The 130221-nt window shown below is 46.7% G+C and overlaps 27 protein-coding genes, 2 non-coding genes and 3 pseudogenes across 38 annotated transcripts; 14 read left to right on the top strand and 18 right to left on the bottom strand.

The window, feature by feature from the left end:
- Positions 1-13169: 13169 nt before the first annotated feature.
- Positions 13170-15863, bottom strand: LOC9630146. Of its 2 annotated transcripts, XM_024666278.1 has the most exons (3): positions 14799-15863; positions 13851-14737; positions 13682-13801 (listed from the first exon to the last, which is right to left on the bottom strand). In XM_024666278.1, the coding sequence occupies exons 1-3, from the start codon at positions 15489-15491 to the stop codon at positions 13798-13800; spliced, it is 1584 nt and encodes a 527-aa protein (XP_024522046.1). In that variant the 5' UTR covers positions 15492-15863; the 3' UTR covers positions 13682-13797. The 2 variants fall into 2 exon arrangements, with proteins under 2 accessions (XP_024522045.1, XP_024522046.1); XM_024666277.1 differs by having other exon boundaries at positions 13170-14737; positions 14799-15860.
- A 7988-nt stretch (positions 15864-23851) lies between these two features.
- LOC9629744 lies at positions 23852-26002 on the top strand (annotated as a pseudogene).
- Positions 26003-35246: 9244 nt separating this feature from the next.
- LOC9630174 (zinc finger CCCH domain-containing protein 24) lies at positions 35247-38298 on the top strand. Its single transcript, XM_002992588.2, has 15 exons — positions 35247-35490; positions 35577-35669; positions 35738-35959; positions 36022-36094; positions 36147-36279; positions 36338-36491; positions 36551-36625; positions 36692-36814; positions 36864-37007; positions 37058-37192; positions 37253-37348; positions 37402-37548; positions 37615-37658; positions 37716-37958; positions 38009-38298. The coding sequence occupies exons 1-15, from the start codon at positions 35266-35268 to the stop codon at positions 38010-38012; spliced, it is 1911 nt and encodes a 636-aa protein (XP_002992634.1). The 5' UTR covers positions 35247-35265; the 3' UTR covers positions 38013-38298.
- Positions 38299-42951: 4653 nt separating this feature from the next.
- LOC112343175 lies at positions 42952-44361 on the bottom strand. Its single transcript, XM_024666246.1, has 2 exons — positions 44215-44361; positions 42952-44154 (listed from the first exon to the last, which is right to left on the bottom strand). The coding sequence occupies exon 2, from the start codon at positions 43777-43779 to the stop codon at positions 42958-42960; it is 822 nt and encodes a 273-aa protein (XP_024522014.1). The 5' UTR covers positions 43780-44154; positions 44215-44361; the 3' UTR covers positions 42952-42957.
- On the bottom strand, positions 44153-45411 carry LOC9629742 (sentrin-specific protease 3). Of its 2 annotated transcripts, none has more exons than XM_024666244.1 (7): positions 45108-45411; positions 45014-45051; positions 44862-44949; positions 44720-44775; positions 44567-44666; positions 44425-44520; positions 44153-44368 (listed from the first exon to the last, which is right to left on the bottom strand). In XM_024666244.1, exons 1-7 carry the CDS (start codon positions 45399-45401, stop codon positions 44219-44221), a joined length of 822 nt encoding a protein of 273 aa, XP_024522012.1. In that variant the 5' UTR covers positions 45402-45411; the 3' UTR covers positions 44153-44218. The 2 variants fall into 2 exon arrangements, with proteins under 2 accessions (XP_024522012.1, XP_024522013.1); XM_024666245.1 differs by having other exon boundaries at positions 44862-44928.
- Positions 45412-45432: 21 nt separating this feature from the next.
- LOC9630172 (heat shock protein 90-5, chloroplastic) lies at positions 45433-49175 on the bottom strand. Its single transcript, XM_002992556.2, has 20 exons — positions 48947-49175; positions 48670-48888; positions 48549-48622; positions 48373-48498; positions 48225-48318; positions 48087-48170; positions 47885-48028; positions 47716-47832; positions 47579-47665; positions 47454-47519; positions 47295-47399; positions 47109-47249; positions 46958-47050; positions 46826-46903; positions 46513-46767; positions 46361-46463; positions 46140-46314; positions 45985-46090; positions 45841-45930; positions 45433-45775 (listed from the first exon to the last, which is right to left on the bottom strand). Exons 1-20 carry the CDS (start codon positions 49076-49078, stop codon positions 45506-45508), a joined length of 2559 nt encoding a protein of 852 aa, XP_002992602.2. The 5' UTR covers positions 49079-49175; the 3' UTR covers positions 45433-45505.
- Positions 49176-49488: 313 nt separating this feature from the next.
- On the top strand, positions 49489-51287 carry LOC112343176 (protein OSB1, mitochondrial-like). Of its 2 annotated transcripts, none has more exons than XM_024666248.1 (10): positions 49489-49688; positions 49751-49877; positions 49948-49987; positions 50053-50132; positions 50219-50362; positions 50416-50639; positions 50688-50811; positions 50861-50912; positions 50961-51040; positions 51094-51287. In XM_024666248.1, exons 6-10 carry the CDS (start codon positions 50425-50427, stop codon positions 51241-51243), a joined length of 621 nt encoding a protein of 206 aa, XP_024522016.1. In that variant the 5' UTR covers positions 49489-49688; positions 49751-49877; positions 49948-49987; positions 50053-50132; positions 50219-50362; positions 50416-50424; the 3' UTR covers positions 51244-51287. The 2 variants fall into 2 exon arrangements, with proteins under 2 accessions (XP_024522016.1, XP_024522015.1); XM_024666247.1 differs by having other exon boundaries at positions 50413-50639.
- A 61-nt stretch (positions 51288-51348) lies between these two features.
- On the top strand, positions 51349-53821 carry LOC112343174 (pachytene checkpoint protein 2 homolog). Its single transcript, XM_024666243.1, has 15 exons — positions 51349-51479; positions 51543-51606; positions 51664-51770; positions 51821-51885; positions 51957-52063; positions 52116-52220; positions 52278-52367; positions 52425-52500; positions 52552-52621; positions 52678-52748; positions 52802-52892; positions 52941-53068; positions 53124-53237; positions 53284-53572; positions 53632-53821. Exons 1-14 carry the CDS (start codon positions 51350-51352, stop codon positions 53431-53433), a joined length of 1368 nt encoding a protein of 455 aa, XP_024522011.1. The 5' UTR covers position 51349; the 3' UTR covers positions 53434-53572; positions 53632-53821.
- A 195-nt stretch (positions 53822-54016) lies between these two features.
- Positions 54017-57138, top strand: LOC112343177 (glucose-6-phosphate isomerase, cytosolic-like). The gene is made up of 23 exons (XM_024666255.1): positions 54017-54070; positions 54121-54197; positions 54253-54334; positions 54383-54430; positions 54484-54639; positions 54687-54783; positions 54851-54893; positions 54955-55022; positions 55075-55159; positions 55222-55270; positions 55324-55396; positions 55458-55518; positions 55578-55644; positions 55717-55773; positions 55832-55885; positions 56000-56128; positions 56184-56247; positions 56314-56387; positions 56473-56526; positions 56590-56658; positions 56716-56805; positions 56869-56976; positions 57033-57138. Exons 1-23 carry the CDS (start codon positions 54017-54019, stop codon positions 57096-57098), a joined length of 1725 nt encoding a protein of 574 aa, XP_024522023.1. The 3' UTR covers positions 57099-57138.
- A 591-nt stretch (positions 57139-57729) lies between these two features.
- Positions 57730-58655, top strand: LOC9630171 (thiol:disulfide interchange protein TxlA). Its single transcript, XM_002992585.2, has 2 exons — positions 57730-58244; positions 58303-58655. The coding sequence occupies exons 1-2, from the start codon at positions 57756-57758 to the stop codon at positions 58456-58458; spliced, it is 645 nt and encodes a 214-aa protein (XP_002992631.2). The 5' UTR covers positions 57730-57755; the 3' UTR covers positions 58459-58655.
- Positions 58656-58763: 108 nt separating this feature from the next.
- LOC9629741 (F-box protein At2g26850) lies at positions 58764-60675 on the top strand. 2 transcript variants are annotated; one of them, XM_002992584.2, is made up of 5 exons: positions 58764-59727; positions 59815-59894; positions 59977-60155; positions 60210-60281; positions 60368-60675. In XM_002992584.2, the coding sequence occupies exons 1-5, from the start codon at positions 59194-59196 to the stop codon at positions 60553-60555; spliced, it is 1053 nt and encodes a 350-aa protein (XP_002992630.2). In that variant the 5' UTR covers positions 58764-59193; the 3' UTR covers positions 60556-60675. The 2 variants fall into 2 exon arrangements, with proteins under 2 accessions (XP_002992630.2, XP_024522022.1); XM_024666254.1 differs by having other exon boundaries at positions 59971-60155.
- On the bottom strand, positions 60563-62662 carry LOC9630170 (phosphoribosylaminoimidazole-succinocarboxamide synthase, chloroplastic). Of its 3 annotated transcripts, none has more exons than XM_024666252.1 (13): positions 62377-62662; positions 62214-62315; positions 62019-62148; positions 61849-61941; positions 61700-61788; positions 61559-61639; positions 61412-61501; positions 61265-61354; positions 61163-61213; positions 61059-61105; positions 60943-61003; positions 60810-60878; positions 60563-60738 (listed from the first exon to the last, which is right to left on the bottom strand). In XM_024666252.1, exons 1-12 carry the CDS (start codon positions 62623-62625, stop codon positions 60831-60833), a joined length of 1131 nt encoding a protein of 376 aa, XP_024522020.1. In that variant the 5' UTR covers positions 62626-62662; the 3' UTR covers positions 60563-60738; positions 60810-60830. The 3 variants fall into 3 exon arrangements, with proteins under 3 accessions (XP_024522020.1, XP_024522021.1, XP_002992601.2); XM_024666253.1 differs by having other exon boundaries at positions 60563-60719; XM_002992555.2 differs by having other exon boundaries at positions 60563-60878.
- A 142-nt stretch (positions 62663-62804) lies between these two features.
- Positions 62805-65334, top strand: LOC9630169 (amino-acid permease BAT1 homolog). Of its 2 annotated transcripts, XM_024666251.1 has the most exons (7): positions 62805-63084; positions 63447-63629; positions 63688-63807; positions 63875-64066; positions 64133-64438; positions 64512-64694; positions 64771-65334. In XM_024666251.1, exons 1-7 carry the CDS (start codon positions 62908-62910, stop codon positions 65263-65265), a joined length of 1656 nt encoding a protein of 551 aa, XP_024522019.1. In that variant the 5' UTR covers positions 62805-62907; the 3' UTR covers positions 65266-65334. The 2 variants fall into 2 exon arrangements, with proteins under 2 accessions (XP_024522019.1, XP_024522017.1); XM_024666249.1 differs by having other exon boundaries at positions 63875-64438.
- Positions 65335-65411: 77 nt separating this feature from the next.
- LOC9630168 (lysM domain-containing GPI-anchored protein LYP4) lies at positions 65412-66995 on the top strand. The gene is made up of 4 exons (XM_024666301.1): positions 65412-66181; positions 66241-66352; positions 66407-66571; positions 66632-66995. Exons 1-4 carry the CDS (start codon positions 65515-65517, stop codon positions 66903-66905), a joined length of 1218 nt encoding a protein of 405 aa, XP_024522069.1. The 5' UTR covers positions 65412-65514; the 3' UTR covers positions 66906-66995.
- Positions 66996-67364: 369 nt separating this feature from the next.
- LOC9630167 (cationic amino acid transporter 9, chloroplastic) lies at positions 67365-69425 on the top strand. The gene is made up of 8 exons (XM_002992581.2): positions 67365-67537; positions 67587-68002; positions 68066-68242; positions 68312-68536; positions 68604-68780; positions 68846-69079; positions 69134-69223; positions 69274-69425. The coding sequence occupies exons 1-8, from the start codon at positions 67372-67374 to the stop codon at positions 69388-69390; spliced, it is 1602 nt and encodes a 533-aa protein (XP_002992627.1). The 5' UTR covers positions 67365-67371; the 3' UTR covers positions 69391-69425.
- Positions 69426-70307, top strand: LOC9629740 (60S ribosomal protein L6). Its single transcript, XM_002992580.2, has 4 exons — positions 69426-69641; positions 69714-69820; positions 69887-70050; positions 70107-70307. Exons 1-4 carry the CDS (start codon positions 69529-69531, stop codon positions 70242-70244), a joined length of 522 nt encoding a protein of 173 aa, XP_002992626.1. The 5' UTR covers positions 69426-69528; the 3' UTR covers positions 70245-70307.
- LOC9630166 (monothiol glutaredoxin-S15, mitochondrial) lies at positions 70239-71240 on the bottom strand. Its single transcript, XM_002992554.2, has 6 exons — positions 71153-71240; positions 70929-71104; positions 70752-70851; positions 70615-70681; positions 70480-70558; positions 70239-70414 (listed from the first exon to the last, which is right to left on the bottom strand). The coding sequence occupies exons 1-6, from the start codon at positions 71214-71216 to the stop codon at positions 70367-70369; spliced, it is 534 nt and encodes a 177-aa protein (XP_002992600.2). The 5' UTR covers positions 71217-71240; the 3' UTR covers positions 70239-70366.
- A 756-nt stretch (positions 71241-71996) lies between these two features.
- On the bottom strand, positions 71997-72069 carry TRNAR-ACG. Its single transcript has one exon. It is a non-coding gene; the product is annotated as a tRNA-Arg (tRNA).
- Positions 72063-74307, bottom strand: LOC112343180. Its single transcript, XM_024666262.1, has 2 exons — positions 72381-74307; positions 72063-72319 (listed from the first exon to the last, which is right to left on the bottom strand). Exons 1-2 carry the CDS (start codon positions 73788-73790, stop codon positions 72134-72136), a joined length of 1596 nt encoding a protein of 531 aa, XP_024522030.1. The 5' UTR covers positions 73791-74307; the 3' UTR covers positions 72063-72133.
- Positions 74308-75682: 1375 nt separating this feature from the next.
- Positions 75683-76302, top strand: LOC9629739 (stress enhanced protein 1, chloroplastic). The gene is made up of 2 exons (XM_002992579.3): positions 75683-76003; positions 76058-76302. Exons 1-2 carry the CDS (start codon positions 75722-75724, stop codon positions 76160-76162), a joined length of 387 nt encoding a protein of 128 aa, XP_002992625.1. The 5' UTR covers positions 75683-75721; the 3' UTR covers positions 76163-76302.
- A 1564-nt stretch (positions 76303-77866) lies between these two features.
- On the bottom strand, positions 77867-78898 carry LOC9629738 (phospholipase A1-IIgamma). The gene has a single exon (XM_002992553.1). The coding sequence runs from the start codon at positions 78896-78898 to the stop codon at positions 77867-77869; it is 1032 nt and encodes a 343-aa protein (XP_002992599.1).
- A 239-nt stretch (positions 78899-79137) lies between these two features.
- On the bottom strand, positions 79138-82328 carry LOC9630165 (BTB/POZ domain and ankyrin repeat-containing protein NPR1). The gene is made up of 4 exons (XM_024666261.1): positions 80983-82328; positions 80159-80897; positions 79610-79798; positions 79138-79551 (listed from the first exon to the last, which is right to left on the bottom strand). The coding sequence occupies exons 1-4, from the start codon at positions 81763-81765 to the stop codon at positions 79304-79306; spliced, it is 1959 nt and encodes a 652-aa protein (XP_024522029.1). The 5' UTR covers positions 81766-82328; the 3' UTR covers positions 79138-79303.
- Positions 82329-82957: 629 nt separating this feature from the next.
- On the top strand, positions 82958-84282 carry LOC9629737. Its single transcript, XM_002992578.2, has 2 exons — positions 82958-83209; positions 83286-84282. Exons 1-2 carry the CDS (start codon positions 83131-83133, stop codon positions 84194-84196), a joined length of 990 nt encoding a protein of 329 aa, XP_002992624.1. The 5' UTR covers positions 82958-83130; the 3' UTR covers positions 84197-84282.
- LOC9629736 (pentatricopeptide repeat-containing protein At4g02750) lies at positions 84259-87342 on the bottom strand. Of its 2 annotated transcripts, XM_024666285.1 has the most exons (5): positions 87118-87342; positions 86927-87067; positions 86643-86848; positions 86499-86574; positions 84259-86439 (listed from the first exon to the last, which is right to left on the bottom strand). In XM_024666285.1, exon 5 carries the CDS (start codon positions 86269-86271, stop codon positions 84448-84450), a length of 1824 nt encoding a protein of 607 aa, XP_024522053.1. In that variant the 5' UTR covers positions 86272-86439; positions 86499-86574; positions 86643-86848; positions 86927-87067; positions 87118-87342; the 3' UTR covers positions 84259-84447. The 2 variants fall into 2 exon arrangements, with proteins under 2 accessions (XP_024522053.1, XP_024522054.1); XM_024666286.1 differs by lacking the exons at positions 86499-86574; positions 86643-86848; positions 86927-87067; positions 87118-87342 and having other exon boundaries at positions 84259-86324; positions 86371-86439.
- Positions 86604-87279, bottom strand: LOC9630164. The gene is made up of 3 exons (XM_024666269.1): positions 87118-87279; positions 86927-87067; positions 86604-86708 (listed from the first exon to the last, which is right to left on the bottom strand). Exons 1-3 carry the CDS (start codon positions 87277-87279, stop codon positions 86604-86606), a joined length of 408 nt encoding a protein of 135 aa, XP_024522037.1.
- Positions 87343-87355: 13 nt separating the features above from the next.
- LOC9629735 (dymeclin) lies at positions 87356-90673 on the top strand. The gene is made up of 18 exons (XM_024666284.1): positions 87356-87604; positions 87672-87908; positions 87980-88046; positions 88117-88237; positions 88298-88436; positions 88490-88729; positions 88804-88879; positions 88936-89038; positions 89096-89221; positions 89271-89384; positions 89442-89560; positions 89614-89704; positions 89787-89879; positions 89930-90019; positions 90079-90198; positions 90260-90351; positions 90406-90463; positions 90525-90673. The coding sequence occupies exons 1-18, from the start codon at positions 87418-87420 to the stop codon at positions 90585-90587; spliced, it is 2136 nt and encodes a 711-aa protein (XP_024522052.1). The 5' UTR covers positions 87356-87417; the 3' UTR covers positions 90588-90673.
- LOC9629734 (protein TOC75, chloroplastic) lies at positions 90618-93627 on the bottom strand. Its single transcript, XM_002992549.2, has 7 exons — positions 92297-93627; positions 92020-92241; positions 91856-91963; positions 91605-91796; positions 91302-91550; positions 90990-91241; positions 90618-90928 (listed from the first exon to the last, which is right to left on the bottom strand). The coding sequence occupies exons 1-7, from the start codon at positions 93524-93526 to the stop codon at positions 90689-90691; spliced, it is 2493 nt and encodes an 830-aa protein (XP_002992595.2). The 5' UTR covers positions 93527-93627; the 3' UTR covers positions 90618-90688.
- Positions 93628-93687: 60 nt separating this feature from the next.
- Positions 93688-93761, bottom strand: TRNAT-AGU. The gene has a single exon. It is a non-coding gene; the product is annotated as a tRNA-Thr (tRNA).
- Positions 93762-93994: 233 nt separating this feature from the next.
- Positions 93995-96386, bottom strand: LOC112343185 (G-type lectin S-receptor-like serine/threonine-protein kinase At5g24080). The gene has a single exon (XM_024666267.1). The coding sequence runs from the start codon at positions 96384-96386 to the stop codon at positions 94044-94046; it is 2343 nt and encodes a 780-aa protein (XP_024522035.1). The 3' UTR covers positions 93995-94043.
- A 232-nt stretch (positions 96387-96618) lies between these two features.
- Positions 96619-98847, bottom strand: LOC112343184 (annotated as a pseudogene).
- On the bottom strand, positions 98840-101221 carry LOC112343194 (probable receptor-like protein kinase At5g20050). 2 transcript variants are annotated; one of them, XM_024666283.1, is made up of 2 exons: positions 101147-101221; positions 98840-101060 (listed from the first exon to the last, which is right to left on the bottom strand). In XM_024666283.1, the coding sequence occupies exon 2, from the start codon at positions 100960-100962 to the stop codon at positions 98893-98895; it is 2070 nt and encodes a 689-aa protein (XP_024522051.1). In that variant the 5' UTR covers positions 100963-101060; positions 101147-101221; the 3' UTR covers positions 98840-98892. The 2 variants fall into 2 exon arrangements, with proteins under 2 accessions (XP_024522051.1, XP_024522049.1); XM_024666281.1 differs by having other exon boundaries at positions 98840-101191.
- A 379-nt stretch (positions 101222-101600) lies between these two features.
- On the bottom strand, positions 101601-104086 carry LOC9629732 (annotated as a pseudogene).
- Positions 104087-130221: the final 26135 nt, after the last annotated feature.

Genomic DNA, 130221 nt, shown 5'->3' with positions numbered 1-130221 from the left:
CCTTGTTGTGATGTAAAGTCCTATAAGAAAGTAAAAACTTTACCTTCTGTCATTAAATTAAACCATTACTTCTTGCAAAATCGAGATAACCATATTTTGTAGACTCCTTTAAAGAAGCTCATATATGCTCCTATTATAAAATGCTTTCTCATACCCCACTTCAGCAATTAGAACTCTACTTAGGACAACTTCAAAATCTTGCTAGTAAGGCACCATATGAAAATTCAAGATATGCTAAAGAAATATTTATCCACCTAGCCATTTGAATTCTTTATGCTCTCCAATAACTTCTAAATGATCCTCATTTGTCATGTACCGAACTCCAAAACAGCCAAGGACATTATGTTTGAGCTATTCAATTTGTGGCATATAGTCATTATTGTGCTTGAGCATTGTTGTTGCCTCTAATATAGCTTGTATCTCCTCATGTTTGAGTAGTTTGAATTGTATGTCATTCTCATTTGCCAAGTGGGTTGTTTTATTATATACATTGACAATATCTATCCAACAGGTTTGCTTGCCAACAAGACTAGAAATATAAATAGAAAAAATTAATACTTACTAAAATACTATAAAGCTAAATTTTTAGGGCTTACTTAAAAAGAGTGTGATCATCCAATAACTCTATTAGAGGCAATGGGTTCTAGCTAGTCTCTAGATTAAAAGGTGGTGGTGGTGGGATTGTGTGATTTTCCTCCACAATTAAGAAATTATCCTCCACAACTATAGGTCATTCTAAAAAGATATGTAAATGAACTAGTGCTTTATATAGTCTCAAAGCATATTACTTGCAATACTTCTGATAGGTATTTCAAATGACAATGATGGGTTATAGTCCTACCCAAACAACTCTTTTTCTATGTCAAATTCCTCTTTCTCATCCTCTTCATCTTCACCTTTATTGTCCTTTAGTTGAAGTACATTACCCTCCAAAGTTAGGGATTTCTGTGCTGCAAGTGGGGAATGGTATGCTATATATAGGGGCTATTGTGTTGGTGCAATAGCAAATGGATCAATGGGTAAAAATTCATCATGTGCACTACCACAAGCATTTGTTAAAAAGAAGGTAATAAAGCTGTATTGCAAATATAATAGTGGAGATTACCATCTTGAAAGACTTTGTCCATTTTTTATCATGCAATCTTTTGATAAACCAATCAGTGCCTTTAAGCAAAATGCTTTTGCATATTGTAGGTGTATATAATAGTCGCATGATAGGACTTTGTTGCAAATTACATCTCAAGAGGTGGCTGCTAGCCAGTAACATGGGTGACAAAAGCTCTCTCTAAATTTCTGAGCTTTTACAGATGGTTGAGTACTGTAAACTATCTTGATCTACATATAAAAGCCCCCACATTAGTTAATAGTGTATCTCTAAAAGCCTATCCTTCAACTATTGTTTTGATGGCTACTTAAGTTGTGTTTAAGTGGAAATTTGAACTCGTGTAGACTCCATACCAAAGGAGGTGCTTTGGCAAATTGACTTACATTTCCACAAGTTTTGTCATGTTGATCGTTGGTTCCCTATGTCGGCTAAAGTAATACAGGTGCTAAGACATTAGAATGATAATGAACTTAGTGACCAGCATTGTCGTTAGAGCACATGAAACATTTACTATTGAGCTAGCAACATTGGCTAAAATTTTGAAGTGTCTTCTAAGATGTTTATGTCAAGAGGACAAACTTTCTCAATTGTTGTTAGCAAAGATTTGCACTACTGCAACAAATAAAGAAAGGCTCTACATTGCCAAAACATAGTAAGAATATAGGAGGTTACAACATAGTGAGATTATTTATGGTTTGATGGGAAAGTGGCTATGCAACACAATGTGTAATGGTGTAACTGAAATGCCAAGGATGATGAGGAGGACAGCCGCAACAAGGACTGGAAAGGGGAGATAGCTCCATGATTAAATGAATTGTGTGCCAATGGAGTGGTCAAATCATCCTAGTGACAAATGTATAATTAAGTCATTTAAAATAACAAGATGGACAAAACATTTACACTCATTAGTCACTTCCTTCCTTATGAGGTGGATGGGGTTATAGGCACTCACAGACCCTATCTTTGTCATGCTTTTGCGTGGGCTGTGACTATTGCTATTTTGCATGGCACTAGAAGCTTGTGTGGAAATTGTTGCAAGATTCAAGGTTGGAGTAGGACTTATGCTTTACTCAATAATTTGCTGATGTGGTGTTAGTTTTGATTGTGGTGGGGAGGAAATGTTATATGCAAAGCCATAACCTTGAGGAGGTGAAAACATGCAATATATGCAATACAACATAGTGCTCTACTTGCTCAAAGGCAATTGGTAGAACACTAAGAACTTGCCCCTATATAGATGGTGTTACCAGCCAAAGGAGTTACTAGAGTTGGGGTCTACCCCTTCGTACTGCGAAACCTAGTGTTCTAGTTTGTGATGGGCATAATTAGTGAAACAATCGATCACTACCAAAACAAAGGCATGATACTCACCATAGACAATAATCCAACACTTGATTGGCACTCTTGCTAAATCATCATAGCTCTCTCGGCTTAGAAATGAAGAGTCATACTACATCAATCTTGGAGTTGTTAAATATAATTAAGAAGGAAAATTATTTGAAATCCAAGGCATAATTAATATGTCACTTTACCCTAAATCAAACCCTAAACCAATATAAGAACCCTAAATTTAACAGCTTTGGCCATTGTTAATCTACAATGCATCCAACAACACATTCCAAGAACAAACTATAAACCATGAGGAGGACAAGATGAAACCATTGTGTTCTAGGTTGGTATATCAGCATGATGCATCATTCTTAGAAGTGACCACTTCCAAAATCATTCCAAAAAATGATTAATGAGATTTAGTAAGTGATTAGTGGGTGATCAGCAAGTGAGGGTGAGTTATAGTGCAGTAAGAAACTACATAAGCATTCTCAAAATCCTCTTTTTCAATGCAATCACAATGCCAACTTTGTGTGTATTGAGTGATGTTGTAAAAGATCTAAATTTAAGCATAGATGATCTAAGCATAGAAGATCCAAGTGTGCTCAAGAGGATCAACTTGATTGTGAGTTCCATTTTATACAATAGGCTAGAGCTCTTGGCTATGTAGAAACCAAAAAATAAGATTAGCAATCCATTTTAGAGTACAAAAGAGAATCTAAATTACTAGTGTAAACTTAAAATCTGACATGATTTTTCTATGATATGATTATTTTTTACTATGATATGATCTGAAATTTGAAAATGATTATATTTTAATATTGGTATTTAAAGAGCCTCCCACAGGTAGCTGTACCAATATTAAAATAAAATATAATGAAAAACCCTAGTTATTCTACTTCTTAAATAATATGATAAATCACTAAATTTAGACTTAGGCTATATTAAATTCTTATTATTTTTTCAACTTAAAGTACCTATAGATTATATTTTGTATTTAATATGAATTTTAATTTAAAAAATTATAAATTAAATAGTCATATTATTAAATCTTTGCTTATAGAAGCAAATCTTTGATATATGGATAATGTATTGAGAATAAAACCAGTTAAACCCTAAATAATAGCTAACTCTAATTTTTGTAAAGCTCTTCTCTTCATTAGAGTTGCGATTGACACTGCAATATTGATGTATATTACAATATTTAGGCTTTGCACTTCAACTATTACACACTCTATAAATAGATCCAAATGAAGAAGATATTGTTCATCTGGATTCAAGCTTTCCTTATGTATACAAATGTTTGGTCTTTACAAAATTAACATTGTATAAAAAAAATGACTTTAAAAATAATATAAATTGAAGTAAATTAACATGTCTCAAAGTTGTTCCATCCAACACTAGAAATGAGTTCTCTTGGCAAATCTTCAATATCTTTTGTGAAGAAGTTTGGACTATTCTGGAAGAAAAGGAAAAAATTTAAGTAATGCTAGAATGCTTAGCAAAACGAAGTCTTAATCTTATTTGAGTTCTTGCTCCTGTGAGACACAAATCCCTAAACCCTAAAGTGGAGCTGAAAGGGTGCCATGTGGTAGTGGCCGAAGCAAAAGCTAAACGAGCATAACACATTTGGACTAAAAACTCTGACTTGAAAGGTTGAGAGTGGGAGTGGAACTCCCAACAGAGTGCTCAAGGAACAAGCATGAAGCGAGCCATAAGAGAGTCTCTAGAAAAGGGACATGAAATGGACTCGAGATGGAGTCCGAGATGGAGTCTGAGATGAAGTCCGAGATGGACCTGAGATGGAGTTTGAGATAGACTCAAGATGGAATTCGCAAAGGACCCTAGATGGAGTTTGAAGTCGAAACTGAGACCAAGACTGAGACCGGAACCGAGACCGAGACTGAGACCGGGACCGAGACCGAGCCTAAGCCCAAGTCAGAGTTCGAGTCCGAGTCTGAGAGGGTGAAAGCCTAAAGCGTTTGTCTCCTAGACCTTGGGGGGTTTGGTGAGCTCCAAAAGTATAGTAGAGGGAATGTAGCGCATGTGATCATGAGATGAGATTTAGATATACTGTCACCGTGGATCCTTGGAACCTTAGGGGATAAATAGGGATAAAATAGCCTCTTATCAAACAATTGCCCCCCTTTCCAATTGGCTTAAGGGGAGAGAGATAAGGTGTGTTATAGTTGGTATCGGAGCAAATAGCACGGGTTCGATTCCCATTGATTAGTGGTTATTTAAAAAGTATAATATACCCTTGAGCGAGGTATATTCCTACCCCTAAATTTGAAATCGTACGTATTGGACATCCATGCATACGTCCTTCCTCTTGTGTGGAGTATCCACAGACAAAGGTATCCACCATGGGACTGCGGTACGGGTGGATGACTAGTTGCCTCACATGGAATAGATAGTCTACATAATGGAAGGATATCCTATTATCCTGACTTGATGCCTAACAATCCTCCCCCTCGTCAGGGAATGATAATAGGATAAGGAAAGGGCCCTGCAATCAAGTGATCACCCCTTTAGCCAGTTGGCTTAGGGTGTAAGGGATAGGATCCTAACAATAGTATCGGAGCTCAGTTCGATTCTCGTGGCTGACGAGTGGGGCAGGAATATTCTTAAGGAATATTCAACATGGTGAATCTAGAGAGAGAACCAATCAAGTGATCACCCCTTTAGCCTCCTAACAATGGTATCGGAGCCCAATTCGATTCTCGTGGCTGACAAGTGGGGAAGGAATATTCTTAAGGAATATTCAATATGGTGAATCTAGAGGGAGAACCAAGGTTTGGTAGACCCTAAGAGAAGGACTATGGTGACCAGAGGGTGGCCTAAGTATGATCGTGGACGATCATTCCCTGATGAGGGGGAGGATTGTTAGGCACCAGGTCAGGATAATAAGATAAAGAAAGGGCCCTACAATTAAGTGATTCCGTTTGCACACCACCAAGATCTCATCAAGTTCTGTGGCCAAATCAGTTGCTTCGGAATTAAACTTATCTTGAACGTCCTTACTCAAATGCAATCCCAACTCCAATGCTGTTCGAAGATGCCTTCCAAACATGGCAAAGTAAGGACTTAGCTTGGTTCCACTGTGTTGGCTATTGTTGTAAGCAAATTGCACTAACGGAAGATATAAATCCCACTGTCCTTGCCTTTGACCAATGCTACAACGTAGCATATCCTCCACCACCTGATTCACACGTTCGGTTTGCCCATCCGTCTGAGGATGATCTTCACTCGAGAGTTTCAAAGTCACTTGCATAGCCTTTGCAAAGCTTTTCCAAAATCCACTGGTGAACTTTGAATCTCAATCACTAATGATGTCCTTTGGCAAACCAAAATCAGGAAAAACCTTCTCCAAGTAAACCGCAGCCAAGTCTGAGGCAGTGACAGTCTTCCGAAGAGCCAACAACCGCACATACTTCGTCAACCAATCCACTATAACCCATACTTGCTCCTTTTGCCTCTGTGTTCGTGTGAAACAAGTGATGAAGTCCATAGAGATACTACACCAACGGCTCTGAGGAATAGGTAAAGGTTGCAAAAGTCCCTCCGGCTTTTCTCGTGGCACCTTAACCCGCTGACAAAGCTCGCATGATTTACAATACTTAAGGATATCAGCCTTCATATTCCTCCAATAAAAGTTGTGCTTAATCAACTCATACGTCTTCTTCCCCCCAAAATGACCGGCCTCTGGACGATCATGATAGTGGAATAAAACTTAAGTAATTAACGCATCCACCCGTGGCAAATATACATGGCCATTGTAGTAGAGAATCCCATAAAGGGGCTTCCATCTGGGCTCGCAAAGAGGCCACCTCAGCATCCTGAGCCTGAGCATGCTCAACCAACTGCCCAAACTCGCTAACCACCTTACTCAAATGATGACAAAATCGTTTTCGTAACGTCGTCACATGACGAACACGAGAGAAAGCATCTGCCACCACATTTGATTTTCCCAGACGATGCTCAATAGGAAACTCCCCAAACTCCATGAGTTTGACCATCCAACGAGCTTGCCTAGTGTTCAACTCCTTCTGTGTGAAAAGATACACAAATGGTTTGTGATCTATCAACACCATGAACACTGCACCATAAAGATAGTGCCGCCACGTCCGCAAAGCATGAACAATAGAGAGTAACTATTGCTCATATGTGGAATAGCGTTGCTCAGCGGAATTCAAAGTTCGACTCTCATATGCAATAGGCTGTCCCTCTTGCATGAGAACTCCTCCCAGTGCATAACCACTCGCATCGCATGTCACCTCGTAAGGTTTTGATGGATCAACAATGCGAAGCACTGGAGCCTCGCTCAACAATCGTTTCAGCGCCACAAAACTCTCCTCTTGTGGCGTCTTCCATTCGAATGGCACATTCTTACATAACAACCGTGTCAAAGGAATAGCCACCTCTGCAAACTTATGCTAGAAACGTTGGTAGTAACTAGCCATACCAAGAAAACTGTGCAACTCAGCCACTGTAGTCGGTGTAGGCCAGTTTTCCACCATAGCCACCTTCTTTGGATCTGTCTTGACACCCTTAGATGTCACAATATAGCCTAGATATTCTACCTCCGACTTTGCAAATTCACATTTGCTCTTCTTCGCATAAAGTTTGCTATTTCGAAGTAACAAAAGAACCTTGCGCAAATGCATCCTATGCTCCTCCATATTCTTGCTAAAAACAAGAATATCGTCCAAGAAAATCTCCACAAACTCATGAAGATAACGCCCAAATACCTCCGTCATCAACCGAGTAAATGTGGCCGGTGTATTTGTCAAACCAAACGGCATAACGGTAAATTCAAAATGTCCGAAGCTTGTGTTGAATGCCGTCTTGGAGATAGATGCATCATCCATTGCAATCTGATGATATCCACTCCTCAGATCAATCTTGGTAAACATTCGTGCTTCACCAAGCTTGTTCAGGATATCATCCATACGTGGCATCGGCATCTTGTCCTTCACTGTCTTCTTGTTTAAAGCACGGTAGTCAATACACATCCGCATTGAACCGTCCTTCTTCTTCACAAGCAAGACCGGAGCACCAAACAGAGATTTACTTGGCTGAATAAATCCAAACTCAAGTAACTCCTTGACTTGTCGTTGAACTTCTTGCTCCTCCGCATAACTTAACCGAAATGGATGCCGGTAAATTGGCCGCGTCCCCGGCGCCAATGTAATCCCATGCTCCACACCTCGTAACGGAGGTAATCCATGAGGAAGTTCAGATGGAAAAACATCAGAAAACTTGTCAAGTACATCCCATACTGCTGCTTCTCCCCCACATGTGCCTTGGTCCCCCAAGTCACAAACAAATAGCAAGTAACTCAAAAGTGCTTTTCCATTACTACAAGCCCGCCTCAAAGATGTAGTAGAGAGCATAACAACTGGTGGCTGAACACCCTCGCGAAACCACACATCTTTAACGCCACCATACTCCAACGAGATACGCTTAATACTCCACTTTATCTCTGGATCCACCTTCACCAACCATGGCATCCCAAGAATGAGATCCACACGATGAATATCCGCGAGATAAAAAGTCTCCACAAGTGTGGTTTTGCCAACCAACACTTCCAGCCCCTCGACACAAGCATCGAAATGTTGAGTAGAGGTGGCTACACCTTCAAGATGTGGTTCATGAGCTGCGAGCCCTTAACCGAAATCAGCAAGAGATGCAAGAAGAGATGCATGGCATGATGGATACCATGCGTGGGCGTGTTGAGGCACTCGAGGCTGGACGGGGTAGCGCTCCAAGTTAGGCACAAGTCTCGCAAGCGTTTGCAGAGTCCTTCTGCCGAGAATCGTCGTGATGATCACTGTGGACACAAGGATGGGAACAAGCATCACAAGTTGAAGTCAGTGGTGACTACCTCAGATGCAAAGGGGTCCAAAAAGCAGAAGTTCTTTGTCAAGAATTATAGACAGGGTTGTCATCATTGCGGCGAACTTGGACACTACAAGGCTGATTGTCTGCAGTTGAAGAACAAGCAGCAGGACAAGAAGAATGGCCAATCTTCTTCTCACGGTAAGTCCGATACTAAAAAGTTGCAAACTTTGCAGCGTGAGGATGAGGAGAACGACCATTCCGGTCGGAGGAAGCGACTTTCGATCGTTGCTCGTCAGCTCAACTGTGTGTGGAACAAGATGGAGCTCGAGGATACGCGTGAATCCGCTTTAATGCTGGCGGGCGTGTTCCATGGTGATCCAGTGCGGATTTTACTGGATAGTGGGAGCGATGACAACTCATCATGAACCACCCCCGAGCTACCTCAAAAGCTTCACTGCGCCGCCGCTCCATTGTGAGCCCTAGGGTAGGTTAAGTCCCTTACCCTAACATGCCTTAATATACCCTTGAGCCTCCCTTTGACCGATGTTGACCACGTAGTCAAAGCTAGCGCCTAACAATTCTTCCCCCCCAACAAAGTCCTTGTCCCAAGGACGAGTTGTACTGGTGATCACCCTTTCTGGGGAAGCTCCTAGTCCATCTTCCACAGCCGTATACATCAAGGAGGCATTGGACCCGTCACTCTGAGATAGTACACCTTTCAACTGGCTGACATAAAATACCAGATTGTCCTCTCTGAAGGGGGGGTGAGTGTAGCGCATGTGATCATGGGATGAGATTTAGATATATTGTCACCGTGGATCCTTAAAACCTTACGGGATAAATAAGGATAAAATAGCTACTAAGGGCTCTCTCATCAAGCAATTGCCCCTTTTCCAGTTGGTTTAAGGGGAGACAGATAAGGTGTGCTATAGGGAGGACTCCAGTGGAGTGAATTTAGCTAGAAAAGGTCAATTTGGCCCAGGAAGGCTATACCTAGGTGTTGGGTGATGGGATAACCATTAAAAAGTCCAAGGCTAGAGTGAACACACATTGACAAGCAGAGTAGTTTAGTGAAGTGTTCAAAAATCGGCTTTAGTTCCCCTGGGAAATCGAATTGCCGATGCTGCCAGCCCAAGTGTGGGTGGCACTACCTACTTGGATACTTGGCGTGGCTCAACGGAACCTCACTCTAAGCCCATGGCTAGAGCACCCAAAGGTAGAGGGTGGGGAGAGTACACAAGAGGCTCGTGTAAGTTTGCAGTGTTCTAAAATGTTGTCCCAAAATCCTAGACTATGGAAAAGAAGAGGAGCAGTCCTTTAGTGTAGTGACCAAGGATACGATTGCATGGTAAGGAAGTCCTAAAGGACCGTGGGACTTGGTGGTTGGGCCTATGGGCCTGTAAGCAACCAAAGGGAATGACTCGAGAGACGATCCATGGGGTTCAAATATAGAGGGAAAGGGCCCATGAATAAGAGTGCACCCCCTTTTCCAATCGGTTAAGGGTCTTGGGATATTTTAGAGTTAAGCGTCCTTGGGTTTGAATAGTACTGGGCTGGGTGACCTCCCGGGAAGTCCAAACTCAAAAGCTTACATTTGGTATTAAAGAGGTCTCGAGTCCGACTTTGTTGGTTGGCTAGAAGAATCACACCACATGTTGATTGACATCTGGCTGGTCCAGTTTGCTCCCGCTAGGCTCGACCCGAGGGGTAGGGTGTCAAGAGAGCGGGGCTCTCGGGAGAGCTGCGGCTCTCAGCTTCCGTTCACGAAGGCGTGAACTTGCAGGGAAGCGTGGTGGATTGTAAGCAACCAAAGGGAATGACTCGAGAGACGATCCATGGGGTTCAAATATAGAGGGAAAGGGCCCGTGAATAAGAGTGCACCCCCTTTTCCAATCGATTAAGGGTTTTGGGATATTTTGGAGTTAAGCGTTATTGGGTTTGAATAGTACTAGGCTGGGTGACCTCCTGGGAAGTCCAAACTCAAGAGCTTACAGGATTAAGTAGTACTAGGCTGGGTGACCTCCTGGGAAGTCCAAACTCAAGAGCTTACAGGGCCTTAATCCAGTGGTAGTGTTGGAGAACACGGCTATGGTCGAAAAGGGACTTGGTGGGGACCGAAAAAGGGATATTGGGGAAGGCTGTTCTCCATGTTTACAGACACACTAAGGGTGCTAAGGAGTAGATCTAGGATGATCACTCATGGACGGATGGCCCAGTCTTTAAGAGATAGGATTATGGTGCAGGTGGTATTATACCACTAGTGTGACCAAGATGAATGGGCATAGCGTAACAGGCTGTTATGTCAGTGGAACCTTGGGGTGTTAGTCATGGGATTGGACACATGAAGCACTTGGACCAAGTGCAAAAGTGGAGTGGCATAGATGCCATTCTCGGGGATAACAAACCCCAAGTCCAGAATAAGACTTACGGAGGTTGTGAGGAGGTTGTGAGTGAGACTCCTTCAAGTGAAGCACTTGGACCAAATGCAAAGGTGGAGTGGCATAGATGCCATTCTCGGGGATAACAAACCCTAAGTCCAGAATAAGACTTACGGAGGTTGTGAGTGAGACTCCTTCAAGTGGCCGAAGGTGTGGTTAAGTGACTAAAGTAGAATGGAAAAATTAATTGTTTACAACTCCATCTATTAGAATAAATTAATAGGGATATGGGATGTTTTGAAGTATTTATCACATCTAAAAGGACGAACCTTGTGTAGATTCCATATTGCAACACAATCAACAATATCTTTTTACAAAATAAAGCGAAAATACACTTTGTAAGCTTTATCTATGTTATGCATTACTTATATCAAGAATACCAATATCCTCAATAGACTCAAAAAAATGCTTGTAAAACCGCACCACTCACTTGTACAATTCTCACCATAAATACTTAATGCATTTTAATAAAAAACTCCTAGAAAGGTAAATTTCAAATAAACATAAAACTACCTATCTATGTTCTATATCTAAAGTTTCTTATATCTACTCCCCAACACTAGATCATATCAGCCTTCACGCCATTATATTTTGGAGCATTACCACTCCTTATTCATTTTGGCCTCCCAAAGTGACATACAACCCATACATATGTGTTGAAAATAGTATAGGCTTCTTTACTTGTAGATACCTCACAGGCCACAATAAAATGTGTTGCCCCACATATCATGGCATAGATGTAAAATTTGTAAGTTACAAGTTTGTAATATGCTATAAAAACACAAAAATAATGGTTGGAAAAGGAAGAAAGACACTTATAATCCATATTGCATAGTGTATAAGGTGTTTTATTGGTATAGATCTGTCGATAAATTCATGACAAATGCATACTTTACAACCTTCTTGTAAAGCTAAAACCTCATAAATTTAATGCCTACTAAAATGATAATTAGTTGCTCAACAACAAGAGTGGGAGTTAATAATTCTCTAATTTGTCCTTACACAATTCATAGGAATATTAGTCCAAATATGGTTAAAAACTTCGTCTGTTGGTATCCTATGGTACACCCCCCTCCAATTTGTATCCACCATTTGTATATATTTGTATAGTGTTGGCCATATAATTCCCAAATAATTTGCAAGATAAGCCATGGTTTTTGTTTCAAGAATTTTCAAGTGCATCCATACAAGAAATGCCAGTACAATAGCAAATCCCCTCAACCTCAAAAAGTTATTGAAGCCCTACAAGAAGTACTTTAATAAAGACTCTTCAATTTAAAAATTCATCTACTCATTCATCTTCATCTTCACTTTCATTAGTTGAAGAAGTGTTAGAATTAAAGCCTAATAGCAACCCCACACTTTGTTTGTAATACATATGTTTGCAATATTTGCATTTAAGTTCAATTTCATGAATCTAAGCTATAGGCAAAACTTACTCACTCATTATGGATATCTCTAATCACCACCAAAAAACCAAACCAATTTCACTACCACAACAACCACACTATTAAAATTGAATGACATAACTCCAAAAATCCTTTCCTCCTCAACAACCCTAAGTCACACTTGATGATGAATGGGATGTTGTGCCATATATATGACCCACATGTATGACTCATCATTTTATAGCCATGTACCACATATATGCCCATCTCATTGACATCTAAATTGGACTATGCCACACGTGGGTTTCCTGTGGGTTTCCTGTGCAAGTACAATATAGGGAACTTACAAATATCACACTATACAATCAAAGATGTATATTGCTTATGTTAATGTTTGTTATTCAAGTTCATGAAGTTCACAAGTCAACTACAACTTAAACACCAAAGCATGCTCCACCCATTAAACTAAGCATGAAGACTGCATGTAATAGTTGAGCAAGCTGAGGTTGTGGCAATTAACTGGCATGAGTCTGTGGCGGTTGACCAACCTGAGAGCAAGGATGATGGATAATGTGGAGCTATATGTAAATGGAGTTATATGTAAAGTACTATAACAACGTTTTGTTTTAAATTTCAAATATGTAGCACAAGATGGCCTGCGTTGCTAAACCGGACTCCTCAGCAGCCATGGCTTGGTCCAGTACCCACTTTGCCAGCCCCCAAAACTCCTCAACATCCTTCAGGTTCTCCGGTCCATGCTGCTGAGACATAGAGAAGAAACGCCATGGGAAACAGGGAGCCAATGAACCATAGCGTGACCATGGTGACCAAATTGTTCAAAGGAATGTACTTAACGTTGATCAAAAAGTTAACTTGTTGCATTGAGAATCATACACTTCTCTATGCAAAAAGTGGAAGCCTGGACTCGTACTCAACGATTGCTGGAAAAAGGAAAAAGATTGTTGGAAACCAAACTAGAAAGGAAAAACACACAAACATCTACTGATCAAAACGAAAATACTGTCCGGCCGCACCATGACAAGCTTTCCTCCCAAGACTACCAGATTAGAACGGTTAAGATGTGCAGCCGGATGAATTGAAAATACCAGATAGGCACCAGAAAGGGCTCTTCCAGGGGCTCTTGAATCTGATTTAAGTCCGGGCCGCCACCCTCTAGTTAGAAGATAGATCCTGTCGTCATCGTCCAGACAGGAGACTGGACGATGATGGACATCTTCTGGAAGCTCCAAATAGTCCCAGGTTAAATCCCAAAATCCTGAGAAACTAATTTAAACGTCCATGGCTGAAAGCAAGACGTAGATGTTCTTGTAGTTCTTGGGGGAGGGGTCACTGATGCCGCATTTCTTGGCCTCCACTTCCAGCAATTCTCTCGTCTTCAGTCTCTTGTAGAGTGCCCATTTCCGAGGAGGCAAGCTCTTTAGAAGTTGGCGATAGCTGTGCTCTTGCATGGCTTTGGCCTTCTTCCTCCGTTCCATTTCCCTCTCCCTGACTTCCCCGAGCTTCCGGAGGAGCAACACTTCCTCCTGTCCCAGATTTTGGTCAAAGCACTGATCAAACTGGAGCTGTTCCCTCTGGTACTCCACCAACGTCTCTTGTGACTGAACCGGCCTGCTGGACGTGGGCGATGAACCTCCTCTGGAAGAAGAAGCCTTCCGGGACTCCTCCAACGATTCTACCTTCACAGGGCAGAGGTAAACATAGTACCAGATGCAGGGTCCAGTGTACCAGCGTTCCACTTGTGCTCGTTGCATGAACTGATACTCCGTTTTGGTGTGTCCCTCCGGGCTGACCGTCACCTGAAGCGCTAAGAAATGCAACACCCCTTTCTCGTCAACCCACGCGATAACCCCGTCAATGTACTTGAAAGAGTACCTGCCTGGTTTCAGGTACACAGGCTTGAAAGGCTCCCACTGGCTTGGATCTAACCGCACGGGTTCACCGTTTAGACTCTTCAGCTCCACTGGACGACGCACACGCTGCTTGAATTTCAGCCCCACCGCCATGATAGCCTCTGCTACAAACCCCTCGCAGGCCCATCCGATATGGGACCAGATGATGTCCGGGTCATCGAGTTTACCCTGCACAATGGCCTGGAATGTCGGTGAACGGAAAACCAAGCCCTTCAAGCGCTCCAAAGCTGCCTCTAAATGGACTGCATAGATGAAGTCGGTGCAGAAACTACCATCTCCGCTGACAAAACTCTTGGACACCGATGCAGGATCACGTAAAGATTCCTCCGGGCCCCTGTAATCCTTGATGTACTTCCGTATGGATTTGAATGGTTCTCCCTGCTTAAACTTCAGCAGCACCGCCTGCCACGCCTGCTCATCATCTAGGAAACCCTCTAGTTCCATCTTCCCAGGATCTTCGTACACTCGCGTTTCACCCGTTTGGACATCTATCATCCCAAAACTTTTAAGCCTGGGCCTTTTCCTTGAACAGGAGATACCGGTGATGTCTCGTACATACTCGTCACACGCACTGCTGAGGTAGAACAAGGACATGGGGTGCTTTCCAGCAAACAAGAGAACATCCTCCTCACGGTCCGGATGGTTCTTGAGCATCCCTCCAAGGACGGTGGTGGTTCCTCTTATGAACGAAGAATACTCCTCCTGTAGCGCGGATAATTCAATAAAAAAGCACCCGGAAAAAACAAAAGGGAATGAGGCTTACCTCGCCAAAGTTATCTTTCAGCTCGTACTCTTCCATCTGGCTTGCGCCCACTCTCACGTCATGAGCTTCAGGCGACAAGGTCTTGATTACAACGTCGCACCCTCTTTGCAAAGCTTCCAGCCACTTCTTCGCCTCAGCTCGCCTGCGTGAAGTACCATCCTTGTGTTGATCATCGTAGTTCTCCTCATCATCACTCACAAAGAAAATAAAATCCCCAGCCGCCTTTCTGCCCTCGAGAAAGCCAGACAACGACTCCACAGAGCTGACGCGTTCAATCTCTGCAAGCGCTTCCTCACTGTCACTGTATGCAAACAGAAGAGAGTCCTGAACTTGGCGCAGCACGTCCTGACAAGCGTCCAGGTACCAAAAGCATATTGCTCGTTGAGAGCGTCCAACAAGCTCCACTGCAACCGCTCGCAACATGCAACTCTTTCCTTTCCCCCTGGCACCAGTAATGAGCAGGCCCCGAGTCGGGGATTGTGGGTCTTCTTCTATAACCAGCCTCATGATGTCCGAGTACGCCGAACGACCCACAAACTCAAATTCCCGTGGTGGCCTCTTGCCTACGGCGGAGGTACTCAAACCTGGAAAGGGCAACGTCTGCGACCGGCCTGGAGCCTGAAGCCTGGCGAAATCCACATCGCGGAGCCGCGCCTTCACACGCTTCGCCTCCGCCTTCTTTCTTGCAAGCATGGCAGCTGCCAAGAACCCTAACCTGAATTCCGGCCGCTAGGAGGTGAGACACGAGCACATATGCCCTGCTTTCAAGGTTTTCTTTGAGCTGCCCAAATCGGTGATCAGCCGTGAATCTCCGATTCTCCGGAGGGCGAGCCCCGTTGTTTGACAAGAAGCCCGAGAACAGAGCCGGGCTCGAGAGCGGACGATCTGTTCTCAGGTCGGGCTCTGTTCTTATTTGATAGAGATCTAACCAGCATGTAACGCAGGTCTGGATAATCATCGAGTCCCTTTAATAAGCTCTAGTGTTTCCAGCATTGGAGACTTAACAAGGAACCCACACATCCTATAGCATAGCCTGTAATGTTGATCTCCCTTTGCGGCCTGTAATACAATCTATCTCACAAACCTGTAGCAATGGACAGAGTAACTGGTTAACATCTGCAGGCCTAGAGGTCCATCGTGATGGGGATACTAGCTCTAGAGAGTGTAAAGTTTCCATACTGACGAGGAACATGGGATCTATAGCAAACCAGAATTTCAATCCAAGCCTTAAGCTGGGAAGCTGTTTGGATTGCTCGAATCCATCGTTAAATCTGCTCAGGATGAGAAGAAGCAAGTCGTCAGGGAGATCGGCCAGTTGCTGCCTGCATTGCTTCAGCTTCTTCACAGCCAGCCTTTTCACCACCTTACTTTACGGAAATAGTTTATTCCGGGAATCTTCTTGAAGAGTATATACAAGAATCTTCCTAAGAGTATCTTCATTAGAACATACCAGCTCAAATCTAAGATTGCCAAAAGTTTGGTGATCAAAGACACTCTTATGTAGCTTGGAGTTTGTTATGCTCTCCTTTTAATTTGTTAACTTGATTATGGCTTCTGCAAATATAAAAATTCCAAAATAACTTAAGCTCAATTGTGGCTTAGGCACAAAGAAAAGCTTAAATAAATTTCTTCCATTTTTCGAAGAATAGTTTTTTGGTTATATCAAAAGTTTTGATATATAAAAATATAATATTAATATCAAAGTAAAATACCATATTGATAGCCATGATGTATGCATGTGAAGTGACACCTCTCATCCTGCCACCACAGATGTTCTACTAGATACTTAATTTTTAATTTTAATAATTCTTTTTATTAATTTTTTTATGCATATAATTAAAAACTCATTTAAATTGAATATTTTTACTAAGAAAATCCTAGTCTATCAGCAATCAACCAACTTAACAAGTCCATATTAACAAGCCTTTGTCTATTTGTTAATCTCAACAGTATAATTTCTTGGTCATGAGGAAGAATTGTAATTATGCATATCACCTATTCAATTTATTACCTCTTTCTTTAAAATATTTCATTAGCAAATCTTATCACATACCTTTCATCACCCAAATCAAACTTGTTAACAAACCAACTACATTATTAGGTCACAAAACATTAATGTTAAACTAATTGCATTTAATGATTAAAAATGTATAGTTCAGTAGCATTTAATCCTTATTGCCTCTTTATTTTCACCTTGTGAAAATGGTCTTTATAGAAGATAATGTAGTTCTCAAATATAACAGTAGCTTTGCTCAAATAATCAAATTCAGTATGATCCTCATTGCCTATACAACAATTTTTATTAAGTTTATTACATTTAATTACTAAGTAGGTATAGTTTAGTGGTAGAGCAATTGGTTGTAGTTGGATGTAGTCGATGTGTCATTAGTTTAATTTCAGTTGCCTCCTCATTTTTCTAAAATTCAACCTTTAGTCAAATCAAATATATGAGCAGTTGACCAAGGAAGACCATAAAAAAAATGGGATTCTATAATCAAATTCAATCCCTATATCATCTTGTTACCAATAATAGAGTTTACTAATAATAGAGTTTTTAAACTTAACCACCTTAGACTTACATGTTGCAAACACTAGTAGTACTATTTGTTGTTTGTGTTTTGATACTGTTTGGTTCTTTTTTAAAAAGCTTACCCTTCAAGTAAAGTGGACTGACTCCAACTCAGAGCTTGATTGTTTAAAAATCTTGATGAGAAAAAAAATTCAAATTAAGTTTTCATATGTTGTTGAGGTTTAAGCTTGAGGATTTTTGTTGTTATTGTTGTTGGTATTTGAGTTTGTGCCTAAGAAACAGTGGAGTAATTATTGGGAAAATCAATAATTGACACAATAGAATTTTCTAGAACATCATTTGATATCAACTTCAATTGTTTTACTTGCCATTTGTATGTGTGACAATGAGAAGTATAATAGTTGAGATTATCCCTAAAAAATTGAACCAATTAATTCATAAATACCTCACGATATATAAACTATAGTCACTTCTTTAGCACACCCTTATTATTTGTGTATTTAACTTGTCCATAAGCACCACTTGATTTGCAAATATGATATTTTGACAAATAATAAACTTATTACAAGTGCAACATTGACATTCCCTTTGAAGATATTTAGGTGCAAAATCTTCTCTCTTCACATGGCAAAGGAAATTTGCAATTATCTTAGTCAACTTGGAGATTTCACCTATGCATGGAAGCTCCAGATTTGTGCATGTACTACAGATGTAATCATAATTCACCTCATGAACAAACCCACTTAAGTGTGAAACAACAATACAAAGCATATTCAGTTGTATACAGAGTAAGTAATAATAACTATTGAACTCTTGAATCCCCTTAATGTAAAATGGCCTCAGTTTTTTATGAATAGTGACTGGGAATAACTTACACTTAAATTTCAAATATTATTCAGCCTATATTCAAACCTAATATTAGTTCAAAGAAATATATTAAAAAGTAAAAAATCACACTAACTATCTCACAACTATGATTATATCATGAATCTACATTGCATGCCTCATTTCATAATAATTAGCACTCTACACAATCCACTCATGTGAAGTGTTCAAGTTAACAATTAAAGTGTTGCACAACAAATCTCAAGTTCTTATCAATATTTTAAAGTTTAGAACCACCTAACCAAAGTCAATAAACACTAACCACCTTATCAAAAAATATTAAAATAGTCATGACTAAGTATGCTTGTCTCTGAAATTGACTTTTATATATTAAATAAAATTTTCAATCATATAATATCTTTACTTATTATTCTCATTAAGTTATATGCACGACTTACCTTTTTCCCAAAGTCAACTATGCATATTCATCTCCTAGATGCAGATTAGTACAAAACTACATAACATGAAATTTACATTCGACATTGACTTTTTAGTCTAGACATGCTCACAACTTAGCAACAAAAGAATAGAGTACTTGCCTATAAAAATTCCAAAAGTGAAGAATGTGAAATTTTAGAGCTTTATGCTTCACCATATCATTGTTATTGGAAATATTTGAGTTCTATATGCCCAAAACTATTAAATGAGAGACTCTTCTTTCACTTCAACTAAATTAAAAATATATAAAAATTATATGAGCACTAGTGTTTCATCTTAAGCCACAACTTATATCCTCTAGCCACCAAGTAATTGTCTTAACCCTATAGCATAATCTCTATCTCTCGCTATTGCTAGCTAAATGATTTTAGTTGCTTAACTTGCCCTAGAGGCTTTTGAAACCATTATAAATGATAAAATGTTTGTTGAAAATGCCTTTAGTGCCTAAGTGGCATCCCCTAAAACTAACAGTTGCCTATTTTCTTTAACATTTACTTACTTCAAGAATATCTTTAACACCTCCTCTTTGTCATTCTATCAAATGGCCAAAAACTTGTCTAAATAAGTTACATAATTAGAAGCTCATCTATAACATCTTGTGCCTCCCCACCACAATATTAGTATTAGCATCACCATTGTCATGCCTTCCCTTTATTATCTTTACACATGAATACAATGACATTGCAATTTTGCACAACTTAAAATCTTGTATAGCTTAAACCCTCTAGATATCTAAACTAACAGCCAAGATTAATTTACAGGATTTTCTAAGTTTGCAAAAAATTGACCTTGAAGTTTCACCACTTTATGTGGCCCAAAAAAAATATGTAGTAGGTTCCAAAGAGAAGAAGTGTTATTCTCAAAAGTCTATGAATCTTAAGAGTATTTAGAGCTTCCAATAAATAATTGGAACCATAAGGCTAACAACAAAACCTATCTTCTATTACAAAAACTAGAGGGTGGCTGCATAAGTGACTATTACCTCATATTCAAAATGAAGAAGAGCCCTTAGAATTTTGAGCTATTTCTGGTGTTGATATGGTATTTTCAATTCATTAGGTTACTTCACTACATATATAAATCATTTGCAAGATAAGCTTTGGTTTTTGTTTCGAGAATCTTCAAGGGCATCCATATATGAAATGCCACTGCACTAGCAAATCCCCTCAACCTCACAAAATTATTGAAGCCCTACAAGAAATACCATAATGAAGACTGTCCAATTCAAAGATTCATCTACTCAGCATTGAAATGTCAAGATCTCCATCTTCATCTTCACTCTTGCTAAATGAAAAAGTGTTGGAATTGAATCCTAATAGCAACCCCGCAATTTATACACATGTTTACAACATTTACATTTGAGTCCAATTTCACAAACTTGAGCTATAAGCAAGACTTACTCATTATGGATGTCTCTAGGCACTGCCAAAAAACCAAACCAATTTCACTGCCACAACAACCACACTAGTGAAATTAAAAACCCTTTCCTCCTCAAGAACCCTAAGTTACACTTAGACAATGGGATATGGTATTGGTCATCCATGCTACATATATGACCCACATGTATGACCCATCATTTTATAGTCTATATGTCCATCTCATTGGCATCTAGATTGGAGAATGCCACCTAGACTATGCCACATGTGGGTTTTCTGAGCAACTACAATATAGGGAATTTACAAATAACACACCATATAATCAAAGATGTATAGTGCTTATGTCTTATTCAAGTTCATGAAGTTCACAAGTCAACTACAATTTAAACACCAACATGCTATTAAACCAAGCATAAAGATTGCATGTAGTAGTTGAGCAAGCTAAGGTTGTGGCAATTAACTGGCAGGAGTCTGGTGGGCATGAGTCTGTGGCGGTTGACCAACCTGAGACCAAGGAATGTGCAGCTATATGTAAATGGAGTTATATGAAAAGTACTATAACAATGTTTTGTTTTAGATTTCAAACATGTAGCACAAGATGGCCTGTGTTGCTAAACCGGACTCTTCAGCAGCCATGGCTTGGTGTACCCACTTTGCCAGCCCCCAAAACTCCTTAACAGCTTTCAGGTTCTCGGGTCCATGCTGCTGTAGAGAAGAAACGCCACAACCGATCGCATTTCTCGGCTGGGAAACACCATACCGTGACCATGGTGACCAAATTGTTCAAAGGAATGTAGTTAACGTTGATCACTTGTTGCATTGAGAATCACACACTTCTCTATGCAAAATGGACTCGCACTCAACGATTGCTGGAAAAAGGAAAACGATTGTTGGAAACCAAACTAGAAAGGAAAAGCACACAAACATCTAACGATCAAAACAAAAATACTGTCCTGCCGCACCATGACAAGCTTTCCTCCCCAGACTACCAGAGTAGAACGGTTAAGATGTGCAGCCGGATGAACTGAAAATACCAGATAGGCACCAGAAAATGGCTCTTCCACCTCCGTTCTGAATCTGATTTAAGTCCGGGCCACCACCCTCTAGTTTCTGCAGCAGAAGATAGATCCTGTTGTCATCGTCCAGACAGGAGACTGGACGATGATGGACATCTTCTGGAAGCTCCAAATAGTCCCAGGTTAAATCCCAAAATCCTGAGAAACCAATTTAAACGTCCATGGCTGAAAGCAAGACGTAGATGTTCTTGTAGTTCTTGGGGGACGGGTCACTGATGCCGCATTTCTTGGCCTCCACTTCCAGCAATTCTCTCGTCTTCAGTCTCTTGTAGAGTGCCCATTTCCGAGGAGGCAAGCTCTTTAGAAGTTGGCGATAGCTGTGCTCTTGCATGGCTTTGGCCTTCTTCCTCCGTTCCATTTCCCTCTCCCTGACTTCCCCGAGCTTCCGGAGGAGCAACACTTCCTCCTGTCCCAGATTTTGCTCAAAGCACTGATCAAACTGGAGCTGTTCCCTCTGGTACTCCACCAACGTCTCTTGTGACTGAACCGGCCTGCTGGACGTGGGCGATGAACCTCCTCTGGAAGAAGAAGCCTTCCGGGACTCCTCCAACGATTCTACCTTCACAGGGCAGAGGTAAACATAGTACCAGATGCAGGGTCCAGTGTACCAGCGTTCCACTTGTGCTCGTTGCATGAACTGATACTCCGTTTTGGTGTGTCCCTCCAGGCTGACCGTCACCTGAAGCGCTAAGAAATGCATCACCCCTTTCTCGTCAACCCACGCGATAACCCCGTCAATGTACTTGAAAGAGTACCTGCCTGGTTTCAGGTACACGGGCTTCAAAGGCTCCCACTGCCTTGGATCTAACCGCACGGGTTCACCATTTAGACTCTTCAGCTCCACTGGACGACGCACACGCTGCTTGAATTTCAGCCCCACCGCCATGATAGCCTCTGCTACAAACCCCTCGCAGGCCCATCCGATCTGGGGCCAGATGATGTCCGGGTCATCGAGTTTACCCTTCACAATGGCCTGGAATGTCGGCGAACGGAAAACCAGGCCCTTCAAGCGCTCCAAAGCTGCCTCTAAATGGACTGCATGGATGAAGTCGGTGCAGAAACTACCATCTCCGCTGACAAAACTCTTGGACACCGATGCAGGATCACGTAAAGATTCCTCCGGGCCCTTGTAATCGTTGATGTACTTCCGTATGGATTTGAATGGTCCTCCCTGCTTAAACTTCAGCAGCACCGCCTGCCACGCCTGCTCATCATCTAGGAAACCTTCTGGTTCGTCCATCTTCCCAGGATCTTCGTACACTCGCGTGTCCATGGCACCCGTTCGGAGATCCAGCACCCCAAGATTTTTAACCCTGAGCCTTTTCCTTGAAGAGGAGGTACCGGTGATGTCTCGTACATACTCGTCACACGCACTGCTGAGGTAGAACAAGGACATGGGGTGCTTTCCAGCAAACAAGAGAACATCCTCCTCACGGTCCGGATGGTTCTTGAGCATCCCTCCAAGGACGGTGGTGGTTCCTCTTATGAACGAAGAGTACTCCTCCTGTAGCGCGGATAATTCAGTAAAAAAGCACCCGGAAAAGAAAAGAAAAAAAGAAGGGAATGAGGCTTACCTCGCCAAAGTTATCTTTCAGCTCGTACTCTTCCATTTGGCTTGCGCCTACTCTCACGTCATGAGCTTCAGGCGACAAGGTCTTGATTACAAAGTTGCACCCTCTCTCCAAAGCTTCCAGCCACTTCTTCGCCTCAGCTCGCCTGCGTGAAGTACCATCCTCGTGTTGATCACCGTAGTTCTCTTCACCATCACTCACAAAGAAAATAAAATCCCCAGCCGCCTTTCTGCCCTCGAGAAAGTCAGACAACGACTCCACAGAGCTGATGCGTCCAGTCTCTGCAAGCGCTTCCTCGCTGTCACTGTATGCAAACAGAAGAGAATCCTGAACTTGGCGCAGCAAGTCCTGACAAGCGTCCAAGTACCAAAAGCTTATTACTCTTTGAGAGCGCCCAATAAGCTCGACTGCAACCGCTCGCAAAATGCAACTCTTTCCTTTCCCCCTGGCACCAGTAATGAGCAGGCCCCGAGTCGGGGATTGTGGGTCTTCTTCTAGAACTAGCCTCATGATGTCCAAGTACGCCGAACGACCCACAAACTCAAATTCCCGTGGTGGCCTCTTGCCTACGGCGGAGGTACTCAAACCTGGAAAGGGCAACGTCTGTGACCAGCCTGGATCCTGAAGCCTGGCGAAATCCACATCGCGAAGCCGCGCCTTCACACGCTCCGCCTCCGCCTTCTTTCTTGCAAGCAGACGAGCGTGCGCCATGGCAGCCGGAGTTTTAGAGCCTTCAGCTGAAAGGTTGTTCCCTAACTTTTGGAGCATTAGTTAATTTAGATTTTCAGAAAAAATCTTTTTTAGGTGTGTAAGAATATACCCAGAATATCTAGGCATATTCTAAGATAATCAAAGTTTAACATTAATGTCCTTAATTATTACTGGTTCATCAAATATTTATTCTCACCATGAGTTGAGAACATGCTCTACCTATTATTTCTTTCACATCTTGATATATTAGTCTTCAACTATTCAACTTCAACTCCACTTAAGTGTTAACCCAAGTCAAACAGGGCAACATTCTTGTTTATATGGCCTTATCGAAACAGACATACATTTTCTACGTTTAATAACCGCGAGTGGATCCATTCCAGCGTAATGGAGTGTACCAAGTTTAAAAGAATTTAAAAGCTGGAATATTCGTATAGGGCTTTGTGAATATTCATTCTGGGTTTAGGGTTCTTCGCATTTCATGGCAGGGGAGGAGGAGTGCGTAGCGCTGGCGCTCGGCAATGCTGCCGTTCTGGAGGAGGCGCCTGCCAGTGGAAATGATCCCACTGCCGCCGGTGATGTGGAGGAGGAGGAGGTGAGGAATGATGGGGATCAGGAAGGGTGGAGCAAGGGATTGAGGAAGTGCGTCCAGAATTTGCCGTGGTCTATGGGCGGGGATGCTTTTAAAAGGCTCCTGGAAGAGCAAGTAAGCGTGTGACTGACTTTCTAGATAGCTGGGATTTTTTTCCTGGTAGAATGATGGATGAGCAGGCTTTTCGTTGTGTTTCCTAGGATATAAAATTCGCCTCGGCCAAGAAGAGAAAGGGAAAGACTGTTGGCTTCGTGGAATTCGATGCTGCCGAGCACGCTGAGCACGCCAAAGTGGTAAATCATTTTTTTTTCCTCTAACTTTGCACTGTAGATACTGATAGATAGCAATCTGTTTATGTTGTAGAAACTAGAAGCGATGACGGGTTCCAAAGGGAAGAAGCCAAAGGTGTCGGATGCTCTTCCACGAAGCTGGGAGGCCGACGAAACTGGGAATGGAGATGCGAAAGAAGAAAATGCCGAGCCGCCGAAAGATGTGAGTGAGGTTGTCACTCCTTTGGCTTCTCAGTCGTATGAGGAGCAACTACGAGAGAAGCGTGATGGCGTCGCAACAGTGCTTAGAAAGTTCGTAAGTATTTTTAAATTGCACTTGCTTCTTTTCTTTTCCTGAAGGTTGATAATACCGTCCAGGTTCGCCACACACGCAAGTGCTGCGTGCATGGTACTCCAGTTCCGGAATGGCTCACTCCGGGAAAAGAAAAAGGTAAATGTTGATAGAATAACTACTCGGATCTCTATTTCTTTTTCTTCAACAGGGGGGATGGCTTGTGACTTTGAAGGCATTATTTCTTCTCCTGTGGTTGAAGGCTACCGTAACAAGTGTGAATTTAGCATCGGATTTTCTGCCGATGGGGAAAGTGTTGTTGGATTTCAAATGGGGATGTTCAGGTGAGATCATCAATTTGTCGTGGGTCATTTATTTGACTTACTTAAAGGCCTTGTTCAGGAAAGGCATTACCACAATTGGAAATCCCAGGAACTGTCGTAACGTGTCGGACATTGCAAAGTTTTATGCTGGTGCACTGGAAAGTTTTATACGCACATCTGAGTTTCAAGTGTGGAACAAGGAAAATAACTCTGGCTTTTGGCGGATGTTGACGGTAAATCTTCCGTGCGTTTGTATCAGCAGCTCTAATTTTTCTCCCTATCAAATGTTAGGTTCGAGAAGGTCGACATCCTAGAACTTGTCAAGAAGAGGTTCCAACGGTTGCCGAAGTTATGCTTGTAGTGCAGGTGCGTGTGATGTTTCTTTTTTCTTTTTTCTTTTTGACGATTCTGACTAGTACTTATGCAGGTATCTCCATGTAAGTGACGCAAAGATGAAAGAATATGAGCGTATGGCCCGGGAACTTTCAAGCGCTGCTTTTAGTGCAGCACCACCTGTTACACTCACTGCTTTACTTGTCCAGGTTGAAAGCGTCACTCTTTATTTTTCCTGCTCTCGGCTTGCATTTCTAGGAACATGTGGGAGTTTCGAACGCTGCTCCCGCCGATGCTCCTTTAATTTCCTTGGCGATTCCGGGCACAGAAGTCTCTGTACAATATATTCACGATTATATTGGCGATCTGCAATTTAGGATTTCTCCGACAGCATTCTTCCAGGTTCCCATATCTCCTTTTTCTACTTGCAACTTAAAATGTATTTAATGCAGGTCAATAGCTTTGCGGCTGAGAAGCTGTATGCGCTCGCTGGGGAGTGGGCTGGTCTTGGCCCCAACACTTTGCTCTCTGCGGGACGGGGACTATAGGTCTGATGCTTGCACGCAAAGTTGGCATGGTAATAATAGATCTTAAAATCACTAAACGTGCCATCTAATAATTTTCCCTGGAAGCTAGGTGGTGGGAATAGAGATAAATGCAGACGCAGTCACAGATGCCTTGAAGCTCAATAACATTTCAAACTATATACTTAAATTTAATATAGCCTTAGGCTATATTACATTCTTATCATACTTAAAATACCTAAGAAAAGTCACTAATAAGATTAAATATATGTGAGTGTTTGGAATATGGAAAGGGAATACAGAAATATGCATATTAATTAGCCCAAAAACCCTAATTTATATACAAAAGTGAGTGGTCTAGATTGAAACCAATCCGACGGCTACCAAAATCCCACTACGCTAATATTAGTATACGGCATCGTAACCATACACTTGGCCCTCACATCATCCCCTCCTTTCGGGATAATAGAAGACCATCAGGGTTCTCTTGAAGATGGGCCGGGATCCGGAGGAATGTCAGGAGGAGGCATCAGTGGATCTGTAGATGGTATTAACTCCTTCTGATCCCTTTGTACGAAGCGTTTCAGCCGCTGCACATACACAATCTCTGGAGGATCGGCCTGCTGAACGTTATACCGAACCTCATAAACTTGTGGTCCAACTTGCCGCAACACCTGATACGGTACTTTCCATTGCATAAGAAGCCCCTTAGATAAACCACGTACCGTAAGATAGGGAAAACAGACTAACACCAAATCATCCACTTTGTACTCCGCAGGTGGACGATGATGGGAGTTGTAGTGCCGTTGTTGTCCCACTTGTACACGGCCTAAGTGTTCGGCAAACTTTGCTCGGACAAGTGGAAGAATGCTCGTCAAATACTGATCCCATGATCTAGCATCGGCAGCTTGTGGCAATTGCGAAGGTAAACCCAGCTCCGTTGGTAATATTGGATCATGACCATATAAGAATTTATATGGTGAAGCACCAATAGAACTCTGCACCCCTGTAACATGTGAATACCAAAGAGACGGCAAATAACCATCCCAATCCAAATGCTGAAAGTTCACATACTTTGCAATCATCCCTTTGAATGTCCAAACAAGCCGTTCCACTAGACCGTCTGATTGTGGATGATAAGCACTCGTGAAAGTGTGGCATATCCCCAATCAAGACGTCAAAACATGAAATGCCTCAGCCATAAATGCCGGACCATTATCCGAAAGAATCCGCTCTGGACAAGAATGCTAGAACACCACTCGATTGAGGAGGAAGTATCCAACAGCAGTTGCAAAGCCACTAGCAAGAGCACCAACTTCCACCCAACGAATCAAGTAGTCAGAAGTAATAATAACATACTCATTGCCAGCAGTCGACTGTGGAAAAGGTCCCATAAGATCAAACGCCACTAACTCAAACGGACGGGAAATTGTAATTGACTCCAATTGTCCTTCCGCAGCACGAGGGGGAGTATTACGAACTTGGCACCAAACGCAGCTATGCACATACTGGATAATATCATGTCGCATCTTCGACCAATAGAAAAACCTGTGCACCTTCTCGGTGACACGACGATGTCCCATATGCCCACCTAGAACAGGAGAATCATGGTAGGCATGGAGAAACTGCGGAATAAACACCGAAGGCACCACCAGCCGTAAATGATCATCAGGATCCGTCCCCACAAAATAAAGAAGGCCATCTTCAAGGCGATATTGAGAATGTAAATGCTGGAAAGGCAAGTCATCAGCAAGTAATGCAGGATTCTCAAACCCATCTCAAAGCCTTCGAATTCATGGCTCAATCTTTTGAGCCTCGCGAACCTCATCAAGAGAAGGTAGATCTTGCTCTGCGCTCTGTGGACACTGAACGTCAAAGATAGCAACCGCCGACGGCACAGAATCCTCATCTAGAAAATCCATAGATGCTGGAACAACAAGTTCGTCAAAAACATGAGAAGTGAGTGGAGAAGGAAGAGGAGCTTGAGAAAGGGCATCAACATCAGCCATAGAACTCCCTGGGCGATGAACAACATTGAAATCATATATTTTAAACTTCAAAGCCCATCGAGCCGTACGACCAACCAGGTTCTTTCGCTTCAATAATGAAGTAACAGCAACATGGTCACCTTCAAGTAATGTCTGAGAACCATGTAGATATGCATGAAGTTTCTCGAAACCCCAGATTGCTGCTAAACACTCCTTCTCTGTCATAGTTCATCTCCGCTGGTTATAATATACGGTTTATGTATGCAATGGGATGGCATTGACCAGGCACACTTGAGCTCTTTTGCATCAACACACCTCCAAAACCAATGTTAGAAGCATCCATATGCAAAATAAAAGGTCGAGTGTAGTCAGGATATGCCAAAATCGGAGGAGTCGTCAATAGCTCTTTGAGATCCACGAACACCCGCTCACAATCCAGAGACCAGATGAAAGATGACGTTGATGACTTCAGCAACGCTCGCAATGGTGTAGTGTAATTGGAAAGATGATCCACAAAACGACTGAGATACTGCACCTTACCCAAAAAGTGTTGCACATCATTCACACACTTCAGAGTAAGGAACTTTAGAACAGCCACAAGTTTGTCAGGATCAACTTGCAAACCTTCATGAGAAATACAGTACCCAAGATAAGTTGTGTCCTTAGACCCAAACATGCACTTTGACCGCTTCAGCTTTAAACTAACATCGTGTAGCCGATCCAACACTTTACAAACATCACGAACGTGCTCCTCCCACGTCCCCTCCGAGTGGATCAAGACATCATCAATGAAGTCAACAGTCACCTCCGGCATATCGCAAAGAACCTCGTCCATCATCCACTGGAAAGTTGCTAGAGCATCGTTCAAACCAAACGGCATCACCAAGAACTCGTACAAACCAAATGGTGTACGAAAAGCAATCTTAGGAATATCTTCTTCGGCCATCGGTACTTGCCAATACCCAGAAGCAAGATCTAGCTTGGTGAACCAATGACTTCGCCCCAGACAATCTAAGAGATCAGGAGTGTGAGGAAGAGGATACACATCCGGGATCGTCACTTCGTTTAACGGACGATAGTCGATGCAGAAACGAATACTCCCATCAGGCTTTATCACTAGATGAGGTTCATATGCCCAAGGACTCCGTGACTTCCGAATAACACCCTTCTCCAGCATTTCTTTGACGTTTGCTCGTAAAATCTTGATCTTCTTAGGTGACCGACGACAAATAGGAACCTTGATTGGACGAGCATCCCCGGTTGGAATCGGATGACATGTGGCAATCTTGGCCCTAGACGATAGGTCAAATTCAAAGAGATCAGAATACTCTTTCATGAGCCGGTCAACTGTTGCAACACAAAGATCGTTAGAGGGATCGGAAAAGGGAAAAGCAAAACAAGATGGAAACACAGAAGGAAAGAGTGGGGGAACAAAAGTAATGGTAGTAGAGGTAGGAGTAGAAGGACAAAAAGGTATAGAAGTGAGAGGAATGGATGAAACATAAGGAAGTATGAAACAAGGGGGAGAAGCCTCAAAGTCACACTTGGCATGATTGCGCTGCAACCAATCCATACCAAGAATGAGGTCAAAAACTTGACTCGGCACCACCCGCAACGACTGCAACTCAAGCTCGAGATCGCCCACACGCACAACCAGGTCCACCTTATCCCGTGCACATGCATGTGTACAGCCGTTGCCATAAAGAATGAAAATTGGTTTCGCCGCATGACGCAAGTGTAGACGACAATGTGTGGCAACAGGTCGAGCAATAGAAGATAAACTTGAACCTGTATCAACCAACACGGAAAGAATAATAGGAGACCTCTTGTTATAAAAACGAGCTTGGAAAGTAAACACTGGATGAACTGATGCCGAGTGAACCCCTTGATGATACTCCCGAAAGAAAGATGGAGGGGTCATTGATTTATTCGCGCAAGATCCCTCCGTTACTCGCGCGACTCCTCGTTTCCCGAATGCATCTCGGTGTCCAGACCTTCTGCTGCAGCAGCACCCACGGGACATTGCTGACGCCAAAGTCTCCACCCAGGAAATGGAGGTCGCCAATCCGGAAAACGACGGCAACACCGATAAATATGACCAACTTCATCACATGCCCAGCAGCGAACATCACGGCCATGACCACGTCCTCGCGCTTGTCCTTGGACTCGAGCAGCAGCAACATCAACCTCTATTAGAATAGGACCATCACCCATAGGAAGTGGAGTGGAAGGACGTGTAGCGAGAAGTGGAAAAGGCGACGTCTCATAACGTTGTGCCAAGCGAAAAGCATCGTGAAGGGTGGCAGGAGCAAGTGCATGCACAAGTCCGACAAGATCTTGACGAAGTGCTGGCCACAACATTTCTAGCTTGATCCACTTTGACATATTTGGCTCTGCACGAAGCAAAAGACTTCGGAAACAAACGCCAAATTGCATCACCGACTCAGATGGCCCTTGGCGAAGACGATGCAATTGTTGGAAAGCATCATCACAATCATCGGCATGTTTGAAGGCACGTTTGAAGACGTCTGGGAGAACACTTCAATCCCCACGAGTGGCTGCGCTCAAACCATTATACCACTGCAATACCGTCCCTTGGAGACACGTGGGAAACTTATGCAACCGTCGAGCATCATCCCAAGAATGATATGTGGCAATCATCGTGAAGTGATCGAACCAATGGTACACATCATCCCTAGGATTCCCGCAACAGAACTCCGGCCGAACGCGAGGATTGGCACCAAGAGTAGGAGGAGTTGTACCACGTGCTGTGAACGCCGCCATCAACTAAGTTTGGTTGTTCAATTGCAAGCGCATAGCATCAAACAATTGTACCAACTGCTGCTCTAGAGTCAAAGGAGGAGATTGCTGATTTGCCATGAAGATGAATGAAAAAAAAAGAGCAAAAGAAGATAAATGACAAAAAGCTAGAAGGAAATGGTAGATCTAGACAACACAAAAAGCTAGATCTAAACCAAAACCTTGAAAAGAAAGAACAAAAGAAAGGAAATAGAAAAAGTTAAATCTAGACGATGCAAAAACTAGATTTAAATCAAAATCCAAAATCCAAGCACTTCTTATATTGCATACTTTGCAACTTTCTTGGATCATATAAAGTTAATGTTTGATGGCTACTAAAACAGTAACTAACTACTTGATAACAAGAGTGGGAGTTGATAATTCCCTTAATGCAAATATGGTTAAAAACTTCCTCTATCATTATCCTATGGTACACCCCTTTCCAATTTGTATTCACCACTTGCATATATTTATATAGTGTTGGCTGCATAATTCCCAAATAATTTACAAAATAAACCATGGTTTTTGTCTCAAGAATCTTCAAGTGCATCCATACACCACTATACTAGCAAATCCCCTCAACCTCAAAAAATTATTGAAGCCTTGAAAGAAGTAATATAATGAAAACCTTCCAATTTAGAAATTCATCTACTTATCATTGAAATATCAAGATCTCCATCTTCATCTTCACTCTCACTAGTTAAAGAAGTATTGGAATTGAAACTTAATAACAACCCTACACTTTGTTCATCTTCCACTAGTACATATATTTGCAACTTTTGCATTTGAGTCCAATTTCATGAATTTGAGCTATAAGCAAGATTTACTCATTATGGATGTCTTTAATTACCACAAAAAAAGTAAATTAATTTCATTGCCACAATAACCACACTATTAAAATTGAACAACATGGCTTTAAAAACCCTTTCCTCCTTGAGAACATTAAATCACACTTACATAATGAAAATGATGATGAATGGGATGTCATGCCACATATATGACCCACATGTATGACCCAAAATGCATATGTGCCCATCTCATTGACATCTAAATTGGAGAATGCCAGCCAGGTTTTCCAATATAAGGGATTTACAAATATCACACCATACAATCAAAGATGTATAGTGTTTATGTTAATGTTTGTTATTCAAGTTCATGAACTTCACAAGCCAACAACAACTTAAACACCAAACATGCTCCACCCATTAACCCAAGCATGAAGATTGCATGTAGTGGTGTGGCAATTAACTGGCATGAGTCTGTCGCAGTTGACCAACCTGAGAGGTAACGTGGAGCTATATGTAAATGGAGTTATATGTAAAGTACTATAACAACGTTTTGTTTTAGATTTCAAACATGTAGCACAAGATGGCCTGCGTTGCTAAACCGGACTCCTCAGCAGCCATGGCTTGGTCCAGTACCCATTTTGCCAGCCCCCAAAACTCCTCAACAGCCTTCAGGTTCTCGGGTCCATGCTGCTGACACATGGAGAAGAAACGGCACAACCGATTGCATTTCTCGGCTGGGAAACATGGAGCCGATGAACCATAGCGAGACCAAATTGTAGTTAACGTTGATAAAAAAGTTAACTTGTTGCATTGAGAATCATACACTTCTCTATGCAAAATGTGGAAGCCTGGACTCGTACTCAACGATTGCTGGAAAAAGGAAAAAGATTGTTGGAAACCAAACTAGAAAGGAAAAACACACAAACATCTACTGATCAAAACGAAAATACTGTCCAGCCGCACCATGGCAAGCTTTCCTCCCCAGACTACCAGATTAGAACGGTTAAGATGTGCAGCCGGATGAACTGAAAATACCAGATAGGCACCAGAAATGGCTCTTCCAGGGGCTCTTGAATCTGATTTAAGTCCGGGCCGCCACCCTCTAGTTTCTGCAGCAGAAGATAGATCCTGTCGTCATCGTCCATTGTAAGTAGCCTTACGGAGTTATCTTCTGGAAGCTCCAAATAGTCCCAGGTTAAATCCCAAAATCCTGAGAAACTAATTTAAACGTCCATGGCTGAAAGCAAGACGTAGATGTTCTTGTAGTTCTTGGGGGACGGGTCACTGATGCCGCATTTCTTGGCCTCCACTTCCAGCAATTCTCTCGTCTTCAGTCTCTTGTAGAGTGCCCATTTCCGAGGAGGCAAGCTCTTTAGAAGTTGGCGATAGCTGTGCTCTTGCATGGCTTTGGCCTTCTTCCTCCGTTCCATTTCCCTCTCCCTGACTTCCCCGAGCTTCCGGAGGAGCAACACTTCCTCCTGTCCCAGATTTTGCTCAAAGCACTGATCAAACTGGAGCTGTTCCCTCTGGTACTCCACCAACGTCTCTTGTGACTGAACCGGCCTGCTGGACGTGGGCGATGAACCTCCTCTGGAAGAAGAAGCCTTCCGGGACTCCTCCAACGATTCTACCTTCACAGGGCAGAGGTAAACATAGTACCAGATGCAGGGTCCAGTGTACCAGCGTTCCACTTGTGCTCGTTGCATGAACTGATACTCCGTTTTGGTGTGTCCCTCCGGGCTGACCGTCACCTGAAGCGCTAAGAAATGCATCACCCCTTTCTCGTCAACCCACGCGATAACCCCGTCAATGTACTTGAAAGAGTACCTGCCTGGTTTAAGGTACACTGGCTTGAAAGGCTCCCACTGGCGTGGATCTAACCGCACGGGTTCACCGTTTAGACTCTTCAGCTCCACTGGACGACGCACACGCTGCTTGAATTTCAGCCCCACCGCCATGATAGCCTCTGCTACAAACCCCTCGCAGGCCCATCCGATCTGAGGCCAGATGATGTCCGGGTCATCGAGTTTACCCTTCACAATGGCCTGGAATGTGGCCCTTCAAGCGCTCCAAAGCTGCCTCTAAATGGACTGCATGGATGAAGTCGGTGCAGAAACTACCATCTCCGCTGACAAAGCTCTTGGACACCGATGCAGGATCACGTAAAGATTCCTCCGGGCCCTTGTAATCCTTGATGTACTTCCGTATGGATTTGAATGGTTCTCCCTGCTTAAACTTCAGCAGCACCGCCTGCCACGCCTGCTCATCATCTAGGAAACCCTCTAGGTCCATCTTCCCAGGATCTTCGTACACTCGCGTTTCCATGGCACCCGTTTGGACATCTATCATCCCAAAACTTTTAAGCCTGCGCCTTTTCCTTGAGGTACCGGTGATGTCTCTTACATACTCGTCACACGCACTGCTGAGGTAGAACAAGGACACGGGGTGCTTTCCAGCAAACAAGAGAACATCCTCCTCACGGTCCGGATGGTTCTTGAGCATCCCTCCAAGGACGGTGGTGGTTCCTCTTATGAACGAAGAATACTCCTCCTGTAGCGCGGATAATTCAGTAAAAAAGCACCCGGAAAAAAAAGAAAAAAAGAAGGGAATGAGGCTTACCTCGCCAAAGTTATCTTTCAGCTCGTACTCTTCCATCTGGCTTGCGCCTACTCTCATGTCATGAGCTTCAGGCGACAAGGTCTTGATTACAAAGTTGCACCCTCTTTGCAAAGCTTCCATCCACTTCTTCGCCTCAGCTCGCCTGCGTGAAGTACCATCGTCGTGTTGATCTTCACCTTCACTCACAAAGAAAATAAAATCCCCAGCCGCCGTTCTGCGCTCGAGGAAGTCAGACAACGACTCCACAGAGCTGATGCGTCCAATCTCTGCAAGCGCTCCTCGCTGTCACTGTATGCAAACAGAACGGAGTCCTGAACTTGGTCCACCAAGTCCTGACAAGCGTCCAGGCACCAAACGCTTATTGCTCGTTGAGAGAGCCCAACGAGCTCCACTGCAACCGCTCGCAAAATGCAACTCTTTCCTTTCCCCCTGGCACCAGTAATGAGCAGGCCCTGAGTCGGGGACTTCTACAACCAGCCTCATGATGTCCGAGTACGCCGAACGACCCACAAACTCAAATTCCCGTGGTGGCCTCTTGCCCACGGCGGAGGTACTCAAACCTGGAAAGGGCAACGTCTGCGACCTCCCTGGATCCTGCAGCCCGGCGAAATCCACATCGCGAAGCCGCGCCTTCACACGCTCCGCCTCCTCCTTTCTTGCAAGCAGACGAGCGTGCGCCATGGCAGCCGGAATTTTAGAGCCTTCAGCTGAAAGGTTGTGCCCTAACTTTTGGAGCATTAGTTAATTTAGATGAAGAAAAATTCTTTTTTAGGTGTGTAAGAATATACCTAGAATATCATGGCATATTCTAAGATATTCTTGGTAATCAAAGTTTAACATTAATGTCCTTAATTATCACTGGTTCATCAAATATTTATTCTCACCATGAGTTCTACCTATTATTTCTTTCACATCTTGATATATTAGTCTTCAACTATTCAACTTCAACTCCAGTTAAGTGTTAACCCAGGTCAAACAGGGCAACATTCTTGTTTATATGGCCTTATCGAAACAGACATACATTTTCTATCTCGTGAGAGAGGCCAAGCGGCGACGCTCTATCTCGTCATCGCCATCGTTCTCGGGTCTTTCTCTTGGATCTGGCCGCGTCTCCAGCTTTCCAGGGATCAATCAGACAATCAATCACAGGAGATCGCATCGAGGGAAAGATGAAAAGAATGATTAAAGTTTGAGATGGAACAGGCAGAGTCGAGCTCGGCAAAATTGGCAACGTTTTAATAACAGCGTCATTCCAGCGTAATGGAGCGTACCAAGTTTAAAAGAATTTAAAGCTGGAATATTCGTATAGGGCTTTGTGAATATTCATTCTGGGTTTAGGGTTCTTCGCATTTCATGGCAGGGGAGGAGGAGTGCGTAGCGCTGGCGCTCGGCAATGCTGCCGATCTGGAGGAGGCGCCTGCCAGTGGCAATGATCCCACTGCCGCCGGTGATGAGGAGGAGGAGGAGGTGAGGAATGATGGGGATCAGGAAGGACGGAGCAAGGGATTGAGGAAGTGCGTCCAGAATTTGCCGTGGTATATGGGCGGGGATGCTTTTAAAAGGCTCCTGGAAGAGCAAGTAAGCGTGTGACTGACTTTCTAGATAGCTGGGATTTTTTTCCTGGTAGAATGATGGATGAGCAGGCTTTTCGTTGTGTTTCCTAGGATATAAAATTCGCCTCGGCCAAGAAGAGAAAGGGAAAGACTGTTGGTTTCGTGGAATTCGATGTTGCCGAGCACGCTGAGCACGCCAAAGTGGTAAATCATTTTTTTTCTCTAACTTTGCACTGTAGATACTGATAGATAGCAATCTGTTTATGTTGTAGAAACTAGAAGCGATGACGGGTTCCAAAGGGAAGAAGCCAAAGGTGTCGGATGCTCTTCCACGAAGCTGGGAGGCTGACGAAACTGGGAATGGAGATGCGAAAGAAGAAAATGCTGAGCTGCCGAGAGATGTGAGTGAGGTTGTCACTCCTTTGGCTTCTCAGTCGTATGAGGAGCAACTACGAGAGAAGCGTGATGGCGTCGCAACAGTGCTTAGAAAGTTCGTAAGTATTATTAAATTGCACTTGCTTCTTTTCGTTTCCTGAAGGTCGATAATACCGTCCAGGTTCGCCACACACGCAAGTGCTGCGTGCATGGTACTCCAGTTCCGGAATGGCTCACTCCAGGAAAAGAAAAAGGTAAATGTTGATAGAATAACTACTCGGATCTCTATTTCTTTTTCTTCAACAGGGGGTATGGCTTGTGACTTTGAAGGCATTATTTCTTCTCCTGTGGTTGAAGGCTACCGTAACAAGTGTGAATTTAGCATCGGATTTTCTGCCGATGGGGAAAGTGTTGTTGGATTTCAAATGGGGATGTTCAGGTGAGATCATCGATTTGTCGTGGGTCATTTATTTGACTTACTTAAAGGCCTTGTTCAGGAAAGGCATTACCACAATTGGAAATCCCAGGAACTGTCGTAACGTGTCGGACATTGCAAAGTTTTATGCTGGTGCACTGGGAAGTTTTATACGCACATCTGAGTTTCAAGTGTGGAACAAGGAAAATAACTCTGGCTTTTGGCGGATGTTGACGGTAAATGTTCCGTGCGTTTGTACCAGCAGCTCTAATTTTTCTCCCTATCAAATGTTTAGGTTCGAGAAGGTCGACATCCTAGAACTTGTCAAGAAGAGGTTCCAATGGTTGCCGAAGTTATGCTTGTAGTGCAGGTGCGTGTGATGTTTCTTTTTTCTTTTCTTTATTTTTTTTGACGATTCTGACTAGTACTTATGCAGGTATCTCCATCAGGTATTGCAAGTGACGCAAAGACGAAAGAATATGAGCGTATGGCCAGGGAACTTTCAAGCGCTGCTTTTAGTGCATCACCACCTGTTACACTCACTGCTTTACTTGTCCAGGTTGAAAGCGTCACTCTTTATTTTTCCTGCTCTCAGCTTGCGTTTCTAGGAACATGTGGGAGTTTCGAACGCTGCTCCTGCCGATGCTCCTTTAATTTCCTTGGCGATTCCGGGCACAGAAGTCTCTGTACAATATATTCACGATTATATTGGCGATCTGCAATTTAGGATTTCTCCGACAGCATTCTTCCAGGTTGCCATATCTCCTTTTTCTACTTGCAACTTAAAATGTATTTAATGCAGGTCAATAGCTTTGCGGCTGAGAAGCTGTATGCGCTCGCTGGGGAGTGGGCTGGTCTTGGCCCCAACACTTTGCTCTTTGATATATGCTGCGGGACGGGGACTATAGGTCTGACGCTTGCACGCAAAGTTGGCATGGTACATAATAGATCTTAAAATCACTAGACGTGCCGGCTAATAATTTTCCCTGGACGCTAGGTGGTGGGAATAGAGATAAATGCAGACGCAGTCACAGATGCCTTGACAAATGCGAAGCTCAATAACATTTCAAACTGTAGATTCGTGTGTGCTAAGGTAACGCATTGTCATGTTCGCTTACTGGTCTATTTATTTGTTCCTTGATTCAGGCCGAAGACGTAGTAAATAAGCTACTCAATGAATACGAGGTCCTTCCCGAAGAATCTTCGGAAGATAATGCTATGGACACTGATAAGAAGCGCTTCTCCAATGTAGTGGTGATTGTGGATCCTCCACGGAGTGGTTTGCACCCAACAGTAAGTTTGAGTTCTTGCTTTCATTTTATTTGTTTAAACTCGATCTAAGTTTCTACCTGTGAACAGGTTACAAAGGCCCTTCGAGTACATTCACGGCTCAAGCGCCTTGTGTAAGCTTGATAGTATGCTTTTAGAGCGGTACGAAACTCACCATATTGTTTTTACAGGTATGTATCATGTAATCCCGACACGTTGATCGCAAACTCGATCGAGCTGTGTGCTCCCTCGAGCACGGCTGACAAGCAGAAAAACGGTCGAGGCATGAACATCAAAGGCATGAGCAGCATGGGCTATGCTAGGCAGCGAATGAAGAACATGCCAAACTCGGAGCCATTCAAGCCTGTGAAGGCCGTGGCCGTGGACCTGTTCCCTCACACCCATCACTGTGAGATGGTGATGCTCCTCCAGAGGTAAAAGATTGTGTTCTGCGTTTTTCCAGTTTCAAGTCTTTTTCCTTCAGGTAGCTTTGATTGTTCCCTCAACTTCCATTCAACGATCGCATGGGTATAGCCCAACTCCAGCAAAGCAGCTCTAGTAGTGGACAGGGATCACTTGTCTGCCAAGCAGCATTCATTCGCGAAAATTGGCTGGAGGACGTGCCAAATATTCTTTTTGGCAAAGCAACCTGGGAAAAGAGAAGCTCCCACAAGCCGTAAGAATCTGAACTACCGTAGAACAATGCGAAGATTCTTGCCCATGAGGAGGCAATCTTATCTAAGCTATAAAAACAGTGCTGAGATTTCTGTCCAATCGACTCTTCTTCTCTTGTTTTTTTCTCTTTGGGTGTCGGTATAGTTGACAATTACACATTCCTGGTGCGTTGTTTGATCTGGTCTCGAGGAGAAGTTTTTTTGACCCTTCAGGACAAGCATATGCTCTTTTCGTCCAAGGGTCAACAATTGAGACTCCACCCAAACATAAGTGCTCGCGTGTTAAAACTCTGGAACGTTTTTTCTCTAGAAAATGAGAGAAAAAAACGGCATCTTCGGTCTCCCATATTCGAAAAGCTGCTCGCCACCCATGGAATTATTGGATTCCACTGTCAAATCACTCGCAAAAAGCTTTAAGTAATTCCTGGCCTGGACACTCTCCATCCATCCTCGCCACCCATCCACAATCTCGTCACTCGCTTCACGATCAAGATCATCACCTACTTGAGCTATGGCGGGAGCTATGGAATTGGACATCTGGAAATCCCGCCTTCACTCCTCCGCAAGAACAGGCCTGGCTTGTCTCATCGCGGCTGTGCTCCTCGAATACGCTCATGGCTACGTCAAGTGGACCTCCTTCCCGGTATTCTCTTTCGTTCTCTCGTTTGTCCTCCTCAGCGAATGCCCGTCGCTGGAAATGGTGATCCGAGACTCGTGGTCGGTGATCCTGGGTGCCATCCAAGGCCTCGCTCTGGGAATGCTCGTGATCAATCTCTTCGGCCCAACCGTGTCGATCTGGACGAGCCTCTTGTGTATCTTTTGGAGCAGCATGGTGGTGGCGTATCCATCTTTCTCCAGTCTTCTCACCAAGAGGATTGCGCTCACCGGCGTCACACACCTCCATGTAGTCGCGTACGCGAGGCAGGAAAGCATGGACAGGATATTCTACCCCCTGAAGCTGGGGGCGACGATGATGCTCAGTGTCTCGTGCTGTCTTGTCGCTCTCACTTTTCCCGTGCCAAAGCTTGCGTCCACCAAGGTGGGAGAATCCACTGAAAAGTTGTATTGATAGTTTACTATGATCATGCCATTTCCAGGTGAAGCAGCAGATCGTCCAATCCACCCGAGTGATCTCTCGAGCTTTTGATGCTCTACTTGCAAGTTTCTGTACCATGGAAAGATGTGGATGCCATTCTTTGAGATTCCAGTCGAAGTCTCTTGTTGAGGCTGGATCCAAACTTGTGTCGGATATACCACGCCTGGTACGTATTACATATTTTATATTCAGCTTGAAACTTTTTCCTTGGTTTCCAGGAATGCGCGCTTTTCTTCAAAGCCAAAGCTTTTGGAACCTCTGGAAAGAGGCTTGATAAGCTCATGCTGCACTTGAAAGCAATGGAGATGGCCAAGGTTATCTCCATTGATCATGCAACCATAGTCTTGCTGGAGGATCCATTCACTCGGATAAGAGAATGGAGCAAATTGGTGTTAATGGCACCAGGGGGAACTGGAAACGATAAGCTCCTGGAGGATGGGACAGACATCATCGGCAGCTTGAATGAAGCTCTAGAGATTGCAGTTGGGTCTTTCGATACCAAAGATCCTTCGCAGCTCGAGGCTCATTTCTCGTGCCTTTTCTTCGTCCAAAATATGAGACTCTTCCTCGCTGAGGCCAGGGGCGCGCTAAAAGGTGGCACCTCAAAACCAGCACGGTCAATGGAAGATTTAAAGAGAGTCAGCGGTAGTCAATGCCAACCTTGCAAAGGAGAGATCGATCATATCAACGATAAACGCACGATCTCAAGATGGCTCCTTGATCTCTACGACCGGGAGCAATTCATTCTCGCGCTCAAGATCTCACTCGCAATGGTCCTGGGAGCGTTTGCCGGATTCATGTACGATCGAAGCCACACCATCTGGACAACGCTGATAATCGGGATGGGATTTAACGCTCGCCGGGATGCCTCCCTGCGAATCTCAGACATACGCTTGCACGGAGTGGTGCTGGGAACGCTCTACGGTTACCTGGTCTCCTTCTACACGCTCAGATATCCAGCCATGATCTCCATCGTCGCCCTGGCAGCATGGATCGTCTTCACGAGCTTCATGAAACACAGTCGGCTCTACGGGCCGCTGGGGAACGTCTCCGCCTTGATTGGCGCAATCTTTCTCGTGGGTCATCGCAAGAGAGTTCCTCTCGACCGGCTCGCCATGCTTCGGATGGCCGAGACTTTCCTGGGCATCGCAGCCTTCGTCGCCGTTGACTATCTAATCCTCCCAAGGCGAAACTCATCGGCTATGGCGAGAGCCAAAGCTACCGCGAGCGCGGACAAAATCAAGCGGTGCACGAGAGCAGCGGTCAGCGCGTGCGCTGACTGCGAGGACGGGTCAACGATGGAGGGAGCTGAACGGGATGCGGGCCTGGCGGTGGCGGAATTGGAAGCGCTTGTGGAGGAGATGAAGATGGAGCCCTGTGGAATGCATGATCTGCTAGAGGAGCGAGCGTTTACCAAGATCGTGAGATCCCAAAAGAGGATCCTCGGCTTAATACAAACGCTTGTGATTTTCGCCCTGGAGCTTCGGAGAATCTCGGGATGCGAGCACCTCCAGCTCTCCGCGCTAGATTTGCTGACGCTCAAAGAGGGTGGCGGCGACGTGGAAGACCAGTCTAAAGGTGGCATTGACTTAGTTGACTCGTGTAGAACAAAGTTTCTGCTGGGCAGGAGGACAGGGAGCTGGGAAGAAATCCTTGTCTCTGGGGCACTGGCATTCAATGTCCAGGAACTTCTGCTAGAGTTTTCAAAGATGGAGAGGAACATTCTCAAGTTGGTGAAGACAGGAAATGTTAAAATTATTTAAAGTTCTTTTTGGATAAGACAATTTTTAAAAGTGTGGATTGATAAGTTACTGTTGGTGTAATACTTTACATTTTAAGATTGATAATGCTTTACAACTTGCCCAATGAGAAGTAATTGCGCCCCCATTGAAACTAGAATATAGTTCAGAATCTACCGCACTTAGTGACGTCACTAGTTCTGGATGTAACAATAACAGAAAGTTAGAAATGAAATCTAAGAACTTGATAAGTATTCACCCATCGTCCTTATCTCATTAGATCGTTGCTTGCTCATCGGTGAAATTGACATAATCCCAAATTGATATATATTCAATTTGATTCTTGGCCTGCAAGGTGATTCCAAGGATGTGAAGCTGGCTGAAAAGTAAAAATGAAAAGCTTGGGCTTTGGATTAGAATGTGATTTTCGTGAGTTAATAGTAGCTGTGAGCTCCGGTAAAATGTTGAAAACGGCAGGTCCCCTGTAATCACAAAGTGGATGCTCGCCACTCACGCACTGGATTCCCATGTCAAATCAAATCACACTTGAAAGCGTATAAGAGTTCATCCTGGAACCGAAACCCCTGTGCCACCTGGAAAGGAAAGCCTCATTTTTCACGGGTCTCCCTGAAAAGACTAAAGATTTAACGGTTGTGGGAACCTGATGTGGAAGTCCCGTCTCCTCTCCTCGGCAAGAACAGGGGTGGCATGTCTCATCGCCGCTTTGCTGCTGCAATACGCGCACGGCTACGTCAAATGGACGTCATTCCCGGCATTCTCCTTCATCCTCTCCTTCGTCATCGTGAGCGACTGCCCCTCGCTCGCAAAGGTGATGAGAGATTCATGGTCTGTGCTCTTCGGCGGGATCCAGGGGCTCAGCCTGGGAATGCTCGCGATCAATCTCTTGGGGCCGAGCGTGTCCATCTGGACGAGCCTCATGTTCATCTTCTGGAGCAGCATGGTGATCGCCTACCCGTCTTTCTCCAATCTTCTCACCAAGAGGGTTGCGCTCACCGTCGCGACCCACCTCCATGTCATTGCGTACGCGAGGCAGCAAGACATGGACAGGATATTCTACCCCTTGAAGCTGGGTGCGACGATGGTGCTGGGCCTGGCGTGCTCCATCCTCGCTCTCACTTTTCCCTTCCCAAAGTTCGCGTCCGTTAAGGTAGTGTGATGTCATTGATGTGATCTTCTCGGTTGCGTGATATACAATGGCTTGTCCAGGCGAGGCAGCAGCTGATTCAATCCATCGAGATCATCTCGCAAGCGTTCGACGCACTGCTGACGATGTTCTGTACTCGGGAGAGATTTCAAAGGCAGTCCTTGAGATTCCAGGCGAAATCTCTCATGGAGGCAGGATCCAAAGTCATCCTCGAAGTCCACAACACAGTATGTATCCATGTACGCTTTCTGCCTTTTTATTCATCCCTATTCCCTTGAATTTCAGGACTGCTTTCTTCCGTTTGCGGTCAAAGCCAAGTCCAACTACGAGAAACAGGTCAACAAGCTCATGCAACATGTCAAAGCAATGGAGCTGGCCATGAACTCGAGCTCCTGCTCCGACCAGGAGCTCTCGGACTCTGCCAAGGCCTCGCTCGAGGAGCCCATGTCACAAGTAAGAGAGTGGAGCAAATCCTTCGCCGCAAAGATGAATCATCCATCTGGCAAGGAGAGCGTGGACTCGGACAAGCTCCTGAAAGACGGAAAGGAGATCATGAGCCAAGCTCTCGAGACCGTGCTCTCGCTCCAAGATCCCTCACAACTCCAAGCGCAGATTTGTGGCCTGTCCTTCGCGCACAATGCGAGGCTTTTCCTCGCGGAAGCCACCACCATGCTACAGACCACACCGAATCTAAGCAAGGTCTGGTCAACACTCGACACTCCCGAGTCAACACCGGTCAGCGCGAGTCCGTGCTGCAAGCTAATTAGTAGCGTGGATCCAATTGAGGAGAGCAAAAGTGAAAAAGAGATCGAGTTTCACTGGCGGTTTTTCAGCCAGATTCTCAAGCTCTACGACCGGGAGCGATTCATCGTGGCGCTCAAGATCTCGCTGGCTATGGTGCTCGGCTCCTACGCGGGCTCCACGTACAACCGCTACCACATCAACTGGACGACGCTGATAATCGGGATGGGCTTCAACGCCCACCGCGACGGCTCCTTCCGCGTCTCGGACCTCCGCTTGCACGGGATGGTGCTCGGCACCATCTTCGGCTACCTCGTCTCGTTCTACACGCAGAGCTCCAGTCCCATCTTCTCCATCGTCGCGCTCGCCGGATGGATCGTCTTCACCAGCTTCATGAAGCACAACCGCTTCTACGGTCCCCTTGGTAACGTCTCGGCGCTCATCGGCGCCATCTTCCTCGTCGGCCACCGAAAGAGAGTCTCGCTCGACAGCCTCGCCATGCTCCGGCTCACGCAGAGCTTCATCGGCATTGCTGCTTTCGTGGTCGTCGAGTACCTCGTCTTCCCGAGAAAGGTGTCGGTTCTCGCAAAGTCGACGCTGGCGGCGGGGCTGGCGGCGCTGGAGCGGTGCGCGAAGACGGTGGTCAGTGCTGGTGTTGACGTTGCGCGGTGCTGCTGCGAGAGGTGCCAGGGGTCCGCGCTGGAGGAGCTTGGGCAGGCGAGGCAGGAGGCGAGCTCCATCGCGCAGAAGCTGGGCGTGCTGGTGCAGGAGGCGGCGCTGGAGCCCTGCTGGACCGACCCGTTCCAGGAGAAGGCCTACGCCAAGATCTTGAGCTCCCATGCCAGGATCCTCGATCTGCTGCAAGCGCTCGTCATGTCCATCCTGGAGCTGAGGTCCAGAAGGCTGCCGTGGTGCTGCGAGACACTCCAGGACCTCCAGGCTCCTTGCTTTGGCCCCGTGTTGGTACGGTTAGATACTGCTGGAGGTGGCGGAGACGTTGAGAGCCAGTCCGCGAGCGTAGATCTCGTCGACGTCGACTGCTGGAGCTCGTCAGTGGTTGATGCGTGCCGGTCCAGGTTCCAGGAGGTGATGGCGACGGCGGGCGATGACCGGAACTGGGAAGATGCTGTCGTGTTTGGCGCCTTCATCTTCAACGCTCAAGCACTGGCGATGGAGTTTGCCAAGATCGAGCGGAACGTTCTCAAGCTGGTAAATCTAGAGCGTGGGTCAAAGATCCACACAGTAGAGTTGTCAGAGAAGCTAAGTGCTCGTTACCTCTTTAGGGGATGAATCCACGTAGCATTTGAGTAGCCATTTTTGCTTGGATGTTGTAGATGTCACTGGACGAGAAAGAGAAAGGTGGCGACTGCCCCCGGGTTAGATGCTCTGCGTAGGCGCAAATGAAGACACCACAGCTCGAGCCATCCGTCTAAACACAAGCATCCAAGTTTTAGAACCAGTTCTTTACGTTTTTTGTGTCTTTGCCTGTTGCGGGATGTTGTCCACAACGCAAAGTTGCCAGTTCTGTACGCTGGTCATGCTATGTTTGTTTGCTCCCTCTTCACGAAGGTACTCATCGACCTGCCAAGCTTATTTAAAATCGAGGAAAAGGAAAGGTTGAACATACCGATTTCATGATACGAATGTATGCCTTTGTTTTCGATTTGCACAGCAAAGAGTCGTAGTACTCTATCCGGTGGTTTTTGAGATGCGCCGCAACTAAAGACCTGGAAACAAAGAAATCAGATGCTATTGTCTCGAAAAAGCTTGGGCATAGTACCAGTGTACGTTGTTGTGGTTGACAGGAAACAAAAGAAGATCGTGGTCGAAAATGTTCTGTAAAGTAGCTACGTTCGGGAGATGCAAATCAAGATTGATTGGCTCAAAAAACTTCAAGCAAGGATTTGGGGAGTGAAACTCACAATGTTTTTCGACCATCTACGCACGCCTTCGTATCCAGCGATTTGGAGCTTGGTGTAGAAAAAGCTGCTGAAACAATGGGTTCGAAGCCTGATTAGATCAAAGGAAAAACAAAGTTTTCAATCAACATGGAACGAATGATCGAAAGTCTTACTTTGAAGAAGAATTCTTGTCAGGCCTGTCGGAGCGAACCTAGAAGAAAATTCTCTATGAGGAAAAGAAGAATAACGAGCTGACCTATGCTTTACCTTGATGAGCGAGAAGTAGCTGTTGATAATCTCACTGTTAAGCCACTTCCCATCCACAAGCAGCGCCAAATCCCGCCCAGCAATGCCCTCGCCATTTGGCAATTGCCAAATCGGCGCCGCATTCTCGGCCCTCGCGACCGATCCAAGAGAATCCGGCGCAGCGGCCGCATCCTTCTTCCTCTCCACGCGCTGTGCGGATCGAATTCGCGCCCTTCGCCCCGCTCGATCGATGCAAGCCAACCAGAAGAAGCGGAAGCGCCAGCGCCAAATTCTCCACAGCCTCGCGGGCGCCATAGCCACAGAAAGATTTTAAAACCCTATCTTATACCCAAGCACTCAAATCCAACTTTTCTTTAAAGGTGACCGTGCTACAAAAATCTAGATGGAGATTTCTTCCTTTAGCTCTTCCATGGATCGCCTTCTCTCACCTCGGATGGCTCTACGACTACCTCGGCCTCGGTAGCTGGCGGCGGAGGTGGCGTAGCGGCGGAGGCCTCTGGCGGTGGTGGCGATACTCCATATCCTCCGGAGTATCCCTGTGAGTAATCCACTTGGGGAGCGCTGGGAGCGCTATATTCCTCCTCCTGTCCGCTGAGAACTTGTCTGCCACCCAAAGCGACGCCGATCATGTCGTAGATTCGAGCACCGAATTCCGAGGCGTTGTCAGGCTGAAAAGAGAACGATCATCGAGCGAATTAGATGAGGAAATGAGAGGAAAAAACGATGAACTGACCGTGAATCCGCTGGAGACGTGAGCCGTCTCGTACAGAAGCTCCACAATCTCTTGGGCTCTAGTGTCGTGTGGACTGGACTTGCATGCCTCCTGCGAAAGAGAGATTATTTAAGGACGTTCCAAGTGAAACGAGAAAATCCTCACGTTTAGACTCGCGATGATGGGATGCTGGGGATTGATCTCCAGTATCCTCTTTCCACGCATGTAATCGAGCTGGCTCGTATCTCCCAACGCTTGGGCTTTCATAATCCTGAAAATATATGATGTGAAGAGACGAAAGATAACACACACAACCGAACCTTTCCATGTTGGCAGACCAGCCATGTTTGCCAGTGACAAGAACACAAGGAGACGTGCTGAGACGATTGGAGATACCAACGCTGGCCACCTTCTCGCCCAGAATTTGCTTGATCCAGTCACAGCAGTACGTGAATTCTCTTTCAATTTCCTGCTCCTTGGCTTCGTCCGCAGCACCTGGAAAAAAAGGTTATGAAGAAGCTTAAATCTAACCACGGCTTACCAAGATCGAGGTCTTCCTTGCTAATATCAACGAACTTCTTTTCCTTGTAAGATTGCAGGCTGGTAAGAGCAACCTCATCGATAGGATCCACAAGGAACAGAACCTACAAGTGAGGGAATTTAGTACCATGAAAAGTAGTGTATAAAACGTACCTCGTAGTCCCGCGCTAGCAATTGCTCAAGAAAAGGCGCACTCTTGCAGCTCTTCACAGTATCTGCCGCAATGAAGTAGATAGCATTTTGTTCAGGCTTCATGTTGCGAATGTAATCATCCAGGTTCGTCATTTCCTCCTCGTTTTTGGACGAGAAGAACCGCAAGAGCGGAGCAAGCCTCTTGTGGTTGTTTGCATCTTCTATGCATCCGAGCTTGATGTTCTTGCTGAAACATGTCCAAAAGATCTTGTAGTCCTGAACCAAGAAAAAAGTATCAGCACAAGTCCTAGCAAAAGTCAGCAAGTGCAGCTACCTCCTTCTTTTCCCTGTTGGCAATTTCGTCCAGCAGATCAAAAGACTTTCTGACAAGACGCTTCTTCATTATACGCACCTGTCAGTTTTTAAAGTTAGATCCTAGAATCAGATTTCAAGTCAATTATCTTACTATTCTGCTCTCTTGAAGAATTTCTCGTGATACGTTCAAAGGCAAGTCGTTGGAATCCACAATACCTTTGATAAAGCTGAGATAGCGCGGGAACTTCATCGAAAGACAATCCCAGTGTTAGACACAAACACAAAATTTGAATTTAGCTTACCAGGTCGCCCTCAAAAGAATCGGAAATGAACACCCGTTTTACGTAGAGCCTGATATTCTTCGTTTTCAGTCCTTGGTTTTCCTCGTGGGACAGTGGTGCCATACCAGGAACATACAGTAAACTTCTGAATTCGACTTCTCCCTGTAAACGCTGTTAAAGCAGAGAACGAACGGAACTGACCTTTACCTCAGTAGTAAAGTGACTGTAGCCTAGAGGAGGGAGAAACTCTTTGAACGTAGTCTTAAAGAACTCCTTGTACTCTTCCGGATCAATCTCCTTTTGACTTCTCATCTATTACATTCTCACATATAAGAAAGCCTGGGGCAAACAAGATCAACACGTTACCCAGATAGGCTTTGTCTCGTTGATCAGCTCCCAGTCATAGACTTTCTGAGTAATGGTTTTCATTTTCTGAAACAATAGTGTAAGTCGAGATCAACGAAATGTCTACAAAACAGCGAGAAGTTCACCTTTTGTGGCGCTGGTGCCTCTCCTCCTTCGATGGCAGCAGACGCTGGATCAGCAGGAGGCGCCTCGGAAGCTTCTGTGTCTTCCACCTGATGAACGATTAAGAATTGTATAGAAAACAAGACCAAACATCAAGTACCTCCTTCTCTACTGTCTTCTCTTGCCATGTGTAGATGGGAAAAGATATGAACTGAGAATAGTTTTTCACCAAGTTCAAAATCCTCACTGGATCCGTGTACTCAAATTTATCATCCGCCTGCAACAGAAACAATTAAGCTCAACTCATTCTCTTAGCCAATCGCGGTTACCTTCAGCGTCAAAGTAACGACTGTTCCTCGCGGAATAAGCTTGTCGGGGTCAGTTTCTTCATAGACCGAATAGTCGTTTTCATTGGCCTCTCCTTCCCAAACCCACTGTTTGTCCGACTTTGAATGTCTTGTTGAGACAGTAACCTTCATTAAAAAAAGGGGGGGAGTTAATTCAGTTGATGTGTGAAATAAAAGACCTTACCCTGTTAGCCACCAGAAAGGCAGAGTAGAATCCAACACCAAATTGACCAATCAGATTGTTATCCCCGAGTGCAGCCTTATTTTCCTGCACGCAAGTATAATTAGCTGGGTAAATTTCCAGTCTACACAAGCCACATACCTTGATTGCGCTGAAAAACTTTGCAGTGCCACTCTGGGCGATAGTTCCGAGACTGTCCACAAGCTCTTGGCGAGTCATACCAACTCCAGAATCGCTGCACAGAGAAACAGACGAACATTAAAACCTGGGAAGGAAAATGCAAACTCACATGATGGTCACGGTCCCCTTCTCCTGATCAGCCTTGATTCGAATCTCCAGGTTGGGATTAGGATCCAAAAGGCTAGGCTCAGTGACGCTCAAGAATCGCAGCTTGTCAAGCGCATCACTCGCATTGCTGTAAAGATTCAACAAAATGAGCCGGGAAGAGAATTGGCAAAACAGTACCTGACGAGCTCACGAAGAAAAACTTCCTTGTGACTGTATAGACTGTTGACGATGAGGTCCATCAAGCGACTAACCTGTAGAGCATCGTGTTAGAATTTGTTCTAGCATGAATAGCTCTTACCTCTGCTTGATACTGGAACTTTTCAGCCGCTGGCTCGGCCGGAGGAGCCTCGGCGACAGTAGCCTCGGCACGAACACTCATTCGATTCCAATCTGCCCGCCTCTCCTCCGATGTAAAACCAACATTCCCAGCGATGGCCCTGCCGGAGCTCAAGAACCTAGAGCCGTGTGCCAGCGGAAGAAACTGAGACCTCTTCTGGAGAGGAACACTTTTAGCGCCCTGCAAAATCCGAGCTAGAATCGTCAATCATCCGTCCATGGCAGGAGATTTCGCTCACCTTGTCGGCATTGCTTCGCAGCGCCAGCGCGGCGGTGGCAGTGCTGAGAGATCTCACCGACGTCGCGGCCGGAGAGACGGCCATGGTCCGCAGCAGCGTGACGGAAAGCGCCTTCCTCGAGCAGGAATTCATATCACCGCGAATAGCAGCTTCCAAGGAACAAGCGCCCAGCGCCTAGCGCCCGGCAACGACGAACCAAACCAAACCACAATAACAATGGCTATGGCGGTCCTCCTTTTAGGGTTCGTCGGTCTTGTTATGGTCATGCATGCCCATATGGCAAGATCCAGCCGTTGGATTGATTCTCATCTAACGGGACCTGCAAGTGCGAATCCCTGTTTGTTAAAATCTCGACTAGAAGAAGGCCTTTAGCTAACAGGTAATTGGATAAATATCGGCTGTTATGCATGGGTCATGCATGACCATGGAAAAATCTGGAAGCCTTGTCGTTGTCTTAAACCCTAAACCCTGGATATTCCTTTGGCGCGCTTCTTCTCATGTCAAATAGTCTCATCGTCTTCCAGGCGCCGCGGTTAGGGTGTAGCTTTCTTAGGCATCAATGCCGCGCTCTAGTGGCGGCCACCGATCTCTCCGGCGGATTCCAGCGGCCAGAGACGATCAAATGGGATAGGGATCTCGCGAATAATGTGAGCTTGATTGGATTTCTAGGTAAAGATCCCGCTTGGGGCTACAGCGAGCAAGGAAGAATCGCATATGGCTCGATAAAAACTCCCCATTCGTGGTATGTGAGCTTTTTTCTTTTTCAAATGGTTTGTTTCATAGCGATGTTGTTTGATTCCTCAGGTTTTTGCTTGATTTCTGCGACCCAGTCTCGGAAATTGCTGTTGAGCATGCTAAGAAGGGGGATTGGGTTCAAGTTCAAGGAGAATTGCTTGTACCAAAGCCTGGAGATAAGATCGTCACACCTAAGGTTCGTGGAAAAGCATTGACTTTCTCTTCTTTTTTTCTTTCTCTTTTTATACATTCTCCTTTGATTCCAGGTGCTTGTTAAAGACTTTAAGTTTGTCGAGAAATCAAACGGTGAGGCTGTAGATTTTTTTTATAAAACTTTCGCTCGTAGCTCGCTGAGATATTTAGATTATCAGACTCCAAAATCGAGACTGCCAGGCTCTGGCTAGAGTTTTTTGCTGCTCCAAATGAATGGTGGGACAACAGAGCAATCAAGGTATTGAAAATGGATTGTAGCCGCAAGACTTCATACTTCCTCCTTCTTTTTTCGTTTTTGTTTTTTTTTTTTTCCTTTTTTTTCAGAGAAATGCGAGAGCTCCAGACTTTAAACACAAAGAGACGCGAGAAGCACTGTGGCTCAACAGTCAGGACTTGCCTTCCTGGGTTCCTTCGCAAATCCAAGCTCTAGAATCCAAAGGCATCCTGAAAAGGTTTGAGCAATAAACTGTAAGAACTTGTTATTGAAACTGCTTAATGGTTTATTAACGAACAGATAGTAGGGCTTGGTAATGCGATGGATTGGAAGGCAAACTGGCGCTTTGCGCTGCTTTCACAGCTTACTTGAAAGCACAAAGCTCCATTCTCGTCCCGCCACCATCGGCTTTGATCCATCGCTTGCCAATACTGCCACTCTAACTGGGAAAGTTATCGGCAATCCCGCTGTTTACAAGGTGTTCTCTGGGAAGATTGCGAAGGCCGTCCTCCTTGTGGAAGACAAGAGCTGGTATGTTTGTTCTCTATTCGATATGTCTGATCTAATGCTCGATGGCAGCTTTTTTGTGGATTTCCACAACGGTCTTGGAGAGTGCTTCATTCAACACGTCCGGAGAGGGGACTGGATTCAAGTCTCGGGGTCCGCCTCTGTGGAGATGCAGAGAAGTACACCCATCGCAAAAGTAAGCATTTGTTCTTGAGAAGATCAGTGCTCTAGTTCATATGCCTCAGATTCGAGTCAGGGACTTCCAGCTAGTGGAGGGAGATGTTCCCGGAAGATCTGGTGAGTCTTTTCCAATCTTTCAATTTGTTTACCAGTTTGTGCTTGTAGAGGAGCAAGACGAGCACTCAAGACTATGGCAGAATTTCTTCGCAGCGCCGCACGACTACTGGGATAATCGCCACGACAAGGTTGTGTGTATAAACTTGCGAAAGATCTTAAGATTCGAAGGCTTGTGTTGCAGGAAAACTCCAAGCGTCCAGATTTTCGCCATAAATCGACTAAAGAAGCACTGTGGCTTGACGATTCCAGAAATCCTCCCTGGGTCTACGCGCAAGTTGAGATGCTAGAGTCTCGCGGCCTCTTGAGAAAGCCAAAACTTACTATCGTGTAATTTTATCACTTACATCGTGAAAGAGAATATTTTTTCACCTTCAACTATCAAACTTTTGAATTGCTTGGAGGGATTTTCTTAGGGTAGCGATCGAGCTATGGCGGACATGGATGTGTGTCCGGCCGCTGGCGCATTGGGAGGCGCTGGAGCTGGAGATTTGGATCCAGCATTCGCCGATGCGACAGCGAAGCTCTCGAATGCATCGCTTTTCTCAAGCGACAGGATCGAGGTCTCAGGTAAAGTTTTCTCTTCCTCGGCATCGCGATTCGATGCTGAATTGTTTTGTTTTGTTTTGTCAGTCGAGGTGTGCCTGAAGCCGACGAGCTCGGCGCGTCACGAGGATGTCAAAGACGCGATTGAAAGGTAGTACTTTCTTCTGCACTGTGATGTTTGATCGAAATTTCTTTCTTCTTCTGGCAGAATGCTTCACAATCAAGGCCTATCCCTCGTCGATGGTCCTGTGAACTTTCAACAAACGGAAGAGGCATTTCTCATTGATAACGTCCAAAGTGTTCTATGCGACACAGGTATTTACGTTTTGCCAATTTTCGTCGACCATGCATACCTTTTCTTTCAGGTCGGGGCACTGGGGACTGCGTTCTCCTCTTCTGGCAAGTGTACTTCAAAGTGAGCGTTTACCAGGTACTGTAAGCTTGCTCTGGATCGAGGAGTAGTACTGGCTGACGGAACTTCTTCGTTCACTTACTTACCAGCTGAACGAGGAAGGTGCAGCAGATGACGAGGGAGATGGTGCGGAGGAGCTACCGAGTTTTCAAGAGTGGTCCCTGCCAGCGAAAGAATTCCATGGACTGTGGGAGAGGTAGCTCTTTGCTGGCCGATTGTGTTCAGGCTTCTAATCTTTGGACTTTCAGCTTGATATACGCCACCGGCTTGAAGCAGAGGCTTCTTCAATACTCGAAGACAGCCGTGCTGTTCGCCGACAAAGGAGTCGACCACAACCTTATTTCGTGGAATCGGTATGTAATCTCTTTTTCGTAATGTGTTATAGCGACAACTTCAATTCTTGTCCGTAGAGTTATATTGCTACATGGTCCACCAGGAACGGGGAAGACTTCCTTATGCAAAGCGCTTGCACAAAAGCTTGCAATCCGCTTCAAGGACAGGTGCTAGCCATCGATCATCTCTTGACACAATCTTGCATAAATGTTGATAAGTCACAGATATCACTCATCACAACTCGTCGAAGTTAATGCGCATTCTTTGTTTAGCAAGTGGTTTTCAGAAAGCGGCAAGCTGGTATGGTCTATAGATTCTGACGTAATCTCTGACTCTTTCTTTGGATCTCAGGTCACCAAGCTTTTCCAAAAAATCCAGGACCTGGTTGAAGACGCCGATTCCCTTGTGTTCGTCCTGATAGGTGTTCTGTCAGTGACGTTCTTATGTCATCTGCTTGCATTTAACGTAACGATGCAGATGAAGTTGAGAGCTTGGCAGCCGCAAGACAGGCTGCACTTTCGGGATCCGAGCCTTCAGACTCTATCAGGGTTCGCTATTTCGAGATTCTCGTTTTCGTCTGATTCATTGATATCATGTACAGGTCGTCAATGCTCTGCTCACGCAGCTTGACAAACTGAGAAGCTGGCCTAATGTTGTTGTTTTGACCACATCAAACATCACTGGAGCAATTGGTACGAGCGACATTGTCCAGAAAATATATCCCTGACACCTGGTTCCAGACCTTGCATTTGTTGATCGAGCGGACATAAAAGCATACATTGGACCACCGACGCTGGAAGCTCGATACGAAATCCTACGAAGCTGTATGAAAGAGCTGGAAAGGACTGGACTAATTTCATCCTCCGCGGTCAGTGCTTTCTGTCTGCAAAAATCTACTATTTTACCAGCTTTGTCGACAGCAGAATGGATCCATCAGCGAGACCTTCGTAAGCTACGACACACTATTACAGTCTATGAACTGCAGCATGCCTGACATCCTTTCCAATTCATTGCTTCAGACTGCTGAAGCTGCCGAGGTGGATTTCTCTTTCGTTTCCCCTGCCCTGACGACTGAATTCGCAGGGACTCAGTGGACGGGTGCTGCGAAAGCTACCGTTCCTCGCTTACGCTGGCATGGCCTTGGAAACTAAAGTCGACACTCACCACTTTCTGGTGGCACTGAAAGAGGCAGCGCAACGAGAACGAAGCGAGCGTGACACGAATGACAAGTAGGGGAGCAGGCCGAGCAGCGAGCGCTGGCCCTGGCTCTATCAAAAGGCCGTAATTCTCGAGTTCTTCTCCCCCAAGTGCACATATATCCGCAATGACAATGCCTGGTTTTTCAGCTACACCACTACTTCGATAGCCAGAGGTACTTCCTTTGATCTTCATCCAAACTTTTTTCATCATTCGCATTTCTATCATTTCCAGGTGCTTTATCAAATACGTCCCATGCTTCGTTCTCCTGGATAGAAAGACGAAAGTTCCCTCCATAGTCTTCTCGATCGTCCGATATTCGCCATCGGACGGCTCTGTAAGATTTTGTTCTAAACTGGGTTGGCAGCCCTAAATTGTGGGACGTGCCCCTTTACTCAAGGAAATTGTTTGCGGCTTCGCTTCTCATGGTACGTGTCTCCATTTCTTTTTTGGCGCTTCATCACGTCTCATGTGTGTCTCAAGAAATGGCTGAGTGTTAGCGCGTCTAGATCAGTTGAAAAGACTTAGAACTAAAATGGTACCCTTGGGATTCAAATGCAAGGTGATTTCCTTCTTTGTTTTTTTCTTTTCTGGCCTCCAGGCGTCGCCGGGGAGGCAGATGAGTTCTGCCAGGGGTGGAATCGTCGACACAAAAGCTTGGCAAGAGCTCAAAGTGAGTTCTTCTTTTTTTTTCTTTCGTTGTGTGCTCAAACTTCTGTACAGAGCCATGTTGGGGAGATAAGCAAATTACATCTCAAAGACTTGCTTGGCGACAAGGCCCGGTGCGAATCGATGATGAAGTAAGTCTTGCCACAGCTACAGAAAACTATCTTATGACCTTGGAAACTGCTTTAGAGAGTATGACGGGATTGCTCTTGATTTCTCACGTCAAAGAGCAACACAGGACACTTTCCAGAAGCTGTTTCAGCTTGCAAAGGTACGGAGGTTCTTTCTTTCTCTTGGTTTTTGACGAGCTCTCTTGCAGGAGATGAAGCTCAAAGATAAGATTGACAGGATGTTTGGCGGTGATCACGTAAGTTGCGGAGAGTTCGTTTTGCTGATTGATCATGGTCTTTTGATCGGCAGATAAATAGCACAGAGGATCGTCCCGTGCTTCATGTGGCTTTGAGGGCACCAAGGGAGGCACTGATAGCCTGCGACGGCAAGAACGTTGTTCCCGAGGTCTGGGAAGTTCTTGACAAAATGAAAGATTTTTCAAACAGAGTTCGTGAGGGGCAATGGGTAAGCGATGAATTCTTTTGGTTGATTAACAATGTGTGAGCTTACAGCTCGGGGCTACCGGGAAGCCTTTAACTGACGTTGTGGCGATTGGAATTGGTGGAAGTTTTTTAGGACCATTGTTCGTTCATACTGCAATGCAAACTGGTTTGCTTCGACTGAAGATGTTTCTCTTCTTTTGTTAAAATTCTTTTGTTTCGCGAAAACATTGCAGAGCCTGGGTGTGCACGACTTGCCAAGGGACGCAGATTGCTATTGTAAGTCTCAAAGTTCCTCGTTGATCCTAGACTGGGTTTTTTATTTATAGCTTTTGTGCAGTTTATCTAATGTGGATCCTATCGATGCTGCATTTACCTTGAAGGGTTTAAGCCAGGAAACCACTCTAGGTGATTACTCACGCCTTAACAATTTATTCGAAGCTCATTTCAATCGCTTTAGTTGTCATTGTTTCGAAGACATTCACAACGGTGGAGACAATGCTAAATGCTCGTACGATGAGAACGTGGATCACATCTACACTTGGGCAAGTTTCTTATTATTTTTCTCCAGTCGTAGAATCTGAGCACGCCTTTACAAACGTTTCAGTCCAGCGGCTGTTGCAAAGCATATGGTGGCTGTCAGTACCAATTTGAAGGTAACCAACACGATTTCATGAGAAACTTACTTATGGAGTCTATGCTTTTGTAGCTCGTTAAAGAATTTGGCATTGATCCTGCTAATGCATTTGCTTTCTGGGACTGGGTTGGCGGTCGCTACAGTGGTACGTAGGCTTCTCTCTTTTCACTTCTTCTTCCCCAAAGTTATGCTAGTCCTTTGAGCAGTTTGTAGTGCTGTTGGAGTTCTTCCTTTAGCGCTCCAGTACGGCTTCGCCAACGTTAACGAGTGAGCTACATTCGCTTTGTTTTGGCTTTTCAATCAGTACTGAACTTCTATCTTTGAAGGTTTTTAGAAGGCGCTTCCAGTATAGACAGCCACTTTCGAGTTGCGCCTTTTGAAAGAAACTTGCCAGTACGTGCTTGCGAGCCTACTAATCCACAGATAAAGCACACCCAAATTCATGTTATAGTTACATTTTTACAGGTCCTATTGGGTCTCATAAGCGTATGGAACGTTTCTTTTCTCGGTTGTCCAGCCAGGGTAAGCTTTTCCAAGCTCCAATTTCTTGGTTCAATTCTATGTTGTGTATTTTTCGCAGGCCATTCTTCCTTATTCGCAAGCTTTGCAAAAATTTGCTCCGCACATTCAACAAGTACGTGATTCAATGAATTCAAATTTAAAGTATACTGGTATGATCTTATGCGCTCGTTTGCAGTTGATTATGAATATAACATATTTTTCTCATCTTATGCGCTCGTTTTTGCAGTTGAGTATGGAAAGCAATGGAAAGGGTGTTAGCATTGACGGGACTCCGCTACCTTATGACACTGGAGAGATTGACTTTGGTGAGCCAGGAACAAATGGACAACACAGTTTCTATCAGCTGATTCACCAGGTACGTTTTTAAGTATGTGGGTCTTTCGTTGATGATCGAGGGAGACTTCATGTAGGGACGAATCATTCCCTGCGATTTCGTTGGCATAATCAAGAGTCAGCAGCCAATGTATTTGTCAGGTCCGTCTAATCATCTCAGCTCTTCATTTTTCTTTTTTCTTTTCTTAAACCGTTGTATTTGTGCAGGAGAACCAGTAAGCAATCACGATGAACTAATGTGCAACTTCTTCGCGCAGGCTGATGCTCTTGCTTACGGCAAGGTATTATCTCTTTCTTTCTCGTGTTCTTTCCTTCCTGGTTTTGGATCTTTATGTTTTCAACAGACCATTTTTTTCTTGCGTATAGACTCCAGACGAGCTTCGAGCTGAGGGTGTTCCGGACAGTCTTGTACCACACAAGGTGAAAATTCTATCTTTCTTTCACTTTATCCTCTGCTTGTTATGCGTTGTTATTGGTGCACAGAGTTTTACAGGAAATCGTCCGTCTTTAAGCCTGCTGCTGCCGAATCTCACGCCATATACAATTGGCCAGGTACACAAAAATTCTTGAAGATCTTGCATCCATTTGTCACTTGGAGAACGTTTGCAGCTCCTTGCGATTTACGAGCACAGGATTGCGGTCCAAGGTTTTATCTGGGGCATCAACTCTTTTGATCAATGGGGCGTCGAGCTTGGAAAGGTGATTCTTTCTCCAAATAGTTCCATTACTTTGTCACTCACTTCTGCACCATCAAAAAACCAGTCTTTGGCGGGAAAAGTTCGTAACCAGATGCATCTGTGGCGGACCAAGGGAAAAGTTGTGGAAGGCTTCAACTACAGCACTACCACACTCCTCAATCGCTACCTGAAGGTCTAGAATTCCCCTCTTCTGCCAGTTTTGCTCTTAGCTATTCTGATCTTGCTCAGGGCAAGGCTCAAATATATTCAGCATCATATGGTGTTTTCCCCAGCGAGGTGATTCGGAAGAATTAAGGGAATTACAAAAGATCTAAAGTGAGCAATAAACATGAAAATTTGGAATCTGATTCTACAAGATTCCAAGATTCCAAGTTTCCAAGATTAGTTTCACTGGGAGCAGCAAGAGACAAAGGTGGTGAAGGCGATTGTTCCTTGTACACAGTCCAAGCTTTCTAGGGCGCTCATCTTATCTCCTTAGATACTACGTAGATTCGCAGCTTTACTACCAGGTGCAAAACAAATTACCCGAGTTTTGTGATAAGGTTGTGGGAGTTTATTTACAAGTAGATAGAGTCCTTAGCTCTGGAGCTTTGCATAGATTGTAGGATTTTTAAGTGAAGGGGCACTGCCCCGACTAGTCAGCTTGGAATGATCAGTTTGATGAGCTACTGATTTCATCCTAGTGCTCACAAGATTCCACCATCTTAACAGCTTTGTGGACAGCAGAATTTCAGAGCCATCAGCGAGAACTTCGTCAGCCACCAGAGTTGCTCAAGCTGCTGCAGATTTCTCCTCGTCGTTTCGCTTCTGTGACTTGCAGAAAACGGGTGCTGACCATTCCTCTGAGGCACAACCAAAAGTCGCCGCTCACTGGTCAGTTTTTCTGGTGGCGCTGATGAGAATATTCCCCCGTTCTATGCACTGTTCATTGAAACCTAAGTGATGTGAAGCATGAGCAGCCGGGAAGGCGTGCAGTGGCAAAGATGGCCAGTCTTGGACACCCAAGTCCCGGAGCGCTTGAGCCTGGATGCTTGCCGAGCGCTCAAGAACGTCGGTGAATTCTTCCAGAGGCTGGCCCCCCAGCTGGAAGCGATCGATCGTCTCGTCACTCAGGTACCAGCATCAGCTAGAGCTAGATCTGGTAAAACTTCCAGGGCGAGGAATCCTCTAGCACCCCTCGTAGCTCACATCCAGGGACTGGGCCGAAAGGATGGTGGTGAAGCAGCGGAGTTATCCCAGGAAGAACAAGGGGAGGCCGAGCAGCGAGCTCTAGCTCTGGCTCTATCCAGCAGGAAAAAGGCCGTGATCCTCGAGTTCTACTCGCCCAAGTGCACGCTCTGCAAGTCGCTGCTGGATCTGGTGCTGGAAGTGGAGCGCAAGAACCAGGACTGGCTGGGCATCGTCATGGCGGATGTGGATAACAAGAAGTGGCTTCCAGAGGTACTATGATCTTGTGTTTGATCCTCCAAACTTCATGGCGTTTCGATCATCTCTCCAGGTGCTCTACTACGACATCAAATACGTCCCATGCTTCGTTCTCCTGGATTCGCGAGGAAGAGCTCTCGCAAAGACGGGAGTTCCATACTCTCGCCTCCATGTCGTCACGGGGCTATCGTATTTACTGGAGAGCGTGAGACCCATCAAAAGTGGATGATCGACCGATCGATCGATCGATCGATGGGCTAGAATTTTTTTTCCTTGACTAGAGCTAAGATCTTTTTTCTTGCTTGCTAGAAGTTAAGATTTCTGTTTCCTTTTCTTTCTTTTTTTCTTATTAGACTAGAGGAAAATCTAGGATCGATCGATGGCTTGACTAGAAGCCAAATACTAAAGTGTTTTCTTTCTCGCTAAGTTCTAGAAACTAAATCTTTTTTTTCCCTCGCCGTCCAATTAGACGAGAATGCTAGGCACAATGTCACTATCTAATATCGAGTCACCACACGAACAAAAGCGATCATGACAGGTTAGGGTTTTAGTTAGCGCTGCGCCATCGTCGCGGCGCTGGGCTGGTATGGATGGAATCTCGCGCGTGCTGGTGGTAAGTACGTCGATTCCTTTCCAATGCCAGGCCCCGCGTTGAATCGGCGCGCCTGGAAATCCCTCGCTACCACTGGTGCCACTGGCGATTTCCTCTGATTTCCATTGACGAAATCCAGCAGTGTCATTGACGATCAGTCCCCCAATTGTGGGAGAAATCGCGCGAAAAACTCTCCGCTATGCTTCTTCTTCCTTCCAATTCTGGCCTGGGCTTCTTCTCCTCTTTCTTTCGCGAAAGAAATTGTTTCCATAACCGACTGGGCTTAGTTTTTGGCTGATAACTGTCGTGCTGGGCGATTTCTTCCTCTCTTTTTTCTTCTCTTCTTCCTCTTTGCGTGAGTTCCAGCATGAGATGACCATCCTCTGGAACTGGCTCTTTGTCGAATTCTTGCTCGAGCTTGTCCAGGGAAGAGTTCTAGTCATGTTTTCGCGGAGGTGTGTCAAGAAGGTGGAGAATGTGGAGGATTCCAGGCAGCTGGGCTTCCTGGATCTGCCAGAGCTCGTCATGGAAGGCATCCTCACTCGCCTCCCCGCGGTGGCGCTGTGCCAAATGGCTGGAGTGTGCAGGGAATTGCGGAAGAAGTGCCGGAGCAACCATCTCTGGGAAGCTCTCGTCTACGAGAAATGGGGGAAAGTCACTGGCAGGCTGGCTTTCGCGGAGTGGCAACTCGGCCTGGCCGCGAGAGAGGAGTGTGGAAGCGAGCCTTGCTCTCGTTCCTCGGGGATTTGGCTGTGGCCGCTCTCGTGCATTCTACCGGTGTCGTGGATGAATCCACAGGCGCAGCGGCGGAGCAAAGCGGCAGTGGGCGAGAATTCGCTCATGGCGTGGTACTGGGATCTGGAAACCGGGCGATTTCGCTTCCCAGCTCAGGTCTACAACCGAGAGGTGAGAGCCAACTTCGCGAAAACTTTGGACGAGTTCCTCACGGAAGCGTTTGCTTGTTTGCTCTTCTTTTCCTCTTTGCTTGCACAGAACGGTCACGTCGGATTCATGCTTTCGTGCTACGATGCCGAGGTGAGCTACAACAGCGCCACTGACGCGTTCCTCGCAAGGTAAAAGAGCGTTTTTTCTGTGATACAAAGCTCGTCATCCAGGAAAGAGTGCTTGAATCGCGCTGGTGTTGTGAAGCTTCAGCTATCCTCCACACGGCCCGCGCACCAGTGTCTACGAGGAGGACGTTCCCTGGGAACGAGTCCGAGCTCCTCCAGTGGACACGGCCGCTCACGAGCTCCACGCCTCGGACTGCCTCCACGATCTGCGACCGGGGGATCACATCGAGGTCCAGTGGAGACGCAACAGAGACTTTCCATATGGTCAGTACGAGAAGCTCCGCCATCTCTTTTTTACCCGTGACTTCTTCCTGCCAGGATGGTGGTATGGAATCGTTGGCCACACGGACTTGTGCCCGAGAAACCACCAGTGCCAGTGTCACCTTCACGGTAAGTTGGTGGTCCGAGTTTCTTTTCTCGCTTTTTTCGCAGCAGGATGATGAGATTCTTCGTTGATTTGTTTTCGTTGGTTGTAGAGATTGTCTGGTTGGAATTCAATCAATACACGCTCGGATCGAGATGGCGCAAGGCTCCTATCAACAGAGCCAATCACTGCGAAGAAGGCAACGAAGGTGAGGGCTTCTATGGTGGCGTACGAAAGCTGCGCACAAAGGAGGAGATTTCTATCTGGACCAAACTCTGGCCAAGCGAGAAACTCGAGTAGAAAAAAGGAAGAGTCAATCAAAACCATTCTACTCTAGCAGGAATAACAGTGTACAGATTGGAGGGGGAGAGATGTATTCATACGTATGTGTAATGCGACAAAAGGCCGCATTGGTGGACTTATTCGTTTTCTTGGCTCAATCGATCGGTTTTGGTTGGCTGTGACTGCAAGGCAGCGAGCAAGCTTGATTGAGTTCACGTCAAGAGACAAAGAAAAAGTTAAAAAAAAAAAGGGAGATTCTTTGCAAAGCGTACGCCGGGGACTTCTCTGCACGTTCATAATGCTTGAATGACGCTCCTCGTGATCCTCTCGTGAGCGTCCTCCTGTCAAGTGTACACGCAAGAACTCAACCTTTTGTGTTTCATTCTAAAAATCGCAATTTTTTACCTCGGCTTTCTCGGGGACTATCATTTTCTCGCTAGTGATTGTCTCGTACAAATGGATGTATCTGGAAAAACCGGTCAGCTAAGTGCAAAGGAAAGAGAGTGTGTTTCGTAAATCACCTCCATGCGAGTTCAGTCACTAGTTCGACTGGAGCGTCCGGGAGAACCTACAAAGCACACGGGTGTTTGGAGAAAAAACGAAAAAGTACGACCACGAGCCAGACCTTGTCTTTGTAAGGATTGCAATTGTCCTTGAACCAGAGTCGAAGGAACTCCTGCTTAAATAGTTCGAAAAAGAGCCATTGGTAAAAGACACAACTAAATACCTTGTCAATGTTTTCAGGCTCCAGACCCTGTTTCATTCGCTCCTCATATGATCCAGCGATCCAATATCGGCTCGAGTCAGGCGTGTGCACCTAGAAAAGTAAAAGTTCAGACTTTTGATTGACATTCCCATGGTTAGAAAGGTCGACCTCGTCAATCAAACATATTGATCCATCTGCCATCTTCCCAAACTCATATTTCGTATCTACAAGCAGCAAGCCGTGCTTCAAGGCAACTTCCTGCACAAAGCATGCAAGGAGTGTAAGGAAAAAAAAAACAAAACGTTTCTCTCCCACCTGGCCATAAGCAAAAAGCGCAAGAGCTTTACTGGAAACGCTTTTATAGTCAGCCTCGGACATCAGGCCTTGCTCCACAATCTAAAGATTCAATGTTAAAATGAGTACAGCATTTAATGCTGAACGTCACTAACTTTTCACCTCTTCGCCGGAAATTGGCCGATCATGATCGTCAGACTTTGTAGTCGGAGTGAGCATGAGATAATCGAGACGCTGGTTTTTTATCAGCCCTGGCAGCAAGAAAACTCAGGCAAACAGTTCCTTAACGAAGAATGAAAACAAGAAAGAACCTTCAGGGAGATCGTTCCCGCAATAATACCGGATGCCTTGGTTGTAAACTGTCCACAGCGACGTGCTCGTGCTTCCAGTGATATAACCTCGGACTACAAGAAAAAGAAGAAAAAACAAAGACAGGAGAGACTTTAATAGGCCCGAGCGTCGAGAAAAAAATCACTGTTACCAACGAACTCCACCGGAAACACTGCACATTTCCTTGCAATGGTGACGTTGGGATCAGGAGCCGAAACAAAGGCATTTGGAGTGATGTGTCTTGTGTTATTAAACCACCAAACGCTTGTCTGGTTCAGGACCTAAGGAAACAAGACAAAGACTTTTTTTTCCACTGGAAAAGTAACGAAAAAAAGCATAAACAAACCTGTCCTTTGAAGGGAATCGAAGCCAAAACTCGATCAAACGCGCTCATTCGATCAGTGGTTACGATTACCAAATGATCCTTTGTTTCATACACATCTCTCACCTGTAGCCAGTGGCAGGAATCATCGATTTTAGTTAGTGGGGGCTAAAAAAATATTTCATACCTTTCCTCGCCGCTTAGGACCCAATCCAGGAACAGTCTCGTCCAGCCTCGTCTCTGTGAGACAATGTGGCACAGCCTCTCGAATCGCCTGCGAAATCTCGGGGCGAGAGACCGCGCTCTTCAAATCCACGCCCGCGGTCGCCGCGCAGCACAAATTCCTCGAGCGCAGAGCAAGAGAAGCGGCGCCCGTGCCACTGGCGAGCGCCGCTGGAGGCATCGAGAGAGAGATCGAGAAATCGGGAGAGCGCATTCCGCCAGGCTCTCGCCGCAAACCCCTAAACCCTAACCAAGCTACATTGACAAGTCATTCCGACAATAATTGAAAACCCTAAAAGAGCCCATTGACAAGTCTGCATCCACGTGGCAGGTTGATATTTGATAAGAGTGTTGTATTCTATAGGCAGGGGCTTCCAAAAGTCTATGCTTCGTGGAAATATAAATGGGGGGATGCTTGCTCCATTTTGTGGCCGCCAAGAGCTATAGGGCTCTCACGTCTCTAACGTTAGCATTCTGTCATTAAAATCGGAACAATATGGTAGCCCAAGCACAGGAGCAAGAATTAGGGAAAATCGCTTTAAGCGAAGGCGCCAGGGCACCGGCGCCAAAGAGCGCCATGGAGCAGGAGCTTCTGATTGAGGATGCTAGCCTCGATCCCGCCGAGCGCCGCCTCAATCAGCTGGGATACAAGCAGGAGCTCCGCCGCGAGATGGTAAATATTTCGCATTCCTCACATTCTAGGCCTTGCGACGTCCTTAGTGTCGTGATTCGTGATCTTGAGAGGATTGTATGCTGCCGCTTTGTCCGTGATTCATGATCTTGAGAGGATTTCGATCGGTATGCTGTCGTCTTTGTCCGTGATTCTTGATCAAGTCGGCATTTTGCCGGTTCCAAGCAATGCCGGGATGGGATTCGATGATTGCCTGTTTTTCCTTCCTGTCCTTTTTTTTCTTTCGATTGACTGGAGCAGTGTTCTTCGTCAATGATATTGGGCGAGCGACTCGCCCGATCTAATTCGAGTGTGGCAGTCGGTGCTGGCGTTTCTTTATTCACTGTGGCTTGACTTTCGTGCAGACGTTGCTGAAAATCATGGCAATCTCATTCTCCACAATGACGCTCTTCACAGGAATTACGCCGCTAATTGGTCCTAGCTATGCGTACTTTGGACCGGCCGCAACAGTCTGGGGATGGGTCATCGTAACCTTCTTTACGTGGTTCATTGGTTTCGCTATGGCGGAAATTTGCTCCTCGTTCCCTGTGAGTAGAAGAAAAATATTCTCGTTTGGCTTTACTCATTGCGTGGCTTCTTTCGCAGACAACGGGGTCGCTGTATTTCTGGGCAGCTCACTTGGCTGGGCCAAGATGGGGTCCATTGTCTTCGTGGTACTGTGCTTGGCTTGAAGCGATTGGACTCATCGCAGCCATTGGAACTCAGGCAAGTTTTGGAGCTTTAGCATGAAACTTTCAACTGGCCGCTTAGATATTCTTCTTAATATCATCAGGCTTACGCAGGAGCTCAAGCCTTACAAAATATAATACTGCTTGCGTCTGGAACTGCGAAGGGCGGAGGATACCTTGCTCCTCGTGGTGTTTTTCTAGCCATGTACGTTGGTTTCACTCTCGTCTGGGCCGTCTTGAACACATTTGCTCTGAACGTGATTGCGCTCATCGACATTGTCTCAATGTGGTGGCAGGTTCGCGATCTTTTGGTGCTTGAGCTTTGTCCCTCTTGCTCACTCCTTGCATTTTTCTGGACACAGGTTATTGGTGGCGGACTTATAGTGATTCTTCTGCCTCTGGTCGCCCCGAAAACTCAGTCAGCATCGTTTGTGTTTACGAAGCTTGAGACGTTTCCAAGCATTACCGGCATCGATAACAGGGCATACGGCTTCATCCTCTCTTTGTTGGTCAGCCAGTATTCCCTCTACGGCTACGACTCAGCTGCACACTTGACGGAAGAAACAAAAGGTGCGGACATCAACGGCCCCATTGCGATTCTTTCGTCCATAGGACTAGTCTCCGTTTTTGGGTGGGCATACATACTCGCCTTGACTTTTAGCATCCAGGTAAGGCAGCACTTTCCACTTTCTTTTCTGTAGCGGACTCATTCTTCTTTTCTTCTGTTGCTGTTGATGACAGGATTTTACGTACTTATTCGATCCTAGCAACGAGACCGCTGGAAAATACGTCCCAGCACAGATACTCTACGACGCGTTCCACGGGCGCTACCACAGCAGCATTGGAGCAATCCTGCTGCTGATCATCATCTGGGGCTCCTTCTTCTTCGGGGGCCTCTCAATCACCACCAGCGCCGCTCGAGTTGTAAGTTTTCTCGTCAGTCCTACTTCACTGCTTTCGCTTTCACCGAGGAATGACCAAGTCGCCGCCGCGTTTACAGGTCTATGCTCTTTCACGCGATGGTGGAATCCCATACTCTCGAGTCTGGCGAGTGGTCCACCCCACGCGAAAGGTCCCGGCCAACGCAGTCTGGCTGTGCTCGGCCCTTTGCATCCTGCTGGGCCTGCCAATTCTCAAAGTCGACGTCGTCTTCACGGCCATCACGTCCGTGTGTACCATCGGCTGGGTGGGAGGCTACGCGGTCCCGATCTTCGCCCGGATGGTGATACCGGAGGCCCAGTTCCACCGCGGGCGATTCCACCTCGGCCCCGCCAGTAGAGTCGTGTGCCTCGTCTCGTTCCTGTGGATCTGCTACACCGTCGCCGTGTTCCTCCTCCCGACCGTCTACCCCATCGAGCTCAAGACGTTTAACTACGCGCCCGTCGCGCTGGGAGCGCTGCTCGCGGCGATCACGCTGTGGTGGATTGTAGACGCGCGAAAGTGGTTCAAGGGGCCCGTCCGGAATATAGATGACTTCCAAAACCACAAAGTATGAACTGGATCTATGTTCGCGCCCAAATTTCAAATTCAAATTTAAAAGCGGCATATTCGATCTTTAAAAAAACTGATGCTTTGAGACTTTTCATTTCTTCTAGAGTCAAACTCTCGCGCGCGTGGCCGTGTTGACTCATCATCAAAGAAACCACCGTGTGCCCAATGGGCGCTCTTGATTGATCGATCCAGCAAATAAACGGTAGCCACTAAAGATTTCTCCATCACATCCTCTTTCTTCTTTCGAGGATCCATGGCGCCCACTATCGGCATTGGCGTTCCCATTCTAATCGTTCTCCTCTTGGGATCGATCGCCCCTCTCCAGCTCCACGCCGCCTCCTTCAACGAGAGCTGCCGCGCCACCGTCGATCCCCCCTGCCAAGCGCTGCTCGCTTACAGATCCAGCTCGCTCTCCCCCACCATCGCCAACATCTCCAGCCTCTTCTCCATCCCCGTCCAGGCCATCCTCGCTGCCAACGCCTTCTCGCCCTCGGACGATCCCTCCGCCCGGCTCTCAACTGGGGAGACCCTCCGGATTCCAGTCCCTTGCTCCTGCGCCGCCAATGGGCAGCGATCGGGCAACACCACCTACACCATCGCCCCGGGCGACTTCCTCTTCCAGATCGCTAACAACAGGTACGGAGGACTCGTCACCATAGAAGAGATCGCCGCCGCCAACGGCATCGTTGATCTGGACAAGATCTTGGCCGGGCAAAACCTCACCATTCCGTACCCCTGCTCTTGCCGCGGGAATTCGTTCGGCGGCCGCGATGCGCTCTTCATGGCGTACGTGGTCCAGGATGGGGAATCCCGCGAGGGTTTCTACCGGAGCTACAATCTCTCGCAGGAAGAGTTTGATCGCTTGAATCCTTCGGTGAATGTGTCACAGGCGGGCGCTGTGATCGAGCTTCCAGTTCCAGGTAACGTCTTGTACGTTACAAAGACTAGCTTGATGATCTTGTGGTGTGCATGTGTGTAGCTTGCAGGGCTAGATTCAATCGAAGCGCTCTGGATTCCAACCTGACTGTGGCGTCTGGAGGCTATGCGATCACTGCCAATGGTTGCGTCCAATGCAATTGCGATGGAACAGAGTATGGAAATCTTAGAGCTTTTCTAGAGTATCAAGGCTTGATTTCATGATCCAGGCTTCACTGCACGAGAGCTCCTACGGCTCCGCGGAATTGCTCGCTTGGCTGCCGAAACTCTCGTCTCCAAATCGGCAACTTTAGCACCGGGGCGAATTCCTCCGGAGGCTGCACGATCGAGTCGTGTCTCTACGATGGATACAACAATCGCCAAATCTTCACAAGGTGAGTGTCATTTTTATTTGTCCTGCCGAGATCATCTTTTGGATGATTGATCGAAACCAGGATCGAAAGAAACGCAACAAGCGGTACTTGTGGAGACGTCCAAGCGCCGCCATCCTTCGCGTACGCCCCCGAGGGAGATGGAATTCCCGAAGCATTTGCGCCATCATCTTTACCCGGGGCAGAGGGAATTCCACCTCCAACACCAGGAGCAGGATCAAACTCTCCGGGGCAAACGGCACCACCTCCATCATCCAGCTCCATCAAAATCTCCATCGCTTACCTCCTTCCCGTCGTCCTATCTGGTTTGTCCAGCATTGTCCTCTACACAATCTAATCTTGACAACAAAATTTTGAAATCGAATATTCTCTCCCATCTGTTTCTTTTGACAATTGCTACCACGAAGAACAGGAATGTTTTTATGAATTCCATAAGTTTTGCACTCGCTGGAGCAGCGCATGCGTTCTGCTATGAAATATTGGACTTTGTAATATATTAATATATATTTAATTTGATAAGTTTTTAATCTGCTGCCACATTTTGAGTATTATGAAAACATAAGTGTGAAAAATTAATATAGGTTTGTTTCAGAAAAATAAATTTGTCAACATAAATTTTTATCTGAAAGTTCTCTTTACCAGGATCGAAAGAAGAAGCGGTACTTGTGGAGAGAGAGCGAATTCCATCTCAAGAGGAGAAGATCTCTTAGTCTCAGCGTTGTGTAAATCTCAGGAGCCCTAATTTTGACCGCAAAATTTTGAAATAGAATATTCTCTCCCAATTAGGGTTTGGGGATTTTCCAATGGAGCGCCATGGCGACGAGGGCGGGGGCTTGCTGGATTCCAGTGGCGATGCCGGCCTCGTCAGGAAGCTCGGCATGGTCGATCTCATACTCCTCGGCATTGGCGCTTCCATCGGCTCCGGCATCTTCGTCATCACTGGGACGGTTGCTCACGACGCCGGCCCTGGTAAATCTCTCTCTTTGTTTCTTGGGAGGAATTCTTCGATGAATTGCAGGTGTTGCGGTGAGCTTTGCGCTCGCTGGAGCCGCGTGCGTTCTAAACGCGCTGTGCTATGCGGAGCTCTCCTCTCGATTCCCGGCGCTTGTCGGTGGAGCCTATCTCTACTCCCGCGAGACTTTCAACGAGCTCGTGGGGTTTCTGGTGTTCGTCCATCTCATGTTCGACTACCACGTCGGTGCTGCCAACATCGCCCGGAGTCTCGCCAGCTACCTCGCATCCTTGCTCCAAAACTTGTTCCCAGCGCTCAGGAAAACCATGCCGCTGTGGATCGGACCCGGGGGATTGGAGCTGCTCAATGGATGGCTTTCGATCAACGCTCTCGCTCCAGCTCTTTTAGCGATGCTCTCGGCTGTGCTGTGCATGGGCGTCCGCGAGTCTGCCACTCTCAACACTGTCATGACGATCAACAAGGTCCGAAGAACTTTGTGCTGTTCTTTTCATTTTTGTGATATTTGTTGCTCTTCTTCCCTTCAGGTGTGCATTGTTTTGCTGGTGGTTGCTGTGGGAATTTTCCAAATCGATGTATCAAACTGGACACCTTTTGCTCCGACTGGATTTTCCGGGATTGTCACCGGAGCAACTGTGGTCTTCTTCGCTTACGTCGGGTTTGATGCTGTTGCAAACTCTGCCGAGGAGAGCAAGAATCCCAAGGTAAACTCCTACCTTTTTTTTCTTGTGACAAACTCTGATGGTTTTCTCCTCCTCTCGTCTTACATCCAGCGGGATCTGCCTATCGGTATTATTGCAAGCTTGCTGGTTTGTGCGGTGCTATACATTGCAGTTTCTTTGGTTGTCACCGGCATGGTTCCTTATTATCTTCTCGACGGGGAAGCTCCTCTTGCCAATGCATTCTCCGGCAGAGGATTGAAATTCATCAGCGTGCTGATTGACATCGGTGCCGTTTTCGGCCTCACTACTACTTTGTTGGTTGGCCTCTACGTCCAGGTAATCTCAAGTTCTTCCTTTTCATCTTCTTCGTTCTATCACTGGCATCGTTGTTATTGCGAGGCAGTCCAGACTTTACTTGGGACTTGGCCGAGACGGACTACTGCCTTCGATTTTTGCAAGGATCCATCCAAAACACCACACTCCCGTCTATGGCCAGCTCTGGGTGGCCACAGTGGCTGGAGTTTTAGCACTGGTCTTGGACGTCAGTCACCTCTCACACATACTCTCGGTTGGCTGCTTGGTGAGAAGTCGAAACAAAGCTTCATTCTTATCAATTTTCTTTCTTGATCTTCTCTTTCTTTGCAGGTTGGATATGCTACCGTCTGTGCCTGTGTTGTAATGCTGCGCCTGAGAAACGAGGAACAAAGAAACCAACGTGATGAACAACCGCGGTGGCGTGAAGCGGTGTTTTGTTTGCTCGGAGTCGCGGTGCTTGGCTTGATCGTCGGGATACTTGTTCGATTCAAAGTCCACTTCGCATTTTCAATCGCAGGCCTCGTTCTAGCTGCCCTGGTCGCAGTTCCTCTCTACACTAGACAGGTAAAAAAACGCTCTTCTTGTTCCTTCTGATGTTTTGTTCTTGATTTTTTCTAGGAGTACAGGATTCCACAGGGATTTCCATGCCCATGGGTGCCTGCAGTGCCTCTAGTGAGCATTTTCTTCAACATGGCATTGTTTTCTCAGGTAAAGAGAGAATGCTTTTCATGATTGCTAAACTCTTGGTTCTTTTTCAGCTCCATTGGGAAGCTTTTGTGAGATTTGTGATCTTGAGCGTGGCCGCCGTGGCTTTCTTTTTCTTATATGGAAAGAAGCGCCCTCCATACCAGAAAGCCAGTGTAGAAGAACACTAAGCGAACTATATAAAACTTTAGATTTTTCTCTCAAAGGGTGTTAAATTTTAGGGCTTGTGGGGCTAGCTATTAGGGTTAGGGTTTAGTAGATCGAACGGCTAGGACGGCTTGGGCATTAGGGTTCTTGTGTGCGCAGGGATGGTGAAGGCGGCGAAGGAGGATGCGGCCAAGCCCAAGTCCAAGTACTACCCAGCCGACGATGAGCCAGTGCGCCGCACTCTCAGACGCAAGCTCCGTCCCACGAAGCTGAGGTGAGCGCGAGAGATTTTCTCTCTTTTCGATTTGGGATTTTGGGGAATTTGATCCCGAGCTCGCAATTCCAGATCGAGCATCACACCCGGCACGGTGCTCATCCTCCTCGCGGGTAAATACAAGGGGAAGCGCGTCGTCTTCCTCAAGCAGCTCACATCTGGGCTCCTCCTCGTCACGGGTACTCTAAAATCTTTCCATTATTTGTTTCTTCTCTTTGGGTTTTCAATGGATATTTTTCTCGCAGGGCCGCGAGCTCTCAACGGCGTCCGGCTCAAGAGGGTGAACCAGGCCTACGTGATTGCCACTTCCACCAAGATCGACATCTCTTCCTTGGATGTCGCCAAGTACGACGATGGCTTCTTCAAGAAATTGAAGCAAGGGGAGGAGGTGACCCCTGAGATGAAACAGGTACACAGGAAATCCATCCGACGCTTTGTAACTTACGTTTGTTTTTGTGTTTCCAGGCGAGAAAGGAAGAACAAGAGGCCGTGGACAAGGTCGTGGTCGGCGTGATCAAGCAGGGTGAGCCCGAGTTGGCCCAGTACATCTCGGCGAGGTTTAGCTTGAAGCGTGGAATGAAGCCTCACGAGCTTGTGTTCTAGAAAACTTGAGCGAGCTTCTTTCATTCAGTGATAACTCTAAAGATCAAGCATTTTGGAACTGTTTTCTCTGTCAAACTGCAAAAGTTTTGCTCTAAGGTTCACGAGTTTTCCAGTTTCGTATCTCATAGATCTGGCTTCACGTCTTTGAGTTTCTCCTTGAGCTGGCCATTCTACTTGAAACAAAAGTGAGAAACGATCACGAGAAGAACCAAGAGAAATATGGAATGCTGCTTACCCGATGCATATCTGTTACTATGTCACAGCCACCAACGAACTCTCCTCGAATATAAAGTTGTGGAACAGTCGGCCATTTGCTGGAAAGAAACTATAAGCAGGGCGAAAAAACATGACTAGAATCAAAAGCACACACCTGAAAGACTTCACACCATCCCTGAGCTCGGGATCTTCGAGCACATTTCTAGAACTGAAAGGCACCTCTGCAATGCAAAGGAACAAAACAACCAGGAGCATGATTGAAAGCTACGGTGCTTTTGTTCGATCACGTACCGTAATGCTTGAGAATTCTGACCACCATCGCACTGAATCCACACTGCGGAGCGTCGGGAATGCCCTTCATGTAAACCATCACGGGATTCTCCTTGATGTCCTGGATGGACCAACGATCCAATCCAAACAGTTGAGTCTATTTCCTTCTTTCTTTCCTCCACTCGATCACTCGATTACCTTCTCGATGGTATCGTGCACTGATCCACTCGGGGTCTTCACCACTGGCTTGAAATCGTCGTGGGATTCCGCGTCGTCTCGCGCGGGCGCCTTGAGCGCCGCCGCCTTGGCGTCGTCCTGCGCATCCGTGTCCCGCCCCGCCGTCGACAGCTGCGAGAATCGGCTGCTCCAAGCCCCTGCGCGGCACAATCACAATGCTGCAATCGACCGAAGCAAGGATCTACCAGCGCCCCGTGCTCCAGCAGCGCGCGTGAAGCTCATCGCCCCCATAGCCGCGCGCTTCATCATTGCTGCCGATTAGGGCTAAGTCACCATAAGCCCTAAAGTTAAAATGTACGATAAAATCTCCGTACTAAAGGATAACACTTTTAGGGTAAAAGCCTGATTGCCGTTGCTGATGTTTAAGAACTTAAGGCGTGATTGCGATGCCTAGGTTGTTGATCTTCCCATTGACAGTGATGGTGTTCTTTCCAGCCTCCTCACCATGGAGCTTGCGATGACAGTTCTTGATACCCACGGGGTTTTCAACCGGATGGAGAAGCACAGCACGGCACTTACACCATGAGCTTTAGAAGCTCTTCATAGGGGCTCTTGAATGCATTGTCCTCTTTGGATAGATGATAGATGACGATGGCTTCATACGCAGTAACTCGTGATGTGTGCGTGCCAGAAGAGAGTTCCCGTATGTGAATCCACAGTGAAGTTGTAGAGAAACGATTGGCCTCACTTGAGAGGACACTGCTGCGTGACCAGGGAGTTCCTTTAATTGCCGGGATTCCATGCCTGTGACACAATAACAGAAAGCTCATCACTAGTGGACCGACATCTACGGACGGGAAGTTCCTCGCAGCGGGCTGGGTGTTGCCATCGTCTTGGAAATTTTGGATAGATCTGGGAAGAACAATCTTGATTTTAGGGTCGGAGAATGATCCGTACCAGAACCCCTTTTTAATTAGCTTTTGAAAAAGGTATTTTTGCAAAATTTAAAAATCATGCAAATATTTATGGCAATTATATTTTGGTGTAAAGGTTGTCCTATGCCACAACTTTAGATAAGAAAACGTGAAACGACCTCACTGGGGATCGAACCCAGAATCTCTGGTTCCGTAGACCAGCGCCTTATCCATTGGGCCATGAGGTCAACTACGCAACAATTAAACTAATCACAATGTAAGGCCGAATGCTAAACAGAAGTAATATTCTTCTTAGATTCTAGCAGTGGAGCATCCAAAAGCGCTGGAATCGCCGTCCACTCGGCACAAGAGAGGCTTGTAGATCGTTGCCGATGATCGCGTGTTCTTCCGGGTGCTATGGAAACCCCTGGATGATCGCGACAAAGACCACCACCGGAATCTCACGGCTCTCTTGACCATATTGCAGCTCCTCCAAGCCTGGAAGGAAATCCAAGAAACCACGTTAGAACCCTAGAGGCGAGAGATCAATCTTTCTTACGATCTTTCCAAACGCCCAATTCGTGCCGCGGCTGTTCTTGCTCCGGATCGGCGATCGCTGGAACCAGGATGATCGCGGGAGCGGCGCCGGGCTCCAAGATGGGTATGGCACCGCGCAATCGGCCACTTTCTTGGCGAGGGCGTTCTTTTTCTTGGCTTGGCGAATCTCCGGCGCTAGATCTCCTCCCTCGTCCTCGCAACTCCTCGGCCTAGAGATCGCCCGGACGGTCTCCCAGATGTGCAGCGCCAGTAGCGCCCTGATCCATCGCGGGGCTTGATCACCATCGCCGGCGAAAGAGGTAGAACAAGAGCTCGTGGCGGAAGAGAAAGACGCATCGATCCTTGGGGAGGATGCCGAGGAAGAGCCCTCCACGGCGGTGCGATCTAGCGTGCTCGTGGGCGAGCATCGCTGCAGAGAACGCTGCTTCTCCTGCTCGTGATCCTGGTGCTGGAGCCGCGGCGGGAGCTGCAATTTTCTCGCGGCGCCATGGCCGCCAGGATCAAGAAGAGCATTGCCAGTGCTCGCCGCGGCGCTGACGTTCTTGGGCTTGCCTGGAACCTCCTCCCATTTGAATGGCACGAAGCAGTGGCTTCCCATCGATCTCCTGCTGGAATCCGGATGCTCGCGACGATCCAAGAGCGAGGAAGACGAAGAAGGCGAAGAAATCTCCCATGGCATCACCTGGACGACGAACTTGGCGGCTGGCGACGCGCGCAGATCGATACTGAGGTGCCGCCGGTGGTGCTGGTGGTGATTTCTCGCTGGATTCCCTGGCGGCGGTGGTAGCGGCAGTGGTTGCGCCGCCGGCGATAGGCTTGGCGATGATTTCTTCGTGTTCTTGGCCGAATCATCGACGCTGGTGAGCTTCTTCCTCGCGTGGTGGTGGAGCTCGTGGAGATGATTCAAGCTCGTGTCATCCATGGACACGGCCCTCTGCTTCGTCTTCCTGGATGACTCCATGAGGAAGAGCTCCTGGTTGCTCTTGATCATCCGGCGCCGCCTCTCGGCCTGGATCACTCCCCTGCTCTTGAGGACGATCGGCGAGGCGACCCCCGAGAGACCCTCGAGCAATCGCAGCTTGGTGGCGCTGTTCACGCCGGCGCCATCGTCACGGTTTCCACTTGGAGCAGCGGCAGCGCGCCTAGGATCCGCGGCGGCGAAAGAGAATGGCTCCACCGAATCCACGCAAATCCCCGACTTGCTCCTCAGTTCCACCAGCTGGGTCGATCCAAGCCCATCGCCGGAGAAGAGCGGCAGCCGCCAGCGCGCCTTGAATTCCGCGAGCTCCGCGCCACCCGTCAGCGCAATTGACACAAACCCTCCGTCCTCGATTTGTTCTTGTTCTTCCTCGCGACTCCCCTGTTCCTCGTGCGCCGCCGCCGGGTATAGCACCCACCTTGCGTGATCCATTTCGCTAATTTCTCGCGAACACCAATGCGATTTAGCCGCCGCGAATCCGACAAGCCAGGGATCAAAGAAATGGAACCCCGAGACCACACACGTCTCTCTCCCTCTCACTCTCTCACTCGATCACTCTCGATCAAGTTAGTGGGCGCTCAAATCTCATCACTCACCAGTCTAGGCAAGCAAGAACAAGCACTAAACTACTACCACGACTGCGCAGTACCACCGAAAGCGAAGCCTAGGATGGATCGCGCCATAGCCTGCCAGTTCTGTGCTCCTGTCATCCCGGATCAAGAGAAAAAGACGAAGAACTCCCCCTCTCTTTCCTTCACTCCTTCTCACTCCCCAGGCTTTTTTCTCTTCGCTGCGATAGAAATGTAGCTTCTTCTACGGTCGGCCTACGCTAAGATTCGTACGCAAAACAAAAAAAAAACACGAAAAGGAAAGAAACACCCAGTGACTGTTCTCTCAATCGCTCTCTCTTTTGTCTCGCGAAACAAGCTTTGCTTTCTTTGCTTTGCTTCTTTCGTTGGCTGAGCTCTTTACTTCTTAAGATAACCAAAAGGGCCAGCTTTCACATTTTATATATCCTTACTTTAATCAGGACTAATGCTTGATTTGGAAGCAAAAATGTGAATCCCTGCTTTCATTAATCTGCTCTGTCGCTGCACGGGCAGCCAAAAGTCAAGCCTCGCGGGCAAAATTTTTTGCAAATCGCCCACTCGGCGACACGACTCCACCCTTGCGCGCCAAGTAACACTAGTTTTTGAAAATCAAATCTTAAGCACTAGGGCAGACGTGTCAGCCGCGATCGCGGTCCATGTTGTCCTCGCTGTAGCAATCGTAGCCGTTGACCCTGAGGATAGCCACCCGTCTCCAAAGCCCAGAGGTCAGCATTACGGGGCTATGAACGATAAGCATAGCTTGATTTCAATCTGCTGATCAAGATCACGACACATATCAACTTCATGACCTAAAATTTCGCAAGCTTTTCTGATCGTCCGCCACCCAACCCAGCAGAAAATTAAGTTTTTTTTCTTTCTGGTGTGGGATGACCACCTGTGAACTGTCATCCACTTTGGAAGCCCTTCCTTTACTACGGATCTGATTCCCAGTGAGTGGGCTCCCTCTCTTTCACTCTCTCTTTTCTTCGAAGTTTTATAGCTCTTGCAGTTGCCATGATCGATCTCCACGGCCAAAGGAGCTCCCTTTTCTCCCTTTCGGTGGATCCCAATTTCCAAAGTGTCGAGCGGCACTGCTCGCGCTGGCCACCTCCTGAACGAGAGGAAAAACTTGTCTCGTGCCTGCCAAGATGGAAAGTTATATCGGGATTTGGAGCTAGCGTTTGGACAGAAATATACCTCGCAATGACAATGTTATGTGCTGTTTTAGATCTTGTGATTCTCAAGAAGACATATAATCCAAACAGTGCTATCAATTTCGCTGAGCCACAATTGTCTTATTTTCTCGAGTGGAACCCAAAAATCAGCCCAAGCGCGATTGAATCTCTAGAAAGTTATCGATGCCGTGTGAGGTTGGGGATCAACACCATATTTTCGTCACCCCCGAAACTTCCATTCTCTTGCCCGTGTAGAAGAATTTGATCCCCTGTGTTGTGGCCGAATCTATGTATCGGGCAAGCAAAAGCTATACTGGCTAGCGATCGAGACTGGCTGGTGGCAACGCTATCTCACCAAAAAGATGGAAAAAATAAAGAGACACGAAAAGAGAGGAAAAAATCAAGGCAAGGTGCGTGTCAAGGAAAACATAACAAAATCGTCAAGCAAAGAAACTATGGTCGATCATTGTCGGCCACATCGAAAACCCCTGTCCTTTTTCTTTCGAGTTCTTTAGTTTGAAAAATCTTTTGCGGTCCCAGCCGTTGGATTGCGAGCCGGGAGTTCTAGGCCGTCCGTTTGTCACCCACATTTTTTTCCATGGCGTCGTCCATTCTTCTCACTTCGAATGGCTTGCGCGCCAGCCCGGGTTTTGCGAGCCATGGCTGTCTCAAATCGCGATTTGGGGCTCCAATTCCATCGCTGGGCAGAGCGATTCCATCGCTGGCACGGAGACGAGGGGGAGGATTGATTGTCAAATGCGAGCAAGGGGCTTCTAGCAGCGCCGGGGGAGAAGTGGGCATTTGGGTTGGAAGATTCGCGATGCTTGGATTTGTCGGAACGCTCGCGGTAGAAATCGGCACTGGCAAAGGCCTTCTCGAGGTACGTGAAATCATGAAAATCTTTCCAACAAGTTCCGATGCTTCTTTTTTCTAGACTGCCGGATTGACGACTCCAGCTCCAATTCCCGCATTGGCGGTGGCGGGTGTCCTCGGGGTGATCGCGGCGCTGGGAATTTTCAGGTCCGCGCCAAAAGAATGAGACTCTAGAAACCTTCTATCTCTTTTCCAACACGACATCCACGCAGAAGAAATCTTTGGATTGCTAAAGCCGTAGATCTGTGAGAACGCATTCTTTCCTTTGCTCGAATTCAAAGCGCGTCAACTTTTTACGTTGCAAAACTGGGAATGTTGTTTAATCGTTGGCTCACCGGAGGGAAATGCTGATAAGATGATCGTCTTTTACGCGCACCACCATAGAATTTGGGTATCTTATGCCCGAATGGCGCATATGCTACTAAGGGGGAGCCCAGTACCAATCTCAAACGTGTATCGCAGAAAGCACGCAGCGAAAATTCTTGTTGGGGAGGACTCTGAGTTGTATGTTTTTGATAGCTACATGCAAACTTCAAAGAGTCGTTCTCTTGTGGACACTGATTTAACCACTCATAGTTGCGAATGTATGCAGCCTTCGGTTGATGGGATAGAAAACACCCCTTCGCTTTTGCTGAAACGTGAGACACAGAAACTGCATTATTTGCATCCCATGCAGAGTTCAGCAGCTATAGAATATTTGAGAAGCATTGGGTGAAAGCCATTGTAAAACAGAAATCTGTTACTTGCCAAACTTGAATTTGGCCTTTGCAAGACTTAGTATAAAAATAGAAATGGTCACATGGTTTTTTTATTTTTGTTTTTTTTTTTGAGAGCCATGATCATTTTCTAAGAAGTTCCACGAAGGAAATAAAGGTTTAATGACAATATAATGTTCTTGCAACTAATTATCACAATGAATAGCAGGATTAACATTAAAAAAATATACATATTTAACATCATCACAAAGCCTAAATGTACCTTCCAATAAAATTTTAGTGGCAACCATCTGAAACTTAGATGCATAGGAGGATGCAACTTTAGAGTTTTAGTGCAATTATTATATTATATTGATAGCAATATCATGTTCAACAATATTGATTGGGATCATATTGCTAATGAAGTGTTGAATAAAAGATCAAAATCCTAAAAATAAAATCACTCTTCTAAAAAAGAGCAGAGAAACTAAAAGTGTTATAATAAAAAAGAAATTTGATCAATCTCACACAAAATGTTTAAGTGAAATATAAATTAAATTGTATAACAATTTAAAGCTTAACTTAATTCCAAAAAATGGGATCCACTAATACCTTCATACTTCCATTTACTCAACACTTCCATTCACTTATGTTTATTTAAAACTTTCACACTTCCATTTAGTCATATTTGGGTGTATTTGCATTATCATTGTTCATGATAAGATTTGCATTTAAAACTTTTAGTCACATGATTTAAACTCAAAATCTATTATACACATACATATTGATTCCAACATAAATTAAGTTTTAAAATTGTTAAAATCCCTTCTCTTGCTTACACTAATATTATTTTAGATACTCTTAAAAGTACCTAAAAATATTAATGTTTTTTATATTGTAACCTAGGTTTTGATTAAGAAATTAAATAAATGTTAAAAAAGTTATATTAAAATTATTTCTTAACTTTATTTACAAATATTTTTAATGGATAATTTTTAATATTATAATTTTACATTTATTTTATTATTCACAAATATATTTAACTTTCTTTTCCAATTGAAGGAATTTTTTTGAAAAATTCCCATAGAAACTGCCACTGCATCCAAGCCCAGCCAGCAAGAGCAAGACAGGCAGCACCAATATTTTAGATATAAATGTTAGAATTGTTTCATACTTCAATTAGTTGTGCAGGAGGCTGAAAAGTTTTGGACATAATGCTTCATAGCGAGCACCAAATTCTTAAATCCAGACCACCCAGCATTCGCCTTACTGATTATCTGCCTCACAAACTCCATAACACCTTCCAAATCTTTCTTGTTAATGCGACCACCAGTGATCCCATCACCTTTGATTAAACTAACAGTCCGCATGTATCGCACCAGACTGTGGTACTCTATCACTTTGGAAAACACATCACCTCCATTGTTATTCCCATCAAACTGGCAGCCATCCACAGTGAAATCCTCCCCAACATGTACGTAATTGAGCGATGGAAGGTAAGGAACCACGTCCCTGATATCCGACACCCTCAAAACATCCAGAGCGCTGATCGCTTCTTCCACCAATTGCTTGAATGTCTCGTCCCCAACCATGGGCGACGCAAACGTATAGACCGAGAGCTTCTTTCCTTGGACATGATCCATGATATCACTGTTTGCGACATCAAAGGCCGCGAGAGTGGCGAGCGCTCCGCCAAGGCTGTGACCAACGAAGCTGATGCTATAGCCTGGATTGGAAGAGGCCAGAGATCGCAATTCCTCCACGGTTTGCTGCCTCAGGCTGATCTTCCCCTCGTCAGACTCGGTGTACAAGCTGAGAAACCCATCATGGATTCCGGGAGAATTGGCGGTGCTACCATTGAGATATGTGAAAGAAACTCGCGAAACCAGCAAGTTTTTGGCCCATTCCCCGGGATTGGACGTCCCCCGAAAGACCACCACCACGTTTTGCCTGGAATCGGAGATGGCAACGCAGCCGATCCATACCCAGGGCTCCCCAAAAAAGGGCCCAGTCTTCTCGGCGGCATACAAGTCCCTTGTGATCCTATAATCGCTGCCCGAGCTGATGATCGAGGAGGAGTTGATCTTGTTATACACGTCCTCCACGATTCCCCCGTAAAGGAGGAGCGTGTCGCGGTCCCAGGAGGCGGCGATGGCAGCGCCGAGAAAGAAAGTAGATACTACCAGCGCCAATGGAAAGATGGCCATCTCTTCTCCTATCATCCTTAGCCATTCGATCCTTGAAATATTATCCCCGCGCATCTGGAATCTAGCATCGAATCCTCCGTCTCGTGGTAGGCGACAGAGATTCCTCGTCCTTCTTGCTGGATGCCTTTTTGTGGTTTAGGGTTTTTAAATTATTAGCACATAAGCCCTAGTCAAATGGACAACTAAGTCAAACTGGATATCTCAACGAGATCTATGCCGATGTCATAGAAAAGGTGGCATTGAAAACAAACAACAAGTTGGGCTGCACACTGTCGTGTAAAGAAAGGTATGTTACACAACTCTCACTCACTCGATTGAGGGACGTTCGATCGTTTCCCCTCCTAAAACAACAAAAAAGTAGAAAACGAAGAAAACAGTTGATCGCTCTAAGATTTTGCTAGCTCTCTAGTTACTATACAAGCAGGCATTGTCTCCAAAGTTGTGATGCTCCAAGTTGTGATGCTCCTCCACGTCCCTTTGGTACGCCTCGGACAGCTGCTTGTCATCGGTGACCCTCTTGAGCTTGGCGAGCAGACGGAGTTGATCCTCGGGGATGCGCCGGTTCTGGATGCACTCATGCTCGAACGATCCATCGTCCATGTAGCTGTTTAGAATGGCTGTGCACCGCGGGAAGAATCGATGGCCAACTTCAACTAAAACATCGACACAAGTCACAGTCAGGAACTCGGGAGGACGCAGTGCCGTGCTTACTTGCTCGCTGGAGAGCGTTAACTCTTTGGAGGAGCGACGAGTTTATGTCCGTGTCGGATCGAGTCGGCTCCTTGTTGAGGTCCATGAGGCTGCTCGTGTCTTCCATGCTGAACTCCTTGGTGGTGTCCAGCTGCGACAGTCCCAGCACCACTTTGCACTCGCGCGGCCATAAAAGTCGAGCAAATGCCACTGTGGAACAGTAAAAACATCATCCATCAGTCCAGTTCTTCCAGCCTCGAAGCAGCCAATAAAGAGGAAAGGAGAACATCCTCCAAAAACTTTAAAGCACACTGGCTAGAAAGAAATCAGTCCAGGAAAAAGCCTGACACTTGCAAGTTCTATCACTATCTTCAAACCAAAAGCAAAGAAAAAACAAACAACAATCAAAGAGACACCAAGACACCATATAGTCAAAGTGAAAAATCAAAGCTCTCTTTCTTTGCAATCGCTAAGCTCAATCACTTGATCATGTCATGGAAGGAAAGAAAGCTGGCAAATCACTCCTTCCAAAAAACCAAAGAACCAAAGGAGGAGAAGATGGAACTTTACCTCGATTTTCCAAGTAGAGTAATCTCATCAAGAGTTCCCTCTCGCCCATGGGCACTGGGAACACCGGACAAGGATTCGCGCGATCGGCCTGCTCGAGGATCTCCACGCAAATCCTATCGCGCAGCCAGTCCTCGCGGGCCTCGGCGGACTCCAGCGGCTCGATGTTCCTGGCGATCCTCCGCGACACTTGCAGCGCGGTATACCCCTCGGGCGTGGTGTCGAGCGGCGACGCGCCTTTGCCGAGCAAGAGCCCGACCACCTCGGGCACCCGGCGGAGCGTGGCGGCGTGCAGCACGGTATAGCCATATCGGTCCCGGAGATTGACGTCACCCAGGCCGAGATCCAGGAGCTCGGTTAGCGTCTTGCGATCACAGTAGGAGGCCGCGTAGTGAAGCGCATACACCGAATCCACGCTGGAATTGCTCTCGCTGAGGAGCATCCCCATGAGCTCCACGTCGTCGGAGTCGAGCGCCTTGTAGACGCGGCGCCACCGCTTGTCCTCCGCGGCGTCCACCGGGTGGATGCCAAGGCGGTGGCGGAGCTGCGCGATGTCGCGGACCAGCGCCGGGGCGTGCGCGAGGAGAGATTTCTCGATGGCCAGCGCCGGCGTGTTGGATCTGGCCAGAATTGGAAGGCACATTTCCTGGAGCGCCTCGCATCCCTGCTGCGCGGCCGCCGCCGCCGCGATCTGGAGCACGTTCTCGGCCGGCGTCTTGGGGAGGAGCCGGAGGAGACGATCCTGCATCCATGGAACGAAGGCGAGAGATCAAAATCCCCTCCAAGAACCCTAAAATCGAGAAAGGGGGAAAGGAAGATTTTATTACCTGCGCCATGCTCTTGAGGTCCGACACTTGGAACAGCGATCCCACGAAGAGGAGCTCCAGCAAGAACTCGATCACCGGCCAGCACGCCACATGCGGGCATTGCGAATCCATGCACGTCACGCCGCTGCATTCCTCCTCGATCCGCTGGAATTTGCCGCCATAGAAATATCCCAGCACGATCATCAGCGCCTGCCGGCCAATCTTCCCAGTCCCGCCCGCGAGCTCCGCCAAATCCACCTCCACCCGACCGCTACCGCTACCTCTACCGCCACTCGCCGCCGCCGCCGCCGCTGCTGGCGGCTCCTTCCTCTTCTCCCCGGCCTTCGATCGCCTCTCCGGCGGCGCTACCGCCACCGCCGCTGCCTGGACCCGCTGCTGCTCCCGCTGCTTCTCCGCGAAGATCCGGCGAAGGAATGGGCTGCGCGCCGCGAGGATGCAGCGGTGCACGGGCACTGTCACGCCCTCGGCAACGATGATCTCGGCATCGCTGTAGAAATGGCAGTCCTCCGCGCTCGTCACCAGTCCCTCGAGATCCTGCCCCAGCTTGTTCAGTCCCACCCACGCTTGCAATTGGTCCTCCTCCAGCCCGCCGCTACCACTGCCGTCGTTGGGCGTCGCCGCCAGCACGCCGCCACAAGCGCCCCCGCCAGCGGACGTACAGCTGCTGGCGGCAATTGACGGCGATTGCATGCCGCCCGCGGTACACTGCCCCTGCGTGGGCGGCGACAGCGAGAGACGCGACGTCATACTGCCGCTGCTAGCCGCGCGGCTAACATTGACCATCTATCCCCCCTCCTCGGACCTCCTCCTCCTCCTCTTATCGTGCTCGTGGCGCCATAGCCCGGAATTCCAATCGCCTCCTACTCGATCATCGTCCTATCCATCCAGAAATTCTTTCACTGGAGGGAGTAGCGATTTCTTTTCTCCTCTCTCTCTCTCTCTCTCTCTTCTCGTCTCTAGTACTAGTACTGCTGTGAGCTAGGCTGTAGAATCGAATCCTGGGCAGAAGATTATTCAACTCAACTCTCAAGAACCCTAATCTGTGGAGGGGCGCTCGCCTCTCAAAATCACACCTCTCGCCAAATCTGGGCTTGAATGTGTTGGGTTGTTGGGGGGTTTTAGATTCGAGGCACTGCAAAGGCGCGATCTTTAGAAGCGCAGGAACAAAAGAAAGAGAGGGCCAGTGTGTGGTGGACAGACTAGACGGCCTTCGGTCCACTTGTTGTTCTACTATACGCAGCCCCCCTCTTGGGTGTAGGGAATTTTATCTCCAATCACAGGCAAGGGAAATTTAAGGCCCGTCGCGTTCCCCACGAACGACCCAATCCAAACCCAACTGTTCCGTGGCGTTTGGCTTGGACCGTGGTGATTCGATCTAAAACATCACCCAAAACATCACCCCGGTGCTTTCCCATGGTTTTGGCGCTGGTGTAGTGTCCCAGTTTTTAGAAGTGTTTCGAGCTAGCGTGTGTTGTCACCTTGACATTTGCACTCGTCCTGTAGCTCCTGCAGTTCTTCCGTTCTTTTGTTTGCTTGCTGGAATATGCGTACATGTGCCGCGTATACTCGACGACGAGCGACGGAAGCCTCCAAACTCATTCATGCATTTCGAGCATCCAACGTGCATGCTGCACTGAATTTGCTCCCCGGCACTTACCATAAAGGAGCGGATCGCAAAAGGCGTGCGATTGCGATTGCACAACAAGCCCAGAACCCTAAATCTTCCACACACATCATGGGAGAGAATGGAATCTCCCATCCAGGCCGGGGAGATTGCCCGAATCTCATTCAACTTTCATTCCTCTCTGGGTAAGAAAAAAGAAAGAAAGAGTGATTGGCTTTTGGTTGTGCCGGCAATCACGAAGAACCCAACCGAACAAGCTTTGCAAATTGCAAGCTTTTTTACATTTGGATAGATTTGCTATTTGGTACAGCTGTAGAAAAAAGTCGGCGTCAGACATATCCAATCCACTTTTTGCCCTTAGGGCTCTTTTAGGGCTTGAATAGGGCTAAACACTTTTAGGGCAAACCAGAGGAATAGAATATTCGGCTCCCAACGGCTACCTGGATTTTGAATGCTACCCCCCCGGCTTTTAAAATGGGAGAGAGTGCTCGCGTTTTGGGGCAGTGGAGCTTTGGTACCTAGCTATGGAGGCGGTGCCAGTCCGGAGAACACGTAGCCAGGCAAGGAAGGAGCAGCAGCAGGAGGAGGAAGTGATCTTAGCCGGTGAGTGTTCTCGATTTGATTCGATCGCCTTCTTGTATTGCCCAAATCGATTTTGTTTCCTGGCCTGCCTCTCCAGTGGATTTGCAGATCGATCCAATCGCGGCAGAGGAGCATGCGAAGCTCGGGTGGCGGCGGTGCGGCGTGCCCGGCAAGAGGAGGACGGCGGTCCCGCGGCGGCGGCCACTGGCGGACGTGACCAACGATTCGCCCATCGCTGGGATGTGCAAGGGCTCGCCGGCGGCGGCCATGGCGATCGCGAAGAACAAGAGCGCGGCCGTGGTGTTGGAGGAAGAAGAAGAGGCCGGTGAGAGCTTGCTGAGATCTCAGGTCCAGTCCTTGCTCGAGACCGTCGATCCTTGCAAGGTGACTAGCTTCGTGTACTCGTCGCCGTGCTCGGATCATGGCGGCCCAACGCCCGCAAACACCCCAGCTGGTGGCGCCACCGCCGCCGCCGGCGGGATGATCACTATCGCTATCCACGATCCAGCCGAGGAGGAGGACGACCAGAGCTCCAACTGGTCAGTGGATGTGAATGTAAGTTCGCCCCAGAAGAGCGTGGAGGAAGAAGAGGAAGAACCCGTGATCCAGAAGAACGGGAAGGCGAATCCAAGTTGCCCAAATCCATGGGCGATGCGCGATCACACTTCCAAGCTCGTAGATCCCGAGTTTGAGGACGAAGGAGCGATCGATCAAAACCCCGGGGCCGAGAAAGAGGAAGAATTCGACGAGGAAGAGGAAGAGGACGAGGTTGTGGATGACGAGCTATGCCGCGGGGTGAGTGGAATCTGTGTATCCAAGAAACCACTCTTCGTCCAATTCGCTGGAAAGCACATCCGCTACAAGTATAACAGCGATGACGAGCTGCTGGAGGAGGAAGTGATCGATCCACCATCACCGCCACCAGTGGCGGAGCCATCACCATCGATCACCAAGCTCAACGGGGTCCCAATCGCCGCTGGCAAGCATCTCCGCTTCCAGGACCCATGAAACTTTCGATCGATCAGTCACATCTCAAGCTCTTTTTGAGAAGAATCAAGGCTTTTTTTTTCTAGAATTTCCTGTGTCGATCAGCTCGTAGCTTTCAATGGATCAACGAATCTTTCCAGATGACACGGTCGATCGAAAGAGATGAACACTCGATCGAACGAGATGAAGAACGCTCGATCGAAAGAGATGAAGAACGCTTGATCGAAAGAGATGAACGCTCGATCGAGAAAGAGATGAAGAACACGACTATCCTACCCATCTCTGGCAGTGATGGAGATTTGCGAAGAGCACGCATTGGAAAGCAACATAAACGCGGAGGAGTTCCCTGGATCGAGCTTCACCACATTCTTGGCAGCTCGAGCGCCCCTCTCGACGTCGCCATGAACCCTACACGCGCCCAGCAGCGCCGCCCACGCCACCGGCCCGGGCAAGTAGGGCATCGATTCCACAAGCTCCTCCGCGTCGTCCAGCAACCGTCGGTTGGATCGCCCCAGCAAATCCACAATGCAACAGTAGTGATCGTGCTCTGGCGCGATACCATAGACGCTGCTCATCGCCAGGAAGCAATCCCTGCCCTCTTCCACCATCCCCGCGTGGCTACATCCGTGGAGGATCACCAAGAATGTGATCGAGTTTGGGCGAATTCCATCCAAATCCATGGACCGCAGCAGCGCTAGAGCTTGCTTGCATTCGCCCTTGTGGCAGTTCGCCTGGATCATCAGCGTCCACGCGATCTCGTCCTGGTGTGGCACCGATTGGAAGAGCTCGCCCGCGCGAACCACATCCCCATTCAAGGCATACGCCGCGAGCATCATCGTCCACGACGTGGGATTGCGCTCTAGCATCGAATCAAACGCTTCTCTAGCTCGGATGAGATCGTTCTTGTGAATGTAAGCCAGCAAGATGGCGTTCCATGAACCAATGTTTCGATGTGGTATCCGATCGAACAAGATCTTAGCTTCTTCCAGATGCCCAAGCAGGGCATACGCTGCGAGCATCGTGTTCCACAGAACAAGATCGTGGCCCCCCTTGCTAGCGAGCATCATCGTTCTAGCGCGATCGATATGCCCGTTTAGAGCATAGGCCTGGATCAAGCTCGTCCTTGACACCACGTCGTGCTCGCCCATTCCATCGAAAACTCGCTGCGCTTGCTCCAGATCGCGCCCCTGTGCGAATGCCGTGATCATGCTCGTGCACGACTGGAGATTGTGCTGCGGCATTCGATCGAACGCCCTCCTCGCCTGTTCCAGATCTTGATCCAGCGCATGCGCCTGGATCAAAGCCCCCCACGGGAAAACATCCCTCTCCGGCATCGCGTCGAACAGACTCTTGGCGGATTCCACTCGCCCGGCCTCGCCGCACAGCCCGATCATCGCGGCCCAGGGGATTCCATCCCACGCCGGCATTCTCGCGAACAATCCCATGGCAGCATCGAGAAGGAAGCTTGGATTTCCAGCGTGAACCAGCGCCAGCAGCATGCTCGTCCATGCCGCCAGATCCCGCCGCTCCTGCCCCTCGAAGATCTCCCTCGCCTCGCGGCACCGCCCCAGCTGCCCTAGCGCGTGAATCGCGCACAGCCCGGAGACACGATCCCTCTCTGGAGCTCTATCAAGCGTGTTCTTGGCCTCGGCAAAATGCCCATACTGCGAATATGCGCTAGCCATGGCGTTCCACGACACGGCCGTACGCTGCGGCATCCGGGCAAAGACCGCCGCGGCGCCCGCGGCTGTCCCGCGCGGCATAGAAAATGCCGCCGACAGCATGGTATTCCACGTCAGCACGTTGCGCCGCGGCATGGCGTCGAAGTGGGATTTTGCGTCCTCCAGATGCCCGTTCTGGGCATATGCCGTGAGCATGACGTTCCAGGTGACCACGTTGGACTGCGGCGCTACCGCGGCGAAGACGCGGCGGGCCTCGTCCACGCCGCCGCATTTGCCGTACATGTCGATGAGGAGGTTGAGGAAGTAGCGGCTGTTGGTGGCGACGATCTGGGCGTGGAGTTTGCGGGCCTGGCGTAAGTCCCTGGATCTAATGCAGCGCTTGACGAGCTGCGATAGTAGTGGTTCCTTCTCCATCCATGCTTGGCTTTATTTTGATTTCGATTCTTCTCTTTGGAGCGAACAAGGATCTAGGAAGAAATTCTTGTTAGAATGCTGGAAGAATTTACACGCTACCTAGAAGAGAGAACTGCTTAGACGCTCTTGTGTTTCTTCCTTATGGATGCCATCATCTTTGCTTCTCGGCTGTGAAGAAAAGAAGGAAAGAAAATGGTGACGCTATGAATAAGCGAACAAGCCTTTACCTGGCGGCGTGCTCTACTCGAGCTTTTCTCATGAGGCGGCCTTTCACATTGCTGAAAGCGCCAGAAGATCCACCACCTGGAGTGAGACGAAAATAATCGCCACGATCAGAGACGTTTCTTGACAAGATCTTTCGGTCTACTCACTGCCAAAGCTTCTCTTCGGCTCCGGTGGAGATTTGTAGCATCGCTTGAGCTGCCTGCTTTGTTTCTCTGGATAGACACGAGCAGCATCGAGTAAATCAGGAAAACTCAAAGACGAAGAACAAGTTACTGGATTCTTCTTCCATGTGTAAGCGTTGGAGCAACTCCACGCCTTTTTGCTGCTTCTCTTCGCGATGCTTGAGCTTCGCCTAGTAAAAAAAAAGGAGGAAAAAATAAACCAAAACCAAGAGAAGTGAGAGATGCTATCACCACAGGCCAGAGATTACCTCGTACAAATCTCTCCACTTAAACTGGCTCTTGGAGGCATGCTTCAATTTGGACTCCACAAGCTCCAAGCTATGCGGGCCAAAATCACGGCCGTAGCATTTCTTCCACAGCTCGTTCGTCACGGGTGCCAAATCCCTATCCTGTGAGGAGGAGCCAGGAATCGCATCGCTGGAAGCAAATCCTCACTGACCTTGCTACAATTCTCGATGTGCCGCAGCTGGTCCGTCGTGCAATGCGGCAGGATGATGCGCAGGAGATCCAGATCCGTGTCGCCGACATCGCCAAACCTGTGGAGATTATCGATGGCGGTGTGGATGCAAAGCTCTTGCAGCGATGGAGCTCGCGCTCCCATCCCCGCGAGGAAGAAGAAGAGGAAACCCTCTTCCCTCTTGTGTGGCACAAAAAAGATATTTTAGGGCTAACTAACGTGCTCTCACGAAAATATTTCTAGGGCGCGTAGATCTGAGCTGGGGAGCTCGAGAGCTCGGCGATGGGGGGGACAGCATCGACGCCGCGGCCTGATGCGCGGCCGGAAGAACACCGCGATTATCTTCTCGGGGCGATGGTAGGTGGCCGAATTTACGATCTAAGCTCCAGCTTTTGGGAGAAGCTGTTGCTGCTGCCTCCGGCATTCGAATGGTCCGTGGAGCGAGTGAATGAAGCTGGCGCGCTACTCGGTAAGCACCGATTCTTCCTTCGCGGATCGGCTGCTGAGGCAAAAATTCTCGCGATTGTCTCTTTCAGCTCAGAACAATATCCAGACTCGGCATTTCCCCAAATTGCTCGTCCATCTCGTGTGGAGCATCCAAGAGGTGACTGCCTCGCCGGGATCTAAATCCTCCGCCGTGAAAGTTATCAATGCGACGTACTTCTCTCGGGTGTTTCTCAAATACTTGATCGAGAATTCTTCCTCGTCTTTCTCGAGCCATCTCGTTCTACACATCAGTGATCACGACGCAGCGATCTCAAAGCTACCCGAAGGTATGCATGGCTCGCTCTTTTCTCTTCTTTTTATCTTGCTATGGATCTCTAAAGTTGACTTTAACCAGCAGGCGATCTTAATGTTCCCAGCCTAGTGCTGCATGGATTGCTGACTTTCATCGGTGCCTCGGATATAAAGTACGTAGTGTGATTCTTAGACCTCAAGTAACTTCCACGGATGTGTTACCTCATTTTTTCTTTGTGTAAGTCCTTACACGTACATGCTACACCTCGAGCTTGTGAACTTGCTTCTCGTCATGATGTCGACACAGCTTTATTCGCCTATGAGCGCAGGCTTTCATCCATTTCTAGATGCCGCTATTGCACAGGTAAATAATGTAAATCATGTTCTTTAACATCCAGAGTCTTCACATATGGAAAATGTACAGGAAAGCTATGTCGTTGGTCCTTTCATTCGCAAGCTGCTCCTTTCGTTTATTGCAAGAACTCCTTTGCCATCAGAAGCTGCGTACTACGGGACGCAGGACAAAGAAACGGGTGTTATACGGAAAATGAGCTCAGCAGCTGGTAAGAAGATGAAAAGCCGAAGCGCGACTTATGCTCTTTTTTCGTTCTTCCAGCGACGGTGTTTATGCTGCCTTATTACACCTACACGTATTTGTTGAGCCCCGGGAGTGACCGCTTTTCCAAATTCCCGTTGGCGGATAACAGTTTGCTTCTGCTTTTGGTTCTTGTCCACTATGGAAAGAGAACCCATGTTACTCCTCTGGACAATGATGTAGAACCTTGTACCGAAAACTTGGCGGTGGGTCTGCACAATCCTTTTCGTCGAGCACTATCATCCTCGAGAGACACAGACTGTACGTGGAAACTATGCTTTAGTTTTCATTTGTGTGTGTCCGTTTTTTTTCTAATTATATGTATGCTGCTACAGTTGACATCGCAGACATCGAGCAAGCTGGGCAGGGAGTTCGAATTCCGTTTGCGGCCTTGTTTGATAGGCTTGGACCGTATGTAGTGCGATTGGTTGCTTGAGTAGACATTGATGTTGCTTTTTTGTTTCCAGGGGCCTCACCGAAGACGCAACTATTTTGCTCCTTTACTCGCTTGTCCATGGGAATCCGGCATTCTTGGAGTACGTGCTAGTGCGAACTGATTTAGACACTCTGGTACGCCTTGGCTTTGTGGCGTCTTTTCTTCGTTCTAATGCACAGTATACACAACAGATTATGCCGGTGCTAGAGATGCTTTATGATGTACAGAAACGAACTCCAAATCAAATATACATGCTCCTGGTTATCTTTCTTATACTTAGCCAGGATTCGACGTTCAACGCAAGCATACACAAGCTGGCACGTACATGTCCTCCAAAGTTTCATGTGATTGACTCCAGTCTTACAGATATTACCAGGGGTTTCTTGGTATAAAGAGCGCCTTCTTCCTGGGATTTCTCTGGGATCGTTGATGGTTGTCATTCTTATCAGAACAGTGAAGTTCAACCTGTCTAAGCTTCGAGTAAGCTAGTGCTTTTTCTTTAGAGGCCTCAACGATTGTGACGTCTCTCTCTTGCAGGATCTATTTCTTCACACAAACTGTCTTGCCATTTTGGCGAACATGGCCCCACACATGCATCAGCTCAATGCTTATGCGTCTCAAAGGCTCGTGAGCCTTTTCGACATGCTCGCACGAAAGTAAGTGTCGTAATCAAACTTCCTTTCACTCAAAGCTTTTCTCCTTGATACAGATACAAGAAGGTTGTGGATGCCAATATCAACGTCAAGGTTGCGGTTGCAAAGCTCGGTCAGGTGGAAGGCTTTGAGGCTTCAGAGGATATGGTGAGCAATCATTAGGTTCCTCTGAAGGTTGGGTAATGATGGATTGATTACAGATGTTTCAATAATGCAAGTTTTCTTGCAGCCAACAGAGCTACATATCTACACTGATTTTTTGCGCATTGTTCTGGAAATCATTAACGCGATCCTGACGTACGCTCTTCCTAGAAATCCGGAGGTGAGCATTCTGTTTGTAGCGAGCTTCTTATCCTAAGCTTTCGTTTTCAGGTTGTGTATGCGCTTTTGCACAGACAAGAGTTGTTTCAACCGTTTAAGGAGCATCCTCGTTTCTATGAGCTCCTGGAAAACATCTTCAATGTGAGTTTCTGGTTGAATTGCTCTCCAATGCTCTGACGTTTTCATGCGGCGGTGCATAGGTTCTAGACTTCTTCAACGTCCGCATGGATGATCAGCAATCAAATGCGGAGTGGTCCGTCGAGAAAGTCTTGCAAATAGTAATCGCAAACGCAAGGTCCTGGAGAGGCGAAGGAATGAAGGTAGCTTACCACTTTACTGCTTTTAACAAGGCCTGTATTGGTAACTCTTTTCTTTGCTCAGATCTTCACACAGTTGCGATTTACATACGAAGAAGAGCTCCACCCAGAGGAATTTTTTGTGCCATACATTTGGCAGCTAGTAGTAGACCAAAGGTACGGTAATACCTCGCATTCATAGTAATAAAAGTAACGTTTGTTTCCTTCCAGAAATATAGATTGGAACCTCGACATGATCTCTTTGTTTCCAGCCAGATCACAAGTAGAAGTGCGTAAACTTTCCATCTTCGAGCAATCCTCTGCTAACGCCAAGTCTTTTCTTCTTGCAGCTTGGAGACGGCCATGTTGATAAACAGCAGCAAGATATTCCTGTTTCAACCAATCCTGTTTGACTTGCTTGTCCAAACTTCCGGGGTGATGTATAAGCTTTTAGAAGAGAGAATCTAAAGAATAATAAAGAAAGAGAAGAACAAAAATATCCCTCGCACTCAAATCAAAATCGTTCTCCAAATCTAACATACAATGCTCCAGAACCCGCGTTACAGTCTCTGGCGTACTCCGCTCTCACGAGTCCCAGCTTCACTCCAACTCCGTACGAGCCTCCGTGACCAACGCGCCTGAAAAACTCGGTGGGATTTCCTCGCACGTCTTTGGAGCTGCCGAGGTCTGTTCCGTACTCCACAAAACCGTAACAATGCGTGTTCTTTACAGGGACTCGCAACTCAGCCGCAGTCTGGCAGGAAAGAAGGGAAAAAATGGATCCACAGGACAAGAAAGAAGGAAGAAAACTATACCTCGAGGATGTTTCTGCAAGCTGCAAGCTCCCCTAGATTATAGCCGCGAACGGAGTAAGGTCCTCCCAGAGTGAAAGCATCGTAGCTTGGAAGATCGCCAATGCAGCCTCCGTAGTGACCGTGGATCACCAGAACCGGAGGTGGCTGCTCGCCGTGTCTATCTTCGGGCCTCAGTTGTATAAACCGAGTCAATGTAAGTTGGTGTCGATTGAAAAATGGAAACCTGGAGCCGACTCCCAGTCCTTGATCGAGCTGTTACCATCATACCAGGAAGCAGTGAGAATGAGAGCTAATTTACCATACACTTCTTACCTGGAAGATGTTCCTCGAGCCAATGGGTGTTCCATTTACGAACTTTGTGTTGTCGTGTGTGAGATTGGCCTGGAAAAATCCCACCCGGTCAGTCCCGGTGTCGCTGTGAGTAGTCGGGGGACCGTCCATGCTCAAGGCCCCGCTTGGAAGCACGCGAGCCCCGTTAGTGCAAATGGCACTGTTCTCGTCGCGCGTTGTGACTTCCTCCATGACAAATCCATACGTCAGCTTGCTCTGCCTGGTGAAGTTCTGGACGAGATAAACAGTGAGTATATAACAAGCCAAGCAAAGCTTAACAATTACCTCAGTTATACCGGCTTTAAATCCAGCTCGATCGACCCATATACCAGGCACGTCTTCCAAACCGGGACCTCCAGTAAACACAGCACTGACTTTGCGACTGTTAAAACAGCTAGCCTTGAGCGTACGCTCCCTGGGATCGGTCACACCGTCGAGATACGGGTGCACGTATTCCATCTTGAATCCTAAGTCATCCTACAAATCCACATTGCGGTGCGTAAATATCGAAAAGATCTGAGAGGGAAGTACCGGACCTGGGGATTGAAGAGATTATTCGACGTGACAGTACAAATCAATGTGCGGTTCAAGCCTTTGATATTCCGATGCTCAAAGGTTACGTTACCACCTGGCTGGATCGAGGCCTGTATCAACAAAAACGCATAAGCAGTGAAGATCATTTGGATATAAAGTGACTCACCAGTGTTGGACGTCCAGAATTCCCTGGCACTATGCTCCACTCGGTGCTGATCTCAGCAGTTTTCTGCTCGAGCTCCTTCAACTTCACTTCCACTATAATACCTCCCTCGATCTCTTCATCCGGCCTTGGATTGACTTCAATGTTAGAAAAGAGAGAAAGATTGTTAATGTTGCGCAAAGCTTTCTTGCCCGCTTCAATGTTGAAGATCTTCCCGGAGCTAAGCTGCATCCAGCAAAACAACAAATGAGAACCACCGGAGAAAATAAACAAGCAATACCTGTGAAGGAAGCTCCCTCTCTATGATAGGGACTTGAGTGTTCCCTTCAACTGGAAGCCCCATCTTGTCCTGGAACATTATTTGCACGTCTGTGATGTCCCCTTCCACTACTTCACAGACTATTTCGTTCGTATTGAGGTTTCCGAAGTTGACGACTTGAGCGCACGCATAGCCTTCATCGTGATACCACTTCTGTATTCTCTCCCGGATTCTCTGCAGCATTCTCGCAGTAACACGAGACTCGGCAGACAGCCAGCCCGAAATTTCCTGCTCGATCCTTCTCGGTAGCATGCACTTCCTGGCTTTCCTCACCCGCTTCTTGTACTCTTCTTCTTGCTTCCCAAGATATTCCTGCTGCTGCTTCTCGGTCATGCTGTTAAAATCGGGTTGCTTGGTCTGAGCCAACAGCCCAACGTTGATACACCGCACACTTTTCGCCGCTTGCCACTGGCTCTCGACAAAGTTGATGTTGATCTTTATAGTCCCATCAGCCTGAGTGACGCCTTCCATCTCCACGGTCTGGAACATGCCACAGTTGACGAGGTTCTCCAGCTCCGACTCAAGCTGGTCTTTCGTGAAAACCCCACCAGTCCGGAGCGTGACAAGCTCGAAAAATGGATCCTTGCCATCGACGGCCTTTTTGCTGCGCTGATCCACGAGATCGACGCCGGAAAGCTTGTACTTCTTGTTGGGGCTGAGCCGGCTTACCGGTGCCGTGAGGCCGACTTTAGCACCGTGAGGATCCCAATCTCCACTGTTTTTATCGTCGGCCCTGGCACCACTGCCCCCAATCGCCGCGCACAGAAGCTCCCACAGCCAATTTCCACCACCAGGTCCTCCTCCAAAGCCTCCGCCACCACCACCGCCGCCGCCGCCGCCTCCTCCTCCACCACCTCCACCGAAGCCTCCAAATTCACCACCACCACCACCCAGCAAGATCATAGCATTGGCTCCCAAAGCTAGAGAGGCCAAAGCTACATTTTTCTTAAATCCACCATTGCCGGGCTCTAGCTTTCTGGATTTTCTCCTGCTGCTGCTACTCTTACCCGAGGAGGCTGAGGACGAGGAAGGAGGAGGCTTGGTAAAGCGGAGCCACGGGGCGAAGGCCCTGGTTTTGATGGAAATCCCCCCCTTTCGCTGCTGCTGCCAGGATGGAAACGAGGACGAGCAGGCGATCGATTCGACGGCTCGGTGATGCCCCGCGAGGCCGGAGACCATGGCGCAAGGCATGGCGGCCACGAATCCACTCTCCGCCGCTGTCGCGAACTAATGGATCATCGCCTAAACCCTACCTCGCGCTCTTTGAGATATTTCGATCCTCGCCCAGCAAACCCTAAACCTCCATTGGTGAAAACAAAAAATACATATCAGAGAAAATGACTTAATTTGAATGCTTTCACTGAGAGTTGAACTCAGGACCTCCCGCTTACTAAACGGGTGCTCTGACCATCTGAGCTATGAGAGCAAATTTGAAGTTTGGATTCAGATCACATAAAATACAAGATAATTTATTCACTTTGAATGACTACATGAGCTAAAAAGTCGTCCAGTCTCTAGGAGAAGGGTCTCCGGAGCTAAAAAATGGTCCAGTCTTCCAAAGAAAAGTCTCCACAAGTGGTGCAATCTTGAAGCACTTGTTTTTGGAGGTAATTTTCTGCTTCAAATATGCGGCTCCATTTGTATGACTTTCAGTCCTCATCCCACCACAACTTTTGTATTACATAATAAGTTTATATTATTTCAAACATCAACGAAATGCCACTTTTGCTATCAAAGGAGCAGAACCCAAATCCAAATGCCCTTGCAACACTTCCACTATTGTCCTCATGGATGGCCGAGAATCAGCATTGTCTTGAATGCACCACAGTGCAAGATGAACCATTTTCTTGGCCTGCTGATAGTTTTCACTGGCACTTGCTCTCACCCTCTCGTCAATCACTTCGAGAAAATTCCCCTTCTCCACCTGGTTCACCACCCAAGTTGGAAAATACCAGCTCTCGTCCGGCTGAGTGTTGTCCCCAAAGTTCACAGCCTTTGAGAGATCAATGTTCCTACGACCCCCAATTAGTTCCAAAAGCACCTTTCCATAGCTGTAAACGTCGCATCTCTTTGTAGCCATGAAATGTGTGAGCCATTCGGGAGCCATGTAGCCTGGAGTGCCCCGCATGGTCGTCATGACCTGCGTCTCGTTGCGGTTCTCAAGCAGCTTTGCCATCCCAAAGTCCGCCACCTTTGCGACAAACTCTGTGTCCAACAGAATGTTTTGGGGCTTGATGTCCAAGTGCAGTATGGGCTCCCTGCATTCCTCGTGAAGATACGCAAGTCCTTGAGCCGTGCCAAGGGCAATGTCGATCCTCTGCTGCCAACTGAGCCATAAATTCTCTGAAGTTTGCTCGAAAAGCCATTTGTCGAGTGATCCATTGGGCATAAATTCGTAAACCAGCAGCCACTGTGTTGCTCCCTCGATGCAAAAGCCACAAAGTTTAACAATGTTTACATGACTTATGCCTCCAATTCCAGCAATCTCGGTCACAAACTGTTTTGCCCCTTGCGTTCCACTGTAGTCAAGCTTCTTGACTGCCACAACTCTACCATCACTCAAAACTCCTTTGTAAACTGATCCATATCCCCCAGCTCCCAGCTTTGTGCTATATCCTTTTGTCGCAGTATCCAATGTCGTATATGAGAATCTCTGAGGCAAACGGCCTTGCATACTAGCCAACAACGCTTCAATCTCCTTTGCCGGATTGAACTTGAGCTTGCGCTCATTAAATGCAAGAGCACATACCGCTAGGAAGCATAGGAATATCACTGTGCAAGTCATGGTAAGAGATATAATGTAAAGTTTCGGTTGATGGTGAGCCTTCAGTGTTTTGATGATAAGAGTTATATTTTTTGTAGTGTCATCTCTGTAGAAGCTCCCATATATATCATGAACAATGAAGAAGCAGTCCTTGGTATCGCCATTGAAAATAAGTGACATACAGCTGCTACAATTCATATCAAAGCAGGCTTCTGTGCACTTCTCTAGAGAGGAATTCCTTTGGTTGGGCTGCATGAATTCAGTTCTATAATATCCAATATCAGGAAACGTCTCTTTCATGACAATGTAGTTAGGATATTGTTCTCCGAAGAAGTCAAAATTGGAGCAAGAACTTAGATAAGAATGCTCCCTCCAAAAACCCCTTGGTAAGGACCCAGAACGAGTGTATAACTCACACATTTGATGTTCATCGGGCTTCAAGCAGCTGCAGCTTCCATTGTGGGTATTGCAGATACCATATTGAGAACAATCGTTACATGCAGGATTTCCTGGCCATGATTTTATCTGGTTTGAGTATTCCGTTAGCCGAATATCCTTTATCCATTGATTTCCTTCATACTTATAAGATGTGATGCTCCCATCTGAATCAAAATGCAAGAATGGCAAAAGAGGAGTACTTGATTCAGTTGAAGTCGTTAATGATAGCTGCTCACAATCATTGGAGAGGGTCAAATTGCTCCCAGTGTACTGAAGAAAAGTTGAGGTTGAGCCTTCACATGTAGAAGTAAATCGCCACGCTTGATATGCTTGGTGGTGTTGGAATTGTCCTTCATATAACTCAGAGAGAGAAATCCAAAACAGTCCCTCATCTTGGACAATAACAAGAGTCTCATAGTCGTTGCTCATTATGCGCATTCCTGTTTTCAAAATTTGGGTTGGGAGGAGAAATTCTGAGGGAAAATCGAAACTTTGCCACACACTGCCGTTGTAAAAATAAATGAGGACATTTCCAGAGTTTTGTAACACTAGGGAAGCTGCATATTCTAACGGAAATCGAATGGATAAAGGATAGATTGAGCGATTCATATGCAATAGCAGGTATTCTTCTTGATCGTGTGATGCAAGTGAGAAATTCCCATTGTCACTGACAATATCTTTGCCCCCGGCCTTCATGATTTCAAAGCCTTCAGTGGTGTTCATAAAAACTGAATAATTTCTATGATTGGTGCCTGGCAATTGTCGAAAATACCAGTCAGGTGGAAGCTCATACCTCATGCCCATGACAATCACAGGGAAAAGAAATAGCAGCACCACTACTGTGTCCATGTGTTAGCCAAAGTAGAGATAATGTATGAGAAACTCTGGATAGGGCCTTGAAATAAATCACACCGAAGTCAGTCGTGCCGCGTGGGACTCTTCTACCTTGACTCGGTGTAGGTAGACAGCGTAAGAAATACGTTGTGATGCGATGCAACAACAAACATTGGCATGCATCTACATCTCATCCCATTCTAAACAGTCTAACAAAGGCGTTTGGTTCTAACTGCGTGTGAAGCAGAGAAGAACAAAAAAGGTTTGGTTCTAACACAAATTTTCAAAAAATAAAAGAAAAAAGAAAACGTGAGGAGGAAGGGAGCAGCGGTCGAGCTGGTATCAGAAGCTCCGGGCGACAGCGGCGGATTTCACGGTCAGGGGATCAGTTGCCGCCGAGAAGAATGCGCCAAATATGGAGCAGCATTGCCCCAGGGGATGGGAGTCTAGGAGATTAGCAGTAGCTCTAGCGCAGCAGCAGGGTCTCTGATAAAGAACCATCTCAGGAGTAAGGTCCTCCAAGAGTGAAAGCATCATAGCTTGGAAGATCGCCAATGCAGCCTCCGTAGTGACCGGCTGCTCGCCGTGTCTATCTTCGGTCCCCAGTTTTATAAACCGAGTCAATGTGAGTTGGTGTCGATTGAAAAATGGAAACCTTTCCCAGTCCTTGATCGAGCTGTTTTAATATCATACCAGGAAGCAGTGAGAAAGAGCGCTAATTTCCCATACACTTCTTACCTGGAAGATGTTCCTCGAGCCATTGGACGAACTTCGTGTTGTCATGTGTGAGATTGGCCTGGAAAAATCCCACCCGGTCAGTCCCGGTGTCGCTGTGAGTAGTCGGGGGACCGTCCAGCCCCGCTTGGAAGCACGCGAGCTCCATTAGTGCAAATGGCACTGTTCTCGTCACGCGTTGTGACTTCCTCCATGACAAATCCATACGTCAGCTTGCTCTGCCTGGTGAACTTCTGGACGAGGTAAGTAGTGAGTATATAACAAGCCAAGCAAGCTTCACAATTACCTCGGTTAAGCTCGATTGACCCATATACCAGGCACGTCTTCCAAACCGGGACCTCCAGTAAACACCTCACTGACTTTGCGACTGTTAAAACGGCTAGCCTTGAGCGTACGCTCCCTGGGATCGGTCAAACCGTCGAGATATTCCATCTTGAATCCTAAGTCATCCTACAAATCCACATTGCGGTGCGTAAATATCAAAAAGCTCTGAGAGGGAAGTACCGGACCTGGGGATTGAAGAGATTATTCGAAGTGACAGTACAAATCAATGTGCGGTTTAAGCTTTTGATATTCCGACGCTCAAAGGTTACGTTACAACCTGGCTGGATCGAGGCCTGTATCAACGAAACCGCATAAGCAGTGAAGACGGTTTGGATATAAAGTGACTCACCAGGGTTGGACGTCCAGAATTCCCTGGCACTCTCCACTCGGTGCTGATCTCAGCAGTTTTCTGCTCGAGCTCCTTCAACTTCACTTCCACTATAATACCTCCCTCGATCTGCCTTGGATTCACTTCAATGTTAGAAAGAGGGAAAGATTGTTGATGTTGCGCAAGCTTTCTTGCCCGCTTCAATGTTGAAGATCTTCCCGGAGCTAAGCTGCATCCAGCAAAAACAACAAATGAGAACCACCAGAGAAAAAAAACAAGCAATACCTGTCTCTCTATGATAGGGACTTGAGTGTTCCCTTCAACTGGAAGCCCCATCTTGTCCTGGAACATTATTTGCACGTCTGTGATGTCCCCTTCCACTACTTCACAGACTATTTCGTTCGTATTGAGGTTTCCGAAGTTGACGACTTGAGCGCACGCATAGCCTTCATCGTGATACCACTTCTGTATTCTCTCCCGGATTCTCTGCAGCATTCTCGCAGTAACACGAGACTCGGCAGACAGCCAGCCCGAAATTTCCTGCTCGATCCTTCTCGGTAGCATGCACTTCCTGGCTTTCCTCACCCGCTTCTTGTACTCTTCTTCTTGCTTCCCAAGATATTCCTGCTGCTGCTTCTCGGTCATGCTGTTAAAATCGGGTTGCTTGGTCTGAGCCAACAGCCCAACGTTGATACACCGCACACTTTTCGCCGCTTGCCACTGGCTCTCGACAAAGTTGATGTTGATCTTTATAGTCCCATCAGCCTGAGTGACGCCTTCCATCTCCACGGTCTGGAACATGCCACAGTTGACGAGGTTCTCCAGCTCCGACTCAAGCTGGTCTTTCGTGAAAACCCCACCAGTCCGGAGCGTGACAAGCTCGAAAAATGGATCCTTGCCATCGACGGCCTTTTTGCTGCGCTGATCCACGAGATCGACGCCGGAAAGCTTGTACTTCTTGTTGGGGCTGAGCCGGCTTACCGGTGCCGTGAGGCCGACTTTATCTCCACTGTTTCTATCGTCGGCCCTGGCACCACTGCCCCCAATCGCCGCGCACAGAAGCTTTTGTACACAACTTTTGTACTACATAATATGTTTATATAATTTTGAAACATCAATCACATATAGTCATGTTTAGCGAAATGCCACTTTTGCTACCAAAGGAGCAGAACCCAAATCCAAATGCCCTTGCAACACTTCCACTACTGTCCTCATGGATGGTCGAGCATCAGCATTGTCTTGAATGCACCACAGTGCAAGATGAACCATTTTCTTGGCCTGCTGATAGTTTTCACTGGCACTTGCTCTCACCCTCTCATCAATCACATCGAGAAAGTTCCCCTTCTCCACCTGGTTCACCACCCAAGTTGGAAAATACCAGCTCTCGTCCGGCTGAGTGTTGTCCCCAGAGTTCACAGCCTTTGAGAGATCAATGTTCCTGCGACCCCCAATTAGTTCCAAAAGCACCTTTCCATAGCTGTAAACGTCGCATCTCTTTGTAGACATGAAATGTGTGAGCCATTCGGGAGCCATGTAGCCTGGAGTGCCCCGCATGGTCGTCATGACCTGCGTCTCGTTGCGGTTCTCAAGCAGCTTTGCCATCCCAAAGTCCGCCACCTTTGCGACAAACTCTGTGTCCAACAGAATGTTTTGGGGCTTGATGTCCAAGTGCAGTATGGGCTCCCTGCATTCCTCGTGAAGATACGCAAGTCCTTGAGCCGTGCCAAGGGCAATGTCGATCCTCTGCTGCCAACTGAGCCATAAATTCTCTGAAGTTTGCTCGAAAAGCCATTTGTCGAGTGATCCATTGGGCATAAATTCGTAAACCAGCAGCCACTGTGTTGCTCCCTCGATGCAAAAGCCACAAAGTTTAACAATGTTTACATGACTTATGCCTCCAATTCCAACAATCTCGGTCACAAACTGTTTTGCCCCTTGAGTTCCACTGTAGTCCAGCTTCTTGACTGCCACAACTCTGCCATCGCTCAAAACCCCTTTGTAAACCGATCCATATCCCCCAGCTCCCAACTTTGTGCTATATCCTTTTGTCGCAGTATCCAATGCCGTATATGAGAATCTCTGGGGCAAACGGCCTTGCAGACTAGCCAACAATGCTTCAATCTCCTTTGCCGGATTGAACTTGAGCTTGCGCTCATTAAACGCAAGAGCACATACCGCTAGGAAGCATAGAAATATCACTGTGGAAGTCATGGTAAGAGTTATAATGTAAAGTTTCGGTTGATGATGAGCCTTCAGAGTTTTGATGATAAGAGTTATGTTTTTGGTAGTGTCATCTTTGTAGAAGCTCCCATATATATCATAAGAAATGAAGAAGCAGTCCTTGGTATTGCCATTGAAAATAAGTGACATACAGCTGCTACAATTCATAGCAAAGCAGGCGTTTGTGCACTCGTCTAGAGAGGAATTCCTTCGGTTCGGCTGCATGAATTCAGTTCTATAATATCCAATACCAGAAAACTTGTGTTTCATCACAATGTAGTTACGATATTGTTGTCTGAGGAAGTCAAATTTGGAGCAAGAACTTACATCAAAATTCGAAGTGTATAACTCACACCTTTGATGTTCATCGGGCTTCAAGCAGCTGCAGCTTCCATTGTCGGCATTGCAGATCTCATATTGAGAACAAGCCTTACATGCAGGATTTCCTGGCCATGATTTTATCTGGTTTGAGGATTCCGTTAGCTGAATATCCTTTATCCATTGATTTCCTTCATACTTATAAGATGTGATGCTCCCATCCGAATCAAAATGCAAGAATGGCAAAAGAGGAGTACTTGATTCAGTTGAAGTCGTTAATGATAGCTGCTCACAATCATTGGAGAGGGTCAAATTGCTCCCAGTGTACTGAAGAAAAGTTGAGGTTGAGCCTTCACATGTAGAATTAAATCGCCACGCTTGATATGGTTGGTGGTGTTGGAATTGTCCTTCATAAAACTCAGAGGGAGAAATCCAAAACAGTCCCTCATCTTGGACAATAACAAGAGTCTCATAGTTGTTGCTCATTATGCGCATTCCTGTTTTCAAAATTTGGGTTGGGAGGAAAAATTCTGAGGGAAAATCGAAACTTTGCCGCACACTGCCGTTGTAAAAATTAATGAGGACATTTCCAGAGTTTTGTAACACTAGAGAAGCTGCATCTTCTAACGGAAATTGAATGGATAAAGGATAGATTGAGCGATTCATATGCAATAGCAGGTATTTTCCTTGATCGTGTGATGCAAGTGAGAAATTCCCATTGTCACTGACAATATCTTTGCCCCCGGCCTTCACGATTTCAAAGCCTTCAGTGGTGTTCATAAAAACTGAATAATTTCTATGATCGTTGCCTGGCAATTGTCGAAAATACCAGTCAGGTGGAAGCTCATACCTCATGCCCATGAGAATCATAGGGAAAAGAAATAGCAGCACCACTACTGTGTCCATGTGTTGGCCAAAGTAGAGATAATGTATGAGAAACTCTGGATAGGGCCTTGAAATAAATCACACCGAAGTCAGTCGTGCCGCGTGGGACTCTTCTACCTTGACTCGGTGTAGGTAGACAGCGTAAGAAATACGTTGTGATGCGATGCAACAACAAACATTGGCATGCATCTACATTTCATCCCATTCTAAACAGTCTAACAAAGGCGTTTGGTTCTAACTGCGTGTGAAGCAGAGAAGAACAAAAAAGGTTTGGTTCTAACACAAATTTTCAAAAAATAAAAGAAAAAAGAAAACGGGAGGAGGAAGGGAGCAGCGGTCGAGCTGGTATCAGAAGCTCCAGGCCACAGCGGCGGGCAAGCGAGATGGAGCTGGCGCTAGCAGCAGCAGGCGGCGGCGGAGGGGGCTACAATTTCACGGCCAGGGGATCAGTTGCCACCGAGAAGAATGCGCCCAAATCTGGAGCAGCATTGCCCCAGAGGATGGGAGTCTAGGAGATTAGCAGTAGCTTTAGCGCAGCAGCAGGGTCTCAGAACCGGAGGTGGCTGCTCGCCGTGTCTATCTTCGGTCCCCAGTTTTATAAACCGAGTCAATGTAAGTTGGTGTCGATTGAAAAATGGAAACCTGTCCCAGCTGTTTTAATATCATACCAGGAAGCAGTGAGAAAGAGCGCTAATTTCCCACACTTCTTACCTGGAAGATGTTCCTCGAGCCATTGGACGAACTTTGTGTTGTCGTGTGTGAGATTGGCCTGGAAAAATCCCACCCGGTCAGTCCCGGTGTCGCTGTGAGTAGTCGGGGGACCGTCCATGCTCAAGGCCCCGCTTGGAAGCACACGAGCTCCGTTAGTGCAAATGGCGTCGCGCGTTGTGACTTCCTCCATGACAAATCCATACGTCAGCTTGCTCTGCCTGGTGAACTTTTGGACGAGGTAAACAGTGTTCACAATTACCTCGGTTAAGCTCGATCGACCCATATACCAGGCACGTCTTCCAAACCGGGACACCGCACTGACTTTGTGACTGTTAAAACAGCTAGCCTTGAGCGTACGCTCCCTGGGATCGGTCAAACCGTCGAGATATTCCATCTTGAATCCTAAGTCATCCTACAAATCCACATTGCGGTGCGTAAATATCAAAAAGATCTGAGAGGGAAGTACCGGACCTGGGGATTGAAGAGATTATTGGACGTGACGGTACAAAACAATGTGTGGTTCAAGCCTTTGATATTCCGATGCTCAAAGGTTACGTTACCACCTGGCTGGATCGAGGCCTGTATCAACGAAACCGCATAAGCAGTGAAGACGGTTTGGATATAAAGTGACTCACCAGGGTTGGACGTCTAGAATTCCCTGGCACTATGCTCCACTCGGTGCTGATCTCAGTAGTGTTCTGTTCGAGCTCCTTCAACTTCACTTCCACTGTAATGCCTCCCTCGATCTCTTCATCCGGCCTTGGATTGACTTCAATGTTAGAAAAGAGAGAAAGATTGTTGATGTTGCGCAAAGCTTTCTTGCCCGCTTCAATGTTGAAGATCTTCCCGGAGCTAAGCTGCATCCAGCAAAACAACAAATGAGAACCACCGGAGAAAATAAACAAGCAATACCTGTGAAGGAAGCTCCCTCTCTATGATAGGGACTTGAGTGTTCCCTTCAACTGGAAGCCCCATCTTGTCCTGGAACATTATTTGCACGTCTGTGATGTCCCCTTCCACTACTTCACAGACTATTTCGTTCGTATTGAGGTTTCCAAAGTTGACAACTTGAGCGCACGCATAGCCTTCATCGTGATACCACTTCTGTATTCTCTCCCGGATTCTCTGCAGCATTCTCGCAGTAACACAAGACTCGGCGGAGAGTCAGCCCGAAATCTCCTGCTCGATCCTTCTCGGTAGCATGCACTTCCTGGCTTTCCTCACCCGCTTCTTGTACTCTTCTTCTTGCTTCCCAAGATATTCCTGCTGCTGCTTCTCGGTCATGCTGTTAAAATCGGGTTGCTTGGTCTGAGCCAACCGCCCAACGTTGATACACTGCATACTTTTCGCCGCTTGCCACTGGCTCTCGACAAAGTTGATGTTGATCTTTATAGTCCCATCAGCCTGAGTGACGCCTTCCATCTCCACGGTCTGGAACATGCCACAGTTGACGAGGTTCTCCAGCTCCGACTCAAGCTGGTCTTTCGTGAAAACCCCACCATTCCGGAGCGTGACAAGCTCGAAAAATGGATCCTTGCCATCGACGGCCTTTTTGCTGCGCTGATCCACGAGATCGACGCTGGAAAGCTTGTACTTCTTGTTGGGGCTGAGCCGGCTTACCGGTGCCGTGAGGCCGACTTTATCTCCACTGTTTTTATCGTCGGCCCTGGCACCACTGCCCCCAATCGCCGCGCACAGAAGCTTTTGTACACAACTTTTGTACTACATAATATGTTTATATAATTTTGAAACATCAATCACATATAGTCATGTTTAGCGAAATGCCACTTTTGCTACCAAAGGAGCAGAACCCAAATCCAAATGCCCTTGCAACACTTCCACTACTGTCCTCATGGATGGTCGAGCATCAGCATTGTCTTGAATGCACCACAGTGCAAGATGAACCATTTTCTTGGCCTGCTGATAGTTTTCACTGGCACTTGCTCTCACCCTCTCATCAATCACATTGAGAAAGTTCCCCTTCTCCACCTGGTTCACCACCCAAGTTGGAAAATACCAGCTCTCGTCCGGCTGAGCCAGAGTTCACAGCCTTTGAGAGATCAATGTTCCTGCGACCCCCAATTAGTTCCAAAAGCACCTTTCCATAGCTGTAAACGTCGCATCTCTTTGTAGCCATGAAATGTGTGAGCCATTCGGGAGCCATATAGCCTGGAGTGCCTTGCATGGTCGTCATGACCTGTGTATAAGGGTGCATATAAATTATAAGAATAAGAGTGCATATAAATTAGGGTTTTTGGGCTAATTGATATGCACATTTTTTGTATTCTCTTTCCATATTCTATACATTCATATTGGTGGAGGTGAAAGACATTTTTGATTGTCCCTAAGGAGTATTTGGATTTGGGATTTTGATTTAAATTTAGCTTTTGCATGGTCTAAATTTAACTTTTTCCATTTCCTTTCTTTTGTTATTTTATTTCGGGATTTTAATTTAATTCTAGCTTTTCCATTTTCTAAATCTCCCTTTCCTTTTAAGTTTTTTCATTTCATTTCTTTTGCTCTTTCCTTTTCATTTATTTTCATGGCAGAGTAGTAGTCTCCTCCTTCTTTGACTCTAGAGTAGTAGTTAGTGCAATTGCTTAATGCTATGTGATTGCAATTGAATAACAAAACTCAATTGATGGCAGTATTTATGGCATATGGTACAACTCCTCTTGCTATTGGTGTCAATCCTTGTGTTAGGCTAAAGTTTTTTTGTGAGAATTCTAGGGATGATGTGTACATTAGTTCAATCACTTTATAGTGATTGCCTATAGCGCACGTGGTTGACCCTTTATTCTATGGTGATTTACCATAGAATAACACCACGAAGCGGAACCTAAACCCTCTTTATACCACATGACACATACCACATGTCATATACCACATGTCCAAAAGACAGTGGTGTGGAACCTGAGGTTCAGGGCCTTGGGCCACTGAACGAAGGAACAGTGCCAAACTCCCAAGCATGGAGCCAAGGAGTGATGGAACCGGACCACGGAGCAACTCCCGAGCATATAGCCCAAGGAGCGAAAGGACAGGAGCTCAGAGCGACTTGGAACAGTCCTAAAGCAACCAGCATCCCATTGCCAGGACTAGCACGCAAAACGGAGCCAAACAGAGTGTGGAGCTATTTCGGCATATCGTGTAAGTGACTAATTTTTCCATTCTACTTTAGTCACTTAACCGCACCTCCGACCACTTGGAGGAGTCTCATTCACAACCTTCATAAGTCCCATTCAGGTCTTGGGGCTTGCTAGCCCCGAGAATGGCATCCACGCTACTCAACCTTTGCACTTGGTACAAGTGCTCCACGTGACCGATCCCATGACCGACATCCCAAGGTACCCCTGACATACCAGCCCGTTACGTTAGGCCATGCCCATTCACCTTGGTCACATCAGTGGTCCAACACCACCTGCATTACAATCCCGTCTCTCAAAGACTAGGCCATCCATCCATGAGTGGCTATCCCAAATCCACTCCATAGCATCCTTAGGATGCCTGCAGACATGGGGAATAGCCTTCCCCAATGTCTCTTTTCCGGTCCCCACCAAGTCCCTTCCTGACCATGGCCGTGTTCGCCAACACTGCCACTGGATCAAGGCCCACAGGCCCGACCACTAAGTCCAACTGTCCTCTGGGACTTCCTCACTGTGTGACTGTGTCCTTTGTCACCACACCAGAGGGCTACTCCTCTTCCTTTCCACAGTCTGGGACTTTGGGGCAACATTTCAGAACACCGTGGCCCTACGCAGGCCTCGTGGGTACTCTCCTCGCCTTCTGCATTTGGGTGCTCTAGCTGTGGGCTTAGAGCGAGGTTCCGTTGAGCCACACCAGGTATCCAAGTAGGTAGTGCCACCCACACTTGGACTGGGAGCATCGGCCAGTCGATCTCCCGGGGGAACTAGAGCCAGCTCTTGAACACTTCACCAAGTTACCCCGCTTGTCGGTCCGTATTCACTTTAGTCTTGGACTTCCTAGTGGGCTGCTCATCACCCAACACTGGGTACAGCATTCCTGTGCCAAACTGGCCTTTCCTGGCCAAACTGGCTCCATTACAGTCCTCCCCCTTACTATACTTTTGGAGTTCACCAAACCCCGTCGGTAAGGTTTAGATAGACTACTATAAACAGGCAGTTAGAGTTGTTTACACGGTCACGCCCGTTTAACGGAATAAGAAACATCGACAGAGAGGCGGGTTATGTGACCAGTCGACAGTAGCTACCCCGTGACTAGAGATTTCACCATGTATACGAAGTGCCGAAGCCAGTCTGCCTATACTGGCCCAAATTCAAAGATTAATAGATGGACAATATCAAAGTTATAAACAATGATATTTTAGAGTCTTAATTATCAGTGAATAAATCTTAGATTAGAACACTTTGCATTCTAAAAAAGTTATCATCTGATAAACCACCAAGATCATCATAAAATTCAATAGCAAGTATATCATCAAGGAAACTCAATGATAAAACTTAACTATCAAAGATTGTAGACAAAATGCCAAGCTTACAAAAGATAACTCAAAGAACACAAAGTATCATAGACTGGTAAACAAAATGCTCACGAATGTATCACCCGAAAGAAATAACATCCCAACCTACCAGAACTAACTCGTGCAATAATCAACAGAACAAAATGAATGCAGTAAGACCAACAAACACCCATTCATGCCAACTATCACATTAGCCAATCCGTATAGATCCTAGCCAAAAACACTAAGGAACTCAAGTTGCCTAAGCAAGTGTTAGCAACATCCTATTGATGTCTCAAACCCAAGAGACCAATCCAAAGCAAACCACAAAGAACATATGGTATTGCGAAAAGCCATAAATTATTAAAGAAAACAACTAACCATCATGAAAGATTATCAATCATTCCATAAAAAAAAGATACATAATCATCATCAAAGAAGAAATTCACCATCCTAAAGAACGGCAAATCATTCTATATCAACAACAATCATGCAACACTTTTGACAAGAATAATCAACTACTCCAAATGATAGTCAATCATCACCAATGATTGCTAGATGCAAAAGCCAACTTTAATACCGAAGCTAATGAGCCAAAATGCCTTCCCCAACAATTTTTAACAAATGGAACAATGAGTATAAAAACTCAAAAAACCAAAAGCTTGAAGAAGCCTATAGCCAAATCTTGCCTAATAATGATCACAAGTCTCGTATAAGCTAATTTCAATGTTAAAGAAGAAATCATGGTACAACCCACAATATCCTCCTCAACACATCTATAAGCTAAACTTCATAATGCCAAAGCTAATGAAGAGCATGTCTGCACCAATCCAAAAGCTAAGCATAATGAAGCTATGCTCAACAAGTGATCATCAAACGATCCTCTATGAATCCATTTATAGCAAGACGTAACTCACTTCATAACAAGCACAAGAAGAATCATCAATGATTGATATATTCCAACTCAAATCCAATAAGGATTCAAATATTCAAATATCGATCACTAACTCTTCCTCTTGTAAAGCTAGTATAGTCCACGACTAAATCACTTTTCAAGGAAAAGCTAAAGCTCAATCTCTACTAAATAATCTTGTCTAGAATACAATTAACTCAACTTGCCACTCAGTTCATTTGAACGTCAATACAGTTGCTAACTAGCAAATGCACGAATGCCAATAACACAAAGCTATAGCCAAATCATCAACACTATCTTCATCGAGACTAATGAAACTTAATGTAAATCCTAAGGAGAAACATCTCATCTCAGTTGAATCTCAACATCAATAATATCAATGACAAACCATCACTTCAATGCCATCAACACCATAACAAAACTAGAAGAAAGCAAGAGTGAATCATCACTCAAAACTCTCTTGCAACTAAGCTAACCAAAGTCGAAAATACTATAGTCAGTATTTGAGACTAATTCTTCAACAATACTCAGCTACAGATAACACTTCATCAAGGAGTGAATCACCACATCCAAGACTCAATGAAATCCAACACCACAGACTAAACACAACCAAATGATATCGACAAAGGTAAAGTTGACATGCCAACATGGAAAATCCATGTAAGTCTAACGACACGATCCTCCGCAACACCATCCGGTAAAGTAAACCTATCACTGATAAATCTTCATCGAGTAAAGCAAATGTCAACAGTCCTTGACGAAGTCTACAAGTAATCACTAGTCGTAAGCAATTAAAAATCACTCTTTCAACTTGCTTTCACAAGACCCAACACAAAACTCATGCCATCGAGTTATATATTTGTCCAACATGAACGTAATACCCTAGGTACGAGATAAAGGTTCATGGACAAGTATAAACTAAATGACCATTCGAATCTAACTCAACGGCGATAAGCTCACCAACACATCTAGTCAATAGCTTTGAGCATGCTTTGAAGAGGCTAGTTATGCATGACCAACACTTAGTCGAAACTAAAGTAAAGACCATAAGATAGACTCATATTGGTACACAACCTCCACTTAGACAAAGCTATAATATGGGTACCAACATCTCAACTGCAAGCAACTAAATTGGACATCACTATCCTCAGCCAAGGTGCAGGGCCACCAAGACCAAGTCAAGATCAGTGAGAGCTCATTACTCTCATAGAGTCTTAACGAAATGCAAAGTGCAACTTGCCACCGAGCATAACGCTACAAAAGAAAGGCACAAAAGTCACCCTTCTTAGAAAAGCACAATAGCCACTTTTCTACACCAACACCAGACTCTATCCAACTCAATTGCTTTAGCCCCAAAAGTTAGCATCTTTTTCGGGTCGCATCATACAAACTACCTACTAAGATCTAAACCAACCGAAGTCAACTCCAACCCTTTCACTAATTCGTACTAGCTTACGAAAATGGAATGGTTTTTGGGCAAGGTAATCAATAGATCAGCCATTGGAAAAACTTAAGAAAATTTGTGGAAAAATTTTCCATCCTAGAGAAAGAATGACTCTCAGTCCAGGAATACAAACTTTCAAGACTCAACCAACTTCCTCCTACTTACAACTTCATATAAGTTCACCTCAACACCAATTCTCATGACCCATAGTATGCCTAAGCCTCAAACATCTTTACCCATATTTCTAATATCCAACACCGACATCTGCAAAATGCAAAATGAACATTCAAGGTTTGATCACAAAAACCATATCTTCGGATATCTATATTGCACTAACACTCTTCTTCAACCACCTTCAAGATATAATGTGAAGCTAAAACACTAACAAGAAAAATGATATGAAAAATCAAGCTTTAAGGAGAATTCCTCATCACTTTAAATAACAATGCCACTTCCATTAACACAAGTGTTAGCAATGTCAATGATTCAACTACACATCTTCTTCATCCAATAATCTACTCTAAGTGCTAACAAGTCAATTGATGAGCTATAACAAATGAATGCTATAACCCTTTTCCAACACCTTATGGGCAAACTCAAGGAACTAAGGAACCAATTTAAGCTTAGCATAATGGATCACCTTTGAGAATCTAGTCAAAGCTACTACAATGCTACTTCATGCAAGTAGATTACCTTCACCATCAACCACTTTGGGGTTGATCATTGTTTAACCGAGTAACATTGTAAACACATTGCTCATTATCACATGAATATGATATAAGTCTCACAATGACTTGATCATCAATCGAGCAACAGCATGAGCAATGCCAATGTCATTACTTCAAAGGTTTATATGAATATCAAGTGAAAACTCAATTCAATAAAATGCAACATAAATGCCACACTCCACCGATAGAGATTTACAACACCTAACACCACTAAATTTTGTTCACAATACGGACAAACTCATGGCACTCTCTTTCCGACCAAACTCAAAACTAATCCAACACCAAGTTACTTAAGGAGTAATAACAAGGTTCCCTGGAAAAGAATTGAGCATTGTAACTTAAATCTTCCAATAGCAAGCCTAGACAAAATGGTTTAGCGTTTCATCGCTATCCATCCCACGACTCATCACTTGCAAGACCATCATTTCCAACATGCATCAAGGTAGGGACTCTTGATTGCATAATATGAACACGAGCAATGAATCACACTTCGTTGCAAATCATTTCTTCAAGAAGAGAAAATGATTTACGTGTTTGATCCTTTGTCCCTGAGGACTCTCTTTTCGGCCTCATCTCCGACTAAACCTCAAGCTTGCTTTCGCACTGCCTTCAGTTCAATCCAAGAAAAGTTTATAAGAGAGCACGGCAATGATTATTTGAACCAATAGATTTATCCCTACAATCTTGAATGATCCACTTGTAATCATGCCTAGGAAGGATCTCCTAGTGCTGTGCTAAATAGCTACAGACCAGCCTATTTGCCACTCATAGCAAACCAAGGGAAGGTTTATTTTCACCCACGGTACATGGAACAACTCATGGAACCATTGGAACAACTTATGGAACCACTGATAGGCTAACATTAATCCTGCCAACTCAAAGTGTAATCTTGAGTTGCTAATGTGTCTCACTCATAAGCCCAAGCACAAACTTGTGCAACATTGTAAACCTCAAATCCATCCTATGAGCCCAAGAGCAAGCTCACATCATAAGGTACAACAAGGTAACCAAATTCATTCCAAGGAACAATTGTGAAGTCCTTGCACCCAAACATGTACCCACTCAGATCATCGTTTTCATCTCTGCGTATGCAACGAGACTAGTTGCTCAATCTCATGGGATAGTACTCGTCGAGACTCATCCTTTGATACCAAATGTAGCGCATGTCGTTTTGACCCTTTATCCTATGGTGATTTACCATAGGATAACACCACGAAGCGGAACCTAAACCTCTTTATGCCACGTGACACATGCCACATGTCATATGCCACATGTCCAAAGGATAGTGGTGCGGAACCCGAGGTTTAAGGCCTTGGGCCACTGAACGAAGAAACAGTGCCAAACTCCCAAACATGGAGCCAAGGAGTGATAGAACCGTATCATGGAGCAACTCCCAAGCATACAGCCCAAGGAGCGAAGGGATAGGAGCCCGGAGTGACTTGGAACAGTCTTAAAGCAACCAACATCCCATTGCCAGGACTAGCATGCAAAATGGAGCCAAACGGAGTCTGGCACTATTTCGGCATACTGGTGGCCTAACGCAAGGACATGGGTACTCCACCAGCTAGCATGGAATGGAACTTGGGCTTAGACTCAAGTCGGATGCAGAACAAGGACAGGCATGCAAGCAGGAGCTAGACTATGCCTCAGGTTGGTTGGCCATGCCTGACCTACCCACTATCCCTACTATACATTTGGAACCCACTATACGCTTTGGGCTTTCACCCCAAGCTTCCCTTAGTATCAAGAGTTAGTCTCTGGGACAAGCTCAAAACTTACTAAATATGGAATAGTGCTAGATTGCGAATTTGGACACGGGACGAACACCATTGTGTTCAAGCCAATCTCTACATTTCATAGATATGCCAAATGAGAAAATCTAGACACTTTCCATAATTAGCATTTGGAACCGAATTGAGACTAACACAAAGGGCATGATAGCGAGGGTGTTTAACAGACACGGTAAGTTATCATCTAGCGAATATTGAGGGACCAAGCTCAATATCGCGGGGGTTCCCAACATTAGCAAGTGCAAGTCAACAAATGAGTTTCTCTAACCAAGTCAAATATGCTTGACTAAATAAACATTTAGGAATTCCTTCTTTATGCTCATTTGGTCAAGTGCACACATGAAGACTAGTTTCTCAACTAGCTTAGGTGGAGACTGATAACGGGTCCAGCAATACTGTCCTCCTGCCGTCGTGGCAGTAAGGTAAGAATATCCGAAAGGATTAGCTAACAAGTAACTTTCGATACCCAAAGTCACATTCGCGACATTGCCACATATCATTCTTCGCATGATAAGTTTCTCACATGTCTCCAAGGGACAACACTGCAGTGGTATAATGGTTTGAGTGCAACCACTCGTGGGGATTGGAGTATTCTCCTGGATGTCTTTAAACACGCATTTAGATATACTAATAATTGTGATGATGCCTTTCAACAATTGTATCATCTTTGTTAAGGACCATCTGAGTCAATGATGCAATTTGGCATTCGTTTCCGAAGCCTCTTGTTTCATGCGGAGCCAAATATGTTGAAGTGGATCAAGCTAGGAATGTTGTGGCCAACACTTCATCAAGATTTTGTAGGACTTATACATGCACTTGCTCCAACCACCCTTGACGATGCTCTTCATTTGGCATAACATTATGAGATGTCGCTACTTCCACTTCTCGCTGCACGTCCTTCAGCTCCACTTTCTGTGGGAGATGGTCTTGTTTGTGAGACACAAAATCCCTAGGCCCCAAAGTGGAGCCGAAAGGGTGCCACGTGGTAGTGGCTGAAGCGAAAGCCAAACGAGCGTAACACATTTGGACTAAAAATTCTGCCTTGAAAGGTCGAGAGCGGGAGTGGAACTCCCAATGAAGTGCTCGAGGAACAAGTATGAAGTGAGAGATAAGTGAGTCTCTAGAAAAGGGACCCGAGATGGACCCGAGATGGACCCGAGATGGACTCGAAATGGAGTCCGAGATGGATCCAAGATGGAGTCCGAGGTGGACCCGAGATGGACCCGAGATGGAGTCCGAGATGGATTTGAGATGGAGTCCGAGATGGACTTGAGATGGAGTCCGAGATGGAGTTCGAGGTGGACTCGAGATGGACCCGAGATGGACCATAGATGGAGTTCGAGATGGAGTTCGAGATGGACCCGAGATGGAGTCCGAGATGGAACCGGGACCGGGACCGGGACCGAGACCGAGACCGAGTCCAAGTCCGAAACCGGGACCGAGACCGAGACTGAGTCCGAGTCCGAGTCTGAGTCCAAATACTAATACAGGCAGTTGGGTGAAAGCCCAAAGCAATTGTCCCCAAGGAGCTAGTTTGGCCTAGGAAGGCTGTACCCAGGTGTTGGGTGATGAGCTGACCATTGATAAGTCCAAGACTAGAGTGAATATGGACCGACAAGTGGGGTAGCTTGGTGAAGTGTTCAAGAGCCGGCTCTAGTTCCCCCGAGAGATCGAATGGTCAATGCTTCCAATCCAAGTGTGGGTGGCACTACTTACTTGGATACGAGGCATGGCTCAACAGAACCTCACTCTAAGCTCTTGGCTAGAGAACCCAAAGGCCGAAGGTGGGGAAGGCCCGCGTAGGGCCACGGTGTTCCGAAATGTTGTCCCAAAGTCCCAGGCTGTGGAAAAGAAGAGGAGTAGCCCTCTGGTGTGGTGACCAAGGACATAGTCACACGGTGAGGAAGTCCCAGAGGACTGTGGGACTTAGTGGTCGGGCCTGTGGGCCTTGATCCAGTGGCAGTGTTGGCGAACACAGCCATGGACAGAAAGGAACTTGGTGAGGACCGGAAAGGAGATATTGGGGAAGGCTATTCCCCATGTCTGTGAGCATCTTAGGGCTATATAGCAACCGTGATGCTATAGAGAGTCTAGAGCATGGAATTGTCTATATTAGACCATATGGCAATTAGAAAGTTTGCGAAAGGAGAGACCTTAGCAAGCTAAAGGACAAAGTTCCTGCAAAGGTTCCCAAAGACAATTCTAGGTAGCTTGATACCTAGAAAGCTAAGTGTAAATGGTTCATAAAACGCGCAAAATCAGAGTAGTGTAGCAGAAGCGTGGTCTTGAAACTTGCCATGAGGCGAGGCTATCAAAGTTGGGGAAGTAGTTCCCGAGTGTTCAAAGAGAGGGCTTTGAACGAAAGTCAATGGTTGAGGACTTTTACGCTTATGCATGATGGTGGCTAGATGACTTCCTAAGTGAGATTGGCAAGTCGGGGGAACAAATACCTTTGTTGAAGGAGCCAACTTCAAAGGGGTGGCCCATGGGGCCAAGCATTGAGGAGTCCATGCATGATCACAAACTTGTCAAGTGAGAGGACTTGGCAGTGCGGAGGAACTAGGTTCCTAAGTTGTGGTCTGTAGCACACTTTAAGTATAAGTTGGTGCACCGGCGTGGGGAATCACACCAGGCATCCTGGGTGATTCCATCCGTAGATGCATATATGGAGGTTGGGTTCGAGTCCCGACCCTCTAGTGCTTGGGTTCAAGTCCCAACTCACTAGGGCATAGTGATGGTTTGGAATATGAGGACATTTATATTTCGGTGGTCATGGACTCTTAGTAAGGAGACTAGCTTGGGCACACCACTAAGCAAGGGATGCCCCGGAGTCGTGATGCATGGTTAAATTGCTTAGAGTAGCTTGGCATACCTAACTTGAGCACTTTGGTGCAAGTGGCACTAAAGACATGGTGAAGGAGATGGGGACACCTAGTCTCACTTGCCATGGACCCTTGGCTGGAAGGGTTGGCTTGGGTGCACCGCCAAGTGTGGAGGATGCCCCCAGGGTTATGGTGAACAATTTAAAGGTCTAGAAAACTTAATACCTATTGGCAAACCTGTTAAGGTGCCAAGGTTAGATCATTAGGTGATCTTATGGCTAAAATAAGGACAAAGTCCTTATGAAGTTAAGGAATAAAGTTCCTAATTCAAAGTGTTGACTTGAACTATTGAGAATGGTTTGGCTTGGTCAAGATGACCAAATGGGAAGAACACCTAAGGGAAATGAGTTATGTCAATGCAATGGCATAGCATGTCTGAAGAAAGTAGTCTCTATAAAAGACCCTTGAGAGGGTCACAAAGTTAGGCCGTGGATAGAGCCCATAGCAGAAAATGTTAAAGAGATGTACTAGGGGTGAACACCCTCTGGACTTGGCAAAGCAAAGTCCTTGTTATGGAATTGAAAGGATACCTCGGAAATGGAGGTAGCAATCTTATGTTGCTGGGTGCAACAATCAAAGGATAGGAGCAAAGATTAATGGCCAGAAAAAAAAAAAAAAAAAAATAGAGCCATGGGAATCATGGGAAGGAATCCAAATAACAAGGTTAGGACAGGAACACGAAGGTGTTGGTTGCTAACAGATTGTGAGGAAGGCAATGTGTTTCCAAGGATGGATTCCCAATTGCTCCGATTTGGCGAAAGTAAAAGCTCAAAAGGAAGGAGTTGTAAGGTAGCCAAATGATAGAGCCGTGGACAGCCTTAGCACAAATTATGATAACTAGAATTTAGTGTTAAAGGTAGCATGAAGTAGAAGAGAGGATGATGGTGCCCTTAAGTAGAGAACTTTCTAGGATGGGGAAGTGGAGTTGCATAATATGTGTAATGCAAGGTGTCAGAGACATCCAGGAAATTAACTCCGAGAAGTTAGAATTAAAAGTTCCAAAGTGCAAGGGTTATATCGATGGAAATTGAGACTACTCGAGAATGAGTAGTGGGATTGAGTTAGAGAAGGTGTTTCTAACAAGTTTAGCGAGAACTAAACCAATAAAACGAGAGAACCATCACAAGTGGTCGAATGAGTTTCTAAGTTGGAGAGACTATGCTCTTTAGAGGGTGAACAAGGCATGGTGAGCCTTCAGTGTCAAACCATTGACAAATATTGGCAAGGTGCCAAGGATGGAAAGGGTAATACATGTTGGTATTACTTTATAAAATAGTTTATCGTTCAATAAGGACATCGAACTTCGTCTATGGGTGGTGGAGTTGTGAGACATATAATCCCTAGGCCCCAAAGTGGAGCCGAGCCGGAAGGGTGCCATGTGGTAGTGGCCGAAGCGAAAGCCAAACGAGCATAACACGTTTGGACTGAAAACTCCAACTTGAAAGGCCAAGAGCAGGAGTGGAACTCCCAATGAAGTGCTCAAGGAACAAACATGAAGTGAGAGATAAGTGAGTCTCTAGGAAAGGGACCCGAGATGGACCCGAGATGGAGTCCGAAATGGACCCGAGATGGAGTCCGAGATGGATCCAAGATGGAGTCCAAGATGGATCCAAGATGGAGTCTGAGATGGATCCAAGATGGAGTCCAAGATGGATCCAAGGTGGACCCGGGATAGACCCGAGATGGATCCGAGATGGAGTCCAAGATGGATCCGAGATGGACCCAAGATGAAGTCTGAGATGGAGTCTGAGATGGAGTCTGAGATGGACCCGAGTTGGAGTCTGAGATGGAGTCCAAGGAGGACCCAATATGGACCCAAGATGGAGTCTGAGATGGACCAAAGATGGAGTCCGAGATGGACCCGAGATGGACCCGAGATGGAGTCCGAGATGGAGTCTGAGATGGAACTGGGACCGGGACCGAGATCAAGACCGAGACCGAGTCCAAGTCCGAAACCGGGACCGAGACCGAGACTGAGTCCGAGTCCGAGTCTGAGTCCAAATACTAATACAGGCAGTTGGGTGAAAGCCCAAAGCAATTGTCCCCAAGGAGCTAGTTTGGCCAAAAAAGGCCAGTTTGGCCCAGGAAGGCTGTACCCAGGTGTTGGGTGATGAGCTGACCATTGATAAGTCCAAGACTAGAGTGAATATGGACCGACAAGTGGGGTAGCTTGGTGAAGTGTTCAAGAGCCGGCTCTAGTTCCCCCGAGAGATCGAATGGTCAATGCTTCCAATCCAAGTGTGGGTGGCACTACTTACTTGGATACGAGGCATGGCTCAACAGAACCTCACTCTAAGCTCTTGGCTAGAGAACCCAAAGGCCGAAGGTGGGGAAGGCCCGCGTAGGGCCACGGTGTTCCGAAATGTTGTCCCAAAGTCCCAGGATGTGGAAAAGAAGAGGAGTAGCCCTCTGGTGTGGTGACCAAGGACATAGTCACACGGTGAGGAAGTCCCAGAGGACTGTGGGACTTAGTGGTCGGGCCTGTGGGCCTTGATCCAGTGGCAGTGTTGGCGAACACAGCCATGGACAGAAAGGAACTTGGTGAGGACCGGAAAGGAGATATTGGGGAAGGCTATTCCCCATGTCTGTGAGCATCTTAGGGATGCTAAAGAGTGGATTTAGGAGGACCACTCATGGACGAATGCCCCAGTCTTGGAGAGACGGGATTGCAATGCAGATAGTGTTAGACCACCGATGTGACCAAGGTGAATGGGTATGGCCTAGCGTAATGGGCTGATATGTCGGTGGTACCTTGTGGTGTCGATTGTGGGATCGGACACGTGGAGCACTTGGACCAAGTGCAAAGGTTGAGTGGCATGGATGCCATTCTCGAGGCGAGCAAGCCCCAAGTCCTGAATTGGACTTATGGAGGTTGTGAATGAGACTCCTCCAAGTGGTCGGAAATATGGTTAAGTGACCAAAGTACAATGGAAACATTAGTCGCTTACAATTTGGTATCAGAGCTATTCCTTAGTCTGACTCTTATTGGTGGCCAAGTATATCACCACTTGTATTGAAATTGGAAGGTCCTAGGTATGGACCTATGCTCGAGGAGTAGCATGTCGAGAGGACATGGCTCTTCACTCAAGTTCATACGTGAACTTGTGCGCAATGTGGTGGATGGAAAAAGGCCAGTAAGGGAATGACTTTGGGATCTTGGGAACAGTATAAGGGTTTCCTCAGAGAGTTGAGGGTGTGATCCAGATGAGCGTTTGATGCAGAAAACTAGCTAATATGGTCGTGGTAAACAACTATAGTTGGGATCATGGGAAAGATGCAGACTCCGAAATAATAAAGGAGTCACAAAATTACCCTCATGTAGTTGAGGCTGGTCTAAGTTTGGGACCGAAATTGGTGACTGTGGGAGTTTAAATACGAAAGAGGACACAAATCCTTGAAATGGTAGCCGGGGCTACCTCTAATAAATGCTGGAACAACCCAAGGAGTTAGGGGTGTACTTAGAGGATGAGTTGGTATTCTCCTCACATGGACAAGTGGTCATAAAGGGCAAAAGGTTGCCCTTAGAGAACAAAATCAAGTGTTGGAGTAACACTTGCAAAGATGGTCCTTGTGAGTAGGACATGAATACAAAAAGTTGTATTCCAGTGAGTTGACACCTCAAAAGTAGAACCTCATGGGTTGTCGCATTAGCAAAGTCCAAAAAGTTGGATAACTCCAATACAGTTAAAGAATAATCCTAAAGGATTGATGGAAGCATTTGGACTGAAGTGTGTGGTGCCCCACAAAAGATGGGGAGGATCTTGAGATCTAAGCATGAGAACAGTATGTAACTCATTGATGGCAGAAGGTGCCATGTTAAAGTCGTGGGAAAGAGTTTCCCGGACCGAAAGAAAACATCTTTGACACAAAGTTGTGCGTGAACTCTATGGTGTAGTGCTAATGGATAATTGGCATAAGAGACAACCGTATTGGTCTTGGCAAAAGACTTAGACACAAGTAAGAAGTGTCATAAAGGTAGGCTTGTGGAGCCGATGGTGTGGAGACACCGAATGTACTAAGGTGTGCTGCCTTGAGGTCAAGTTGGTCGGTTCATGAGAACCCCTTCCAAAGGAATCCCAATGGAAATGAGAATGGTATAGCCTAAGCTAGAAGGCATGTGGTTAGAGTGTGGTGACCCAAATAATGATGAAGGTGTGGAAGCACTAGCAATAAGTTATAGGACTTGACAACTATGAGGCAACTAAGCAAAAGGTGCAAAATAATTCGATAAATTGGTAGAAGGCAACTACCTAAGACTTCTTATTGAGATAAGGAAGTTAGATATACCCTTATGGGGGATAAATTGCTTATGTTGTGATATAGTAAGTCAATATCAAAAAGGGAATGCTCATTGTCAGAGAGGCCATCATTGGGACACCCAAACACTCTAGAACACCAAAAGGTGGTGTTTGGTGTCATGAGGGCAAAAGATAAGGCCCAAGGGACAAAGTCCCTAACAAATGATGAATAGGAGGTGCTATCCAAACGTCCAAAGTTGTGGAGATGGGAGAAGTCCGCTTACTCGAATTGGACAAAACTAAAAAGGGATTTTGGCAAAGGCTAATGATGGGCATATAAAGGCCCATAAGTAGCAACGTTAATCCCAGTGTGTGGGATTATAAAGTGAGCATACCCGGATTGAGGAACTCCCTAGGCTATCGGGTAGGTTCATCCTTATAAATATTTGCTAAAGCATGGTAGAAAGTGCAAAGCTATCTTCCTAATCTGGAGGAGAGTAACCAAAGGAATATGTGAGGCCAAAAGCAAGTAATAAAGGGATGGAACCAAACCATAGGAATCGACAGGCATGGCCAATGGTGGTTATGCAAGTTGAGAGTGGAGAATCAAGTGGCTGTTTGAGCATGTTGTTACTAGCAACCGTGATGCTATAGAGAGTCTAGAGCATGGAATTGTCTATATTAGACTATATGGCAATTAGAAAGCTTGCGAAAAGAGACACCTTAGCAAGTTAAAGGACAGAGTTCCTGCAAAGGTTCCCAAAGACAATTCTAGGTAGCTTGATACCTAGAAAGCCAAGTGTAAATGGTTCATAAAACGCGCAAAATTAGAGTAGCATAGCAGAAGTGTGGTCTTGAAACTTGCCATGAGGCGAGGCTATCAAAGTTGGGGAAGTAGTTCCCGAGTGTTCAAAGAGAGGGCTTTGAACGAAAGTCAATGGTTGAGGACTTTTACACTTATGCATGAACCATGTTACGGTGGCTAGATGACTTCCTAAGTGAGATTGGCAAGTCAGAGGAACAAATACCTTTGTTGAAGGAGCCAACTTCAAAGGGGTGGCCCATGGGGCCAAACATTGAGGAGTCCATGCATGATCACAAACTTGTCAAGTGAGAGGACTTGGCAGTGCGGAGGAACTAGGTTCCTAAGTTGTGGTCTGTAGCACACTCTAAGTATAAGTTGGTGCACCAGCGTAGGGAATCACGTTGTAGGCGACTAAATTTTCCATTTTACTTCAGTCACTTAACCGCATCTCCGACCACTTGGAGGAGTCTCATTCACAACCTCCATATGTCCCAGTTAGGACTTGGGGCTTGCTAGCCCTGAGAATGGCATCCATGCCACTCAACCTTTGCACTTGGTCCAAGTGCTCTACGTGTCCAATCCCATGACCGACACCCCAAGATACCACCGACGTATCGGCCCGTTACACTAAGGCCATGCCCATTTACCTTGGTCACACCGGTGGTCTAACGCCACCTGCATCATAGTCTCGTCTCTCAAAGAGTGGGCCATCCATCCATGAGTGATCATCCTAGATCTACTCCTTAGCATCCTTAGAATGCCCACCGACATGGGGAATAGCCTTCCCCAATATCCCTTTTCCAGTCCTCACCAAGTCCCTTTCCGTCCATGGCTGTGTTCGCCAACACTGCCATTGGATCAAGGCCCGCAGGCCCGACCTTTAAGTCCCACTATCCTTTAAGACTTCTCACCATGTGACCATATCCTTGGTCACTGCACTAGAGGATTACTCCTCTTCCTTTTCACCGTTTGGGACTTTGGGACAACATTTTGGAACACCGTGGCCTTACGCGAGCCTCATGGGTACTGTCCCCACCTTTCGCCCTTTTGGTGCTCTAGCCATGGGCTTAGAGCGAGGTTCCGTTGAGCCACACTAGGTATCCAAAGAGGTAGTGCCACCCACACTTGGACTGGAAGCATCGACCATTCGATCTCTCGGGGGAACTAGAGCCGGCTCTTGAATACTTCACCAAGCTACCCCGCTTGTCGGTCCGTATTCACTTTAGTCTTGGACTTCCCAATGGTCAGCTCATCACCCAACACTGGGTATGGCCTTCCTGGGCCAAACTGGCCTCTCCTGGGCCAAACTGGCCTTTCCTGGCCAAACTGGCTTCACTGGGCTCCAACCCCCATACTCTCCCTACTATACTTTTGGAACCCCCCGCAGCCCCCCACCCCCTGGGGGACGATCGCTTTGGGCTTTCACCCAACTGCCTGTATTAGTATTCGGACTCGGACTCGGAATTGAACTCGCACTCAGATTCGGTCTCGGTCCTGGTTTCGGACTCAGACTCGGTCTCGGTCCCGGTTTCAGACTCAGACTCGGTCTCGGTCTCGGTCTCGGTCCCGGTTCCATCTTAGATCCATCTCGGGTCCATCTCGGACTCCATCTCGAACTCCATCTCGAGTCCATCTCGGACTCCATCTCGGACTCCATCTCGGGTCCATCTTAGACTCCATCTCGGTTCCATGTCGAACTCCATCTCGGATCCATCTCGGGTCCATCTCGGATCCATCTCTGACTCCATCTCGGACTCCATCTCGGGTCCATCTCGGGTCCATCTCGGGTCCTTCTCGGACTCCACTTCGGACTCCACTTCGGACTCCAATTCGGGTCCATCTTGGACTCCACTTTGGACTCCACTTTGGACCCCAGCTTGGGTCCATCTTGGACTTCACTTCAGACTCCACTTTGGACCCCAACTTGGGTCCATCTTGGGTTCATCTCGGACTTTTCCACATGTCATGTGTTGGTCCTTTTTGGGTCCCTTTTTGGAGCCTTGCTTATTGCTCGCTTCGTGCTCATTCCTCGAGCACTTTGTTGGAAGTTCCACTCCCACTCTCGACCTTTTCAAGTCGGAGCTTTTAGTCCAAACGTGTTACGCTCGTTTGGCTTTCACTTCGGCCACTACCACATGGCACCCTTTCGGCTCCACTTTGGGGCCTAGGGATTTTGTGTCTCACAACTCCACCACCCATAGACGAAGTTCGATGTCCTCATCGAACGATAAACTATTTTATAAAGTAATACCAACTTGTATTACCGTTTCCATCCTTGGCCCCTCGCTAATATTTGTCAATGGTCTGATATTGAAGGCTCACCATGCCTTCCCCATCCTCTAAGGAGTATAGTCTCTCCAACTTAGAGACTAATTGGACCACTTGTGGTGGTTCCCTCCTTTTTACTGGTTTAGTTCTCACTAAACTTGTTAGAGACACCTTCTCTAACTCAATCCCACTACTCATTCTTGAGTGGCCTCACTTTCCATTGATATAACTCTTGCACTTTGGAACTTTTAATTCTGACTTCTCGAAGTCAATTTCCTGGGTGTCTTCGACACCTTGCATTGCATATATTGTGCAACTCCACTTCCCCATCCTAGGAAGTTCTCTACTTGAGGGCAACATCATCCTCTCTTCGATTTCGTGCCACCTTTGGCATTAAGTTCTAGTTATCATAATTTGTGCTAGGGCTGTCCACGTCCCTATCATTTGGTTACTTTACCGCTCCCACCCTTGGAGCTTCCACTTTCGCCAAATCGGAGCAATTGGGAATCCATCCATGGAAACTCATCGTCTTTCCCGCAATCCATTAGCACCCAGCACATTGGTGTTTTTGGCCTAACTTTGCCATTTGGATCCTTTCCCGTAATTCCCATGGCTCCTTTTTTAGCCATTAGTCTTTTGCTCCTATCCTTGATTGTTGCACTTAGCAACATAGGATCATTACCTCCATTTTTGAGGTATCATTTCGGTTCCATAGCAAAGACTCTTCTTTGCCAAGTCTGGAGGGTGTTCACCCCTAGTACGTCTTTTTAGCATCTTCTGCTATGGGCTCTATCCACGGCCCAGCTTCGTGACCCTCCCATGGGTCTCTTATAGAGACTACTTTCCTCGAACTCACTATGTCATTGCATTGACATATCTCATTTCCCTAAGGTGTCCTTCTCACTTGGTCACCTTGACCAAGCCACACCATCATCAATAGTTCTAATAAACACTTTGAACTTGGAACTTTATCCCTTAACCTCACAAGGACCTTGTCCTTGTTTTGGCCACAAGACCACCTAATGATCTAACCTTGGCACTTTAACAGGTTTGCCAATAGATACTAGGTCTTCTAGACCTTTATGTTGTTGACCATGACCCCGGGGCATCCCCCACACTTAGCGGTGCACCCAAGCCATCCCATCCGGCCAAGGGTCCATAGCAACTGAGACTAGGTGTCCCCATCTCATTCACCACGTCCTTGGTGCCACTTGCACCAAAGTTTTCAAGTTAGATATGCCGAACTTTCACACTAAGCAATCTAACCGTGCATCACGACTCCAAGGCATCCCCCGCTTGGCGGTGTGCCCAAGCTAGTCTCTTTACTAAGAGTCCATGACCACCGAAAAATGAGTGTCCTCATATTCCAAACCATCACCGTGCCCTAGTGAATTGGGACTCGAACCCAAACACTAGAGGGTCGGGACTCGAACCCAACTTCCATATATGCATCTACGGACAGCATCACACTAGATGCCTGGCGTGACTCCCCACACCGGTGCACCAACTTATATTTAAAGTGCGCTACAAATCACAGCTTAGGAACCTAGTTCCTCCGCACTGCCAAGTCCTCTCACTTGACATGTTTATGATCATGCATGGACTCCTCGGCCCCACGTGCCACCCCTTTGAAGTTGGCTCCTTCAACTAGGGTATTCATTCCCCCAACTTGCCAATCTCACTTAGGAAGTCATCTAGCCACCGTAACATGGTTCATGCATAAGCGTAAAAGTCTTCAATCATTGACTTTCGTTCAAAGCCCTCTTTTTGAACACTCGGGAACTACTTCCCCAACTTTGATAGCCTCGCCTGATGGCAAGTTTCAAGACCATGCTTTTGCTACGCTACTCTGATTTCGCGCGTTCTATGAACCATTTACACTTGGCTGACTAGGTACTTATCTACTTAGGGGAAGTTTCAAGGAACTTTGTTCCTTAGCTTGCTAAGGTCTCTTTTTTCGCAAGCTTTCCAATTACCATATAGTCTAACATGGACAATCCCATGCTTTAGACTCTCCATGGCATCCTGGTCGCTAGTAACAACATGCTGAGCACCCACTTGATTCTCCACTCCCAACTTGCATAACCACCTTTGGTCATGCCTGTCAATTTCTATGGTTTGGTTCTATCCCTTTACTACTTGCCTTTTGGCCTCATACATTTCCTTTGGTTATTCTCCTCCAAATTAGGAAGATAGCTTTGCACTTTCTACCATGCCTTGGCAAGTATTTGTGAGACACAAAATCCCTAGGCCCCAAAGTGGAGCCGGAAGGGCGCCATGTGGTAGTGGCCGAAGCGAGAGCCAAACAAGCGTAACAAGTTTGGACCAAAAGCTCCGACTTGAAAAGTCAAGAGCGGGAGTGGAACTCCCAACGAAGTGTTCGAGGAATGAGCACGAAGCGGGCCATAGGCGAGGCTCCAAAAAAGGACCCAAAAAGGACCAACACATGACACATGGAAGTGTCCGAGATGGACCCGAGTTGGAGGTCCGAAGTGGAGTCCGAGATGGACCCGAAGTGGAGTCCGAGATGGACCTGAGTTGGAGTCCGAGATGGAGTCCGAGATGGAGTCCAAGATGGAGTCCGAAGTGGAGTCCGAGATGGACCCGAGTTGGAGTCCGAAGTGGAGGCCGAGATGGACCCGAGATGGAGTCCGAGATGGACCGAGATGGAGTCCGAGATGGAGTCCAAGATGGACCCGAGATGGACCCGAAAAGGAGTCCGAGATGGAGTCCGAGATGGACCCGAGATGGAGTCTGAGATGGAGTCCGAGATGGACCCGAGATGGAGTCCGAGATGGAGTCCGAGGTGGACCCGAGATGGAGTCCGAGATGGACCGAGATGGAGTCCGAGATGGAGTCCAAGATGGACCCGAGATGGACCCGAAAAGGAGTCCGAGATGGAGTCCGAGATGGACCCGAGATGGAGTCTGAGATGGAGTCCGAGATGGACCCGAGATGGAGTCCGAGATGGAGTCCGAGGTGGACCCGAGATGGAGTCTGAGATGGAGTCCGAGATGGACCCGAGATGGAGTCCGAGATGGAGTCCGAGGTGGACCCGAGATGGAGTCCGAGATGGACCCGAGATGGAGTCCGAGATGGAACCGGGACCGAGACCGAGACTGAAACCGAGACCGAGACCGAGTCCGAGTCCGAAACCGGGACCGAGACCGAGTCCGAGTTCGAGTTCGAGTCCGAGTCCGAGTCCGAATACTAATACAGGCAATTGGGTGAAAGCCCAAAGCGATCGTCCCCAGGGGGGGGGGGGGGGGGGCTGCGGGGGGTTCCAAAAGTATAGTAGGGAGAGTGTGGGGGTTGGAGCCCAGTGGAGCCAGTTTGGCCAGGAAAGGCCAGTTTGGCCCAGGAAGGCTAGACCCAGTGTTGGGTGATGAGCTGACCACTGGGAAGTCCAAGACTAGAGTGAACACGGACCGACAAGTGGGGTAGCTTGGTGAAGTGTTCAAGAGCCGGCACTAGTTCCCCCGGGAGATCGACTGACTGATGCTCCCAGTCCAAGTGTGGGTGGCACTACCTACTTGGATACCTGTCGTGGCTCAACGGAACCTCGCTCTAAGCCCATGGCTAGAGCACCTAAAGGCGGAAGGCGGGGAGAGTACCCATGAGGCCCGCGTAGGGCCACGGTGTTCCGAAATGGTGTCCCAAAGTCCCAGACTATGGAAAGGAAGAGGGGTAGCCCTCTGGTGGGGTGACCAAGGACATAGTCACATAGTGAGGAAGTCCTAGAGGATAGTGGGACTTAGTGGTCGGGCCGGTGGGCCTTGATCCAATGGCAGTGTTGGCGAACACAGCCAAGGACAGAAAGGGACTTGGTGGGGACCGGAATAGAGATATTGGGGAAGGCTATTCCCCATGTCTGTAGGCATCCTAAGGATGTTAAGGAGTGGATTTGGGATGATCCCTCATGGATGGATGACCCAGTCGTTGAGAGACGGGATGGGGATGCAGGTGGTGTTGGACCACCAGTGTGACCAAGGTAATTGGGCATGGCCTTAGCATAACGGGCCGATACGTCGGTGGTACCTTGGGGTGTCGATCATGGGATCGGACACGTGGAGCCCTTGGACCAAGTGCTAAGGTTGAGTGGCATGGATGCCATTCTCGGGGCTAACAAGCCCCAAGTCCTGAGTTGGACTTATGGAGGTTGTGAATGAGACTCCTCCAAGTGGTTGGAGGTGTGGTTAAGTGACTAAAGTAGAATGGAAAAATTAGTCGCTTACAACTTGGTATCGGAGCTGTTCCTTAGTCCGACTTTTATTGGTGCTCAAGTATATCACCATTGATATTGGCATCGCAAGGTCCTAGGAGTGGGCCTATCCTTGAGGAGTAGCACGTCGAGAGGACATGGCTCTCCACTCGAGTTCATGCACGAACTTGGGCACGATGTGGTGGATAGAAAAGGGGCTAGTAAGGGAACGACTTTGGGATCTTGGGAATAATATATGGTTTTCCTCAGAGAGTTGAGGATGTGATCCAGATGAGTGTTTGACTTAGCAAACTGGCTAATGTAGTTGTGGTAAACAACTACAGTTGGGATCACGGGAAAGATAAAGACTCCAAAGCAATAAAGGAGTCACAAGATTATCCTCATATAGTTGAGGTTGGTGCTCATGAATATGAGACCAGAAGTAATGACCGTGGGAGGTCAAATACGGAAGAGGACTCAAGTCCTTGAAATGGTAGCCGGGGCTACCTTTAATAAATGCTGGAACAACCCAAGGAGTTGGGGGGTGTACTTAGAGATGAGTGGTATTCTCATCACATGGACAAGTAGTCTTAAGGGGCAAAGGTTGCCCCTAGAGAACAAAATCAAGTGTCAGAGTAACACTTGTGAAAATAGTCCTTTTGAGTAGGACAGGAATGCAAGAAGTGTATTCTAGTGAGCTAGTGCCTCACAAGTAGGACCTTACGGGTCTGTGGATTAACCAAGTCCAAAACTGCTAGATAACTCAAGTAGAGTCAAGGGATGGTCCAAAAAGGACTGATGGAAGCATTTGGACTAAGGTGTGTTGCACCCCACAAAGGATGGGGGGGGATGATAGGATCCAAGGATGAGAACAGAGGGTATCTCATTGATGGCAAAATGTGCCATGCTAAAGTTATGGGAAAGGTGTCCCTAGAAGAAAACAACTTTGACACAAAGTTGTGTGTGACCTCTATGGTGCAGTGCTAACGGATGGTTGGCATGAGAAAGAGCGGTGTTGGTCTTGGCAAAGACTTAGACACGAAGGGGAAGTGTCATAGAGGTAGGCTCGTGGAGCCGATGGTGTGGAGACACCAAATGTGCCAAGGTGTGATACCTTGAGGCTATGTTGGTGGGTTCATGAGAACCCCTTGCCAAAGGAATCCCAATGGAAATGGGAATGGCATAGCCTAAGCTGCAGAGCATGCAGTTGGAGTGTGGTGACCCAGATAATGATGGAGGTGTGAAAGCACCAAGCAATGAGTTGTAGGACTTGACAACTATGAGGCAACTAAGCAAGAGGTTCAAAATAACTGGTTAAACGGGTAGAAGATAGCTACCCAAGACTTCTTAATAGCATAAGGAAGTTGGATATACCCTTACGGGGGATAAGTTGCTTGTGTTGCGATATAGTAAGTCAATATCATAAAAGGAAATACTCATTGTCGAGAAAGCCATCATTGGGACACCCGAACACTCTAGAACACCAGAAGGTGGTGTTTGATGTCACGAGGGCAATGGATAAAGCTCAAGGGACTAAGTCCCTAGCGAATGATGGATAGAAGGTGCTATCCAAATGTCCAAGGTTGTGGAGACAGGAGAGGACTGTTTACCCGAGTTGGACAAAGCCAAAAATGGAATTTTGGCAAAGCTAGTGATGGGCATGTAAAGGCCCATAAGCAACAATGTAATCCCAGTGTGTGGGATTATAAGGTGAGCATACCCGGATTGAGGAACCACTCCTTGGGCTATTGGGTAGGTTCATCCCTAAGAATACTTGCTAAGGCATGATAGAAAGTGCAAAGCTATCCTCTTGGTCTGGAGGAGAATGACCGAAGGAAAGGTGTGAAGCCAAAAGCAAGAAGTAAGGGGATAGAACCGAACCATAGGAATCGAAGGGCATAACCAAGGTTGGTTATACCAGCTGGGAGTGGAGAATCAAGTAGGGGCTCGAGGGTGTTGCCGCTAGCAACCGTGATGCCATGGAGAGTCTAAAATATGGAATTGTCCATGTTAGACTATATGGTAATTGGAAAGCTTGCAAAAAGGGGGGGCCTTAGCAAGCTAAGGGACAGAGTTCCTTCAAGGTTCCCAAAGAGGATTCTAGGTAGCTTAGTACCTAGAGAGGCCAAGCATAAATGGTTCAAGGAACGCACGAAATCAGAGTGGCGCAGCAGAAGTGTGGTCTTGAAGCTTGCCATGAGGCAAGGCTATCAAGGTTAGGGAAGTAGTTCCCGAGTGTTCAAAGAAAAGGCTTTGAACAAAAGTTGATGATCAAGGGCTTTCACGCTTGTGCAGGAACCATGCTATAGTGGTCGGAGGACTTGCCAAAGCGAGATTGGCAAGTCAAGGGAACAAATACCCTAGTTGAAGGTGATAACTTCAAAAAGGGTGGGCCATGGGGCCAAGCATGGAGGAGTCCATGCATGATCACAGGCTTGTCAAGTGAGAAGACTTGGCAGTGGGGAGGAACTAGGTTCCTAAGCTGTGATCCATAGCGCGCTTTGAGTATAAGTTGGTGCACCGGCGTGGGGAGTCACGCCTGTCAGGAATCCCCCAATTCTTGCCACATTCCTGACTCTCGCCGGATTCCTGACTTGCAGACCACATTCCTGACTCTCGAGACACTTCCCTATTCCTGACTCTCGAGACACTTCCCTATTCTTGACTCTCGAGACACTTCCCGATTCCTGAGTCTCGAGCCACATTCCTGATGATGATGTGGCGCCTCCTCGACCTCAGCTGTATTTAGGCCGTCCTCGATCCAAGAGTGGTGGAGCTTCATCAACCTATAGTATATATATGTTAGCCTTGTTCCATTTCTCCACAATCTGAATCAACACCAGTCTAAGGCCTCTTTTTTGTTTTCACTAGCTTTTTCTCTTTGTCTTTAGCATTTTCCAGTCTTGATCTTGTTGGGGGTCTTGACAGTTTGATTCAGATTGTGTTTTTTGCTTTTCTTTTAGCTTGTTTTGATTATTTGATTGCCTTTATCTTTTCCCCCCTTTCTTTTCTTTCTTCTTGCCAATGGAGTCTCCAAGCCATCCTGATTTCTTTGCCGAAGTCCTTGCAAAAATCCAGTCTGAGAATACCGAGCTGAAGGCGACCCTTCTTCGCATGCAGCAGGAGCTTGCTTCACTTTCGGCTCAAGGATCCAGCAAAGTTCCTGAACCGAAGGTGAGTTTCCCGGCGAAATTTTCAGGCAAACGTTTGGAGCTTCGTGGATTTTTGAATCAAATGGAGCTGATCTTTGCACTTCAACATCGGCGGTACCCCACTCCCGAGTCTCAAATCGGCGCGATTGGGACGTTGCTCGAGGGTGCAGCTTTGTCATGGTTTTCTCCTCTTCTGGAGAAGAGCATGAAAGGGGTCGTGGTTCCGGAGCTGATGGATCTTCAATTGTTCAAAGAGAAGCTCGAAGCATGTTTTGGCGAGATGGATCGGGTTCGGGCTGCTACCACAAAGATGAGACGTCTCTCTCAGGGGTCTCGTCCTGCCTCGATCTACGCTGCAGAGTTCCAACTCCTTGCCTTGGACACTCAGTGGGATGAGCGGGCCCTGATTGACCAATTTCGTTTCGGCCTCAACAACGGTGTCAAGGATTTGTTGCTCACCATGGAGGATCCCAAGGACCTGTCGGACGCCATCAACAAAGCTGTTCGATGTGACAATCGTCTCTTTGAACGTCGTCAGGAAAGTCGCCGCGCCGCTGTTTTTCCGTCCCAGACTCAGGAATCCCAGCTTGAGTCTTCGGGGCATAGTCCTGAACCTACTGCTCCGGTCCCGATGGATATTTCTGGTACTCCCCGACTCATTAGAGGGAAGTTGAGTCCTGCTGAGAGGCAACGTCGAATATCTCATAATCTTTGCCTCTACTGTGCTGATCCTAATCACAAAGCAGCTGTGTGTCCCAGGAAGCCTCCCCGATTGCTCGAGTTCACTCTGCCTCAAAGTCCACCACTGTTGCAGTCGGGAAACGACCCTGTCCAAACAGAGTAGGAGCTGTCTGTTTGGACTCCCCAAATAAAAATCACTTTTCTTCCTTATCAAGCTCCTCACCACCTTTCATCAAAGCCACCACCAATTCCCGCAACTTCCGCGTCCCATGTCTCCTTTCTTTCACCGGACAATCAGGACTCAAGGCTTTGGCGCTACTGGACTCGGGTGCAACTTCCTGCTTCATGGACACGGACTTTGCTGCCCGACATCACGTTCCTCTTTCTCCTACCATACGGGATCTGAGGGTTGAAGGCATCAGCGGGCATTTTGTGTCTCCATCTTCTGGACTTAGGGAAACGTTGCCCGTTCGAGTACACATCGGGTTCACCATCACCGATATCGCCTTCAACATCATCAACAGCAAGTCTTCCTCTGTGGTGCTCGGTCTTCCTTGGTTCCAACTACATCAGCCTCAGATTTGTTGGAAGGACTTACAGCTCATCTCTCCCACATCACCATCTCCCACGGCTTCCCCTGGTGTTCATCGAGTCCGAATCAGGAAATGTTCCCTAAACTCAAGTCGGGGTTCTGTTCCTGACTCTACGAAGTTTTCATCCTCTTCTTTTTCCTCTCTTCCATCTTACACT

The sequence above is a fragment of the Selaginella moellendorffii genome, unplaced genomic scaffold (genome assembly GCF_000143415.4).
Source record: "Selaginella moellendorffii unplaced genomic scaffold, v1.0 SELMOscaffold_138, whole genome shotgun sequence".
Lineage (NCBI taxonomy): Eukaryota > Viridiplantae > Streptophyta > Lycopodiopsida > Selaginellales > Selaginellaceae > Selaginella > Selaginella moellendorffii.
This window is presented reverse-complemented; position numbering and strand designations above follow the sequence as displayed.

Bases quoted from the DNA above. Each gene is read 5' to 3' on its own strand.
- LOC9630146 (XM_024666277.1), bottom strand. From the start codon at position 15,491: ATGCTTGCAAGAAAGAAGGCGGAGGCGAAGCGTGTGAAGGCGCGGCTC. The intron at 14,738-14,798 runs GTAAGCCTCATT...TCCGCGCTACAG, and splicing joins TGAAAGATAACTTTGGCGAG to GAGGAGTATTCTTCGTTCAT.
- LOC9630174 (XM_002992588.2), top strand. From the start codon at position 35,266: ATGGCAGGGGAGGAGGAGTGCGTAGCGCTGGCGCTCGGCAATGCTGCC. The intron at 35,670-35,737 runs GTAAATCATTTT...TTTATGTTGTAG, and splicing joins ACGCTGAGCACGCCAAAGTG to AAACTAGAAGCGATGACGGG. The intron at 36,280-36,337 runs GTGAGATCATCG...GGCCTTGTTCAG, and splicing joins TTTCAAATGGGGATGTTCAG to GAAAGGCATTACCACAATTG.
- LOC112343175 (XM_024666246.1), bottom strand. From the start codon at position 43,779: ATGGGAGCTCAAGATCTTGGCGTAGGCCTTCTCCTGGAACGGGTCGGT.
- LOC9629742 (XM_024666244.1), bottom strand. From the start codon at position 45,401: ATGGCGCCCGCGAGGCTGTGGAGAATTTGGCGCTGGCGCTTCCGCTTC. The intron at 44,950-45,013 runs GTAAGACTTTCG...TGATCTAATCAG, and splicing joins GACAAGAATTCTTCTTCAAA to GCTTCGAACCCATTGTTTCA. The intron at 44,521-44,566 runs GTATGTTCAACC...TAAGCTTGGCAG, and splicing joins ACATTCGTATCATGAAATCG to GTCGATGAGTACCTTCGTGA.
- LOC9630172 (XM_002992556.2), bottom strand. From the start codon at position 49,078: ATGAATTCCTGCTCGAGGAAGGCGCTTTCCGTCACGCTGCTGCGGACC. The intron at 48,623-48,669 runs GTAAGAGCTATT...GATGCTCTACAG, and splicing joins AGTTCCAGTATCAAGCAGAG to GTTAGTCGCTTGATGGACCT. The intron at 46,904-46,957 runs GTAAGATAATTG...AAAAACTGACAG, and splicing joins TTCTTCAAGAGAGCAGAATA to GTGCGTATAATGAAGAAGCG.
- LOC112343176 (XM_024666248.1), top strand. From the start codon at position 50,425: ATGCGATGGATTGGAAGGCAAACTGGCGCTTTGCGCTGCTTTCACAGC. The intron at 50,913-50,960 runs GTGAGTCTTTTC...TTGTGCTTGTAG, and splicing joins AGATGTTCCCGGAAGATCTG to AGGAGCAAGACGAGCACTCA. The intron at 51,041-51,093 runs GTTGTGTGTATA...CTTGTGTTGCAG, and splicing joins GGGATAATCGCCACGACAAG to GAAAACTCCAAGCGTCCAGA.
- LOC112343174 (XM_024666243.1), top strand. From the start codon at position 51,350: ATGGATGTGTGTCCGGCCGCTGGCGCATTGGGAGGCGCTGGAGCTGGA. The intron at 52,501-52,551 runs GTATGGTCTATA...TTTGGATCTCAG, and splicing joins TTTCAGAAAGCGGCAAGCTG to GTCACCAAGCTTTTCCAAAA. The intron at 53,069-53,123 runs GTCAGTGCTTTC...TGTCGACAGCAG, and splicing joins GACTAATTTCATCCTCCGCG to AATGGATCCATCAGCGAGAC.
- LOC112343177 (XM_024666255.1), top strand. From the start codon at position 54,017: ATGAGTTCTGCCAGGGGTGGAATCGTCGACACAAAAGCTTGGCAAGAG. The intron at 55,774-55,831 runs GTAAGCTTTTCC...TATTTTTCGCAG, and splicing joins TTCTCGGTTGTCCAGCCAGG to GCCATTCTTCCTTATTCGCA. The intron at 56,977-57,032 runs GTCTAGAATTCC...GATCTTGCTCAG, and splicing joins TCCTCAATCGCTACCTGAAG to GGCAAGGCTCAAATATATTC.
- LOC9630171 (XM_002992585.2), top strand. From the start codon at position 57,756: ATGAGCAGCCGGGAAGGCGTGCAGTGGCAAAGATGGCCAGTCTTGGAC. The intron at 58,245-58,302 runs GTACTATGATCT...TCATCTCTCCAG, and splicing joins ACAAGAAGTGGCTTCCAGAG to GTGCTCTACTACGACATCAA.
- LOC9629741 (XM_024666254.1), top strand. From the start codon at position 59,194: ATGACCATCCTCTGGAACTGGCTCTTTGTCGAATTCTTGCTCGAGCTT. The intron at 59,895-59,970 runs GTAAAAGAGCGT...GGTGTTGTGAAG, and splicing joins ACTGACGCGTTCCTCGCAAG to CTTCAGCTATCCTCCACACG. The intron at 60,282-60,367 runs GTAAGTTGGTGG...CGTTGGTTGTAG, and splicing joins GTGCCAGTGTCACCTTCACG to AGATTGTCTGGTTGGAATTC.
- LOC9630170 (XM_002992555.2), bottom strand. From the start codon at position 62,625: ATGCGCTCTCCCGATTTCTCGATCTCTCTCTCGATGCCTCCAGCGGCG. The intron at 61,214-61,264 runs GTATTTAGTTGT...CTATTTAAGCAG, and splicing joins AGCCTGAAAACATTGACAAG to GAGTTCCTTCGACTCTGGTT. The intron at 60,879-60,942 runs GTAAAAAATTGC...TACACTTGACAG, and splicing joins TAGTCCCCGAGAAAGCCGAG to GAGGACGCTCACGAGAGGAT.
- LOC9630169 (XM_024666249.1), top strand. From the start codon at position 62,908: ATGGTAGCCCAAGCACAGGAGCAAGAATTAGGGAAAATCGCTTTAAGC. The intron at 63,808-63,874 runs GCAAGTTTTGGA...TAATATCATCAG, and splicing joins TCGCAGCCATTGGAACTCAG to GCTTACGCAGGAGCTCAAGC. The intron at 64,695-64,770 runs GTAAGTTTTCTC...CCGCGTTTACAG, and splicing joins CCACCAGCGCCGCTCGAGTT to GTCTATGCTCTTTCACGCGA.
- LOC9630168 (XM_024666301.1), top strand. From the start codon at position 65,515: ATGGCGCCCACTATCGGCATTGGCGTTCCCATTCTAATCGTTCTCCTC. The intron at 66,353-66,406 runs GTATGGAAATCT...TTCATGATCCAG, and splicing joins TGCAATTGCGATGGAACAGA to GCTTCACTGCACGAGAGCTC. The intron at 66,572-66,631 runs GTGAGTGTCATT...GATCGAAACCAG, and splicing joins AATCGCCAAATCTTCACAAG to GATCGAAAGAAACGCAACAA.
- LOC9630167 (XM_002992581.2), top strand. From the start codon at position 67,372: ATGGAGCGCCATGGCGACGAGGGCGGGGGCTTGCTGGATTCCAGTGGC. The intron at 68,243-68,311 runs GTAAACTCCTAC...TCTTACATCCAG, and splicing joins AGGAGAGCAAGAATCCCAAG to CGGGATCTGCCTATCGGTAT. The intron at 68,537-68,603 runs GTAATCTCAAGT...ATTGCGAGGCAG, and splicing joins TGGTTGGCCTCTACGTCCAG to TCCAGACTTTACTTGGGACT.
- LOC9629740 (XM_002992580.2), top strand. From the start codon at position 69,529: ATGGTGAAGGCGGCGAAGGAGGATGCGGCCAAGCCCAAGTCCAAGTAC. The intron at 69,642-69,713 runs GTGAGCGCGAGA...TCGCAATTCCAG, and splicing joins CTCCGTCCCACGAAGCTGAG to ATCGAGCATCACACCCGGCA. The intron at 69,821-69,886 runs GTACTCTAAAAT...TTTTTCTCGCAG, and splicing joins TGGGCTCCTCCTCGTCACGG to GGCCGCGAGCTCTCAACGGC.
- LOC9630166 (XM_002992554.2), bottom strand. From the start codon at position 71,216: ATGATGAAGCGCGCGGCTATGGGGGCGATGAGCTTCACGCGCGCTGCT. The intron at 70,852-70,928 runs GTAATCGAGTGA...TGGTCCATCCAG, and splicing joins TGCACGATACCATCGAGAAG to GACATCAAGGAGAATCCCGT. The intron at 70,682-70,751 runs GTACGTGATCGA...TTTGCATTGCAG, and splicing joins CAGAATTCTCAAGCATTACG to AGGTGCCTTTCAGTTCTAGA.
- LOC112343180 (XM_024666262.1), bottom strand. From the start codon at position 73,790: ATGGATCACGCAAGGTGGGTGCTATACCCGGCGGCGGCGCACGAGGAA. The intron at 72,320-72,380 runs GTAAGAAAGATT...ATTTCCTTCCAG, and splicing joins ATTGGGCGTTTGGAAAGATC to GCTTGGAGGAGCTGCAATAT.
- LOC9629739 (XM_002992579.3), top strand. From the start codon at position 75,722: ATGGCGTCGTCCATTCTTCTCACTTCGAATGGCTTGCGCGCCAGCCCG. The intron at 76,004-76,057 runs GTACGTGAAATC...TCTTTTTTCTAG, and splicing joins CTGGCAAAGGCCTTCTCGAG to ACTGCCGGATTGACGACTCC.
- LOC9629738 (XM_002992553.1), bottom strand. From the start codon at position 78,898: ATGGCCATCTTTCCATTGGCGCTGGTAGTATCTACTTTCTTTCTCGGC.
- LOC9630165 (XM_024666261.1), bottom strand. From the start codon at position 81,765: ATGGTCAATGTTAGCCGCGCGGCTAGCAGCGGCAGTATGACGTCGCGT. The intron at 80,898-80,982 runs GTAATAAAATCT...CCATGGATGCAG, and splicing joins ACCTCAAGAGCATGGCGCAG to GATCGTCTCCTCCGGCTCCT. The intron at 79,552-79,609 runs GTAAGCACGGCA...TCGATGTTTTAG, and splicing joins TAACGCTCTCCAGCGAGCAA to TTGAAGTTGGCCATCGATTC.
- LOC9629737 (XM_002992578.2), top strand. From the start codon at position 83,131: ATGGAGGCGGTGCCAGTCCGGAGAACACGTAGCCAGGCAAGGAAGGAG. The intron at 83,210-83,285 runs GTGAGTGTTCTC...CTGCCTCTCCAG, and splicing joins GGAGGAAGTGATCTTAGCCG to TGGATTTGCAGATCGATCCA.
- LOC9629736 (XM_024666285.1), bottom strand. From the start codon at position 86,271: ATGGAGAAGGAACCACTACTATCGCAGCTCGTCAAGCGCTGCATTAGA.
- LOC9630164 (XM_024666269.1), bottom strand. From the start codon at position 87,279: ATGGGAGCGCGAGCTCCATCGCTGCAAGAGCTTTGCATCCACACCGCC. The intron at 87,068-87,117 runs GTCAGTGAGGAT...TCCTCCTCACAG, and splicing joins ACATCGAGAATTGTAGCAAG to GATAGGGATTTGGCACCCGT. The intron at 86,709-86,926 runs GTAATCTCTGGC...GTGTCTATCCAG, and splicing joins AGTGGAGAGATTTGTACGAG to AGAAACAAAGCAGGCAGCTC.
- LOC9629735 (XM_024666284.1), top strand. From the start codon at position 87,418: ATGGGGGGGACAGCATCGACGCCGCGGCCTGATGCGCGGCCGGAAGAA. The intron at 87,605-87,671 runs GTAAGCACCGAT...TGTCTCTTTCAG, and splicing joins TGAAGCTGGCGCGCTACTCG to CTCAGAACAATATCCAGACT. The intron at 90,464-90,524 runs GTGCGTAAACTT...TTCTTCTTGCAG, and splicing joins CAGCCAGATCACAAGTAGAA to CTTGGAGACGGCCATGTTGA.
- LOC9629734 (XM_002992549.2), bottom strand. From the start codon at position 93,526: ATGCCTTGCGCCATGGTCTCCGGCCTCGCGGGGCATCACCGAGCCGTC. The intron at 91,551-91,604 runs GTAATTGTTAAG...TATCTCGTCCAG, and splicing joins TTAAAGCCGGTATAACTGAG to AACTTCACCAGGCAGAGCAA. The intron at 90,929-90,989 runs GTATAGTTTTCT...CTTTCCTGCCAG, and splicing joins CTTGCAGAAACATCCTCGAG to ACTGCGGCTGAGTTGCGAGT.
- LOC112343185 (XM_024666267.1), bottom strand. From the start codon at position 96,386: ATGGACACAGTAGTGGTGCTGCTATTTCTTTTCCCTGTGATTGTCATG.
- LOC112343194 (XM_024666281.1), bottom strand. From the start codon at position 101,166: ATGATTCTCATGGGCATGAGGTATGAGCTTCCACCTGACTGGTATTTT.